This window comes from Ctenopharyngodon idella, chromosome 14, assembly GCF_019924925.1.
Source record: "Ctenopharyngodon idella isolate HZGC_01 chromosome 14, HZGC01, whole genome shotgun sequence".
Taxonomy (NCBI): domain Eukaryota; kingdom Metazoa; phylum Chordata; class Actinopteri; order Cypriniformes; family Xenocyprididae; genus Ctenopharyngodon; species Ctenopharyngodon idella.
The window spans coordinates 20,650,176-20,764,070 of record NC_067233.1 but is presented as its reverse complement, the minus strand read 5'-3'; the positions used below and the strand labels follow the sequence as shown (position 1 = coordinate 20,764,070).

At 38.8% G+C, this 113,895-nt stretch overlaps 1 protein-coding gene and 1 long non-coding RNA gene across 7 annotated transcripts; one reads left to right on the top strand and one right to left on the bottom strand.

Annotated features, from left to right (window-relative positions):
- The first annotated feature begins 2,184 nt into the window (after positions 1-2,184).
- Positions 2,185-4,267, top strand: LOC127494332 (uncharacterized). The gene is made up of 2 exons (XR_007924846.1): positions 2,185-3,594; positions 3,851-4,267. It is a non-coding gene; the product is annotated as an uncharacterized LOC127494332 (long non-coding RNA).
- A 29,588-nt stretch (positions 4,268-33,855) lies between these two features.
- Positions 33,856-103,058, bottom strand: wfs1b (Wolfram syndrome 1b (wolframin)). Of its 6 annotated transcripts, none has more exons than XM_051860735.1 (9): positions 102,912-103,031; positions 75,782-75,883; positions 74,071-74,319; positions 38,044-38,120; positions 37,822-37,966; positions 37,532-37,705; positions 37,200-37,328; positions 36,934-37,091; positions 33,856-35,787 (listed from the first exon to the last, which is right to left on the bottom strand). In XM_051860735.1, the coding sequence occupies exons 2-9, from the start codon at positions 75,852-75,854 to the stop codon at positions 33,955-33,957; spliced, it is 2,838 nt and encodes a 945-aa protein (XP_051716695.1). In that variant the 5' UTR covers positions 75,855-75,883; positions 102,912-103,031; the 3' UTR covers positions 33,856-33,954. The 6 variants fall into 6 exon arrangements, with proteins under 6 accessions (XP_051716695.1, XP_051716698.1, XP_051716697.1 ...); XM_051860738.1 differs by having other exon boundaries at positions 37,200-37,277; positions 102,912-103,028; XM_051860737.1 differs by having other exon boundaries at positions 75,782-75,863; positions 102,912-102,981.
- Between the last annotated feature and the right edge of the window lie 10,837 nt (positions 103,059-113,895).

Here is a 113,895-nt window from a genome sequence, read left to right as displayed (position 1 = left end):
CACTAGAACAGCCTTATTCAATTCAAAGTGGTACATAGACTTCATCTATCCAAGGCCAAGCTGGCAAAGATGTATTCCTCTGTTGACCCCACTTGTACAAGATGTAAGCAGTCCTCTGCTACATTAGCTCATATGTTTTGGTTATGTCCTAGTCTGTTTTTTGGTCACAGATTTTTGTATCTTATTCTAGAATATTTAGCAAAGATGTTTGTGCAAATCCTTTAACCGCCATCTTTGGTATTGTGTGTGAAAAAAACACTTTGTCAAAAAGTGAATTGGACTGTATAGCCTTTACTTCTCTGTTAGCAAGGCACTTGATTTTGATTAATTGGAAACAGTCCCTCCCTCCTTCTTTTAAACAGTGGGCCAGAGATGTGTTACAATTCTTGAGTTTGGAAAAAATAAGACTTCATTTAAGGGGCTCAGGGTCTAAGTTCACTGTCATGTGGTGTCCTTTCATAAATTATCTTCAAAACCAATTATAACTGTAAGTCAACGAACTGATGCTGATGTCAGGTTTTGCAGATTTACTGATGTGATTCTCTCTTTTTTTTTTTCTTTGTGCACATATTGTAAAAGCACAATATCTGTATACAGGCTGTGTTGTTGTTGTTGTTTGTGTTGATATGTGAATATTTATGTTGATTGTTGTGTAAATGAAAAATGGAGGGAAAAAAATTTATATGTAATGAAATTAAGAATAAAAAATAAGAATAAAACTACAATTATCGTAAAAAACAAACAAACAAACTATTAAGTCTGAAATATTTGCGTGATCAAGTGTTTGACTGCTGGACGTTTTACTTTTAAATGAAATGCATAATCTATATGTAATTCAATCAAAGTCACACGTTTAAAAAGTCTATATCTTCTCTACAAACAATGGTAACGTTAAAACGTTTATTAATGTTTAAAATATTACTTAAGGGCCTTATGTTAATAGCTGGTTTGCTGCTCATATCTGTCAATGTTTGATTGATAAACTGGGAAATGCTGGTTGGCCGTTGTTATGTGATGACAGTTTCATTTATTTTGCAAACTCGCATGTTTATCACAAGGTTAAATCCAGTTAGTTAAGTTAATAGCTAATTACTGAGGCTTTCTGTTCTATCTTGAACAGTGGCGTGCACGGGGGGCAGGGGGGCTCGAGCCCTTGCCCCTTTGATCGCGAAAGTGAAAGTGCCCTTTGTGGTCGCATAGCAGTGCCCCCGTGTTCCCATTTCTCCCTCCCGGAACGCGATTGGCTGACTGATGTAACTATGTATACTAAGTTAAAGGTCCAGGACCTGTTCAATAGGTCAAATTAGGTCTACTCTATGGCTGATTTAACATCAGAAGAAACCACTATGTATAGAAAGTTCGAGATGCAGGATTCTTTGGCCAGAAATATGTTCAATAGGTCAAATTTACACAACTGTCTGTCTGATGTAACATCAGAATGAGTCAATAAGTATGCATAGGAAGTTCATGATCATGGAATCTTTGGCCATAAATAAGTTCAGTAGGTCAAATATGGACTACTGGCTGACTGATATAACTATGTATACTAAGTTAAGGGTCCAGGTTTTCTTGACAAGAAATATGTTCAACAGGTCAAATTAGGTTTACTCTATGGCTGATGAAACATCAGATGGAGTCATTGAGTATATTTAGAAATCTCAATATAGAGGATTCTTTGGCCAGAAATATGTTCAGTAGTTCAAAGATTGGCTACTGTCTGGCTGATGTAACATCAAAAGAAGCCAATATGTATAGAAAGTTCAAAATGCAGGACACTTTGGACAGATATATGTATAGAAAGTTATACATATGACAAAATTTCACGTCTGTCTGATGTAACATCAGAATGAGTCAATGCGTATGCGTAGAAAGTTCATGATCATGGAATATTTGGCCATAAATATATTTAGTAGGTCAAATAAGGACTATTGTCTGGCTGATGAAACATCAGAAGACGTGCACTAGTATATATGTGAAGTTCATGTCCAAGGACTCTTTGGCCAAAAATATGTTTAAAAGGACAAATATGTACTACTGTATGTCTGATTCTAGTCATACTCAGGCATCAATGACTATGTATAGAAGATTCATGATCGTGGACTCTTTGCCCAGAAATATGTTCAGTAGGTCAAATATGGACTACTGGCTGACTGATGTAACATCAGAAGGAGCCAATGAGTATGTATAGAAATTTCGAGACACAGTAATGGACAGTAATATGTTCAGTAGGTCAAATAGGTCAGTAGGGCTACCGTCTGGCTGATGAAAGAAGGAGTCTATTAGTATATATGGAAAGTTCATGTCCGTGGACTCTTTGGCCAAAAATATGTTCACAAGTTCAAATATGTACTACTGTATGCCTGATGAAATTTCAGAAGGCTCAAAGAGTAGATATCAAGATCAAGTATTCTTTGGCCGGAAATATGTTCAGTAGGTCAAATATGGCCTAATGTCTGGTTGATGTTACATCAGAGGGAGTCAATGAGTATGCATAGAAAGTTCATGATAGTGGAATCTTTGGCCAGAAATAAGTTCAGTAGGTCAAATATGGACTACTGGCTGACTGATGTAACTATGTAATTATGTGACTAATGTAACATGTAACATCAGAAGGAGCCAATGAGTATGTATAGAAATTTTAAGATTGAGGACACTTTGGCCTAAAATATTTTCAGTATGTCAAATATGTTCAAGATTGTGGATTCTTTGGCCAGAAATGTGTTCAGTGGGTCAAATCAGGACTATGGCTGATGTATCATCAGAAAGACTCATTGAGTATATATAGAATGTTAATGTCCGAGATCTCTTTTGCCAGAAATATGTTCAAAAAGTCAAAATATGGACTACTGTCTGGCTGATGCATCATCTGAGACCTGAGAGGTTATATTGCTACAATGCAGAAGACACTACAACACATCCACAACACATCCACATTGATTCTACACTGTAAAAATAAAAGGTGCCTGGAGGAAACTTTTGGGGTTCTTCACTTTGCCACACTGGCGGAACCGTCTGTAGATCCTCTAGGCACCCTTTCAAAAGGGACAGTTCTCTGAGGAACCACCCAGGTTTCCTGAGGAACCCTTATATGAAGCATTGTGTGGAACCTCTTTGGGTGCCTCCAGAAAAATAGTTTATTGCATTAAGATCCATTTTAATACATACGGCATGCACTTAAAAAAAAAGCAATAGGCCAAATATCAATACACATTTGAAAAATAGTTTACATACATAAGCAACAGGAATAATCAACTGTAAAAAAGCCCATGTTCAGTTTGTGTTCTTTTCTTATAAGGGCTGTACAGCTGTTATGTTGGTCATTGATTTGAATTGAGAGGGCGTGGCTTGTTTGGTGGTCGCGCGAGAGCGGATCAGTTTCAATGCGTGATCAGTAGAGTGAAAGCATAGGTTCTGCAGTCTTCTCTGAAAAGCAGCAAAATTATGCAAATGAAGATCTTTTCTGTAGCGACTCACTTTGTGAACTGCAGGGAGAATATTTGTGATCTCGATTGGCAGTGGATGATGCTTAATTGTCTCAGACTTCTCGTTGAAGTTTCCTTCATGACGATTCTGGAATGTGCGTCATTGAAGACCGTGAGTTTCATTTTGAGTGTTCATTATATTATTATTATGCCATTTATTCACTGTTTAACTTGATATACCGCTGCTAGATTATTATTTATGTAAAATGAGTGTTTCCTTGATTATGTGAAGTATAGCATTTTTATGATGGCGAGAATGATCGCCCATTATACAGCTACAATGACGCAGCAATTTCTGTTGTGCTGTTAATGTCATCGCACATTTATGCAGTTTTCTGTTACTAATTAAGTTTATTTGCTTATTATAGAACCACATTTAGAGTCATATACAGCAACGGGATAAATCAATAAAGCACATCATAGACTTTGCAATCTTCATCGCCGACGATACATCGTGCATCAGGGCACCTGAGACTGCAGCTTAACGACCAGCTTCACATCGCTATCCTGACATCTGAGCGCCTTAAAGAACTGCAGAGACCAACACGGACTGTTGCACTCATTGTTTTTCACTACATATTTGTGAAACCAGCCTCCATCTGTATCCTTGAAATCCAAATCTGTTAAATAATTCAGTTTGTTTATTATTTTGCGTAGGCCTACGCTCTCTATATGTATGTTTTATTTGCTATTTTGTGATCTGTTTTGATTGTGAATATGTACACAGTGTATTTGATTATTGATATTCAACATCTTAAAGAGTAAATTAGTACAATTTAGTACAACTGCCTCCTCTTTCTTTCTCTCGTGGCCATTGGACATCAGATGTGGTAATCGACTCTCTGAGACGGTTGGCACCGTAGTAGTAATTGGTGCAATACAGTTCCTTTCAAACATCAACCATTTATATACAATAGGCTATAGAAGAAAAGACATCTCAACAAAATGCATGGAAACACAAATGTTCCATGTAATAAAAATTACATTAAAGGGATAGTTTACCCAAAAATTAAAATTCTGTCATTAATTACTCACCCTCATGTTGTTCTGCACCCCCGTAAGACTTTCGTTCATCTTCAGAACACAAATGAAGATCTTTTTGATTAAATCTGAGAGCTTTCTGTCCCTCCATAGGCAGCTACACAACTGACACTTTGATGCTTCAAAAAGTTCATAAAGAGATTGTTAAACTAATCCATATGAACTGAGTGGTTTAGTCCCAATTTTCTGAAGTGACTCAATCGCTTTATATGACGAACAAATTTAATTTAGGCTTTTACTCACAAATATACATGAGGGTGCTAATTAATGACAGACTTTTCATTTTTGGTTGAACTAACCCTTTAACATCTTGAATACCCTAATTAAAAATGTGCATCAAATAAATTTTGAATACTTAAAGGATGGTTCACCCAAAAATGAAAATTCTGTTAATTACTCATCCTCGTGTCCTTCCAAACCCGTAAGACTTTCATTCACATTCGGAAGACAAATGAAGATCTTTTTGATAAAACCTGAGAGCATAGATTTAATTTAGGCTTTTATTCACATATAAACATTGATCAGCGAAAATAAACAGAAGCTCAAGTGACCAAGCTTGACGTGCGAAAACAAACCTCTTGGGTGAAGCTCAAACGTGCTGCGTAACACAAGAATGAACCTTATCGGTTCTTGCACGTTAAGCAAACATACTTCCATTTACCACAACTGATGTTTGAGCTGATGAATGTTTATATGTGAATATAAGCCTAAATTCAAACTGTTCATCAAATAAATGATCTCTATATGAACTTTTTGAAGCGTCAAAGTGGTTGATGCATAGCTGTCTATGGAGATACAGAAATCTCTCAGATTTAATCAAAAAGATCCTCATTTGTGTTCTGAAGATCAGTGAAGGTTCACTGGTGTAGAACGACATGAGGGTGAGTAATTAATGACAGAATTTTCATTTTTGGGTAAACTAACCCTTTAACTTTAAAACATTTGTGTCTCAATCTGCTTGTTAAGTCTGATGTTACTGTTTCCAGGTCCAAAAGCTCTATCAGATGCCAAAAGAAAACAACAAATAGCGCTAATATACACTCAGTATTCCTTACATAACAACAAGCAGATAACATTTTCCCTTTATAACAGAGTTAAGGTGCAGTCAAATTTTCTGCTGTTTGGCGAATAAATTCCAGTAATTTCAATAGAAATCCACACAATCATTAATTTTGTGTATGGTCAAATATTTCACTGTGGGTCCAAGTTGGTCACTCAAATTCGCCAGATTTGAACAACAGAAAGCTGCTTGAAAGTGACTCCTATGTGAGCTGCTTCATATAGTAGGTCGCTACATTGCTGATAATGGTCAATAGACCTTTTTGCCTGTGTGATTTCACAGAAATGTCACAAATGTGGCGGCACCTTTACACGCTGCAACATAAAATCCAATCAATAATAAAATCTTTACAAGGGACATTAATGAGTAATGAGTCCGAAAAGTAAAAAGGTGTAGCAGCTTTGTTTTCTGCTAGGCTTCTTTTTCCTCTTTTCTGGTAGATGGTCCAGGCACTTCAATGATTTTCAGGTCTACAGGAGGATTTTTATTCCTGTTTAAACCTGTGTTTCAGCATACTAGGCTAAGATCCCTGCAAAGTACAAAATTGACTGTTAGTAACATTATTAAAGTGATAGCTGTAAAATTAAAATAATTTCCTCAGCCTTGTGACATTCCAAACCTGTTTGACTTTCTGTCTGTGGAGCCCAAAAGCAGATCTCAGGCATAATGCAGTCACCGTTCAATTTCATTGCATGAAACACAAGCAGAAAAAAATGTGTAAATCATTCATAAATCAGTACGTCTCGTTCAATTCAATGCATCAATCTATGTAAAAATGGATAAATATTCTAAGCTCCAAAAATGTCCAAGAAAAGATTCTAAAAATTATCATACAAGTCCACAACTCATGTGTTATAAGTTGTGTTCTGAAACCATACAATATCTTTAAAAAAAAAAAGAGAGAAAAAAAAAAAGACTAAACTTGAAGTTCAAATGTCTTATATTCAAATTCAAAAGCATAAGAAAAAGGCATCTAGCATCATTGATGCCAAACCTGTCATTTCATTTATCTGTGTAACGTGATTCATGTGAATGAGATTTGAGAGCATGAGAGAAGATTTTCAGAGAATAATGTATTAAATTTTTGTCTGTTCATCACAAATAGTTATTGTATGGCTTCTAAAAGCTAGGAATATAGTGTATGGATGGTTAATTTTGAAGTTTTCTATACCCATTCCTTGATCAGTGAATATCTCCCAAACTGTCACTGAAATTAGATTTACAGTAGGTAGGTAAAGAGGATACATTAAAAAACACAAGTACACAGTCAAATAGGCTACAATTTCACACAGAAAATAGTAATACAATAGTAATACAGTACTTGAGTCCTTCCACGAAACCGGTACGATTTGAGTCCCTCTGACCTTTTTCAGTGTATTTTATCTATTGGGTCACCAAAATAAATTTTTAAAAGCTTTTTGTATTAATTGACTTGTAATGTCTCCTTTAATAATGTTTAAAACATGACATACATTTTATCTTTATATTAGAAATTATTTTGTTTTTTTCAGTTGACACCACCTATTTTGTCATGTCTCTCAAGGCCTTCTATGAAAGTGTACTTGGGATATGAATAATAAAATGAGAAAAAAGTCCATACATTTTGCTATTCCCATAAATATTCATCTGTGCTTTTTTGCTGGTAATGTTTTTTTTCTAAGTAAATTCATGATTATTTATTATTTATTAAATTTATTAAACACATTATTTAGTTCCGTACCTCAGTAACCCCTCAACCCCGTTACACAAACCATTCTCCCCCTATAAAAATAATGCACCGATACTTATGTGACACCATTAATAGGAAGTGACATCATAGAAGTCTTCTGAACAACAATTGTGTTGTTACCACCTTCTTTAACAATTATAAATAAATTATGTTGTGAAATTGTGTTTGTCAAGCTTAACGACTCAACCCCGTTACATCAATTAAAGATAGAAAACTATCACTTGTGAAAATTATCTTTGTTATTTCAACATTATTCATGATTTCTTAATATCATGCATACCATGTGCTCTCCATTTATTCACTAGATTTAGAGCAGTGGCCAATTTGGGAAAAAATCACAACCCCGTCACACCTACATTTTTATTATTATTATTTTTTTTAAGTTTATGAAAAAGTAATTTAAAGTTTGTTGAACTCTGTCTGAAATGTTCAGAGCAATCATAAGAATACTGATTTTAGTTCAAATTCTGAAGTTAAGCCTTTGATCAAAAATGATGAGGTTGCTGTCACAAAAAGTGCCCATTTCAGGCTTTAGTATAGCAAAAGTGTGAGATTTTATGTAACTTTTATATTTGCAATTACTGAATTAGTGTGAGGGACATCTGATTAATAGGAAAATGCTGATTTTATCACAAATACATTTTATAATAATATTCAGAGAGCTCCTATAGTGTCCATAACTTAAAATAATGACCAATAATAATAGGGATTTGATGCCTAAAATGGAAAAATATGTTTTTCTGGAAGTTAAATATGTCATTAATGTTGTGGGGTGTTCAGAAAAGTAATACATTTTGGTAAAAAATCTAAAAATGTGTAAGTCCAAATCGTACTGGTTTCGTAGAATGACTCACATGTGGTGCAGGTACTCTAATTCAATAAAATCTCTGAAATTTCCAGATTATTTCAGAAATGGTTGTTCTGGGGAAACAAAAGAACAAAGCTGATTATATCCATGCACAACATTAAAAGATAAAAATGTACTGGCCAGTAAATGGCTTTAAATGGTACTATTTGAGAGAACGTAGTAAATAAACAAAAACAGACCAAGCTATATTAACCACTTGTGTTATTCTGTATGTCTAATAACAAAAGCCAGTGACGACAGGTATCAGCTAAAATAGTAATGTTGGCAATTTGAGGCGAGACACTACAGGTGAATAGGGATTTTTTTTTAAATTAGAAGATATCACTGTGAAACTTCTCCAGTTTATTACTGGCATAAACATAAGAAAAAAATGTATTACAAGTTTTGTGTAAATTTATGTTTTAATATGCAAATGAGGCCTTATATACTTAAATATACGCTCATTTGCATACATTTCCAAAAACAAAATCTGGAAATTGGAAAGGTCCAGGTTTAAAATTCTTGGTTCTATTTGTTGACATATTAGATGAAAGGGCTTTTACAGAGAGGATTCTGGATATCTTAATTTGTGTTTTAGTAAATTAGAGAATACTGACAATAGCCTTAAAAAATCTATTTTTGCCATGTTTTTTTGAGTAAAAGGACCTATAACTCAGGATAGGAATGATATATCAACAAATCCCTCTGTAAAAGCCTTCAGAATATAGATAGGAATAAAACTGTAAAGTTTGGTGTATATAAGTTCTGCTGAAGTGGAGATTTCTGACTCAGAACAGGAGAGAAAACTCATTTTGAGAAAACGGCCTTTAAAGATATTTACTGTAATTGATATCTATAGACGCAAATAGATAAAGTGCTATAAGATATACACTTAAAAATGTATTTTGGATGTTTTCTTTCCACCAGTCTGAAAAAACACTTTATGAAAAGCCAAAAAGTGCAAAATCTCAAAATTGACAGGTGCCTGAAAAAACAGTGTTTTTGCCTGTAGTGTCTCCCCTTGAGAACACAATTACGTTGAATGATTAAAAAAAAAATCTAAGACAAATTAATGAATTCCATTTGTAGCGTAAAGTTCATTAGATTCATTAGTATTGAAGCTAAAACGGCTAAATCATTCTTAGCGACATACTGAGTGGTAAACATTGTAAAAACGTAGTAATGTATAATAAATTAAGATAATATGTACAGTATGTGCTTGAACATATAGTGAGTAGACTGCGTGTTTATATTTCTTTGGCAAGTTTACAAACCTTATAACGGAGAGCCGAACAAACCGCGGACGTGGCGGCAGGGTTTGATGAGTGAAGTTTCAAATCTGATGATGTTTAGCTGAGCTTTTTTTGTGCGTGAGCAGCGAGAGGATCACTGAAGCGATGACCTTTCAAAGGATACACTCCAAGCTGCTTTATCAGCGCTATGGGAACGTCTTTAGTCGTGACCAGCTGTGAATATATGTGTAAAACAACGTCAATGAAAATGACCTATATTTACAGCCTTGCGTGAAGTCATTGGAATGCGTCGTAAGTGAGGCTATAATTAGATATGCCACAGGTGCATCAGCAGGTCTTTTGTCTTCAGAGGCTATTCTGTAAAGTTGTGTGTATGCGATCTCTGTGTGTTACAAACAGTACTATTTCAGTCTGTTAATAAGCAAGCTCTGTCATCTTTCTTTCCTCAACACTTGTTAGGAGTTAGATTCGAAAGGCAGTGCGCAGAACTTTCTCTCCTCTGTTCCTCTTTCATCTCTGCTTGCAAGTGAATTGAACATATATATTTATATCAACGCTCGTCTCGCTTATTTCCAAGAGTCAGCACCCACTGTACGATTGTGGGGCTCGCGCATGGATTTGGCTGACGAGTGGGAGACGGATCCTGCCCTTTCGCCCGCTCTGTCACCTGATCCACGCGTCCCTTCGCGCGATCCTGAAGCGCACTCTGGTGCTTCTTCAGTTCGCGCGGGGAATGACGAATCTCTTTTTGAGTATGCTGCCTCTGAGCATTCCTTACATGATGAAAAAGCCATTGAGGAACTACTCGAGGTAGTAACTCAAGCTGTGGCCAGATTACAGCTAGACTGGCCACAGGAAAAAGAGACCCCCAAACGCTCAAAACTAGAGGATAGGTTTCTGTCCGGTGGCCAGGGGGAGGGATCTCAACGCCAGTCTCTCCCCTTCTTTGAGGACCTCCATGATGAAATAACTAATTCATGGAGAAAACCGTATATTACCCGGATCTTTGTGCCCTTGACGTCGATTTATTCGACTATCGTGGGTGCTGAGGCACGGGGGTATACAACGATGCCCCAGGTCGAAGAGACACTCGCGAGCTATCTCTCGCCTGGATCAGCATCATCCTTAAAGAAACCTACCCTCCCCACAAAGCCTTGTAGAACCACCTCAGCGCTTGTGGGTAAAGCTTTCCAAGCTGCAGGTCAGGCTGGTGCTGCTCTTGCAAGCATATCAGGCTGACCTGCTGAAGGACCTGAGTGCGGGTGCTACCATCGACGAGGAAGCATTCTCAGAGCTCTGTCGTGCCACAGACCTGTCTCTCCGTGCCACTAAGCAGACAGCCGTGCTATCGGCCGTTCTATGGCTGCTATGGTCAGCACGGAGAGACACCTGTGGCTCAATCTCACTGGTATCAAAGATAAAGACCGCGTCTTTATGCTTGATGCGCCTCCGGCCTGTTTGGCGACTCGGTCAACACAGTCATCAACAGGTTTCGGGAGGTGAAGAAGTCTGAGGAGGCGTTCATGCAATTCCTTCCTCGCCGCACTCAGGGGGAAGGGCTGTCAGCCACCCAGTCCCAACCCGGTCCTTCAAAAAGGGAGGTGCAGAAACAAAGTGTGGCAAATCGAGCTCCCCCTCGTAAAGATTGGGTACCGTCTCGCCCCCCACAGCAACCTCCCAGGCAAGACCTCAGACCTCATTTTACAAAAAAAGAGAAAGTCCTGATGGTCTTGCGCCTAGCCCTGCGCCTAAAACCCACCCCTTCTCGACATCTCCATGTAAACCCTCCTTCCCTGCCACCTCTGGTGCTTTGGGGGGCAGCGGTTTCCAGCGAAATGTTAGGTGTTCCGTTGATTAACACATCAGAACGCGGCACACCTAACATCCCCTCAAAAGGAAGTATCAAAATTAGTGCCCATTTCAGAAAACTTGGCAGCGTGGAGACTACTGTTGAGGGTATCTGCATGGGTTCTAAAGACAGTAGAATTAGGATACAGAATCCAATTTATTCGTCGTCCTCCGTGTTTCAACGGTGTGGTCTCCACTACCGTGAAGCCGGGGCAAGCGACGTCACTGTCACAAGAGCTGCAATCTCTTCTGGAAAAAGGGGCCATAGAGCATGTTCCCCCTCTAGAGAGAGAGTCAGGTTATTACAGCAGATACTTCCTAGTTCCCAAGAAGGATGGGGGCCTGCGTCCAATCTTAGATCTTCGAGGCTTAAACCGTTCAGTCAAAGCTCTCAAGTTCAAGATGTTAACCGTAAAAATGATCGTGTCGCAAATCCAACATCACGATTGGTTCGTCACGATCGATCTCAAGGACGCATATTTTCACATAGAAATATTGCCACAACACAGGAGGTTCCTGAGGTTCGCTTTCGGGGGCGAAGCTTACCAATATCGGGTTCTTCCATTCGGCCTAGCCTTATCACCCCACATTTACACAAAATGCATGGATGCAGCACTGGCTACGTTGCGACTCCAGGGCATTCGCATTTTGAATTACATAGACAACTGGCTAATATTAGCACAGTCACAAGAGATGGCGTTACAACACAGAGATGTCGTACTAGCTCATCTAGTTTCTCTAGGGTTGAGACTCAACGAGAAGAAAAGCGTTCTCTGTCCTACCCAGAGAACTACATATTTAGGGGTCGTATGGGATTCGACCACAATGCGGGCACAACTGTCACCCGCTCGAGTCGAGACTATTCTAAACACCCTGAACAATGTCAGGCTAGGCCAAGATTGCACTGTTCTACAGTATCAAAGAATGTTAGGTCTCATGGCATCAGTGCCCTCTGCAATTCCTATGGGCCTGCTGCATATGAGACCATTTCAGTTGTGGCTCAAAGCCAGGGGGTTTCATCCAAGGGCCAAACCCCTGAGGCAAATAAGGGTTACGCGCCGTGGGCTTTGTACCCTATCTATGTGGCTCAGACCCCGGTTCCTTACCTTGGGTCCCACGCTAGGGGCGCCATGTCGTCGCAGTTTGCTAATGACAGACGCCTCCCTGATGGGCTGGGGAGCGGTCTTAAATGGCCGTCCACCCCAAGGGTGCCTAGAGCTGATGGCTGTATTTCTGGCCCTGAAATACTTTCTCCAGCAGCTGAGAGGCTGTCATTTCCTAGTGCAGATGGACAACACAACAGCAGTCTTTTATATAAATCGGCAGGGAGGTCTGTGTTCGCGCCATCTGAGCAAGATCTTCCTCTGGGCCCAGGACAAGTTCCTGTCGCTGAGGGCAGTGTACATTCCTGGGTACCAGAATGTGGGTACCCAGACAGAAAGACAGAATCTACTGAGCGGGGAGTGGAAACTTCACCCCGAGGTGGTGAAACAGATATGGCTGAGATTCTACGAAGTGGAGGTGGACCTCTTCGCCTCCCATCAGACAGCGCAATGTCCCCTTTATTTCTCTCTGAGTCACCCAGCCCCCCTAGGTCTGAACAGAATATGGTTCTCTGAGATAATATTTCTCCTCGACGGCTCGCCTTGGGCGATACAGAGCAGGAGGGACCTTCTGTCTCAGGCGCAGGGGACAATATTTCATCCCCGGCCAGAGATGTGGAATCTTCATGTTTGGCCCCTGAGGGGAACCAACTGAGAGATACAGGGCTTTCACCTGACGTTATTGAGACTATTTTAAATGCTAGAGCTCCCTCCACTAGAGCAAGTTATACCAACAAATGGGGTGTCTTTGAAAGATGGTGTACTGCACACAATGCAGATCCAGTAAACTGCCAAATTGCTACAGTTCTGGATTTCCTGCAGGAAAAGTTATCGACAAGTACATGCCCCGCCACTCTCAGGGTTTTACGTGGCCGCTCTCTCGGCTTGCCACGCTCTGATTGACGGGGTGCCTTTGGGCAAGCATGTTCTGCTCTCTCGCTTCGTCGAGGAGCTAGGCGGCTTAAGCCTCCTTCTAGAACCAGGATCCCTTCATGGGACCTAGCAATAGTCCTAGAGGGCCTGGTTGAGACCCCCTTTGAACCGTTAGAGTCAGTTTCTGACAAGCTATTAACTTTGAAAATGGTTTTTCTTATGGCTATAACTTCTCTGAAAAGAATTGGGGACTTGCAGGCTCTGTCCATTGTGCCATCCTGCTTAGACTTTGCCCCAGGAATGGTGAAAGCTATTTTGCATCCTTATCCTGACTATCTGCCTAAGGTTCCTTTCTCGAACTTGCATCCGGTCACTCTTGAAGCTTTCTGTCCTCCGCTGTTCACTACGCCGGAGCAGGAGAGACTTCACAGACTGTGTCCAGTCCATGCTCTTCAGGCCTACGTCCACCGCACTAGCCAGTGGCGTAAGTCAGAGCAACTATTCGTTTGTCATGGTTGAAACAGACCATGTCACATTGGGTGAGAGATGCTATTGCCCTTGCCTATGAGGCGCGTGGTCACACTTCGCCAACAGGCATCAGGGCTCATTCCACCAGGGGGGTTGCCTCTTCTAGAGCTTTGGCGGGGGGCGCCCCCTTACAAAATGTTTGTGATGCGGCAGGTTGGTCCTCTCCGCACACATTCATAAGGTTTTATAGTTTGGATGTTCATGTTACTCCGGGCTCTTGCGTCCTTGAGTCAACATGGCAAGCTAGTGTCTGAGATTCTCTGCGCTTTGTGACACACTTCACAGCCAGGGAGTCCGGACACACAGTGCGGCGGCGTGGGTATTCTCGTTCCCATAGCGCTGATAAAGCGCAGCTTGGAGTGTAGCCTTTGAAAGGGAATGACCTGGGTTACTTCACTGCAACCCTGTTCCCTGAGAAGGCGGGAACGAGAAACTGTGCTTCATTGCCGCACTGAGATGTCCCAGGACTGCTCTTCAGACAAAATATCTGCTGATACACCTGTGGCACATCTAATTATAGCCTCACTTATGACGCATTCCAATGACGTCACGCAAGGCTGTAAATATAGGTCAATTTCAATGACGTTGTTTTACACATATATTCACAGCTGGTCACGACTAAATACGTTCCCATAGTGCTGATAAAGCGCAGCTTCTCGTTCCTGCCTTCTCAGGGAACAGGGTTACAGTGAAGTAACCCGGGGCGTTCCGTGACAGCATAAAACTCTTCTCCTCCTCCTGTTTCTTCTTCATATAATAATAATAATAATTGTGATACAAAACAGTAACATCATCACAATAATAATACTCATTATTATTATTATTATTATTAACGGTTTAAACGAATCTACAAAATATACAGAATAAACGTAGGTGTTACAGTTCACGTCTCCCCTGGACTCCATCTCCCATGATCCTCCCTGTTCCACAACTGCACTCACTTCCCCATCATCTCTCCCGCTCTTCCCGGATTCCCTGCACCTGGACTTTGTCATTAGCACTCCCTTTAAATTGGACTCACTTCCCTGCACTCCTTGTCCGTTCTTGTTGTTGTTGTTTGCTATTGTTTAATGTGTGTTTGCTGTTCTGCTCCTTCGTTTATTAAACCCCGTTATTTGTAGAAGTCTGATTCTGCCTCATCCCTGCTGCAGCCACACAGCTGTAACAGTAGGCCTATGTATACTTAATCAAAAATGTAAACAGTAGTGTCTCTATCATTGTTACATACAGTATTAGTTTTTAACAGTTAGTGCAAATATTTTCTCTTACTTTATTTTAGCTTAAATAACATCAAAATCTTGCACTGAACAACACTGAACAAATGCAATCCCTGAATACATTTGTACACTATTTTATTTTCATTCTATTGCCAAAGATGCCGTTTGAGCATTGGTAACGTTTAGTGGTAGCATCGAATTCGTTTCGGGGGTTTAAATCGACGCTCGCGACTTGCCAGGTGCTTTTACTGTAATTTAGGCAAGCGCTGCGGCGCGCTCATTTTTCCAGGCGCACCTATGCCGCGGCGAGATGAAAACAGGTGTGTTCGACATCGGCTGCAGCTTATGGCTTGCCATAATCGGCAAGAGTAGCCGCGTGCAGGCGGGGAGGAGCTGAAAACAGAGATGTGAAGTTGGACACTAGGCTCGTTTGAGATGAGCAAAATCTGCGCTGAACCGATCACCGGTGATCACCGCGAGATGCATGCCAGTTAGAAATGTGTCCGAGGGTGGGCCGCCTTGCTCTGATGTCATGCCAACGTGTGTCAAAAAAGTCTCGCGAGGGTGAGGCGGCCTCATCGGATTCTACAGTCGAGCACAGTTGCTCTCCACCGACTGCGCTGGCCAAAAGCACGATGGGAAACGACTTGCTGACGACACAGCTTAATGCTTATTGGTTTAAACAACCTTGATGTATTGATCTCTTTTAAAATGTTTGATTTTAATACTCTAATATCCTGTTTTTATGTGTATATTATGTGTGAATATTCCCAAAGTCTCTGACAGTGTAATCTCTCTATGGGTTATGTGATTGTTGTCATATTTATAAAAATATATAAAAACGTCTGTAATTAAAATAAAAATGATTGATACACATGCCTTTCGAATGGAAATAAACAAGTACTTTGGGTGTCTTGTTCATTATATTTATTTTCATATAAAAGCAACAGAACTTAAATTACATCCAGTTTTTCAGCAACACAGTGCGTGAGTGTGAATCCCGCGATATCTGCCTTTGATCTCGTAGGTTCTGGTCCACTATGAGAACAGAGAACTGTCTGTCTTGCCTGCACTTTTTTCACTCCTCCCCTCACTGCAGCCGCCTACGAAGCCCTGCACATGACATGCAAGAAAATTTTTTTAATTGTGCGCACGATTTACTAATTCGTTAGCTCGATTTACTAAATCGTGCGCACGATTTACTATTTGGTTCTTTCGATTTATAAATCATGCGTTTTAGTAACGAGGAACGAATTAGTAAATCGTGCGCACGATTTAGCCTACTATTTTTTTCCTGCATGTCATGTCCGGGGCTCCGTACTATTGCTATATAACACATAAAACATACTGTATTTCATTGCACTGCATAAGATCTAACTTGTTTAATTGTGCATGGAAGAGAAATAACATTGCATATGTATTGTTGCATTGCATTGCATGAAAGATCTACCTAATCCGTTGTGCACTGAATAGATGACACATATGGGCTGTTTCAATGTATTGCAAACAACACCTGACTTAGCCTATTCCGCTGTGCATTGAAGATACAACACATAGATGGGTTTCTGTGCAACGTCATAACAGAGATGCGTGCGCAACCAGGGGTCAGAAAGCAATTGTCTCACCATTACGGAGTTAATTTCTTAATATAATTGCCGGAGTCCATGCTACCTAGGCTTCCAAAGTAATTGATGCTAGTCATTTCCTCACTGTCACACACCTAGCTAGCTGTCACACATATCATGTCTTGTACAGTATGTTTACAGTATCAATTTTCTTTCAAATGTGGCGGGTCATGCGTAGCATTGTGTGACACTTCCACAAATCAGAAAAAGAGAAAACATTTTTCAATTAATGTTTTGATGATTATTTATTTGTTTATATTTTTGGTTATGGTTATTTAAGTAAACTATTTGTATGTAAACCATTTTCTGCGGGGGCAGGGGATTTGATACACTGAATTGGAATGTGTTATGGGAGGAAGGACTCTTATTGTAAAAGGCCTCTGGGTAAGGAAGTCAAGGGGCGGCCATTTTGTAGCTCATGGGGTGGCATGCTTGAAAGACAGGCCAACAAAGGTGCTGGAAAATGGCAGGCTCTCACCTGTGCGAGTGCAATGGACTAAGTTTGATCTGGCACACTGACTGAAGGATTACCTGATGGTTTTTGAGGCCTGTAGTGATGGGCAGATCGAGGCTTTGTGAAACACTGAAGCAATTGAAGCAAATGTGCCATAATGTGTCAAGGCTTCGAAACAATCTGATACCCGTCTCCACGGTGACCCCTGGTGGTCAGAACAGTGCAAATGCAACAAAACTCAGGCCAAACATGCATAAAAACCCCTTTTACAAATGTATTGCAAAAGTTTTATTGAAAGAAAAATCTATCAAATGCAATTAACTAATCATTTAATACGATTAAATATAGAGTGTCTGTATAATATGTGTTCTTTTATCAATTTTCAAGGTTTGTTTCTCTGTTCCATGGCTCAAGCTAAACAGGCAAATAAGAGATTAATAACTACCATTATTCATTTTAATTATTCTAATGTCTGATTAAAACATCTACAAATGTATAAAACTGATCAGAGATCAGGTAAAACCATAGGGTAAAGCCCATAGACACTTGTTCAATAGTTCTCAGTGAATCTGCATGATTCATGGGTTCACTTTATCATCGCCCTCTACCGGTGAACCATTGAAATTTCGAACTGTTTTGAAACGTTTCGAAACAGAGATGACGTAATGAAGCCTCGTTTACTAAAATCACGTGACTTTGGCAGTTTGATACACGCTCCGAATCACTGATTCGAAACAAAAGATTCATAAAGCTTCGGAGCTTCATGAAGCAGTGTTTTGAAATCGGCCATCACTAGAGGCCTGTTACCAGTGGATTATCACATTTTCTCCTTCTGGGATCATTTGAGGATTATTTTTTCCTTTTCAGTGGCATTGCCTCAGGAATCCAGAAATCCCTGGGAAGTTAATGTGGGTGAGACTGTTTTTTTTTTTTTTTTTTTTTTTTTTTTTACTTTTTATGCTGGGATTATCGTGTTTTTTTGGACTGCTTTTTTGGACTGCTTTTTCTGTTATGGACTCTGATTGCTGGTATTTGGTATTTGGTTCTAGGGGACTTTATAGGTCTCATTCAAGGCACCTTTTGATTCATGGACTCAATTCATTTTATTCTTTGAGTTATAAGGGTTGTATGTGGTTTGAATGATGTTTGTTAATACATGCATTGATTAATGAGAGTCTTATGCTTTGTACGTGCTTTATTAAATTGAGAACGTTAAGGTGTACAAACCAATACTAACCTAAAAGAACCCCGTGGTAACAATGAGACTTAGAGAAAGAAAAGTTTAATTTGTTACAATTGCTGTAAACATTTAGGATAGAAAGGCTCAACAACCAACAAAACCAGGCAAGTTCATAAATTCATAGGGTATGTCAGGTTTTTATGATTAGCAAACTTAGTTGGACAATTTCATTCGAGACCTGATGACTAACGTTATAACTTGGCATACAACTGTTAGCTAACGTATTAATGCGTTTTAATGCCTTTTTAATGCCAATTTTTACATTTTTTTATTGCCATATAAATGCCGCTAAATGTCGATAGATGACGACATAGGGCAATTAGAAAATTCATCATGTCATTGTTGTATTCGCATTGTGCCAAGTGTCAGCCCAACATTTGTTTGCTTCTCTGATGCTACCCTTTTTGCTCACATAATATACAGCCAAATTCCCAATAAAATTGTTTCATCTATATATTTATTTCTTTCTGTTTTTATTGTCATTCAATATGAAATGGTAACTGAAACGCGGCCCATTAAGATTACATACAGGGCTCAACATTAAGCCTTCTCATGTGGACACGCATAAATCACTCATTCACTTGTAGGAGTAAAACAGTTTCTTGTTCGGAAAAAAAGTATTTTTTTTTGTGGTGGAAATATAAATTTGTTCTGAAGCAATACCCTTTCAGAATATTGCAGCTTTGACATATGTAAATATGCATATTTTTGAATTACAACTGCATTAAATAATGTTATGGGATTGTTTTAAACATTTTTTGAAAATACAAATATGAAATGTTGGGGGGAAAATTATACTTTTAAAGATGAAACTAACCACCAGTAGGTGGCGGCAAGTAACCGTCTTAATGAGTGAATCATTGATTCATTCATTTAAGCGATTCATTCAAATGGCCGATTCGTTCAAAACGCTGAATCATTCAGTAATGAAAACAAGGCTGAGTGTTGCGCTTTGGTTCTGCTGTGATCTTTGTTTTAAACTATTTTCGCTGATAAAATAGAACAAAAACAGTCAATGTTCCTTCTAAAATGTAAGTGGCTTAATATTATCTACTTGTTAATTGAACTGTTGTATGAAATCAGTGTCATGTTTTTAATCGTGATGGTAGCCTATTTAGGAAAACAGCATTCTTGGTCGTGTAGTTTTCCTTAGCAGTATCAAGTTATAAAAACTCCACATATTGAATTTTTACCGCAGTATGTTTAACCAAGTTTTTTTTTTTTTTGCTCTTCGCTCATGTTTCCATTTCTCCTCCAGATGCTGCTCGAGCCTCAACAGCGCAACCTTGTTATCGTCAGTAGCTTACATTATATTAATATAATATTAATAATAATATTAATATATTAATTAATATATATTATTATGCACTATCGATCCGCCGCAGCAGCAGGAAAGCAAGATCTCGCGCTTGTGCGGTAGTACTAGGGGGTCTCGGAAGCTGGATCAGGTTAACAAGTCGCTATATTAGTCACAGCGCGCTTTCTTAGAAAAACGTCGCAAAAGGGGTCTGAAAAGGTGCTAAGTTGGCAACACTGATGCAGCCTTCCGTCTCCAGGTCCCAGCCCGCCGTTGTCCAAACGGGCGGTACGGCAATTTTGCACCGGCCGGAGGCAATGGGCTATATCAAAAAGCTTAGAACCCAAGAGGCGACTCTTTGATACATTTTGTGTAACAGCCACTAGAAGGCGCTCCGGTAGCGCGGCCGCCATTATAGGATGAAAAAACTTACTGGACCATAGAATCCTTCACATCTTACGCACCCAAAATCGGCGAATTTCACTGCCAAATCAGAAGCGCAATAGAACAGTTTTTTAAATTAAGTCACCAGTAAATTGTATGGCTCCTACAGTAAATGTTGTATTGTCTTATATATGTTTTATTTTACCAGTTGTGGAATCCAACCATTCAACCATCTGAGGTAACGTAGTTAGCCTACTTTGAGCACTTCCATTTTATGCAACTTTACACATTAATAGTAAATTAATAATTAATAAATTTAAGATCACCATGTTTGCAGCGAACAATATATTTTAGACCTAGTGGAATAATAGTAATATCTAGGTCTGAACTGAAATAGGCTATATTGTACGTTTTAATGGATCACGCTACAAATATAATGATCTTATAATACATGATGCATTGCTGTGTCCGTTATCGCATAAATTCCCACTTTTGTACACTTTTGCTTTAATGGACATTAGACAACACTGCAAAATCAAGCTGTTATATTCATATATTTATTGTCCAAAATTCCCAATTTTTCTGATATATGTCATTAATTTAATTTCATATGTTGGTAATAATTCAGTGTTTATAAGTCTTTTAAAGAATTTTAACCCAAACTGACTGGGTTTCTAGAGAGCAAAGGTTTTGTGAAAAAAGTGGAAGACTTAAACACAAAGTGTGTAAAATAAACTGTCATCATTCAGGTTGGATTTCAGCTTTAATGTATTTTTTTTTTTTTTTTTTTAACAAAGCAGCTGATATTGCCATAGAAACTAGTGGACTGCCGACTCGCTTTCACCCCCAAAATGGCGGAAACACAGGGCCGCTGCTGGGCGCCGGTGTTTCAATGGAACATGTTCTATTGAGTGTCGCTTCTTGTTAGTGTATATTCTTTGGCTATATGCACGGAGCGTTCTTTAGAACTTCCGCAATAATATAAGATAGCTCGAAAACTTCCGGTGATATGTAATTTGCTGGTGTGTTGAGCATCAGTAGTGTAATACTTATTTTATAATCAGAATATAGTCACTTAAATAGTCAGGCATAGCATTAATTTAGTTATTCAAACGTAAGACAGCATAGAAAATAAATAAATAAATAAAGTACCTCAGTGTTCCTCCTCGGCTAAATTCAATGCGACCATCAGTTTTCACACTTTCGTCAAAGCGTCAAAAATTAAATATTTATAGTGCACTTTAGAATAAATTGAATAAAATGTGTGTTTTTACAAGTGTGCCGAAATCATGATCTTGCGCTGCACTGACTGACAGCTGCCGTGATTACAAAGGGAAAGCACGGTGCTCGCTTTCTGTGTAATTCATTCACAAGAAAAGCCATTACCAAACTGGTTCCTTGTGCGCATCACACCAATGTACATATTTTGCGACAACAAATCAAAGTTATTAATTATTTAGGCTTTATTCAAAATAAACTGGTAGTATTATTTTTCTTCAAAACTATCTAAAAAAATTTAATGCCTGTAGAAATAAAATTTAATGCTTTTTAATGCCATTTAAGGCCTTAATTTTTGCAAAATCCATTTAATGACTTTTAATGCTTTCTAATGCCCCGCGGATACCCTGGTAATATGCAAATGAAACCCAAACAAACAGATCCAACTCTGAAATGCCAGTTTATTATTGAGTCAACAAGAATTTACAAACAATGCGAAATCTATTGATTAACGTTACAATCTTCTACAGGTGTTATGTGGAGTTCTGCATAACGTTACATGCCAAGAATTGCATGCACCTCCAAGTACTGTTTAAAAATTCTTTGTGGGGTTCATTAATGGTGATAAATAGTTCGGTATAACAGATGTTGTAGATGTTTCTCAGCATAAATGACTGTTACATCCCATGAGGTGCAGAACTCGCTATAATGGGACGTTCTAAAACGCTTAACGTGAAAAAGCTTAAATCTGGCTTAATTTACTAAGACAATGTTATTAACAAATCAAACTTAGTAAACACCATACTAATAAAGCATACTATGTACAGAAAAGCAAATGAGCCCATAATATGAACGCAACACGTTTAAGCATTTTCCTCCCATAAAGAAACGTTTACATGGACAGCTGTAATCTAATTATTGACCTTATTCTGAATAAGACAATATTATGATTAAGGTGTTTACATGAGTTGCTTTTAGAATATTCCTTTCATGTTCCCGTTTTACATGTACATAGGTCGATTAATGGCAAACGTCATTACGTCCCCATGGCACGCCGTCCTAATATATTGTATTTCCTTTTCACGTATCACCACACAGTACTTCTTCGTTATGGTACCATATACAGTTTCATTTTTTATTTTACAAAAGCTTCAAGTGCAATTAATTATTTGACATTCTATACGTGCAAATAGATACGGAGACCCGCATATGACATGCAAGAGAAAAAAAATTGTGCGCACGATTTACTAATTGAATGATGAATACTAATAGAATGATGTTTATAAATCATGCGCATGACATCGGACAAAACGGCTTCGCGCCTCAGACTGAAAGGCTTCAGGTCTCAGGAAAACGACGTCAGGTGTCAGGTCTCGTACAATTAGGCATCAGACGAAACAGCCTCAGACAAGAAGGCATCAGACGAAACGGACTAAAAGGCATTGGACAAAACGGCCTCAGACTAAAAGGCATCATCAGACGAAACTAACTTAGAAAGAAGCGAATTGCCCCGCCTCAATGTGACGTCACTTGCACGCAGTTTTCTGTTAAATGTTACACTAAGTTGTATAAAACATATCCCACTGAGATTATTTTGTAAATTTGTATTTTTCACTAGTTTTATTTGCATGTATAAAAAGTTAGCTAAATAACACATTGCAACATTGCAAACTATCGTGAAGACATACGAAAATTAACCATGGTTAAAAGTGTGTTAACTATGATTTTTTTTGTCGGATTGATAGACTACTATTTGTATAACAATAATTTTACTACAAATACCATAAACTATAGTGTAGCAAAACCATGGTTAATTTGTGGTTACCATAGTTAACTACAATAACCATGTTTTTTGTTTTATTTGTAGTAAAACCATGGTTAATTTTTATGAGGTAAAAAATCTTGTTATAAGCACAGCTGCTTTGTGTACAGAGGTTACCAAGGAAACGGCTTTATTTCTGCTGTTCTAGCGCCACCTACTGTCAGAGAGTCGATTAGGCAAGGCAATTTTTTTTATTTAGCACATTTCATACACAATGGTAATTCAAACTGCTTTACATAAAAAGGAAACAAATACATAAAAATAAAAATGGAATGCATAAACAATAAAAATAACAATAAAAACAGAATACCACTATCTGGATGGAAGGGTCACATTTTACATTTTCATTCAGCCCGTTGCTGTTTTTCTGCAGACCAATGTGAAAATTGGCATGTTCTTGTCTGTATAGGACCTAACCAGTGTAATATTTAATTAAGGCTCGCACACACATCTTACATCAATTTGGGTATAGTAACATTTAAATATATAAAAAAGGGAGAAAGAAAAAGACAACTGAAGGACGGCATTATGATGGGATAAAAGCCAATAGAAAGTTAGGCTATACAAAAAAAACAAAACTGATGCCTTTTTGTCTGAGTCCGTTTCATCCGATGCCTTTTGGTCTGATGCCTTTTGGTCTGAGGCTGTTTCGTCTGATGCCTAATTGTACGAGACCTGACACCTGGGCCCATATGTATCAGTAAAATTTTAGTCTAAAGTGTGTAAAAATTCTAAGAATGATGTAATTTTACTCTTATTCTTAGACTTAAGAATAAGTGTGATTCATAAAGGTTCCTAAGTGTCAAGACTAGATCTTGGCTCCTAAGTTATTTAAGAGAGCTGTAGAGGTCTCTTAACCTAGTTAAGAGTAACAAGATGGCAGCAAAGAAGAGGAGATACATGCTTTCCAATGAAGATATGATGTATTGGAGTTATATGATGACATGGAGTTAATAAAATGATATAAACTTGATTGTCAATTCTTTTTGTAACTGACCTAATAAGAAATGTAACTTTAAATAAATGTAATAAATTTAATAAATATTACTTAAACAATAATTAATATGTTTAATGCATTTTAATACATTTAAAGGTGCTGTATGCGATTTCTCAAATTCGTTGTTGAACACTGTTGATATTTAAAATCAACCCAAACAAACACCCCTCTCTTCATTGCTCCGCCTCCAAAACTCACACTCCAATCCTAACCACCCTGCTGCGAGTCGGTAGTTTACCTGCAAAACTCTCACTATCTAGCTACTGTTACATGTGTAATGAGAGTGGATCTCTGTTTATCACAGCTGATGCGAAACAAAATGCTTCACCAAAAATAAAGCGCAGTTGATGAACGAACGACAAGGAAGCACAAAAAATGAACATACAGTACACAAGAGTAAATACAAACAATAGTTTCTTGTTAATCACAAACAATTTTGCTTAAACCATCAAAATATGAGGAAAATATTTTTTTATTTTTATATTATTTAAATGTTTTAAAATATGACATTGACTACAACGTAATCAATTTTTAATATTTAATTCAAATATTTAAAAAAATGTGTTAAAAGATATAAGCATATTGTGTAGCTGTGCTTGGAGTCAATTGTTTCATGTGTGATAATGAAATGAAATTTCAAATTATTTCAAATTATTTTTGGCCAGGCTGTCATACAAATAAATTATGAACGCATGCAAAAACAAGAGAGAACCAATTAAGGTTGAAGATGTCAGTTTTTGTATGGCTTGACATCACATTTGGCCACTACTCTATGGTAGTTCATTGATTTTACAACTGACCATCAAGCCATGCGGCAAAAGAAAGCCACTTTTATGTTGACTGTGGGCTTCCCTGGAGTTGTTGGAGCCGTTGATGAACTCGTGTTCACATCATTGCTCCAATTGTAAATGAGTAGTCATATATCAATTGAAAAAGATTACACACCATCAATACTAATTTGTGATAATTATGCAAAATGCAAAGCCATTGCTTTTAAATAAATTTAAATATTAAAACGTTTGTGTTTTTATTATTTTGTTTTTTTTATTTTTTTTATAATAACACTAAATGATTGGTATTGTGCTGCTGTGACTTCACCCTTCCAGGCTCACTATTGGCTGATTCAGAGGTTGAGGGCGGCCATTTTGAGTTGACATCATTGTAGTCCTTAGTTCACAACACTTAAGTCAGCACTTAAGAATCCGTACTCTTAGAAAAGTCCTACTCTTTACTAAGAATTTTTTGACACTTAAGTCAAAACTTAAGACTGTTCTTAAGAGCATTTCTGAGACGTTTTATACATACGGGCCCTGGAGTAGGAGACTTTTATAAAGAAGCTAAAAGCAACTTTTAGTAAAGTATAAGACTGATTCTTAAATGCTGACTGAAGTCGCACTTAAGTGTTGTAAACTAAGGACTACAATGATGTCAACTCAAAATGGCCGCCCTCAACCTCTGAATCAGCCAATAGCGAGTCTGCAAGGGTGAAGTCACAGCGGCATGACACCAATCATTTCATGTTATTATAAAAAAAAATCATTGAAAAAGACACTGAAACGTTTTAATATTTTAATTTATTTTTAAAAATAGCTTTGCAATTGTGCAAAATTATCACAAATTAGTATTGATGGTGTGGAATGTTTTTCTATTGATATATGTCTCCTCATTTACAGTTAGAGCAATGATGTGAACATGAGTTCCATCAACGGCTCCAACAACTCCAGGGAAGCCCACTATCAACATAAAAGTGGCTTGCTTTTGCCGCATGGTTTAACGGTCAGTTGGAAGGTCAATGAACTGCCATAGAGTAGTGGCTAAATGTGATGTCCAACCATATGAAAATGGACATCTTCAACCTTAATTCAAATATTTTTAAAAATGTGTTAAAAGATGTAAGCATATTGTGTAGCTGTGCTTGGAGTCAATTGTGTCATGTGTGATAATGAAATGAAATTTCAAATTATTTCAAATTATTTTTGGTGAGGCTATCATGCAAAGTAATTATGAACACATGCAAAAACAAGAGAGAACCAATGAAATATTAAAAACTGATTATGTTGTAGTCAATGTCATATTTTAAGACATTTAAATAATATAAACATAAAAATATTTTCATATTTTGATGGTTTAAGCAAAACTGTAGGGTCATTTAAAAAAAAAAAAAAAAAAAACTTTGCACATCAATTTTGGCCACTATGTTTGGTATGGTAAGTTTACACAATACTAAAGAGCTCAAAATAATATCACTGCAATGAAGGCTTATGACTGGGCAAGCGCTTTAGGACCACGTTTATATTAGAAAAGCTTTCCAGTGCTGGAGAGAGCTAAGCAGGAAGGCCTGAAAACAGATGAGGAGGCTGCTTTGATTCCTTCTCATGTAAGTAACACTGGGTTTGATTGTCTGGAGCTGCTGTTCTGTTGGCGATTAACAACAAACTCTTGTTTGTATTTACTCTCGTGTACTGTACGTTAATTTTTTGTGCTTCCTTGTCGTTCGTTCATCATCTGCGCTTTATTTTTCGTGAAGCATTTTGTTGCACGTCAGTATTGCGTGTGTAACAGTGGCCAGATAGTGAGAGTTGTGCAGTTAAACTACTGCACACTGACGCCCACTAGAACATGAGGTGTTTAGTGTCATTGTTAGTGCACTCGCCTCGCATGCCAGCAGCGTTCGGGCCAGGGTTCGAGACCGACTTGGAGCAGGGTGGTTAGTATTGGAGGGTGAGTTTTGGAGGCAGAGCAATGAAGAGAGGGGTGTTTGTTTGGGTTTATTTCAAATATCAACAGTGTTCAACAACGAATTTGAGAAATCGCATACAGCACCTTTAAATGTATTAAAATGCATTAAATATGTTAATTATTGTTTAAGTAATATTTATTAAATTTATTTAAAGTTATTACATTTCTTATTAGGTCATTTACAAAAAGAATTGACAATCAAGTTTATATCATAACTCCAATACATCATATATTCATTGGAATGCATGTGTCTCCTCTTCTTTGCTGCCATCTTGTTACTCTTCACTAGGTTAAGACACCTCTCCAGGCTCTCTTAAATAATTTAGGAGCTAAGACCTAGTCTTGACACTTAGGAACCTTTATGAATCATACTTATTCTTAAGTCTAAGAATAAGAGTAAAATTACATCATTCTTAGAATTTTGACACACTTAATACTAAAATTTTACTCTGAGCGGCTTTATACATACGGGCCCTGATGTTGTTTTTCCTGAGATCTGAAGCCTTTCAGTCTGAGGCGCGATGCCATTTTGTCTGATGACTGAAGCATTTTAGTCTGAAGCATGACGCCTTTTTGTTATATGACTGTGTGAGGAAGTCCTAAAATGTACACCGTACACATGACGTTAATAGCGTGATTAAGGTGTGTACATGTGTATAATGCACTCCGATAATGCGACTAAAATAGGAATACTCCACCTGTCCTAATTCGATTTGTGTTTACTTCGAGTATGACTTTAGCCGGATTAAGGTAATTAAAAATCGCTGTTTACATGGTAGTTTCTTAATCAGAGTATTGTCTTAATCGTGTTAATATCGGAATATTGTTGTCCATGTAAATGTACTGTCAGTTTTTGGGATTGACAACCGCATTTACTTACAGGTGTGAGTCTCAATTTCCCGTTCCCGTTCACACACACACAGTATAGCATCTGGAACACTGTATGAAGGTGCAGCTAGAGTAATGCCCTCTTACTAGTAACCACGACAGTGACCAACGTAATATTAAAGATGGCGACGTCCATAAAACGTTTGACATGACAAGAGACCAATTGAACCGCGAGTTTATCTGTTCAAACTTCATTAACCAACAGCAGCATGTAAACATGCGCTAGCCGGAGTCTTTAACCGTTGCACTCGTGTGTCACGTCCTTTGCGACGGCTCGCGCATGACACGGCATTTGAATTTCGAAAAGAAACACAAAACTGACGGGAGCCACTCCGGTGGAGAACAGTGACTGGATCTAACACCTTAAGATGACGCCCAGCTCATGTCTCTGTCACTGTAAGTTACCGGAAGCGAAACCACACACAAAACACCTTAGAAGAGCGGCTCTCTTGCACTGTATGACGTGACAGACAACTAGTTGTCCAGTCCTGTTCCGTTCATACAGCGTGGAATTTCTAAGAATGCGGTTGTGAGTCCTGAAAATTTACGGGTGTGAGTTCGGTTATAGAATGCGGTTGTCACTCCCATAAATAACCGTACTGTGTGTGAACGTAACCGTATTAAGGACTCAAATACAGGACTGACAACCGTATTCTGCTGCTGTGTGAACGTGGTCTTAATGTACTAAGACAGTGACATTAAAAGAGCAAACTTAGTACTAATAAATCATACTATAGCCTACAGAAAAATTGGTTTGTGCAGAATTTGATCTTTTAATATCACTTAGTAAGCTACATTAAGCGACGTTAAGCTTTTTCTTTATAACGGTTTTCTATGAGAGGAAATCACAACGTGTAATTGAATTGCGTTCATATTATGGGCTCATCTGCTTTGCTGTACATAGTATGGTTTATTAGTATGATGTTTACGGAGTTCGGTCTTTTAATATCACTGTCTTAGTACATTATGTTAAGCGTTTTCTATATGAGAGGAAAACGCTTAACATTAAATCAAACGTGTTGTCTTCAAATTCTGGGCTCATCTGTTTTTCTGTACATAGTATGGTTTATTAGTATGATGTTTACTGAGTTTGGTCTGTTAAATATCACTGTACATTAAGCCACGTTAAGCGTTCTTCCGGCATAAGACTCATTAGCGGTTTTGCCCCCTGAATGCGCGCGAATCCAGTATTGTTTGTATACAAGAAACCCTTCTATTGGTTCATAGCAATAATATGTCATTGCTTCTACGGAATGCATGTACTGTGCATCATTAGGTGATACCCTGAACTCTCGGCTGATACTCGAGGTATGCAGATTCCAAAACCACGGTCTGGAGCAAGTTCAGTCAACCCGGAGTATGAAACTCAAGAGTTAACGGTGACCACACAACCGAGCACCAAATCCAGTAGTCACCATGGAAACGGGCGGCTGAGAAGAAGCGCGCCATAAGATGCTTCTTTTGTTTAATGGCGATTTACATTCTTAGTGCATATCGCCACCTAAGGGGCAGTTGTGCAATCAATTTTTAATCTTATCTCTCAATCTTTAATCAGTTTTTGATTACTGTGAACAAGAAGAACAGTATGTGCTTGCAAAGATAATATGGCTGTAAAATTTATTTTTTGTTTAGCCATTTTGCTTCCACATTTCTTGTAAGGTGAGATGTATCACATATGAATTTTTATTATAGAAATACATTATATAGAAAGCAACCCTAGCAAAAAACAAACAAACAAAACAAAAAAAAACTTTTGAGTGCAGATCCAGAACAAAATAAATTAAAAATGAGAACAAAATTATGAGATGAGAACAAAATAAATTAAATAAATTAGAATATAATAAACATCGCTTAGGAGAAGGTTATGTTCAGAGAATAACTTGCTTTGGCTACTTAGCCTACATACCCTCAAAGTTACCTCAGGTTTTGGAACCAAAAGCTAAGGTTATCCGCTTACTGGGCCTCATTTATTAAACGAATGTAGGACAGAAAATGGTGCGTGTGGCCGTGCACACAAAACTTGGCATGTATCATATGGATGTGAGCGGTGGCTATGATCAAATATCACGTCAGGTCTCAGCTCGTATACGCAAGTTTTTGAGTTAGCGCGAACTTGCGTGCATCAAAAACCAGCAAACATCAATCTGGTCGAGAATTGTAATGGGAGCATTTTGATAATTTAGATTATTTTCCTGATAAATAACCGAAGCTCATTAGTCGATCATAAACCGTTAAGATTAGAATGTCAAATTAAAATGAATTTAAATTAAATTAGAATAGATGGGTGTTTGTGACCCATTGAAAATACCATTTTTTTTTTTCAGGGTTAGCTTTGCATGCGCAAATAAAAGCATAAACAAAAGAATATGAACAAAAGAATTCACACATGGTTCATATCACGCACCTGTAGCACTTCTGTGAACCGAGAAAAAATGAATAAAATTAAGTCTATATAAGCTAAAAATAAAAATAAAATAAATAGAACTACACAACATATATTCCATTTAAATTAACAGATTAACAAAAAAAAACAAAAAAAAAACTGTGATGCTAAATTTTTGTGACACTCTAACGCATTGTATTTTTTTTATTTTTTTTTAATTAAATTTAAGTGATCGCGCAGGCGCCTCGCGCGCACACACGCAACATCAGTTCTGTTTATAACTTGACATTTCAGCTATTCATCATCAAACTAAAATGCAGTCAACCAAACATAAAAGTTACACTGCTCAAATTAAATGGTCCGCTGTAAATCGGTGCCCAACCACACACATTTTTGCGCATGTGAAGGATGCTGTTTTACGTGGATACTGATACCAGTAAACCGTATCCACCTTATTTTCAGGCATGACCATGGCCCTGTCCCTAATGCCAACCTAAACACTCGCGGCCTTCCAAGGAGTATGCACTTTCGACCGCAAAGCGGCCGCTCGCGATCACCATTCTGAAACCTATAATGACAAATGGGACACCCTACGGCAGGGGTACTCAAGTTCGGAGGCCAAGAGGGCCGCATTTTAACCACATGAAATGCAAAGGGCCACAAATTATAACTTGGATCGTAAGACTTTTATTTAGGGCCTACTTAAGACAATATTAGTAGTTTTACTGAGTATTTACTAAAAGTGCAGTTTATTATCTAGCTAAGTCTTACTAGTACTTTAATGGTTGTCCTATTTAAAGTGTCACTGAACATGATAAATGGCATTTAAAAGGATTAATAGCTTTTCTTGCTGTATTCTTAATGTACAAATGCATAAAGAAAAACAAGAACTGATGAAAAGAAGTCCTTATTCATATTGAAATGTCTGCAATTGTTTTCACAAGTAATTTCAGGTCTGGCTGTTGTTCACTGGCTGATGAGACAGTTCGTCAGTAAGACGAAAACATTGCACTTTTTTATAGTCTTTTTATACTCCATTGCACCTTTTTAACACTTTTTATAGTGCCTATTTATACTCAGGGTTGCTCAAAGGTTTTATTATTTGTATTATTATTACCTACCTTTTAATTTGGTCAGAATCCAAAAATCTTTTTTTTTTTTTTTTCAATCACAGTCTCATGAATTCTCTAATTATAACCAACGTTGTGAACATGATAAATAAGATATTCTCCTTTAACTCGATGTGACGACACAGATCTGTAATGGGAGCGCTCTCTGCTTGCTTTCTGTTTATAACACATTGACATTAAAAATAAAAGTTTTGTTTTTCATGCTGCTAAGAGGACTATCGGCAACTTACACACTGCAAAGTTTGAGGAATGTCAACTGCATTACATGATGGAAAATTAAGGTTACTTCGTTTTTTACTTGCGCGCGCAGTCTCGAGCCTTTGATAGCGTTCACGAGCACAAGCGCTCAACACATGCGCACTAGAGAGATTCATGTCTAGTCTTTTTCGCTCAAATAGTTACAATAAAATGTCTTTGTACTCGTTTAAAACAGAGTTGCTGGTATCTTTTAATCCCCTCACACGAGCGCTCTTCAACACGGCCGGCTATTGTGTTTGTTGTTATTCTTGTTCTGTCTTCTCCGTTCCTTTCCAGACTAAAACAACAGCCCGTTTCAGTGCTGACACCTTGTGGACAAACTAAATTAGTGCAAAAACTATTCAATGTGCCCGTGCAAAGTGCCTTCAGTCTATATTCTTTGCGGTTAGAAAAACTGCTGCGCGCGTACGCTATGTGCGTTCTCTGCTGATGATTACAGCGTCACGAGCACTGTACGCCTACCCTAGTGTACATGTAAAAAATACGAAGTAATATTCACACTAAGTTTGAATGCAAATTATAATAAAAATACATTTATATGTAGCATGATGCGGGCCACTAATTTAATGCTGACGGGCCGCCTGTTGAGTACCCCTGCCCTACGGTCTCATGGACTTAATGGATGTGCACACAGCAGCCATTGTAAGTCCACACGACCGTAAGTGCATATGAAGTGTGCCATTTGGTACAGGGCCTATTTGTAAAATAAATGTGTCTAGCTTCCGGTGTCATCCGCGTCCCGTTATTTTTAGATGTACTGCTTGATACTGCAAACTGGTATTTCTTACCATATTATTTTAATGTGTTGTCGTAATTATAAACAACCTAGTTCGTAACGCAATTAGTTTTACCATTTACTGAACTTTGTTATTCTCGTTATTTTCCTATACCGGCTAATGAATGGGAAGTTTTAAACATTCATAGCTAGCTTCTAAGTTGAAAGATAAGGTGGAATATGCGCTGTTTCATTTCAAAGGCTGCATCCTCCAGAGGCCATATTTGTCAGCCACATATGTTATCAGACAGGAATTTCTCATTTCATAAATATACAGGCATGTGTGGGTAGTTTCTCTTTGGCTGTATAGGAATGATGAATGCCACTTCAGTATTGAGTGTTATATAATGCAGCGATGGAACATTAACGTACTGCCAATGAAATTTTTAAAAGTGCTGATTTTCACAAAGGACAAATTCAATCACTAATTACACTGTACTGTAGAGGTCAGATTTTACCTCCAATGCAGCAACAAGCCATCGAACATCTGTTCAGCAAAGGTTTGAAATGTCAACTAAAATCTCAAACAGATCTTACTATTGTTATATATGACAGTAATAACCCAAAGTTTATTTAAAATAAAGATATCTTTAGATCTGTCCAAGAAAAATCTCTATTGTACTGTACAGTATTTCCAGAAAAGTCAATCATTTTCCAATATCTTCTTTATACCTTAAAATGCAAGTTACCTAAATCTTCAAAAGAGACTTTTGAACAAATCTAAGGCATCAATAATAATAAAAAAACAGACACATGCACACACAAGTATTAATGCATTATCTTCCAAAACAAACTAAATTAGATATAATATCTCTCTCTATTCCTTATACAACCATCTAAGTTTATAGGGCTGGAGCCTATCCCAGTTTCTTAGGGCAGAGGCAGGGGAAAGCACCCTGGACAGATGTAATATATCAGATATTCAAAAGCTCTGTAAAAGCATTAAACAGGGGAAAACCAGTGGATGTAACCTCTCACTGCAGCTCAATCTGCATTGTAAAAAGCGCTATATAAATAAAGGTGACTTGACTGCAGATAAATGAGTTGGTCCAGATGCAAACACTTTTTTAGAAATGTAGGCATGGCTTTAAATTTCCCAATGATATACATGAGATTCGTTTTCTTTAACATTGGATTCAGTTTTGTTAAGTAGTTAAGATCTTGTAGTGATATTTTATTTGGTTCCTGTAGCTCCGGGGTGTTCAATCCTGCTTCTGGAGGGCCACTTTCCTGCAAAGTTTAGCATCAACCCTGATTAAACACCTGAATCAGCTAATGAAGGTCTTCAGGATTATTACAAACTTCCAGGCAGGTTTGTTGGAGGCAGGCTGGAGTTAAACTACGTAGGAAGGTGGCTCTCCAGGAGCAGGATTGGACACGCCTGCTGTAGCATCTACAGCAGTGGTTTTCAATCCTGGTCCTGGGTACCCATAGCACTGCACATTTTGAATGCCTCCCTTATTTAATGCAAATGATTCAGATCATCAGCTTGTTAGGAAAGCACTCCATGAACTGAACTGACTGTGTCAGATAAGAAAAATATATAAAATGTACAGAGCGGTGGGTCCCCAGAGCAAAGATTGAAACCAGTGAGCTACAGAAAGCTCTTCTCACTTCATTGTTCACTTTCATACATGAAACAGACAAAACAAGATGACAACGCATTTGCCGTTTTAATAGCGCTTTTATCAAAAGCACTTTATCAAATCTCAACAGTTTTCTTTTCTAATACTGAAGTGTATGCCAATGGTCAACCACTAGCTTCACACAGATACTTCTGTAGTAGCTACTGTAATGTCTACCTCAGCCGAAAGCAGAGGGTGGAACAGGAAATTGAAAGCAAAAGCAAAGGCATTTCGGGCTTTAACCCTCCAGTCCTGCTCAATCTTGACCTGTCGTCGTATTGGTACAAGTGGTGAGGCACATGTCTTGCAGTGCAAGGCCTTGAGTTCAAACACTGGCCATTTGCTGCCCAGTCTACCTTCAAGTACCGTGCTAAACTCCACCATACTGCCTGAGCTGAGTGCCAATAGGACGTGTCTGAATTCACTACTAGCCCGAAGTACAATGTCTTTGGTGGCATCATCAAAATCTTGTGCCCCATTGCGCCCCTTCTGCGGCATCCCCATGGTCACTTCAAACTTGTAGTGGTCAAAACGTTTGACATGGCACTTATGCTTTGCAAGCGCCTTGAGCTGACACAGCGGTTCAGCGGGTCCCGGCTGGGTCTCATCACAGGCAGGGTACTCCTCACCGTATAGACATCGGGCCCAGTCTGCTATAAAAACCGGCAGAAGGTTGATGACAGCTTGCGCTCCATTCTCGATCTCAGTGACGCGAACGTACTTAAACCGACCCTCCCATGTCACCCGGTGTCCCTCCAAGTGGCTGCAGAGGATCTGGGCGTGTGCCATGTTATGCTCCTTCCAAGCACGAGGGCCACACAGGTCGCTGTACTCCTGCCAAGTCAAGGTGGAGTTGTATACCTTCATCCCCTCAGAACGGTACACATAGAACCAGCTGAAGAGCACCAGAGCTGAAATCCACACAAGGATCAACTTGACCACGCTGCTACGCCGCAAAAAGTGCAGAACTGCCAAAGGCGACACACTAAAACGTGTCCACCAGTGCAACAAGACAGGCAGCACAAAAACACACACTGTTACAACCATTTTGGTCAGTTCCAGGGCGAGGAACCATTGCACCAGCTGCACCAGCATTATGGCTGCTAGAGCCAGCGATAGTACCGGCAAAGCAAAGAAGAAAAGGAGGTAGCCCACAGCTGTGCGCATTAGCCCCAATGCAGTAGACTCTTGCAACAGCGTGACAGACAGTTCACACCAGATGAAGCACACCAGGTAGGGCAGCAGCACACAGTAGGTGCCACGTGCACCACCTGCTGTGGCCATTCGGGTACACAAATACAGGAGGTAAAAATACAGAAAACAAGGCACACCCACATGCAGTACCAACCAGTCGCCAAGGTGCATGTTGAACCAAGCGCCACCAACTATTCGACCCACCCAGCCTCCCAGCAACTGATTCATTAACGCAGAAATGGCGGAGGCAACCTGGGAGAGCAGAGCAAGTTTGGAATGCTGCTGCGCTGCTGGTCGCAGGCTTAAGTAGCCGCTTACAGTGAAGAAGACTGCAACCGTAGCCAGTTCCGAACATGGCAACCAGGACTTGTCTGCGACGGGAAACGAAAGGATGAGGAAAAGTGAAGAAAGGAGGAAGTAGAGGTATGGCTCAAGGTGGTTCCATGTGAAGTTTGACTCTGCCTGCTCAAGGTCTATGCCTGGCTCAAAATGAGACAACATGGCCGTCAACGCTCGAAAGTTCTCCCATGCCTTGCTGTTCTGAAAGACTCGGAGAGTACAGATTACCATTGACACAAAAGATAGGTAGAATATAATAAGAGGAATGACAAGGACAAAGAACTCTAGGGTTAGGTTGGAGATGATGAAGAAGAAGATGAGGGTATTGATGTGATGAGTAGGTATGAGGGCGCTAATCCACTGCATGCCCGCACGGGATGCCCAGTCAATCAACACCTCTTTCACCTCCAACACTGCATGAAGGGGAAACTTCAACACCTGTAGGTACGAAGAAAATTATTGAGTTAGTCTAAAATATTTATTATAATATTGGCTGTGTCTCAAAACAAGGTAAGCTGCTAAACTAAATAGTAGGGGTGTCAATTTTCAAGAATACTCAGAATTTGTTGTTGTTAAAAAGATAGTTCACCATAAAATAAACCATTAAGACTTTTGTTCATCTTCAGAACACAAACAAAAATATTTTTATTATTCTCTCATCATATGTCTATCCAATGAAAATCCTTTTTTTCACCTGGCAAGCCCTTTTGAGCTTTCATTGACCGTATTTGATCTAAACACTGATCAGCACGTGAATAAACCCCTAAATTAAATCTGTTCATCATATAAAGCAATGTGTCTCTTCAGTAGACCTGGATTAAAACATTCAATTCATATGATTTACTTTTACAATGTCTTTATGCAATTTTTGAAGCTTGGAAATTTTGGGTTACATTGACTTTCAATGAATGGAGTGAATGTTGAGAGAATATTATAAAAATATCTTAATTTGAGTTTCAAAGATGAACGGAAGCCTTCTGAGTCTCGAACAACACAAGGGTGAGCAAATGATGACAATTTTCATTTTGGGATGAACTATCCCATTAAAACTGATAATCATTACATTAATTCCACAGAACGGAGGATAACTCCAAATATCATGTACATGTGGCCTACTTTTAGGTAAGAACATGTACAGAAAATACATATAAGACTCTTCATTACAACTTCATGTTGTACTTCAGCTTATGATCACTGTATTTGTAGTGTACATAACCATTATTTACACTGATGATGTTGAACAGGCCAAATGTGTGTGTTGTGTCACAGACGTGCAATAACATGCAGCGCAAGTTCAAGTGTTTTGGATAAAGCAGTGTATAAGCAGTGTTTTTTCTATCTAATTAAAGATGTATCATTTCATCCAGTACATGGTGTTTTATATTCTATGTTCTTGTTTACGTATTGGCACATTAGCCAATATCCTGTGTATAATTGTCCATGGAGAGCATCTCATAACAATTACTTGTGAAATTCCACTTTGGTTAGGATCCCATTTGTGCGGACAGCTGGCCATGTAGGCAGTACACAAAATAAGTAAGCTTGCCAAGTTTTAATATGCATAGATTCAATCAGAAATAACACCTTCTGATGCAAAGGCAGTTCATCGGGGTTCTTTACTGGCCCTTCATCATCGTCATCATCATCATCCCCTCCTGCTTCCATGGCAGGTGTTGGTGAAATACCCTCAGCGTATTGTTTAGTATTCTCAACAAACTCTTCTACACCTACATATCCAGCCCCTGCCAAAGCAAAAATACACAGATTCAGATTATTATATTCATATTACCACATATGTAATATAAGTATCAAACATATTAGACCCTAAAGGAAAGATAACACAAATTCACCATCTCTTGAGACCAAACTCTCCAAAATTTTTTTTTGTTTCTGTGCTGGGCTTGAGAGAGGGCTGCTGGGAGCACCATCTGGAGGAGCAGGACACACAACATATGTTCTAAAGATATTTACAGTCGACCCTGTTGATTTATGGAAAATAACTGGATGAAGATTCTTAATTTGTCATTTTTATTTGGAGTTCCACAGAAAAATAATAATAGCATACAGGTTGAGCACAATAAGAGGGTGAGTAAATAATGACAGAATTTTCATGTTTGGACGAAGTATTCCTTCAGCATTATCCAAATTGGTTGATCACAACAACATATTCCTGATGTTTCACCTGTCTCAGTGTTGAGCTGGCTGACATTTTCCAGAAGTTCAGAGGCAGTGATGTTTTTCTTCCTCTCTGGATTGAGTTTCCAGTACATGAGCAGAGCTGCTTTCCTTACACTGCGCTGAAAACGAGATTCACATGCCAGGGAACACACCTCCTCTCTGTTCTCAGCTGTGATGCCTGGCACAAACACACACAGACACACTAATCCATTATAAAGTCAGTCTAAATGTAAATATAGACAAAGGGGTATCATATGTTTACAATAGTCTAGATATCAAAAGTATCTGCTTTACCCCTCCTGTCATGCAGGCAGCGCTGTAGCAGTTTCACTGCATCTTTCCGTCCATTTTTCGCCGCCTGGAGTAGCCATGTTACCGCGGTGACAGAATTTACTTCTTCGTCTTCTTGCTCGGCTAATCTCAGGTAATATCTACCAATCTGTTTAATCAACAGTGTAAGTTTTCGAATTACTATAACAATGTATAATTTAAGTGTATTTTTGTGGCATTCAAGACCTCTGTCTGTGCTTTGGCATCCCCATTCTTTGCCTTCTGTTTAAGATCATCAATGCTTAGCTCCTCTGGGATTTCCCCTAGAAAATGAAAAGAATCAAACACACAAACAGCCTTATACTCACATTGTGCTGTCACAACAAATATGTATAGTAAAGCAAACCAGTTCTGTTTTTATTAAGAGTTGTTCACAGCAGATTTTCAAATATTTTTTTAAAAATCAGATCTTAAGGACGACTGCCTAGTGCCTACACCACCTTATTTGCAACTGTTCAAAGCATATTGGTTTGTTTAAGCAATGCAGTTCCAGCATATCTATGATAAGTTGAGAGTTCTACATACGCTTTCTTGGTAGTTGAAAGCAGAAAAGATAGGATAGCTGACAACATATCAGTGCTTATAGTTTTTATTTTAATTTTAGTTTTTTTTTATTTTTTAGTTTTTTAATTACTATATTTATTTTTATTTTTATTTCATTGAACTATGCTATGTGTGCCTGGGCCTGCTTTGCCAAATGGCTTAACATCTATTGGCTTTACTTAGTGGCTTCGCTAGTTAACTCTAGCGAAGCCGAGAGTTAACTAGTGACTTGCAATAGCAATGTGAACCTGGGTGTCATACCCTTAGGTTTAACTATTGACTTAAAACTGCTATGTGCCAGATCCAAGATGGCTCAAACGTACCTAATTAGAACGCACACTATGTGTGACTTTAACAAATGATTTCATGTTTCAAGCTGATAGAGATGGAAAATAACCCACAGCAACAACCTGAGCAAGCATGCATGCTGCATGCAATTATTTATATTCTGCCATATTGCTTATATGCTTATCCACTCTTTGTATCAAGGCAACTTGTAAAACATCAAACATGATTTGAACATGTTTGTTTGTTTCATTGATAAATGCAGACAATGCAACATTGTTTTGAAATAATAAAAAAGGCTGTTCACTAGGGCTGCGTGATTTATCGCGATTAAACCACACGCAATTTGGCAAAGGCAGCGATTTGTTTTATGCGCAGCTTGTCAGAGCTGTACGGCTCTGTAATCAGTAAATGCTTCTCCATCTGAAAGCCAGAGGGTGCTCTTGCGCAGAAACTGCAAATATGCCCTGCCGCAGAAGTAGATAACGCGTCATATCGCTGTAGCTTGAATAAACAGATAGAAACGCTTTGATTGATTAAATATGACTAATAAACACAAGACTGCCTTATTCTGTGTACACATTATCTCAGAGAAGGATGCTCAACTGTCGTTATGAAGTGAGTTTGGAGTAAAAACATGTTATTAAATGTCTTTTGCTGGACAAGATGTTAATAAATGCTTCTCATGTCTGAAAAGATGTTTGACGCATGTTGCTTTTTCGAATGTACATTATAAGCGACTCAAACTCGCAGTGTTTTCAGATGGGTAAGCATTTGAAGCCATAGTGTTCATTGACAAGCTGTGCATAAAAAAAAAAAAAAAAAAAAAAAAAAAAAAACATCTGTAAGACAAATCAGCTCAAATGAAATAATTAATTTATTTATAGGGAACTGAGCAACTGAATCGCCCAGCGCTCATTTCCACGGGCCATAACCATAAACTCTGTAGCGGATATGAATATCCGACTATAGTAAAAACACTATTTAGTATCAAGGTAACATAGATCGGCAGTTTAAAACATTAAATTTGTAAGCACATAACACAAGACACTTCTCTTTAAAAATCTACAGGAGACTTTATTGATTATTCTAACACAAACTAATATCTAACACAAACACACACACATTCATGCAAGTTGCAGAAAGAAAGGAAGTGAGAAAGAAAGAGTTTCAAGAGAGAATGAAATGATGAGCATGATTTCTAGCAAAATATACACTTCATAAGACCTGACCTGAACGAACCATGAATCATTAATTTAATGCACCGTGCTGGCAAACGAATGGAGTCTCCCTCTTTGACTGAGGTTTAAAGTTGAGGCGGCAAAAAGTCGTTGGTTAAACTTTGTGGCGCAACTTAATTTAGAACACGAGACTCAACGTAAAAAAAAGGAAAGTTAAAGTAAAGTTGGATGGCTTGAATGAAACTGCTTGTCATCATCTGTTCTTTGTCTCAGTCATCCTCTTTGTTCCAACTGTTGTCCAACTCTGACTTTTGTCATTCTGATCTGACTATATAAACTTAGGTGTTTGTCCCATCTCTTTGAGGAGTTCTGACCAATCAGGTATCGTCTTTGTTTCAAAGGTGGCTTTTCTCCTCCCCGATCATAAACTAAATATTATCTTATGTTCTCCTCAATTCCTGCACTTGGCAGAGAATAAAAAAAAGATTACAGTTTAGACCTGATTTCCCTAAAAATAATTCGCAACATTTCACACAGATTTCATTCAAGCCAAACAATGAATTATGACTAGAGATTTAAATTAATTCTGAACAAGGTACACTTTCAATCAATCATTCAAAAGTTATAACATTTACATGAATTGTGAGTGTTCTAAGCATACATGTAGACTGTGTAGACATGATATGGAATTATGCAGTGGAACGATGTTTGATAAGTCCGTTTAGAATTGTTTGGAACAATTTGATGCAGTTTATTTGTTTTAGTTTATTGTCTCTGTGATTTATTTATTTATTTATTTATTTTTTGTGGATTTCAACTGTCACTCAGAAGAAACAGGCCTGCATTGTTACTCTGTCTCTCTCGATCCGGAGATCAAAGACTCTGGCAATATCTTCTTGCGGCTCAAGTTGCATTATCTTTCCAACCATTAGGTTTCTACAAATTGCTTAAATTTGACACCCTTCCTTAGCCAGGAAGCATGCATGGCCATAAAAATACTTAGCAAGGGGTTGGTGGTAGACTCAAAGCAGGCCCGGCGCCACGAGGGGGCAAAAGGGGGCATTGCCCCCTCAGATCTGATTTCACCCCCGAAACGCAATTGATTTTAACCCTTTAACGCGTACAATCACACCGGTGTGATTAAAACGTTCAGTGCGTCACTGCTAAATTCAGACCTGCTTTCGTGCTGCTGGCGCTGAGCCAGAGATGGACGCGCTCAGTGCTTTTCATATTTCACAACTCTTCAGTGTTTAACCACATAATGTTTATTTGAGGTTTCAGACATTTAAATAGACATTTAAATGAAGTACTAGGCTATATATAAAAAAATACATTTATAGTTTGTTAAATGCAAATTCCGTACACTGATATGGAAGCTGCAATAATCCTTATTTAAAGTTTTATAAAAGTTTTTTTATTCATATCGGACACATTGCATATGAAACAATGTTTACTCTTCTCCCAGTTCACCAGCCACTTACATTTATGTATTTCGGGAAAAATGGATGAATTTATGTGATGTAAATCCGACAGATCCTCTGTTTTATCAACTAACACGATCATTATGGTGTTTAAACAACAAAAACATTCACTTCCACATATTTGACAATCGGAATATATCATATAGTTCATGATACAGTAAACAAGCTTGTGAATATTTTGAATAAAAAAGGAAAAACGAAATAAACTCTATCTGTGGATGCATGATGCGCCGTCAAGGGACATTCTAAAACGCTTAACGTGAAAAACGCTTAACGTGGCTTAATGTACTAAGACAGTGATATTAACAGACCAAACTCAGTAAACATCATACTAATAAAGTATACTATGTACAGAAAAGCAGTTGAGCCCAGAATTTGAACGCAATGCGTTTAATTACACGTTAAGTGTTTTCTTCTTATAGAAAACCGTTATAGGCTACATTAAGCGACGTTAAGCATTTTCTTTATAAGTGATATTACGCGGATATTACGCGTTTAATTTCACGTTAAGCATTTTCCTCCCATAGAAAACGCTTAACGTGGCTTAATGTACTAAGACAGGGATATTAAAAGACCAAACTCAGTAAACATCATACTAATAAAGTATTCTATTTACAGCAATGCAGACAAGCCCAGAATATGAACGCAATGCGTTTAATTACATGTTAAGTGTTTTCTTCTTATAGAAAACCGTTATAAAGAAAATGCTTAACGTCGCTTAATGTAGCCTATAAGTGATATTAAAAGATCAAATTCTGCACAAACCAATTTATAATATGCTTTATTAGTATAGTGTTTACTAAGTGCCCCCCCCAGTTCGTGTGTCCTGGCGCCGGCCCTGACTCAAAGGAGACGCAAATGAGTTCCTGGGAGTTTGGGTCCTGCAATATTGATTTGGGCATCTGGAATTATGTTTGAAAGAATCATCTGAAAGATTCATTTGTCTGGTTTGTCCTCAGTTCTTACACATTGCAGCCTTTGTGATTTCATAATTGCACTAAGAATCGTGTTTAAGCATTAATTGTGTTTAAGTACAATGTTATTTTTCGTATCGTGCGATAAATCTTGCAGCCTTACTGTTCACTTATCTGAAGAGGCTGAATTTTAGAGGAACTCTGCAATCTCACTGGCTGCAAGATCAGCAGAGGCCAGTCAGATTGTGCCATGCGGTAATGATGTGATTGCTTGCAGATTGCATATAAAGGACCCATCTATGGAGTCAAAACCATGCCACATAGTTTTGCAAAACAAAATAAAGTTTTGCAAAAGAAAAATAAAGTATTGCAATAGAAAAAGTATTGAGCAAAAAAACTGTTTTGCAAACAAATTGCAAAAATAAAGATATTTAATTGCAAAAATCAATGACAGCTGTAAAAGAAGTTTATGAACTTTGATCCTATTTTATCTCTGCAACAGATATTTTACATAGTCACACAATACAACGCTCCTTTTATTCTCTGTTTCAGTCAAGTGTGAGCTCGCCATACCGTTTTCCCTATGCGCTTCACTTTGCTGTGCATTTCACTTCATGGCACTGTTTTAACGTGGGTTGTAGTCAAGAAACGGGGGCGTGTTCAGCGGGCCTGGTCACGCCTCCCTCCAAGTGACGTCATCTGCTCAAGACGCAGATCACAACTGATCAAGGCACCATGGCTAGGAGAGGCATGCGGGTGGATCGTATTCAACTATTTATTCAGCATGTATTCAAACTATTTACACATTCGTTAGACAACCCACATATATTGCAAGTCATACACTAATATATACATAGATACAATTCAATGATTTTGTCCACTGCTGTTTGAGAGCATAAACAGTTCAGGAAATGAAGGAAACCAGTCTTATCTGTAGATGAGCAGAGTTACAAAGGTTGGTGATAATGAAGTCGATTGTTGTCCTACGCTTGGATGTTTGGTCAATTGCAAGGTTTCACACCAAATGAACCAAAAGAGTTGCTTCAGCAATATAAGCAGTGTGTTTGTCTGTAAACACATAGAGGAAGCCACAGCTGATGAGCAAGAGCTATATCATAAACAAATCCTCTACGAGAGAAAACATCAAATACACCAACTAAACAAATTTCATTTAAAGTTCACCAAAGCAATGCATACAAACATTAAACTTATGTTTGAGCAGGAAACAAACATATTCTCAAATAAGATTAGGAAATAGGTTGCAGACAACCATAAGGCAGCGTCAAACGGACCCTAATACTACTACTTCTTCTTGGGTTTATTGGCGGTTGGCAAACAACTTTCTGGTGCATTCCGCCAACAACTGGTATGGAGTGCGGAGCAGAATGTCTAATATACTCATATAAAACAAAACTATATCCTCTTATATTGATATTGAAACAATGGATTATAACACATACCCTAATACTTACTCTACTGCTTTCTGTTTTGTACCATACAGGGTACGCTCTTGTGTCCCCCTAGTGGCTAGGAAGAACATAGCAACCATAACTGCAATGAATAAACCTTGTGACAGGCAGTGACTGTTACATATCCATCCCCCGTGTTAATTCTACATTGCCAAAATAAGGTTTCAAATACTGTAAATTGAAAGAATCTACATGTTCTGACTGTTCAATACCTAGTAATTAACAGGACCAAGGCACTTTGGCAGGACCTTTCCATTTGGCAGCCAGTTTAGCCATAAAACCTTCATCAGCACATGACAGAGGATGCGTACAAACTCATACTAAATCTCCAATTTGAAAGTGAACTTGTCACCTTGAAAGATTATAGTGCTTGCGTTGTTTTCTCTGCTCCTGTTCGACATTCCTTTGCACAGTTTGAATTAGTTCCTTTGACTTTTCCAGGATAGGGTAGGCTGGACTGTTTGGATCAGGAGGTCTCAGGATAGCTCTTTCTAGAGGTCCTTTCAATTTGTGACCAAGCATGACTTCGGCTGGGGTGAATCCCGTACTTTCTTGCCACACTTCCAGCAGCTTTCTTGCCCATCTGGTAAATATTTCTTTCACAAGAATGCATGAAATTTGAGGAGTTTTGACTACTCGCAAATGGAACAATTCCACCTATTTTGAGCAGTAATCAACTATCACTAAGAGATGTTCGTTCTGTTTATGACTTTTAGGGAACAGTCCCATAAGGTCAATCCCCAGCATATGCCCAGGTTCCACTATCGGTGTCGACTGCATATGGAAAGATAGCTTTGAAACGGTCTTTTTATACTTATGACATACCAGGCATTCGTTACAATGCTTCCATGCATAAGAACGAATCTGTAATTAATCTGTAATTAAGGGAAGGAGGAGGCGGGAACTGGCGAATGTTCAACAATACTTTAATAAACAAACCCAAAATGAAAACAATAAAGCAATGTAAATAGTCCAAGCCTGGTCCTCTCTTGTCCTTTATTGTCGTTGCTCCTCCTTTTATGCTCCCGAGGCTCCTCTGCAAGAAACTTGACAAACTTGCGCTCTGCACCGGTCTCAAGTTTCTCATGCCCCATTCTCACGGCTCTCGGCAGGAATCCCCCATTCCCTGCTCCTCCCCATCATGGCAGACGGCAGCAGATTCTCCACAGCGCCGAGGGCTCTATGACAGGTCATTCCTCCTTCCTCCCGGGCTTCGGCACCAATGTAACCAGGTATGTTGTTAAGGGAAGAAGGAAGTGGGAACTGGCGAATGTTCAACAATACTTTAATAAATAAACACAAAATGAAAGTAAAAGCGGCAGTCCCTCAGAGATGACTACCGCACACACTAAACATAACGTAAATAGTCCAGGCCTGGTCCTCTCTTGTCCTTCACTGTGGTCGCATCCTCCTTTTATGCTCCTCTGTAAGAAACTCGAGGCCGGTGTGCCGCGCAAGTGGTGCTCATCATCAATCACCCTTACCCTGTTCTCACGGCTCTCAGCCTCGTCCTGCTTGCCACAGTATCGTTGGTAGGGCTGGGACAATACATCGAATCTCGATTCATGATACAAAGAATCTGGAGCGATTCTGATATTTTCCGACGTATCGCGATTCTCTCTCAAATCAATTCTGAGCTTCGTTTTTAAACAGCAGATGGCACTACTATACATGCTTTAGAAACACTTGTACATTGCCTGCTTCCACACACACCACTTCGGAGCGTGTATCAAACTGCCAAAGTCATGCCCCCCCCAGTGGTGAACCACTGAAATTTTGAAACATTTATGGCGTAACAAAGCCTCGTTTACTGAAATCACGTGACTTTGGCAGTTTGATACATGCTCCGAACCACTGATTCGAAACAAAAGATTTGTAAAGCTTCGAAGCTTCATGAAGCAGTGTTTTGAAATCGCCCATCACTAGATATTGTTGAATAAAGTCGTTATTTTGTTTTTTGGCACACAAAAAGTATTCTCGTCACTTCATAACATTAAGGTTGAACCACTGTAGTCACATGATCTGTTTTAAATATATCTTTGGAAGCTTCCTGGGCATATGAAAATGATAATTATCTTGCTGTCAATGGAGGCCTCACTGAGCCATCGGATTTTATCAAAAATATCTTAATTTGTGTTCCGAAGATGAACGAAGGTCTTACGGATGTGGAACGACATGAGGGTAAGTAATTAATGACAGAATATTCATTTTTGGGTGAACTAACCCTTTAACCACTTACAGTATCTCAGAGAAGTGAGTACACCCCTCACATTTTTGTAAATATTTTATTATATCTTTTCATGTGACAATACTGAAGAAATTACACTTTGCTACAAAGTAAAGTAGTGTAACAGTGTAAATTTGCTGTCCCCTCAAAATAACTCAACACACAGCCATTAATGTCTAAACTGCTGGCCACAAAAGTGAGTACACCCTTAAGTAAAAATGTCCAAATTGGGCCCAATTAGCCATTTTTTCTCCCCGGTGTCATGTGACTCTTTAGTGTTACAAAGTCTCAGGTGTGAATGGGGAGCAGGTGTGTTAAATTTGGTGTTATCGCCCTCACTCTCTCATCAGTGCTCAGGGTCAGTGCTCAGACCATACGCCACACACTGCATCAAACTGGTCTGCATGGCTGTCGTCCCAGAAGGAAGCCTCTTCTAAAGATGATGCACAAGAAAGCCCGCAAACAGTTTGCTGAAGACAAGCAGACTAAGGACATGGATTACTGGAACCATGTCCTGTGGTCTGATGAGACCAAGATAAAATTTGGTTCAGATGGTGTCAAGCGTGTGTGGCGGCAACCAGGTGAAGAGTACAAAGACAAATGTGTCTTGCCTACAGTCAAGCATGGTGGTGAGAGTGTCATGGTCTGGGGCTGCATGAGTGCTGCCGGCACTGGGGAGCTACAGTTCATTGAGGGAACCATGAATGCCAACATGTACTGTGACATACTGAAGCAGAGCATGATCCCCTCCCTTCGGAGACTGGGCCGCAGGGCAGTATTCCAACATGATAACGACCCCAAACACACCTCCAAGACGACCACTGCCTTGCTAAAGAAGCTGAGGGTACCTAAACCCTATTGAGCATCTGTGGGGCATCCTCAAACGGAAGGTGGAGGAGCGCAAGGTCTCTAACATCCACCAGCTCCGTGATGTCGTCATGGAGGAGTGGAAGAGGACTCCAGTGGCAACCTGTGAAGCTCTGGTGAACTCCATGCCCAAGAGGGTTAAGGCAGTGCTGGAAAATAATGGTGGACACACAAAATATTGACACTTTGGGCCAATTTGGACATTTTCACTTAGGGGTGTACTCACTTTTGTGGCCAGCGGTTTAGACATTAATAGCTGTGTGTTGAGTTATTTTGAGGGGACAGCAAATTTACACTGTTATACAAGCTGTACACTCACTACTTTACATTGTAGCAAAGTGTCATTTCTTCAGTGTTGTTACATGAAAAGATACAATAAAATATTTACAAAAATGTGAGGGGTGTACTCACTTCTGTGAGATACTGTACATGACTCAGCTGAACGCACGAGCTCTGTCCAGCAGTCTTCTTCGTGAGCGTTTGAGAGTGTGCGGTTAAAAAGTAGCCTAGAGCGCCATCTGCTGTTAAAACTAATCTCAGAATCGATTTGAGAGAGAAAATATCAGGATCGATCCAGATTCATTGTATCGATGGAGAATCGATGTATCATCCCAGCGCTAATCGTTGGCCAATAGCAAATGTCCACTAGCCTCAACAATGTCTACCGAGATGTCCACTTAATGGGTTGTCATGAGCATATTACAGGAAGTCAGCTCTCTGTGAGGTTGGAATGACAAGTTGAAGTTTTGGTCCTTTCTGTCCTTGAGATATGCTTCTGAAGAGAAAACCATTCTTCATAACATAGTGGATACGATTGGGATCTGGAACAGCGGTTGACTGAATTTCAGCAATGAGTTCATGGATTTCTGCATCTTCTTGTTGGGCTTTGGCAATGTCTGATCAGTCTGTGGGAAAGTTTGCAAAGGCAGTTGAAGAATCTTTGGGTTTGATGGAGTGAGTATGTTGAGTGATGAAGATTCAGTGAAACTACGGGAAAGTGTGTCTGGAACAATATTACATTGCCCTTTTCTGTATTTGACAGTGTATTCAAACTTTTGGAGATGGATATGCCAGTGTGTCAACTGAGATAATAATAATTAATAATTCCTTACATTTATATACTTTTCTGGGTACTCAAAGCGCTTTACATACAGAAGGGGGAATCTCGTCAACCACCACCAATGTGCAGCATCCACCTGGATGATGCGACGGCAGCCATATTGCCCCAGAACACCCACCACACACCAGCTTATTGGTGGAGAGGAGACAGAGTGATGAAGCCAATCAGTGTATGGGGATGATTAGGAGGCCATGATGGACAGAGGCCAATGGGCAAATTTGGCCAGGATGTCGGGGTAACACCCCTACTCTTTTCGAAGGACATCCTGGGATTTTTAACGACCACAGAGAGTCAGGATTTAACGTCGGTTTAACGTCTCATCCGAAGGACGGCGCTTTTTGACAGTATAGTGTCCCCATCACTATACTGGGGTGTTAGGACCCACACAGACCACAGGGTGAGCACCCCCTGCTGGCCTCATTAACACCTCTTCCAGCAGCAACCTAGTTTTCCCAGGAGGTCTCCCATCCAGGTACTAACCAGGCTCAGCCCTGCTTAGCTTCAGTGGGCAACCAGTCTTGGGCTACAGGGTGATATGGATGAGGGTTTTGGATGGTTGAATACCCAGGTAAGAGCAGCATGATCGGTGATCACTTCAAATGGTCATCCCTCGAGGTAAGGTCTCCATTTTTTTTATTGCCCATACCAAAGCACAACACTCCTTTTCCAAAACAGAGTATGACTTTTCAGCTCCTCTTAAAAGACATGAAGCATAGGCGACTACATGTTCCACTCCTGCAAAGTCTTGGGTTAGGAAAGCTCCTACTCCAAGGTCGCTTGCGTCCGTCTGGACTTTGAATGGTTTACTCAGGTCAGGGGCTATGAGGATTGGTGTGCTAATGTCACATAAGACACGTGTTTTAACCGCTCTATTTATTACAAGGATTTTATGTATAATAGAGTTGTAATTGGTTTACATGTTTTTTTAGTCCATTTTTCCTCTTATTGGTTTTAATGCGTGTATGTCTTTAAATGAATCTGGGTCTGCCTGTCATGTGACTGATCATATGACAGGAACCAGTAAGTAAGCCAGCATAAAGGAGGCAGCATGGCAAACATTCAGTCTCTCACTAACAGACACTACTTACCTGGATTGTGGAGTTACTCACCTGTGGACTTACCTTTCCAGAAAGTACTGCAAACTTGGACATTTGTATATACATCGGTGGACATTTCTCACTTTCACATTGAGACTTTCAGCATGCTACTAGGTCTCTTAAGGACAGTTTTAGGATATGGTGCAAACGGACTCCACGCTTTTAACAGCTTAAGTTATTCTAGTTTCATTGTGTTGTTTTAAGTTCAATGTGGAAATTGTAAGTACACTTTATTTATTCACTTTATTTCTGTTGTTTGTCTCATCTTTTTAAACACTCTTAACCATTCACACAGTATAATCTGACCCCATTTTAATTCATGTAAACTCGACCGATGGGGCCGAACGTTACATATGGTGGCCCGTACGGGGAACATTTAAAGACGTTTTATGCTGTGTTGAGAAGAGTGTTTTAAGATGACGACAAAACAAGTTAATGCTGCTTCTTTTAATACATCTGCTGGTTTTAATGATGAATGGGTTTTACATCATTGTGAATGTGTACAGCTTCGTGCTGAGGTGGTTGCTCTTAAAAACATTGTTTTAAAACTGGAGAAGGATTTTAATGACTCTGTTGAAAGTAATCTTAACCGTGAAGTGTATTTTAGAGAGGCTGTGAATTTTAAATTTGACAAAATGGAGGAATCTATAAAGGATGCCATGGCTACACTGGAGAGAAAGGTCATCGACTGTTTTTAGAGGAGGGACAAGAAATGGGCGAAGCAGCTGGAGCAATCAAGGGATCCAGAAACCGCCATCTCCCCTCCCACTGCGACGACCAGCCCAGTGCCTCCCACGTTGACCCCTGGCTTTCCTCCGGTCAATGATCCCACTGCCTCAACTACTTCACAGACAACCAACAGAGCGACCGATGGAGAATTCTGCGCCCCCACTACAACTGGGCCAGACTTCGACATCATCTTCTCCATCCTTCCCTTCTCCAGACAGCAACTCATCAGTGGACAGGGTGATGACGACACTCTCCAGAGACTTTCCATCTCTCCCTCCACTCCACCGACCAATGGGATTGACGTGCGGAACCACCAAGGTGTGCTGTATCGGTGGATCCAGAAGGGGAACAACAACATTAAGATCCAGCTCATCATTCCGAGGGCCCTGATCCAGCAGACGGTGCAGCACTTCCATCAGAGGACAGCAGAGCGACGACATGGGCAGCTGAAGACCCTACTGCAGGTCCTGGAAGTTGCCTGGTGGCCCACGATCCGCAGTGACATCTGGAGATTCATCGGCGACTGCAAGTTGTGTGGTGTGGAGACCAAGGAGTGTGCAGTCATCAACCCTAGCAGCAAACCACCTCACAATCAACATCATCACGTTCATCATCAACATCACCCACCAAAGAGACCCACAAGCCGGATAGGAGGAAATGCCAGGGGGAGTGGCGTGCCAGGAAGGCTGGATGCTACAGGACCTTGGGAGGAATGGCATCACCGACCCAAGGACATCCAGGCTGGTATCTGATTCCACCTCTCTCTTGTGTTCCCATAGATTCCTTTGGCAGACTAGGCCCTCCCACATAGGCACTAGTTTTACCTAATTTATTACAAAGACATTTTAAGACACACATTCGAGAGGATTCCCACTACATAGACAATGGATGACAGTACTCTAAAAAGACTAGTTTCTTCCCCGGGGGGCCGAAGGCTAAGGGGGGGAGAGACTATGTGACACTGTCACATAAGACGCGTATTTTAACCGCTCAATATATATATAACATGATAATTTTATGTATATTTGAGTTTTAATTGGGTTACATGTTGTCTTAGCCATTTTATTCCTCTTACTTTAATGTGTGTATGTCTTTAAATGAGTCTGGGTCTGCCTGTCATGTGACTGATCACTTGACAGGAATCAGGAAGTAAGCCAGTATAAAGGAGACAGCATGGCAAACAAACGAGGTCACCAAGCAAAAAGGCCACAAGCTGGATTGAGTTGTTTTTACAGACTTACCTTTCCGGCGCTTCACATCACCTTCACTTGGATTAACACTTCTGTGGACTTTGTATACAGGTGCTGGTCATATAATTAGAATATCATCAAAAAGTTGATTTATTTCACTAATTCCATTCAAAAAGTGAAACTTGTATATTATATTCATTCATTACACACAGACTGATATATTTCAAATGTTTATTTCTTTTAATTTTGATGATTATAACTGACAAGTAAGGAAAATCCCAAATTCAGTATCTCAGAAAATTAGAATATTGTGAAAAGGTTCAATATTGAAGACACCTGGTGCTACACTCTAATCAGCTAATTAACTCAAAACACCTGCAAAGGCCTTTAAATGGTCTCTCAGTCTAGTTCTGTAGGCTACACAATCATGGGGAAGACTGCTGACTTGACAGTTGTCCAAAAGACGACCATTGACACCTTGCACAAGGAGGGCAAGACATAAAAGGTCATTGCAAAAGAGGCTGGCTGTTCACAGAGCTCTGTGTCCAAGCACATTAATAGAGAGGCGAAGGAAAGGAAAAGATGTGGTGGGAAAAAAGTGTACAAGCAATAGGGATAACCGCACCCTGGAGAGGATTGTGAAACAAAACCCATTCAAAAATGTGGGGGAGATTCACAAAGAGTGGACTGCAGCTGGAGTCAGTGCTTCAAGAACCACTACGCACAGACGTATGCAAGACATGGGTTTCAGCTGTCGCATTCCTTGTGTCAAGCCACTCTTGAACAACAGACAGCATGAGAAGCGTCTCGCCTGGGCTAAAGACAAAAAGGACTGGACTGCTGCTGAGTGGTCCAAAGTTATGTTCTCTGATGAAATTAAATTTTGCATTTCCTTTGGAAATCAGGGTCCCAGAGTCTGGAGGAAGAGAGGAGAGGCACACAATCCACGTTGCTTGAGGTCCAGTGTAAAGTTTCCACAGTCAGTGATGGTTTGGGGTGCCATGTCATCTGCTGGTGTTGGTCCACTGTGTTTTCTGAGGTCCAAGGTCAATATACGTATACTAGGAATACCAGGAAGTATACCAGGAAGTTTTAGAGCATTTCATGCTTCCTGCTGCTGACCAACTTTATGGAGATGCAGATTTCATTTTCCAACAGGACTTGGCACCTGCACACAGTGCCAAAGCTACCAGTACCTGGTTTAAGGACCATGGTATCCCTGTTCTTAATTGGCCAGCAAACTCGCCTGACCTTAACCCCATAGAAAATCTATGGGGTATTGTGAAGAGGAAGATGCGATATGCCAGATCCAACAATGCAGAAGAGCTGAAGGCCACTATCAGAGCAACCTGGGCTCTTATAACACCTGAGCAGTGCCACAGACTGATCGACTCCATGCCACGCCGCATTGCTGCAGTAATTCAGGCAAAAGGAGCCCCAACTAAGTATTGAGTGCTGTACATGCTCATACTTTTCATGTTCATACTTTTCAGTTGGCCAAGATTTCTAAAAATCCTTTCTTTGTATTGGTCTTAAGTAATATTCTAATTTTCTGAGATACTGAATTTGGGATTTTCCTTAGTTGTCAGTTATAATCATCAAAATTAAAAGAAATAAACATTTGAAATATATCAGTCTGTGTGTAATGAATGAATATAATATACAAGTTTCACTATTTGAATGGAATTAGTGAAATAAATCAACTTTTTGATGATATTCTAATTATATGACCAGCACCTGTATACACCGGTGGACACATTGGGACTTTCAGCACGCTACTAGGACTCTTAAGGACTGTTTTAGGGTATGGTGCTAATGGACTCCAAGCTTTTAAACGGCTTAAGTTATTCTAGTTTTATTGTGTTGTTTTAAGTTCCATGTGGAAATTGTAAATGCACTTTATTTATTTACTTTATTTCTGTCGTCTGTCTCATCTTTTTTTAAACACTCCAAAAGCTCACACAGTTTAATCTGACCCCATTTTAATACACGTAAACTCGACCGATTGGGCCGATTGTTACAGCTTGAACAAAGAAGAGTTATTGATCTTATAGATGTATATGATTGTATGACAGAAAATAAGAAATGTGTGATTACCATATGACAAGAGAAAGAATACACTTGAGGTATAGAAGAATGTAAACATGTTCCTAATATGGTAAAATAAACTATAATTAGGCAGAGGCTTTAGCCTTGAAAGTTAAAGAGATATAAAAGTGAGAAGAAGCCCTCCCTTCCTTGTCACACACTAGAATGCAGCAACTTAGAATAACTGTCTGACCTTTTCTTACAAGAAAATAAAACTTTCGAAAGACAATTGGAAGTGTTTGTCTCTTATGCAGTGATATTATTTTATTTGCCACCACAATTTGGTGTCAGAAAGTGGGACTGCTTGGATGTGCCATTTGGACCCAAGAGCAGACAGTGACTGATCATCCTGGACTTAGTAGTCTCAGCCCTACCCCGAATAGATTGGGGCTGACCGCCAAGGTCCAGGAGGGGACACCACTGGAATCGGCAAACGAACCAGAGTAGCATCGGATTTCTCTGGTAAGAGACAAATCAAAATCATATAGAAAATTATATCAGAGATTGGGAACAAGGGATAAACCATAGTGGTTGGGCCAGCTCTCTGACGTTTCTGGAAGAGAAATTGAAACCGTGTGGGTGATTAACCGGAGTGTGGATTGGAATAGTCCTAGAGCTCCCCTGGCTGGTTTTAGATGAAAAGTCAGACAGATTATTTAGGCACGCTGAAAAAAAATCCACAGAGAGTGACAACCAATATGGGGAAGTCCCAGAGCAAGCTTGACAAATACACTATATTGCCATAAGTTTTGGGATGCCTGCCTGAACTTTAATGACATCCCATTCTTAATCCGTAGGGTTTAATATGGAATTGGCCCACCCTTTGCAGCTATAACAGCTTCAACTCTTCTGGGAAGGCTTTCCACAAGGTTTAGGAGTGTTTATGGGAATTTTTGACCATTCTTCTAGAAGTGCATTTGTGAGGTCAGGCACTGATGTTGGACGAGAAGGCCTGGCTCACAGTCTCCACTCTAATTCATCCCAAAGGTGTTCTGTCGGGTTGAGGTCAGGACTCTGTGCTGGCCAGTCAAATTCCTCCACACCAAACTCGCTCATACATGTCTTTATGGACCTTGCTGTGTGCACTGGTGCGTAGTCATGTTGGAACAGGAAGGGGCCATCTCCAAACTGTTCCCACAAAGTTGGGAGCATGAAATTGTCCAAAATGTCTTGGTATGCTGAAGCATTAAGAGTTCCTTTTCACTGGAACTAAGGGGCCGGGGCCAAGCCCAACCCCTGAAAAATAACCCTACACCATAATCCCCCCTCCACCAAACTTTACACTTGGCACAATGCAGTCAGGCAAATACCGTTCTCCTGGCAACCACCAAACCCATACTCATCCATTGGACTGCCAGACAGAGAAGTGTGATTCGTCACTCCAGAGGACACGTCTCCACTGCTCTAGAGTCCAGTGGCGGTGTGCCTTACACCACTGCATCCGACACTTTGCATTGCGCTTGGTGATGTAAGACTTGGATGCAGCTGCTCGGCCATGGAAACCCATTCCATGAAGCTCTCTATGCACTGTTCTTGAGCTAATCTGAAGGCCACATGAAGTTTGGAGGTCTGTAGCTATTGACTCTGCAGAAAGTTGGCAACTTCTGCTCACTGTGTGCCTGAGCATGCGCTGACCCGCTCTGTGATTTTACGTGGCCTACCACTTCGTGGCTGAGTTGCTGTCGTTCTTAATTGCTTCCCCTTTGTTATGATACAATAACAGTTGACTGTGGAACATTAGTAGTGAGTCAATTTCACAAATGGACTTATTGCACAGGTGGCAACCTATCACGGTACCACGCTTGAATTCACTGAGCTCCTGAGAGCGACCCATTCTTTCACAAATGTTTGTAGAAGCAGTCTGCATGCCTAGGTGCTTGATTTTATACACCTGTGTAAGGGAAGGAGTGAATTTAACTTATGAAAAAGGTTTTATTTTTCATCCATTAAATGGATGCATGACAGATGTCTAGAGAATTACAATTTATATAATAAGGGTTGAAGGAGAAAACAGTTATAAGGCTGTCGGTGCAACCTAGGAGTTGAGATACGAGTAAAATAATATTTTTGTTCTGCAAAACAGTAAAGACCATACTAAATGTTTTGCATCTGCACACTAACTATTTGATAAAAGAAAAAGACTTTCACTAAAGTTTTCATCTGAGAAAAAACAAGAGATAAAAATAGGGTCATAAGATTGACCCTATTTTAGTAAAAGAATTTTTTTTTTTTAAAGGAAAGATCTAATAATAAGATCTAAGAATAATTTTTTATATATATTTAGTGAATGGACAAGTACAGATTGATTATATGATCAAAAATAAAATCAAAAATTGAGTAAAGGATGATCATAGGGATGATTGGATGTTCTGGGAAAAAAAAAAAAAAAAAAGTTTCACTTCATGGAAAAATATTTGAACGGTCTCAAGTATGTTTTCTATGTGAAGAGCACATCACTACTATAGTGTAAATAACTAAAAAGATGTTTTTTATGAGAAAATGAGATTGCCAGAGTAACAGAGACTTGACCTGATTGGAAATGTGTAATTTCTAAATTCCCTGATGTGTGGGTAAAAGACAAATATAAATTAAAGCTGCAAGCAGCATTTATCAGGGTTCAAGCATTTAAGGCCTTTAAGCACACATGCATAAAAAGATATTAAGTTTTATTTAGCAAGCATGTAACCACTTAAATCATAGAGGAACAGCTATGATATATGCTAAAACAAACAGAGAAAGAAAAGGCTTAAACAATAATACTTGATACACACTAAGCATGCTTACACACACACACACACACACACACACACTTTCTTGTAGATTGAGTATTTGAAATACAAGATGGGTAACAATGTTTTCTGCAAATCTCAGTATAACACCATTTTCAGGTTTCATTTTACTCATAATGTGGCATAACTGTTAAAACTAATACTCGAATGGAAATGAAGTGATGAATTTTGACAAAAAAAAGTGATAGTAAATGTTAAAATAGTGATTTTATGAAGTCTTAATATGAATTATAGAACAATGAGAGTAGTGTGACAAAATGACTTTTAAACAGCAGGTGTCAGCAGAGGACCACTTATTGGCACTTATTTTTGGTGTCTTCAGTGTCCATACATATGTGTGTCAAATTTGGTGAAAATATCTAATTTCATTTTGAAGTTATAAACACTTATATATAAGAGCATAAAAAATGACCCATTTTTGCCACTTCCTATCAAAATTTTGACATTTGGGATATGACCTTGTTAACGAGCTATGGTTCTGTGTTTCCTATGGTGGTTTCGTCTCGATTGGACTAACGGTTTCGAAGATATTTGCAAAAGTTTTTGACGTGCCAAATCACAACGTGAATCAAAACATAAGGCTAAACGTGTGTGGTATCGTTGGACTCGGCAAGGATTCAGGAGTCTAACGATGTGACTCCCGTGAAAATAAGTTGACCAGACCCAAAGTTATATACATTACATACGAAAATCCTACGACTAGTTCGCAAAAGTAGGTTTTTCACATAATCACGAATATTTAATGAACGATTTGATTGACAGCAATTGTTCTTGAGACAAAGTTGTTCAGTATGAGGATATCTATCAAATGATATGCATATTGTGTTTATCTGTGAAACAGCACGTGATTACAGTGGCGTAAAACTCGTTAGCGCCAACTAGTGGCCGATTTCTTTCAAAATTCTTACTAACCTCTAGGACCATGAGTTGAAAATGCCCACCAAGTTTCGTATCGATTGGCTTCCGTTACCCTTGTCTAATAGGTGCTCAAACTTCATGGGCCGATGGTGGCCATGTTTTTTGATACGCCAATGTCCTCATAGACTATCATGGCACCTTGGACCAAGGGTTTCAGAACTTCGTGCTTGAACCCCTAACAAAGATGTTTGTTTGTAAAACACATGTCATTTCTGGCAAAGATTTAAGCTGGGCTAGAGTCAAAAGATAGATAAAGTCTGATGTTACAAGTTTATGAAAATGCAGTATACCAATTCTGAATGCCTCAGAATCTCTCTCTCTCATTCAAAGTCAGCTAAATGCTGCTATCTGAGCCTATGTCATAAGTGATAAGCTATTTATAGTGAAGCCTAGTGTTTCAGTTGAAAATCATAAACACAGATGTTAAAGAAATGATTGCCATGAAGAGGGCAATTTGTTAAATGTGTCAAAGTAAAACTCAATGACTTTAAAGGGGTCTTTAAATACAGACCTTGAACGATAGAAGTGACTATTTTGACTAAATTATTTTATGACCAGTAACTATTTGTCAGATCTTTGTCACCACCATGATACAGTGTCAATGGCTCCGGTTACAGATGTAGTAGAACATTACACTGAATGGATGGTTGTGATGAATAAATTCACTGAGTATAATCTCAGCATTGCTATGTTTCTGCTATGTCTAATGGATTTTAGTGATTAAATACTGCTGTAATTAACCTTTCTTGTTTTAATACTTTTTTTAATACTATTAGGCAGTCCAATGGTTCTGATGGCTCTTGAATGCACCTTTCCTAAAGCTCCAGAAAACAACTGATTCTGTTGAAAAAAACTGTCAAAGATTTGTGTTCTAAAAAATATTGATATTAAATTTTAGTTACAATTTTAGTTAAAGTTACAGTCTTGTGAGGCTGTTGAAAAGACAATTTGAAAAGTATAAGAGAAAGAGACTGCTTGGGTGGAGGAAAGGATGGTACTATGTCTGTCTGTTATCAGCCTGCTAAAGCTAAAACAAAACAAAACAAGGCAATGATATGAGATCCAAAACAACCCAGTTGACTTTTATAAAAACAAATTATAATGAACAGACATGCTTTGAGACTGCATAAGAGTAAAACCTACAGAAAATGTTAATTTTAAATGTCTTTTTAGATTTAACAACAAAAGCAAACCTTGAAAATAAGGGGAAATTCATTTGTCTAGTATGAGTGTGTGAGAGATGGTGACTGTACTTTGTTTTGTATGTGTTAGTTTGGGGAAATATTTTGTCCCCATTGTGTGTATATGTCATTAACCTCTGAAATGAGTGTTTATCATTACAGATGGGTTAAGTGAAACGACAAACTGTAACAAGCTGATAATTCTGAGTGAATCTGGTGAAAAGACTATACAGAACTTGGGACGAGTTTTAAGTTATCCTGCTCTGTCTGCTAGTGGTAATTATGACTACTTTTGTCATTTATGATATTGATTTGAATTACTCTCTGGATTAGTATGTTTAATTATTTATGGAAAATTGGAATTGTAAAGTTGAAGATTGCCGCCCATGGGTTAAACACCCATGTCTACATTCAGCTGAGGGTCCAAATTTAAACGTGTGATCCAAAATGGTAAATGTAAATGTTATAGACTTGACGGCAGAGAAACAGTGACACATTGGCGAAGTCACTTTCAAAATTATCCAGAGAGCCCCGTAACATTTACAGTATGAAAGACTGAAGGGAGAACAAAGGAGGAGGATGGGGAGGAACATCATTGTTGTTTGACTATCCTTGACCAAGTCTGTACACCACGACCTGACCTGCTAGACACATTACTTGATAACTGTGAGAATGTGTTGTTTGTAAATGGCTCTGCCATCAGAGACAAAACAACAGGCCTGAATTGAGCAGGATAAGCTGTGACCATGGATTTTGAGGTGTTAGTTTCAGGGCTGTTGGCCTCCAATTATTCGGCACAAGAAGAGCTTGTGGCCCTCACTGGAGCGGGTAAACTGATGACTGAAATGTGTGACTATCTACACAAACTCCTGTTATTGGTTCAGGGTCGTAGACGATTTTGGGGCGCTGTGGAAACATAGAAAATTCTTGAAGTCAGCCCATCCTTCATTATGCGTTAGTGTCAAATTTGCTGGACGCTATTTTGTTGCATGTTTGCATTTTTGTTTGTAAATAAGCTGCCCACATTAACACAAAAAGACTGTCCTTATTCTCTAGGAAATGCCAGAGCAGATGCAGCTGCAAAGGTTGGACAAAGTTGACAAGTCTTGGAATAGTCTATGGATCACAGTATTAGATTATGAACATATCTATCATCATATTTCTTTGTATTTGGTATCTGGAGAGTGACTGTGGGTTTGGCCTAGTTTAAGTTGATTCCCCAGGTAAACACTTGATAGCAGAATATACTGTTTGTTTAGTTTTGAGAACAGGTATAGTTTAGTTTAATTACAGTTATAACTTGTCATGTTGTCATCTTGCTTTTAATGACATGCTATTGCATTTGTGTTGCATACTGTATTGCAATAACATGGCCTCACCCCTTTGTTGTGTTCTCAGGGGCAGGGTTTATGTAAATTTTAGGGTTAGTGATGTCACTAACCTGGGAAGAAGCTTGTTGTAGTCCTTAAACAGAGAATTCTTTAAAAGAAAATATCTCCCTTTGCATTGAACTTTGAGCATCCTAACTTTGCAGACGTTGTTTATGCTCAAACAGCAACTATGCTTATGGAACATTATTTTTGCATTTCTGTAGTTTAGAGAGACAGGATGTAGTTAATTTACACAAGGATTGCATGTGATCTCTGCCTTTGCTTGAACAAAGAACAGTTATTGATCTTATAGATGTATATGACTGTATGATTGTATAACAGAAAATAAGAAATGTGTGATTAACATATGACAAGAGAAAGATTACACTCGAGGTGTAGAAGAATGTTAACATGTTCCTGTAGAGATATACAAAAGTGAGAGGAAGCCCTCCCTTCCTTGTCACACACTCTGCAGCAACTCAGAATGACTGTATGACTGTTTGATCTTTTCTTGCAAGAAAATAAATCTCTCAAAAGACAATTGGACATGTTTGTCTCTTATGCAGTGATATTATTTTATTTGCCACAACACATCCAAGTAGCTCCTTTCCTTTTCAGTGCATAGAATGGTGCAACCTTCTCTGAGAAGTTTGGAATAAATCTCTGGTACGTGCCAGCCATATCTAGAAATTGTTGCACTTCCTTCAGAGACTTCAGCACAGGGAAATTGTTAACAGCATTGATTTTGTATTAATAAGTCTATATTCCTTCAACTGAAATCACATCAAGAAATTTCAATGACTTCTGCATCAAGTTGCACTTTTGAAGATTCAAAGTTAAGCCCACCTAGTGAAAACATTCAAACACTTGTCTCAGGTGGTTATGATGATCTTGCTCAGACTTTGAGTACACTACAATTAGAGGTGGACAAAGTACACAACTTCCTTAAGTGAAAGTACAGATACTACTGGTCAAATATTACTCCATTACGAGTAGAAGTTGTAAAGACTGATTTTTATTAAAAACAAGTACTTATGTACTTTTACTTAAAAGTATCAAATGTGAAAAGCAAACGTCAATGCATTGTTTTATTATTGTTGCATTGTTGTATGTAATAGGCCTACTTACAATACCTTATGCCTCTGAAGCCACCTAGTGAATACACTGACCATTTTGTAGTATCTGTGGAATTAAGAGCTTTTAGAATGTTACAAAACCTATAGAAATTGAACAACTGGTTTAAATTTAAACAAATTTTGAATAACTCTAAAATATCTGTTTACTGTTGGAGATTTGTCTTTTGTTGCATTGCGCCACTCGTGTCCAGTGCAGAGTCAGTTAACACGCAAAAACGTAGTCTAACATCATTACCAATGCGTTAGCGGTGTCTGCAAAGCTATGGCAACTAGGCGGGCAAATACATAAATTATTTGCCTGACCATACTTCATACTGAAACTTAAGCTCTAAAAGCACTGGCAATATCCATTTCAAGCTTTTACCAGAAATTAAAAGTAGATTTACCTCAATATGCTTCCACAGGTTGGATGGAGAGTTTTTGTACGCTGTGATGTGGTTTGTTTTCGGTAAACAAAGCAAACATTTAAAATGAAAATAGTATGTTCCAGTTTTTAGAAAGGAGTAAAAATTAAGTATGGCCATGGATGCGCGCACTGCACCGAGGATCCGTCTTCGTCCATTTTGCCGCCAGTTGATTAGTGTTCAAAAAAAATTGATGGGAAATTGCCGAACTTCACGACACGTGACCCTACTAGAGTGATTACTGATTGGTTTTTTGCAGATGACAGACAGCCTATCACGTTTTAGAGAAGAAGAAAAATCATCCCCTGACTAATGTAATTACTTTCTACTCAAGGACCTTGACAGAAATGTAGTGGAGTAAAAAGTACGATTAGTTAAAGTAACAAGTTTCCAGAATAAATAATACTCAAGTAAAGTACAGATACTCAAAAAGTGTACATAAGTACAGTACTCAAGTAAATGTACTTCATTACTGTCCACAATATCATCAATGTACACTAAACAACTTTTTCAATATACAACAATGTACTGAAAACTGCAGCTCCATGCACAGACTCAAGATATAATGGATCTGAGGCACGGGATATCCATCCAGATACGTCTTTGCATTTAGACCTCTGAAATCAATACAAAATCTTTGTCCACCTCCCTTCTTTGTCTCTAGGACTATGGGTGCAGCCCAAGAAGAAAATGAAGTTCTGATGATCTTCTTATTCAGCAAGGACCTGATCTCCTGGTCAACGAAGGCGTGTTTTTCTTGTGACACACGGTAAGCCCTCTTGCAGACAGGTACCTCTTGGTGGTGATAATGCAATGTTTAACAACATGTGTGTCCGATTTCACTTGTGCAGGCAGTAGGCCATTCTTGAAGTAGATGATGAAGTTGTGACTCTCAGTTGGTATATGGATGATGTATCAGTGTTTGTGACCAGCTGTTGAATATACTGTCTGGTTTCTGTTGTTTCTTCTGGAATAGGTAAGGCAATGATAAGTGACAGCAATGTATCTGTAGCAGGAGGGGCCAAGAATGAAAATGTTTCTTCTTGATAATAAGTGGTAGCAGGTAAAGTATACAGAGCATTGCCAATATCCAAATTAATTCTAGTGGCTACCAGTAAATCCATACATAGCACCATGGGTACTGTGGCATCATCATGTTTCAATACAAACAGTTCAACTTCATACCTTCTTCCTTGTAGCTCACATTCACAATTCCATACTCCCATAGCAGGTAATATTTGACCATCCGCTTGCTTGAAAGTTTACCCACGGCTTGATTTTAGCTGTTCTTTATGTCCCAGCTGTCTCCAACTTGACTCCTGTATCAGAGTTTGTGAGTTTCCACTATCGACTAGAGCTTGAAAGTATCTTCCTCTGACTAACAGGGGCAAAGTCAGAGTTTTAAAGTTGGACTCACTTGTCATAGGTTGTATAATGCGGGTTGAAGAAGGATTTGACTTGGGTGAGAATCTCATTCTTTACTGGGTTTCGGCATTAACCTGGCTCCAATACTGCTTCGCTTCTTCAAAATCTCAGTTTGTGTTCCAGTTCTCACCAACCCACTCACTTCCTTCACAGTTCCTCTCAGTAAACTTGCAAGTCTGGGATTATAATTTCTCAAAATGGCCTGAACAAATGTCTTACTCCATCTCTTTCTGTGGTAAGTGGTAAGCAAAATTCCTTTCTAAAAGACGTTTTGTTGCTTCAGCTTCATAGTCATCTGTATGGAAAGCATGCAAAAACTTGCATTTAAATTGATCCCAGGCAAGTACATGTCTTCTCTCAGCCAACCACCAGTCTTTAGCCATACCCTTTAGCACAGAAGTAAGGGATGCCAGGATTTCAGAATCTGTGAGGGGTCTAATTTCAAAATACTCTTCACAGTGTTCTACGAAGGAGACAGGATCATCAGAATCAAATTGAGGAAATTCAGCTTTTACAGGTGGATGATAAAATACATCATTCACATTGTCTGGTAAGTTGGGAATTTGGTAATGTCTTGCATGGTAAACTGGTGTGGACAATGGAGGAGAAACTGGAGTAGATAAAACATGAGCATAACTTTTAAGTGTGGCATCAATTTGAGCATCTCTTCTCTTCAGACAGTCGACCATTGACTTTCCTAAATGCTTAACTCAAGGCTCTGCCCAACTCTCTCACATTCTCTTTCAATTTTATAATTTAATCTTTCTTCCAGGAGCTTGCACTGACTGCTAAACTTAGTTTGTGTGCATCATTGACTTAATTTTTGCAGGCAAGTTTGTATATCAACCTCAGGTTAAGCATCAGATTCATTTTCATTGTCTGAGTTAAGGTACATTTCACTGAAAGTGTTTATGAGATCTTTTATTGGAGGTGGGTCTCTTCTAGTCACAAAAGGACCAGCTTTGAAATCGGCAGGGGGTTCATACTCATCCTCTGCACCACGCAATGATATTGACATTTCTATAACACAGGGTACACATTAAACAAAACACAAACACCACACAGACCTTTCACTTCAATATGCAACGTAAGTGTCCCCGTACCGGCCACCAATCTATAACCGTCCCAGTTACTTTGCACTGGTCAAGCTACAAGAGTTCAAAGGGGAGAGGGGAGAGAAAAAAAAAAAAAAAAAAATCGCCTTTTGTGCAAATACTTAAATTGATCTAAGGTGAAGGAGATCTATTAATAAATTCTTGAACAAACAAGAGTGGTGTGTCTTTCAGCATGTATTCAAAATAATTTCCACATTCATTAGACACAACCCACATATATATTGCCAAAAGTTTTGGGACATCTGCCTTTACATGCACTAGGGGTGACCCTGAATAGTCGACGATTCGATTCTTCGATAGGAGGAGCCTGATTCGACTACCAATCTCAGTCAAAACTTTGCAGATGTGTTACGAAACGAGATATGGGGGTGCTCAATATCTGATTTTACATAGACGTACCGGTTCTCTCCCAATAGGTTAATATACAGCCTATTATGATAATGCTATGAATAAAAGTGAGAAGCTTTTAATAAATATTTTTAATTTGCGTGAATAAATCCAACCACCCCTGTGACAGATTTAAGTTTCACTTCCATGACCAACAGATGGCATCTTGGCAGCAGGGATTAAATCTTTAACAATGTCTGGGATAAGAAAATCTAAAGTGTAGAATTGGATGCACTTTGAAATGGTAAAAGATGATCCAAAAAACGTATATGCAAGTTGTTCCAACAGCTCATGTCCTACCACTCAACAACGACAAACACTGCGGCGCGCTTCTGCCGGCCAGTGTTAACGAGCTGACTAGCACACTATTTGAAAAGACTCAAACGGACACAGGCAGATCGTGTAAAAGACTGGATTTTTTTTTTCTCTCAATCAGGTAGGGTACAAGTGATTTCAAAACATTTCAGCCGGTTCTAATTTGATTTTTGGATGCTGTGAATGTTTAGCTAAAAAGGCTGTCACTCCAGTTTAGCATTTATTGTCTCTGCAGTTAAAAAGACAAAGTTGAAAATTCTGGCTATACTTTCGTTATTTTAATAATTTCTTTAATTTTAAAAAAAATTAAAGAAATTATGGAAACCAGTCTCATCAGTAGATGAGCAGAGTTACAAAGGTTGATGATGAAGTCGATTGTTGTCCTACGCTTGAATGTTCGGTCAATTGCAAGGTTTCACACCAAACGAACCAAAAAAGTTGCTTCAGCAACATAAGCAGTGTGTTTGTCTGTAAACAAGTAGAGGTAGCCACAGCCGATAAGCAAGAGCTACATCCTAAATCCTCTACAAGAGAAAACATCAAATACATCAATTAAACTAAACAAATTTCATTTAAGTTCACCAAAGCAATGCATACAAACATTAACCTTAGGTTTGAGCAGGAAACAAACAGTTTCTCAAACAGGATTAGGAAATAGGTTGCAGACAACCACGGTTGCGTTACACTCCAATTTTAGACACACACTCGCAAACTTCCCTAAGCACTTCCCCTCGAGGGAATCCCTGCCGCCATTTTTAAGTGTGTTCCACTTCGTGAAGTTTACATGGACAGACCATTGTCCCTTCGATTTTTACCGAGAGAGCGAGTCTACTCTGAGTCTACTCAGCTCTGTATCCCACAATTCAACTTGAGTGTGACGGCACAGCAGATCGCGCTTAACTGAAGTGTATGATATATGAATTATTTTGAGAATTAAATTGCATAATTGTCTATAATATATTATGTTGAAATTCAATCGCATAATTATGTTCACAGTTCAAGTTTATACTATTGATAGTTTCATTTGTGTAAATTTTATTTTATATTTTCAGCTCGTATACCTATAGTATTTTATATATTTTCTCCAACAACTTATAAGCATATGAATTTGTTTTATGCACTATTCTATAAGTACAAAAGGGGTTTATTTAATAAATCAGCTCCATAGTGAATTCCAAGTGATCAAGGGCTTAGTGCGTTTTATTTAAACCTTATGCACGAGTTCCGCCATTAGTGGGCACTCGTGCAATGTAAGCAATGACGCACATCCGAGTCCACGAGACAGAGAGAAGTTAGCGAGTGAAGGGCATAAAAATTGAGTGGAACGCAGCCCATGAGGCAGCATCAAACAGACCCTAACACTTACTCTACTGCTTCCTGTTTTATACAGGGTACAGGGTACACTGTTGTGCCCCCCTAGTGGCTAGGAAGAATATAGCAACCATAATTGCAATAAACCTTACAACAGGCAGTGACTGTTACACTATTACTTTCCAACTTTATACAAAATTATACAAACTGGATAATGCCAATTTCCAGTGAGCGCCGGCGGTAACCTGTGTATAGACAAGCGTTACATTAAACAACAACAAACTTTCCACCTGCGTGTCTCGTTTGTGATAAGGTGATATAACAACGCACTCCAACTCATTGGAGGGTTGTGCAACACCGCAGCTTCCCTTCGGACTAATTGACTGCTTTTCAAATTAAATGACAAAGTTTATCGCAAGGTAAGGCTTGGCTATATTGTTACTATTTGTTGCTAATTTATTTAACAGCAGTTTTTTTAATGGGTGTAGCAAATTAGTTAAAATGGGAAATAATTATTCATAACTTATGATTAATTATGAATATTTGAATCAGTTAATCAGATTAACTTGATGTAGCTACATTAACATTACAATCAACAGGGTTTCTGCAGGTTTCATCAAATCTAATCTGATCTTCATCAAATCTGATATTTCAGTTTTTCTTTTTTAATAAATCTGCAAAAATGTCAACAATTCTGTGTTTTTCTGTCAATATGGGGTGCTGTGTGTACATTACTGAGTAAAAAAAAATTAAATGATTTTAGCAAATGGCTGCAATATAACAGAGTGAAAAATTTAAGGGGGTCTGAATACTTTCCGTACCCACTGTGCATATATATATATATATATTTTATTCGTTAAAAGTCGATAATGACGTCATATGGCAATTAGAATATTCATTATGTCATTAAGTTGCATTCGCATTCTGACAGGTGTCAGCCCTTTGGATTTGTTTGTGAGCACAAAGAGTAGCAGCAGAGACGCAATGTATTTTAATGGAGCCAAAAATCCCAATAAAACTATTTCATCTATTTATTTTCTCTTTTTGTTGTCAGACAATATGAAATAGTGACTGAAACGCAGCCCATTAAGCCTACATGCAGGGCTTGACATTAAGCTTGTCCATTGTGCTTGTCCTATGGAGAAGTAAATCGGTCATTTACTTGGCCGAGTAAAAAAGTCAGCTGGCAGTATATCAAGTAACGCTGTCCAAAACAGCGTTACGGCAATTTTGCACCAGCTGGAGGCAATTACCAAACTGGTTCCACGTGTATATCACACCAATGTTCATATTTTGCGACAGTAAATCAAAGTTATTATTATGAAGGCTATATTCAAAATAAACCGGTATTATTTTTCTTCAAAACTATCTTTTGACCTTTTAAGGCCTTAATTTTCGCTAAATCCATTTACTGACTTTTAATGCCCCGCGGAAACCCTGTTTACTGCAGTTTAAAAGAGAAAATACTCAGCAATAGTGTTGACTTATGAATTTGCACATGGTTTGTCTTAAAGCATGTTAAAAACACCTGATAGACATATTAAAAACTAGATTTTTCACCACAGGGGGACTTTAAGTGTTCCTGAAGCTGAACAAAAAAAACAAAACAAAACATACTCGGTTACTAACGTAACCTCGATTTCCTTAGATACGGAACGGAGTACTGCGTCGTCTGCCATTTAGGCAAGACGCAACGGGGAAACTCCTGTTTTCACTGATTCTGAAGCCTTTTTTAATCACGCAGTGAAACTGCACGGCCATTGGTTCGTGGAGTTTAAGTAAACGAACCAATGACGGTGTGGCCATGCTGTGCGAGCCTGCTCGAGCCCACCAAAATGGGCAGGGTCTCGGGCTATATCAGAGGCCGTCTTGCCTTGGCAAACTGATTTAATTCGACTGAAGCGACAGCATGAGGCGTCCTACAAATAGCACGGCAAATTACGCAGTACTCCATTCCGTATCTAAGGGAACCGAGGTTACATTAGTAACAGAGTACGTTCCCTTTCGATACTATACTTGTACTACGTCGTCTGCCATTTAGGCAAGACCCAACGGGGGTTATTGAATCACGCCGTGCTATGAAGGGGGGGGACGACAGAGCATCCGAGCGGAGCACTGAGGAGAGCTTGCACGGATGCACGTAACAATGCATCCCGGAAGATCGGGGACTTGAGGACACTGTAGTCATCCTCTCATTTCTACATATTCTAGGAGCCCCTTGGGGCCTAGAGCATATATAGGGAATGGGAAAAATACGTTATTACCCGGACTTTGGTCAGGGCCATAAACGAGTGCTCATAAGCTGGTCACATTAGTGAGGCTTAAGTAGAGAGAACCTGCGTTTGTAATGCAGGGACGTCCAGATTATAAAATCTGACAAAGGTGGACGGCAAGGCCCAGCCGGCTGCCTCACAAATTTCCGCGATGGACACGCCACTGTACCATGCCCAAGAAGAGGCCATGCCCCTCGTGGAGTGTGCTCTAACACCGATGGGGCATTGTAGGCCCAAGGAGGAGTAAGTGAGTGCTATAGCATCGACCATCCATCTGGATAATCTGGGCTTCGTGACCGGAAGACCTTTCGTACGGCCACCAAAGCAGACAAAGAGTTGTTCCAACTGACGAAAAGAGGCGGAACGATCAATGGCCCTGACCTCAGGGCCCTGACTGGACAGAGTAGGTTCAACTGATCATCCTGGGAAGGAGGAAGTGCAGAGAGAATGACCATCTGTGCCCTAAAGAGTGTAGATAGGACCTTCGGGACATATCCATGTCTTGGTTTCAGGACAACTTTTGTGTCGTTAGGCCCGAACTCAAGACAGGAGAGGCTCACGGAGAACGCCTGTAAATCTCCCACTCACTTTACCGATGCTAAGGCTAGCAATAAGGCGGTTTTTAGCGTCAGAGGACATAAGTCGACAGTCTGGAGTGGTTCAAAGGGAGGGCCCTTAAGGCCTCTGAGAACCAAAGACAGGTTCCATGTGGGAACCGTGCGTGGAGGGTTCAGCCTCCTAGCCCCTTTTAGGAAACGAACAACAAGGTTGTTTCTCCCTATCGACTGCCCTGCTACGGGAGCATGGGAGGCTGCTATAGCTGCGACATATACTTTAAGGGTAGAGGGAGTACGGCCCTTATCCATTAAGTCTTGATGGAAAGACAATATCAGAGATATGTCACAAGTAAATGGGTCTTCGCCCCGGGCTGTACACCAGGCAGCAAAGACTGACCATTTTAGGGAGTAGAGACGTCTCGTTGACGGAGCTCTGGCTTGTGAGATAGTGTTCAGGATATCTTCAGGGAGGTTTGAAGGCTCCCGTCTAGAAGCCATACATGGAGATCCCACAGCTCGGGTTTGGGGTGCCAAATTGTCCCTCCCGCTTGGGAGAGGATGTCTCGTCTCAGGGGGATCGGCCATGGCTCCATGGACGATAGCTGAGACAGGTCCGAGAACCATGGTTGGCTCCTTCATAGAGGAATCACCAGGAGGACCCTGTGGGCACCTTCCCCGATTCGTCTGATAACCCGGGGAATCAGAGCGACTGGGGGAAAAGCGTACAGGAGGAGGCTGGGCCAGTCGTGGGTCAGCGCATCTTTGGTCTTTGAAAAGGAAATTGGGCAACGAAAGTTGTCTTCTGAGGCGAAGAGGTCGACCTCTGCCCTCCCAAAGACATCCCAAATTTTCTGAACCACGAGGGGGTGAAGCGACCATTTCTCAGAGGGAAGGTTGCTCCGGGACAACATGTCTGCCCCTTTGTTCAGCACGCCCTGAACATGTGCTGCTCTGAGTGAGAGCAGGTTGTGTTGGGCCCACTCTAGGATGGTTTTCGCTAGAGTGAAAAAGTTGGACGAGAGCCCGCCCTGGCGATTTATTAAGGATGCCACTGTCATATTGTCTGATCTGATCAGGACATGGTGTCATGCCAGGAGAGGAAGGAAAGACTGGAGAACTTGATATACTGCCATCATTTCCAGGCGGTTGATATGAAGCTCGCTTTCCTGGCTGCTCCAAGCGCCTAAGGCTGAGTGGCCCGTCGCACAGAGCTCCCCACCCATCTTGGAGGCTTCTGTGAAAACGACTTTCCTCTTGCACATAGTCCATACAGCCACGCCCTGTTTGAACCAGCAGGGGTTCATCCAAGGAGCCAGGGTTGCAACGTACACCTGGTTCACCTTGAGCAAGCAACGACCATGCTGCCAGGCTTGGGGCGGGACCCGCGGTTTCAGCCAGAACTGCAGTGGGCGCATACGGTAGTAAACCCTACTGCAGGGCTGGTGATGCTGAGCTCATGAGACCTAGCATTTTCTGAAACGCTCTGAGCAGCAGAGAGGTTCTGGGCGTAAAAGATTCTGTGAGCTGCTGAATGGCCAGGGATCGCTCTGATGCAGGTCGAGTCAAGAATTATCCCCAGAATGAGATACGTTGGTTGGGAGATAATGAGCTTTTGCGAAAACTGACCCTGAGCCCCAAGCACTTTAAGTGGCTGAGGAGGAGGGACCTGTGTGAGAGCAGCTCCGCCTCCAACTGGGCCAGAATGAGCCAGTCGTCGAGGTAGTTGAGTATGTGTAAGCCCATCTGTCTCAGAGGGGAGAGAGCCGCATTCACACACTTCGTAAAAGTGCGGGGAGCCAGAGATAGCCCTTCGAAGGCGAATCTCAAGAATCGTCTGTGATTGGGGGGGCTATCTGGATGTGAAAGTAATGCTGTTATGACATAATGCTGTTAGTGCTGCACTCAGCTGAACTCTAAACAGCGTGCGCAGCACCGGGAAATCCCCTGCTGCAGGAAAAGGGAGACACGCGGGATCTAGACCGGCGAGAACTCACTTAGTCCCATTCACTGGCCCAGTAACCCTTTGTTTCTCATCTCTGCTTGAGAGAAGAGAACAGTGGAAAACGAGGGAAGGAGCTGCTTTTTAGAAAAAGCAGTCTGTGAACGCAGCGAGGCGAGGCTCGCACTCATAGTGAGAGCGCTCGTTCTCAATGAACACGGCTTGCGGGGGTGGGGCCGGCAAGCGAAATGCTCAGAGGTTCGGCTTTTACCAACAAACACCAGAGGAATATGTTTTCAGAGTTAATATATTCCATGAGTCTCACCTGAGACAGGGGAGAGCATCATGTCATATTCAACTGAGAGCTGTAAGTATTGAGCCTGTTCTTGCGCTCTTGTAGTGAGAACGCACGCCCTCAATGAACGCGGCTTGCGGGGGTGGGACTGGCAAGTGACACGCTCAGAGATTCTGCATTTTGCAACAAATGCCGGAGAAATATGCTCTTTCAGAGTGAATAATACACCATGAGTCTCGCCTAAGTCAGGGAAGAACGTCATGTCATATTCAACTGAGCGCTGTCAGAAGTGAGAGCACTCGTCCTCAGTGAATGCAACTTGCGGGGCGAGGCTCTGCATTTCGAAACCAACACCAGCTCTAGGATGCTGAAGGCGGCTCGTGAGTGGCGCAATCAACTGAAGAAGAGCAGGCGCAGCATGTTATATTCGCCAGACTGTGTTTAAGAGTTGGTCCGGCTGCTGCAAAACACCGGGATGCACACGCTTGGCGCAGTAGGTGGCTCTGGGGCGATGCGCTGACCAGGCTGCTTGAGAACGGCGTGGAGAGCAGAACTGCTTGAGAGCGGCGCACTGATCAGAGCTGCACGAGAGCGGCGAGCTGGCAGAGCGGCGAGCTTAACAGGCTGCTTATGAGCGGTGAGCTGCTTGAGAGCGGCGAGCTGTAATAGAGGCGAGCAGAGGAGAGGCGAGCTGATCTTGCTGCTACAGAGCGGCAAGCTGATCAGCGGCGAATTCCAGCTGCTTGCAGCTGAAGGCGGCTTCAAGTCTCGGGATCAACGATGTGAAGGCTAAACGGCCGCTGATATAGCCCAAGACCCTGCCCATTTTGTCCATTTTACTTAAACTCCACAAACCAATGGCTGTGCAGTTTCACTGCATGATTAAAAGAGGCTTCAGAATCAGTGAAAATAGGAGTTTCCCCGTTGCGTCTTACCTAAACGGCAGACGATGCAGTACGAAGTGTAGTATTGAAAGGGAACATACCTTATGCATGGGAATATACTTTAGTTAGATTTTTACTCATTAGAATTTGTAGTTGTGCCAATTATTTTGGCACACATATTTTGGAGAAAAACACATTTATACACTGTGTTCCAAATTAGTATGCAAATAACATTTCAGTACAATAAACATTCAGATTTTAGTTTTTCAAAAAAAAAAGTGTTTTTTTGTTTTATTTCTCCATATCTTTTTAGGTATGGAGAAATTGAACTGTTATTAATCTCAGACAGGTTTGATAAATAGTTTTCCAGGTCTAAATAGGTAAATGGAAACCCTACTTAAAGACGTTCAGCCAACAGTCCGTGGGCATGACGTCTGAGGCTGAGCCTAGTTGGTAAGAGGCCACCACGTTCGAACAAGACTGTGATGTCATCAAGGAGCTAGCAGGTGATGATTTGGTCTGGAATATTGGGAAGTGGGATGGAAAGTCTCTTTAGGGTCTCTGAGGGTGTCATGTGGAGTTTATAACTGACCATTTTCGGCTATAGTATAAAAAGAAGGATAGTGCCTTCTGAAATAAAAGGATTTACATTCAGGACAATGCACTATCCCATGCTGCTGCTGCTGCTGCAAAAAAAAAAAAAAAAAAAAAAAAAAACAGCAATAAAACTGTTTGAAAAAGCATTTCTACATCCACTGTAAACGTTTCTCTATGTGAGCTTTGTTTAGGGGTGGCTGAAAATGCAACTTCACGCACAACTGCCAGCCTGCATGGAGAGGTTCTTGAGACTCCAGAGACACCAGCAGCTTCAAATACCTGTTTGCTGCTCAACAGTGGCTTTTTTTTATAGCTACCCTTTTAATACAATTAACTTGTTTGACAGAAACTTTCCTTAAAAAGCCTTTATCTGACAGAGTTCTACTATGCTCTAAATCACACAAATCTTATGATAGTTCGATCATCTCCATTCAGTTTTCACAAAATATTAGTTGTTTTCATACCTTTTGCATAACATTGCACCATTTCATGCTCTTTACTTTCAGAAAGATCTTTCTTCCTCCCCATATTGCATGAGAACTGTGACTTGCTTAATAATGTGAAACAACCTCTTTAGGTTTTCCATTTACTCAAAAAGACCTGGAAAACCTTTTAATAAACCTGTCTGGGATAGATACCAGTTATCTAAAAAAGATATGAGAAATAAAACAAACACTTTCTTTAAAAAAAAAAAAAAATCTGAATGTTTATTGTACTGAAATCCCACTAATACGTCACTTGCATAATAATTTGGAATATGGTTATTGTATTTATAATGTCAATAACTAAAACTATTAAGAAATAGTTTTCAGTTAACAAAAACAACACTGGTGCATGTGTAAGAGAAGATCTGAACTAAGTCTACACAATGACTCATGACACAGGAACTTGTGGAAAAAGCATGGGAGTCATCTGACTTACTGACTTACATCATGGGAGACATCTGACTTATGTGACCGGGTAAAATAATAATCAATGACACAGCACTTATGTATGTTTTATCATTGTGATTCTTATGGATTAGCACTGTTATGACAACACAATCTCATGGCAATTCTTACAATTTTTAAGTTTTGGCAAATTGGTGATTCGTATGAATTTGTTAGATCTCATTCATCCATTTTCGTATGATCTGCTTATGCCCCAGTTATGGTTATGTTTAGGGGTGGACCTTCATGCTTACTTTTTTCTAATAATCATATGTTTTTGTATGATTCACATTGTACAAATTTGTATGAAATCGCCACCTCATAAAATTGTTATGTTTTCCCATGAGATAGGCTTGGTTACGAGTAGGACTGGGCGATTTGGCAAAAAAATAAAATCGATTTTTTTTCAGAAAGATTGACCGATTCACGATTTCGATTTTTTTTGTTTAACTAGTCAACTTAAAAACTTAACTACAATATGATTCAAGTAACATTCTCTTTATTAACCATCTGGTTAAAAAAGTTCTATTCTAAGTGTACCACACCTGAAGTGATCAACATGGTGTAAATGTAAAACAAATGACTTATTTGTTAAATATCTTATGCATTAAATATGAAGGCAAATGTTGTACATACTTATTTTAAACATATTCTATATACTCAGAAATGATTTAAAAATAAGAAAAATGCTAAAAATATTTCTTAGCCAAAAAGCAATAGCAATAAATAACAACAGTAAAAATAGGCTATTATTAACAGCAAATGCTTTGTAAAAACAGAAAATAACAGCAGCTTTCATCCTGTCACCATCATGCAAACATGAAATATCAAACATACAGCAGTAGTCCACTGCCCGCGTCTGATTTTTTTCAACGCAATAATGCGTTTCTGAGTGAACAGCCGCTTTGACTAGTGATGTGTTCTACGTTCATAGAGCGTCACATGAGAGTGGTTAATCAGGCGCGCCATCATGAGGTCGGATCATTTTCTTCTCTTAACGGTTATCATTGCTGTATTGTCAATATGTCTAATTGTAACATTTGCTAACATTTTTACTCAAAAAAAAACACACGATTTCTCGATCTAAAAATAATAAAATCGAGGCAAAACATTAAATTCAAATTAATCGAAAAAATCGTAAAAATCGCCCAGCCCTAGTTACGAGCATGAACTGTGGTAAACAGAGTGAATCTGTACCCTGTGGAGGAAAAGATGATTGTCTTGGAAAGGCAGTGTGGGAATTGCTGGCTGCATTCAGCTGGGATCGACCTGTCTTTGAGGCAAGGTGTGGGGGTGGAGTCATTGCTGAAGGGTAGGAGCTCAGCTTTGAAGATGCGGAACCTGGATGAATGGTGTGCCCAGATGCAGAGAACGCTGTGGGGACAGGTGATGCTGGGGACGACAAAGGAGATTCAAGAAGAGAAGGGTCCATTTCTAAGCCCTGAACTAAGGGGAAAAAAAGACAATTAAATAATAGAGAGTACAAAATAGAGAGGAGAAAATCATATATTAAAAGAGGGCTGCAACATATATCGAAATATTGCAAATGTACACATTGCAATATGCATATCGCAACGGCATGTGATATATGAATGATTTTAATAGGCTACTACAAAACATTACGAAAAGTCCAAGTTTTAGGTCAACGCATAAGCAGTGAATAGACTGGGCACGTAACTTACTGTACGTGACTTGCTTGACGTTATAAAGAGTTATTAACCACAATAAGTTGCGGAAAAGAACTAAAGGTCTCGCACTGTCTGCTGTCTGACACACACACCTGAAGCGCATGCACAAGCCGCCTATCTGACAGCGTGCAATCCCTTCAGTTCTCTTTCGTGCCTTATTGCACTCGAATACACACACTGTTGTGTCAAAATGTCTGTCTTGGTGAGCATTCATTAAAACACAGTCGGTTATGTCTTAAGTGAATGTTATCAGTTAGGAAAGAAATCGGATGCGTTTCAGTAGGATCCGTGGCCGTGCATTAGGTCTTAGAGGGACAGCAGCCTAATACAGTAAACCTGCTGATGTCTGTCAAACAACAAAAGATAAAGAGAAATTCACTCACTGCTCTTGACTGAATAACTTTTGTAGCTTTATTATGAATCAATGTATATTCAATTCATGTGAGGACTATGCAGTGTTTTAGATTTGATCATTCAGTTTCTGTATTGTTTCTTACTTGAACGCTTTTCCAAGTAAGAATTTTTTCCTATTGTATTTGTCCTATTGTTTGTAGTTCTTCTATTTTTTAATAAAAAAGAAATAAAAATAATGAATCGTCCACCAAGTGTTTTTGTTTATCTGGATGTTCTCGATGGTAAGATTTAGGTTGTTATAACTATATATTATCGTGCATAGAGTTTTTGGTATTTAAATATTGGCGTAATTTTTTTTTTTTTTTGTTTGTTTTGTTTACAGTAATGTTAAAATTACATTCTCAGCTTTTAGACATTACTTTTTAAGTAATTCTACAACACTTCTGGTCACTTTCAGAAGTTGTAATGATGATTTCATTTACCAAAAAGAATGTGAAACATATATATTGGTTATATAATTTTCAGTTTTTAAATATAATTTAAATTGAATTTACACACTTAAAGCAATATTATATTGAATATCGCATTATTTAACAAACTTATCGCATATCACATTTTTCTTCAATAGCGCACAGCCCTACATTAAAACATAATACAATATAATGTAATGAAAAAAAATATACAAATGATATATTTTAAGTGAGTACATTTCTTAGTATTTTATTGGTATTAGTAATTTATTAATATTTTAAGTGAATATATTTTAAGACCCAAAAATGATGGTTATTATATAAAAAGCAAATTCATACGGTCAATTTAAAGGGTTAGTTCACCCCAAAATGAAAATTATGTCATTAATTACTCACCCTCATGTTGTTCATCTTCGAAACACAAGTGAAAATCTTTTAGATGAAATCTGAGAGATGTCTGTCCCTCCATTGACTGCCTCTGCAACGACCACTTTGACACTTCAAAAAGTTCATAAATAGATTGGAAAACTAATCCATATGAATTGAGTGGTTTGGTCCAAATTTTCTGAAGAGACTCGCATGTAAACTCACATGTAAACATTGATCAATGAACAAAAGCAGAAGCTCAACCGAACATGAATAATGCACAAGAACAAACCTCTTCCGGAAGCTCAAACGTGCTGCGTAACCAATGAGGTTCATTCTCGTGTGTTATGCAGCATGTTTGAGCTTCCGGAAAAGGTTTATTGATAAAAACGACAAATTATTGTCATGTTTTTTGCCAAAAAATAAATTTTATTTTGTCCTGAAAGGTCATACTCACTTTCTCCCGCTCTCTCTCACTCAAACGCACACACATACACTACGGATACACACTCACACAGAAACATGTTATCAGCGCTGCTCTGACAAATTAATCAGTAAAATAGTCTAGCAGCTTAAAAGCTACATGACATTTCTCACCAGCGAGGTAATAACTGTGCGGTTCTTGAGATAGATAAACTTAACAGTTTTGTAAGCTGCTCATCCCAAATAAGGGGAGTGGTGACATCAGTTGCATCCAGTGTTTTCCTCAAGTTGTGCCGGGGAAGAGAGAAACACCTGTGTTGAATTAGCAATCAGGGATCAAAGCTATAAAAGGTATGATGTTTTTTTGTTGTTGGGGGAGGGTTTTTGTTGGTGCTGCTGAGTTCCTTGCCGAGGCTTTCTGATTTCGAGCCGTTCTGATTTCGCTCCCCTTGTGACGTAGGAAGGGGATCTTATTATAATATTACCACCCCCTGAATCTGTATGTTTCCACCCACAGCGCCGCTATTGTTTTCGCAAGTGACGAGTAACACTGGTCCTGGAGTGCAGCAGCAGTCCTGCAGTTTAGCTACAACACTTGAATGTCTTCAGGATTACTAAAGCTACGTGAAGGAAGGCGAGTTTTGTCAGAGCAAAACTCTGCAGGACAGCAGCACTCAAGACCATCCCCGAGCTTGTGATACGTCTCAGCTATGTAAACATTATCACTGATCTGTTAACGGCTATAATAGCAAACATACGAGTCTCCATAAACTCCTGGCATCTGAGCCACTAAGGACGCAGTGGTGTAATTTTATTTATGAAGGGAATGTGGCTAGATAAATTCATATACCAGTATGTGCAAGTCATTAACACTAGAATGCTGCACACGAGAGTCAGTAAAACACAGGATTTGCACAGAAGTTGATTCTCAAAGATGGATCGATACCAACTGATCCAATTTCATATATATATTATTTCGTGATGTTTGCAAATTGTCTTCCTGAATGTTTAGTTAGCACGTTGCTAATGTACTGTTAAAGTCCCCGTGAACCGGAAGTTGCAAACGACTTTTCTCCAGTGTTGTGACGTATTTCCAAGTGAAACGGAATATTGAATAGAGGGCAGGGTTTTATTTTAGCGCCCCTCCTCTCCATCTCTCGATCATAGCAGACTAACGGTCAGAGGGGAGTGGTTTAAGCGTTTTCAACCCAAGCCGTCAAACTGATATCATTAGAGAAGGGGCACTGCTGCAGAGGGGAGGAGCATTTTCAGATTTTGATTAAATATTACGAAGCCAAACAATTTTTTTTGTGTGGATTGATTGCACAGATGAATTGTTCACCACAAAACTAGCAATTTGAGCTAACAAAATAAATAAGGTCAATTTTGATTTCATGTGTACTTTAAATGTGGCTAAAGTTACCATTATTTCTTACTGTATTTACGTAGACCAGAGCCATTTCGTTATTTTCATTTTTAACCCAAAAATGTGTGGTCTGTATAATTTCATAAATTTCATAAATTCATAAACGCATCTTCATTCTTATTGAGTCTCTCCAACAGTTTGTAGCTTTAGCCACGTTAGCCGTGCATCACGCTATCAGACTCATTCAGAATCGAATTTTAGCAAACATCCACAAAATACATGCCATACACCTATGTTACATGCTGCATCAAGAACAGTTTGTAAATTATCCATTTTGCGAGATATATTTGCTGTGTGAACTTCTGTATTATGTATGCCTCAGTGTATTGGAATGACAAGCGAGCTTGGGGGTGGGGAGCACAAGCTCATTTGCATTTAAAGCAACCCACCCACAAAAACGGCTTGATTTTGCTCACACACAAATCGGGGCAAATTTGACAAGCTATAATAAATGATCTGTGTGGTATTTTGAGCTGAAACTTCACAGACACATTCTGAGGACACCAGAGACTTATATTACATCTTGTCAAAAGGGGCATAATAGGTCACCTTCAATGTGTGCGCGACTCTTCTCTGTCCTCCGACGCTATTTGTTTGTAAAGTGAGCACTTGTGTGTGAGTAAAGGGGTATTGAGGGCACGATATTGTTATCTCCCATATGTCTCCTATACTGTAAATTGATGATGGCTATGTATTTAGCTTGAGTGGTATCGATGGTATGTCCTTAATGAAATTTGTTGTGTATTTATTTGTGTGGTATTTAAGTGATTTATTAATGTATATTTATATGGCTTTGAGGTTTGCTGTGTAATGAAATTATGCATGTTAGGTGATCACATGAATAAATTTAATGTATGTATTTCACAACAGCCTTTAAAACTAGAGATGCACCGATCTTTAGGCCAGGGATCGGAATTGACCGATTTTCCTCATGATCGGCCCGGATCGGTGATCGGCCGATCAGTCTCACTTCTTACTGATTCCGAGCCGATCCGTTTTGTTACCAGCAGCACAGGCAATAACGTCAGCTGCGTATGGGGGTTGGATTATATAAAATCTGATGATTGCTAAGCAAACTGAGAGGAGAACTAATGTGTATACGCTCGCCAGCCGTCTGGCCAAAATCCCATAGTATTCTAGGCGTCAGACGTAAGATATGAGACATTAGACGTCACGGTCACGTGTCGGAGCTGCGCTTAAAGTGCGCGGTGGCGATGGCGGCGACGTAGTTGAGAAAGTATTTTTTTACTTTGCGTCTGAATAACGTACGTGTGGATAACATTGATAATATTTTAGCTTTATTCCTATTTTGCCGAAAGGAAGCTTTAAGGTGGAAATGTTCATAACTTGGAGGAAGCATTACAAATCTGTCTCCCTGATTGAAGCTTGGCCATTCCTCCGGCCACCTCTGTTGCGCAAGCACTGCATTAACAGCTGTCTTTTCTCCGTTTAAAGGACACACCGGCCACAAAGGCCATTTAAACATTCCAGCTGAACTAAGGCCTTCACCTCTTAATATGGAAAATAATAAAAATAATTAACAAGCCCAAAGATGCATATAAGTGGCCATGGTAACACTGCAAGTGCGCGCTTGGCGAAGCAGCTTTAGGAGCCTAAACAAATAAAACACAACAGAGATGTGCTCGACGGTCAAACATTTTTTTTTTTTTTCTTTTCTTTTCTTCAAGCACATGTTTACTTAGAAAAATAATGTAAAAGTGCTGCAATGGCATAAAAAAAACCTTAAGGTTAGCACAACAAAATTAACAAATATTGCATGGTTATACACGCTTGTTTGAGATGTGTTGCATTAATTATTATTAGTAGACTAATTTGTTCATTCGCATGTGCTTGCATTCGATTTGTCTAATGCAATAAATTGAATTATTATATTTAAGCTTTAGTTATATTTGGTAAAACATGTCACTGAATACATTAGGCTATTTATTATAGATTTTTTTTTATTTTATTTTTTTAGGTGATGTTGCTGGGTAAGTGAATTAAAAACAGTGCTCAGTCATAAAAAACATAATTATGTTTTGTGTGCGCGTGATGCGCCAGCAAGATCACTTGAATTTTCTAATAAAAGCGGAAAAAAAAAACTTAAAAACTTAAAATTCTGCCGTCTCGGTTTCCTTTCTGTGAACTTCTCAAAAATGAACCGAAACTCAGCATATAGATATAGCTTAGTCTATTACTTGTCGCATTTTGTTCCTTTCATTTTGTTAATATGTTAATTATTTAGGTGAAATAAATTTTGCGCATAGGCTATTTATTCCTTTTATAGGATTTAATCCCGTTTTTCTCCATTCAGAAGCACTGCAGGTGCGTGATGATGATGATGATGATGAATCCTCATAATCTGTTGTTTATTCTGCCATTTGTTCATGTAGGCTAAAACTAAACCCCTGGGTTTTATTAATGGGTCACAGACATTTATCCATTCTTACATTTAATTTTAATTTAATATAACCTTGTCGGTTAATGAAGAGATAATGATCTCGTTGGTTGAAAGTCAGGGGGGAAAAACGAAATGACATTGACAAGGCAACATTTCTAGTTTTCGTTTAGTTTAAGTTTTTTAACTAATATTTATATTTTCTTGTATTTCAGGTTTATTTCGATTAGCATAAATGTTTTGAATAGTTTTAGTTAGTTAACTATAATAACCCTGTCTGGGAAAAACATCCACAGAACTGCAGTACAGTCAATTTTCCAGCTGTTTAAGCCATGAATATTTACAAATATTCACAAATTATTTAATGCCGTCTGGGACACAATCTCAGGCCGGGAGTCTCAGACTCATGGAAGCCAATAAACCTACAGTTATTGATGCTCGGGAAGCTAACAGCAATTTCTTAACGATCAGCATTTCATCTGAAAGAGGTTCACCTGAAAAATGTTGTCCACTAGAGGGAGCCACAGGATAAGGAATATTTTAAGCTTATTTTCCTTATTTTTAAGCTTATCTGTTTCCATACTTTTGAATGTATAACCATTTCATTTCTTTAACCATGTTCTGACAATATAGTTTTACTGTACATTGAAATCTGTGAAATGCTTATCCCAAGAATAATTCTTTTAACTTATTCTAATATGCTGTCTTAACTAATATGACAGTTTGTTCTGTGTAGTATTTCTGTTTTCCAGTATTATATAGGCTATAGCTTACTATATTATAATTTATATTAAAATATTACATGATTAAAGTGTTTACTTGATCATGGGCCATTGCTTGCACTCTGAATTAATCTTTTAATTTCGAATTTGGTCTTTTAATTTAACTGTCTTTAATGCATCATGCACTTTTCTTATAACGGGTTTCTATGGGGGACAAAATTCTTCAACCATGTTTGAATTCTTCAAACATGTTGTTTTACTTGGATAATGCGGTCATTATCTTAACAGTAGTGTTTATGACAAGAGAAATGTGTTAATTAGTTGTCTCTGGTTGTCATTTTAGGACATTAAGCCATGGCATTTTCAAGTTAATTGTCAGTTCATTGATTGGCTAATATGTTGCAGTGTAGGTCATGTTTTCGTCAACATATTTAAACAAAATTAGGAAATGGAGAAATATTCAGCGATTTTGAGGTGCTAAAATGTTAACAATGTTTTTTTCTTTTTGCTCAAAACAAAGCAAAAACACTAATTTACAGAACTTCAGACATTTTACAAAATAACAACTGGCAAAAGTTACTTAAGACGTCACGGTGCAGATGTCACGTAGCTTCTCACACAGCTTCTCTATTCTCTATGAGGTGTGGTTTATACATTTACTTTGCTAACTAAGCAATCAGTCGTGTCGATCGTTGGGTACCTTGCCGTGAGCAGAAGCCGTGACCTATGACGTGTGATAAGAAACGTGACACTTTTGTCGCCCCCCTTCTCGCCTGAGAAGCTGTGTGAGAAGCTACGTGACGTCTGTGCCCTGACGTCTGAAGTAACTTTTGCCAGTTGTTATTTTGTAAAATGTCTGAAGACCAAATTCGAACTTAAAAGATTAATTCAGAGTGCAAGCAATGGCCCACGATCAAGTAAACACTTTAATCGTGTAATATTTTAATATAAATTATAATATAGTAAGCTATAGCCTATATAGTACTGGAAAACAGAAATACTACACAGAACAAACTGTCATATTAGTTAAGACAGCATATTAGTATAAGTAAAAAGAATTATTCTTGGGATAAGCATTTCACAGATTTCAATGTACAGTAAAACTATATTTTCAGAACATGGTTAAAGAAATGAAATGGTTATACATTCAAAAGTATGGAAACAGATAAGCTTATTTTCCGTATTTTTAAGCTTAAAATATTCCTTATCCTGTGGCTCCCTCTAGTGTACAACATTTTCAGGTGAACCTCTTCCAGATGGAATGCTGATCGTTAAGAAATTGCTGTTAGCTTCCCGAGCATCAATAACTGTAGGTTTATTGGCTTCGATGAGTCTGAGACTCCCGGCCTGAGATTGTGTCCCTGACGGCATTAAATAATTAGTGAATATTTGTAAATATTCATGGCTTAAACAGCTGGAAAACTGACTGTACTGCAGTTCTGTGGATGTTTTTCCCAGGCAGAGTTATTATAGTTAACTAACAAAAACTAAAACTATTAAAAACATTAATGCTAATCGAAATAAACCTGAAATATAAGAATATATAAATATTAGTTCAAAACTAAATTAAACGAAAACTAGAAATGTTGCCTTGTCAATATCATTTCATTTTTCCCCCGACTTTCAACCGATGAGATCATTATCTTTTCATTAACCGACAAGGTTATATTAAATTAGAATTAAACAAAATTAGAATGAATAAATGTCTGTGACCCATTAATAAAACCCATGGGTTTAGTTTTAGCCTACATGAACAAATAGCAGAATAAACAACAGATTATGGATTCATCATCATCATCATCATCATCATCACGCACCTGCAGTGCTTCTGAATGGAGAAAAACAGGATTAAATCCTAAAAGGAATAAATAGCCTATGCGCGAAATTTATTTCACCTAAATAATTAACATATTAACAAAATGAAAGGAACAAAATGCGACAAGTAATAGACTAAGCTATATCTATATGCTGAGTTTCGGTTCATTTTTGAGAAGTTCACAGAAAGGAAACCGAGACAGCAGAAAATTATTTTTGTTTTCTTTATTTTACAATCAATGTTTTGTTTTTATTGTGAATGTGCAAAAATAATAGTCCTATTTAACCCTTCACAGATTCGAATGGTGTTACATAAATGTGACCATAAATGTCTGAGTATTTTAAGTTTTTTCCGCTGAGCACTGTTCTTAATTCACTTACCCAGCAACATCACCTTAAAAAATAAATAAATAAATAAATAAATATAATATAATATAATATAATAAATAGCCTAATGTATTCAGTGACATGTTTTACCAAATATAACTAAAGCTTAAATATAATAATTCAATTTATTGCATTAGACAAATCGAATGCAAGCACAAGCGAACGAACAAATAAGTCTACTAATAATAATTAATGCAAACATCTCAAACGAGCTTGTATAACCATGCAATATATTTGTTAATTTTGTTGTGCTAACCTTAAGGTTTTTTTATGCCATTGCAGCACTTTTACCTTATTTTTCCAAGTAAACATGTGCTTGAAAAAAAAAAAAAAAAAAAAAACATGTTTGACCGTTGAGCACGTCTCTGTTGTGTTTTATTTGTTTAGGCTCCTAAAGCTGCTTTGCCAAGCGCGCACTTGCAGTGTTACCATGGCCACTTATATGCATCTTTGGGCTTGTTAATTATTTTTTATTATTTTCCATATTAAGAGGCGAAGGCCTTAGTTCAGCTGGAATGTGTAAATGACCTTTGTGGCCGGTGTGTCCTTTAAACGGAGAAAAGACAGCTATTAATGCGGTGCTTGCGCAACAGAGGTGGCCGGAGGAATGGCCAAGCTTCAATCAGGGAGACGGATTTGTAATGCTTCCTCCAAGTTATGAACATTTCCACCTTAAAGCTTCCTTTGGGCAAAATAGGAATAAAGCTAAAAAATTATTATCAATGTTATCCACACATACATTATCCAGACGTTAGTCCACACGTACGTTATCCAGACGTTTATCCACACATACTTTATCCAGGCGTTTATCCACATGTACGTTATCCAGGAGTTTATCCACACGTACGTTATCCAGACGTTTATCCACACATACGTTATTCAGATGCAAAGTAAAAAATATACTTTCTAAACTACGTCGCCGCCATCGCTGCCGCGCACTTTGAGCGCAGTTCCAACACGTGACCGTGACGTCTAACGTCTCATATCTTACGTCTGACGCCTGAATACTATGGGATTTTGGCCATACGGCTGGCGAGCGTATACACGTTAGTTCTCCTCTCAGTTTGCTTAGCAATCATCAAATTTGATATAATCCACCCCCCATACACCTCATAGCTGCGCGTTATCGCTCTCTTCTCTCTGACGGTGAAGTGACACACACCTGCGCGGGCGCCTCCTCTCTCTCACTCGTCTCATTCGCTCCGGTTAAATAGTGCTTGTATTGCGCATCATTTTAGTCATTCCCGCAGGTTATGCGCTCACACCAAAAACGCATGCACCACTGATCTATATAGGTGGAGTGGACAAGCCACGCTCAGTCTCAAACAGTCAAAAGTCAAACAGAGTCACAAGTACCATTAAAGCTGCAAGCAATATTGATTCTACAACTTAACTACAAAAAAAAAGTTTAAATTAATCAAGAAAAATCAGCAGAAGACAAAGAAGACAACTAGCTGACAACTAGCTGACAGCAGGCCAAAAGGTCTTACAACTGCCACAGAGAGAAAAGAAGAGCTCTCAGAGTGAGTACAGATATACTACGTGAGATCTGCAATCAACTGCCTATATTTTGAGAAAATATTTGCCTAGAAACTGTTTTTTGGACAAATTAAAGCTACAATATAAGGCCTAACTCCAGTGGATATCTGCATATTCATACAACAACAACAACAACAACAACAAACTGTCAGCAACTGTCAGAATATTTGAACAATGACAGAATCAATCCCCATAACATACCCATCTAGAGCTACCAATGAGATCTTAAAGAAAAGACAAAGAAAAGCTCCTCAAGGACAAACCAGAAACACTGTACTCAGACTTATACAAGAACGGAAGGGTCAGTAACATCATATTTTATACAGAAGACCCAGAAGCCTGGCACTCAGCGATCAGACATCAGGCAGAAGACACCTCCACCCATCAATCCACAAATGAGCAGTCCAGGGATGACAGTGAGGAGATCTCCCTTCTACACAGCATCATCAACGACATGAAAGAGAAGTTCAGAGAGATGGAACTGGTGCAGCTAAGAGAGGAGGTGCATGGAGTAGCGCAGGAGACTGATCGAATAGAAAGAAAAGAGGATTACAGGAAAGAAATAGCAATGCTAAAGAAAGAAATTCAGGAACTGAAAAATCAGAGAGAAGAATACAACAAACAAGTGTCTGTAATAAGAGAAGAGATGAGAGGACTGAGAGAGGACAGAGAGTCCTACAGAAAACAACTGCCAGCTTTGGAGAAGCAGCTGACACAGAGAGGAGAACAGCAGAACTTAGAGGAGACCCCTTCTCCTCCCACCACAGCCATCAACCCCAGCAGCCCTCCTTCATCTGACTCCTACAGTCAAACACAGCCTCAGATCGTACTCTCATGGACTCGAATGGCAAGTTTGTCGATGAAAATAAACTGTTCCCGAGAAGAAATGTCAAGAAAATGTGCCCAAACACACAGAAGGCCCTGGAGCTCTTGTGTGAAGAACAGCTGGGTTCCCCCAGCCATATTATCATCCACACTGGCACCAATGACCTGAGAACTCAACAAGAGAGAGTAGCTACAGCTCTCATAAATGTAACAGAGAAGGCATCCTCCAACTTCCCCAACTCCAAAATTATCCTCTCCACCCTGCTACTGCGCTCTGATTTCCACCCAGACACCATCAGGCATATAAATGCAAGAGTATCCAGAGACTGTGCCCTAAAGCCCAGCGTATACCTGGCTCAGCACCCCACTCTGAATCTCAGCAGTCTTTACGACCATGTCCATTTCCACAGAAGGGCAGTCCCCATCTTTACAAAGACCCTGGAGGACATCACACTGAACCGCAACTCCAACACACAACAGCGATCACATGGACACCCCATAGAGCCACTACAGGGACACCCTTCAAATCACCGCCCCCTCCACCACTTCAACTCTGAGCGGAGAAACCCAATGAGAGGCTCTATGTTTCCCCCTGGAAAACCTCACATAGAAGGCGAGGAGGCTGCAGGCCTGGTTCATTCACATGAACATCAGCAGGAGCAGCACTCGGACAGCCAGAGCTACGCTGAAGCAGTCAGCCAATCACTGATCCACTCCAACACCAGCACAGTCGACAGCCAGCAGGCCTCATCTTCATCCAGAGACCTCAGAAACATCCAGCACATGCTGACTCTGTTGTGCTCTCACCTCATGGGTTAGTGACTCAGAAGAGGAAAAAAACAAAAAAAAAAAAACAAGAAAGAAATGTACTCTGTGTGTATGTGTGTGTGTGTGTGTGTGTGTGTGTGTGTGTGTGCATGCATGCGTGAATGTGTATGCATTATATTTCTTTTATTTATATATTTATTTTAAAAGGGATTCTTAGAAATCTCATTTTATTTAATATATTCTTGGGAAAAAATATAAGAATATGATTTTTATTTTATGTATTTTACTTTAATTCTCAATTTGTTTTAAAATATATTCTTAGATGCATCATAATATTTAATATATTCTTCTTGATATGTAAATTCAGCAATATACTGATGTTTGTCTTGTTTTGAAATAACAAAAACAGTTAAATAATGGACTCGTATTCCTTAAAAATCACATATTCAAGGACTAAGGTCCTCCATTTTTGGTATTAAGAGCCAACATTCAGACTTCAAAAAAGAAATCCAGGGGGGGGGGGGGGGGTATGGTACCGAACAGAACTCATAGACTCAATCAAATCTATAAAAACCGGACAATTTTACATTTGGTTAAAAATCCAAAAAGACACTGTCTCCACAGACTGTCACATATTCTTGTGTGCTACATATTTACCCCCGGCTGAATCTCCCTATTACAATGAAGAAACTTTCTCCATCCTACAAGATGAGATCTGCCATTTCCAGACAAAAGGAAATGTGTTAATATGTGGCGATTTAAATGCTAGAACGGGAATTGAACCAGACCTTGTCAACACACAGGGAGACAAATATATTACAAACTCCAGCCACCCTCTGCCCTCATACCACCTCAGAAATAACTATGACAAATTCACAAACAAAAGTGGAAAAAGCCTACTGGAACTCTGTCAATCACTGGGTCTATATATAATAAACTGTCGCATTCGGGGAGACTCTTTTGGAGGACACACTTTGAAAATCTGCAGCGAAAATAGATCCGATGAATCCAAACAAAGATCACAACATAGCGCATCTCACAGCAACACTCAATCGTGTTTTGAATGATTCAGTGTTTTGAACAAATTGTTTGAGTCAAAGATTCAGTGACCCATTCACAAACATCTGTCTCATTCTTGATGAATCGGCCGTTTGAACGAATCGTGAATGAACGTCTCAATGACTCACTTAATAAAACCGCTTATCACCTGCATTTGCGCTCACTATCGACAAACCAATCAAATTTGTTCAAAACTTTTTTTTTTTTAAATCAGTCCAAACACATTTTAATTTTATTCAGGAGTTATGTATATACAAAACTATAACTTTTTATGACAGTAGTTTAGTGATAAAAAAAAAAATTTGCAATTTTTTTTTTTTTTAGGTTTTTTTTTCCCTCCCATCCTGTAGCCTACTCGCGCCCCCCCCCGGTTGAGAACCACTGAAATACACCAATGACAAATTCAAGACCGCAATAATCAAATTATTCAACATTGTTCTGAGTGTAGGATATTTCCCTGACACCTAGAATCAAGGCCTGATAACACCAATCCTTAAACAAGGAGACAAATTTGAGCCAAACAATTACAGAGGCATATGTGTCAATAGCAACCTGGGGAAAATATTCTGTTCGATTATTAATATGAGATTGCAGAGCTTTCTCAAAACCCACAAAATTCTGGATAAAAGTCAAATTGGATTCCTGCCCAAGCACAGAACATCTGACCATATTTACACCCTCCACACGATCATTAATAAACATGTATACCAAAACAAAACCAAAGTCTTTGCTTGCTTTGTTGACTTTGAAAAGGCTTTCGATTCAATCTGGCATGAAGGACTCTTCCTAAAACTACTGGAAAATGGGATTGGAGGGAAAACATTTGATTTGATCAGCACCATGTATAAAAACAATACATGTGCTGTAAAAATAGGGAATAAATGGACAGAATTGTTCTCCTAACAACGAGGAGTCCGTCAAGGTTGCCCATTGAGCCCCACACTATTTAACATTTATATAAACAAATTAGCCAAAGCATTAAATAATTCGAATGCCCCCGGCCCAACCCTGACTGAATCAGAAATTAAATGTCTCCTCTTTGCAGATGATTTAGTCATTCTGTCAAAAACAAAAGAGGGACTACAACAACTCCTCAACATCATAGAGACATTCAGTCAAACATGGGCTCTTAAAATTAACCTAGAAAAGACAAAAATAATGATTTTTCAAAACAGATCCAGGTGTAGGGAAAATAGATACATCTTTAGAGCAGGAAACAACACGCCTACGAATACACCTATCTGGGTCTAAAACTGAGTTCAACAGGGAATTTTCAATCTGGCTGTGAAAGAGCTGAGAGCAAAAGCAATGAGAGTCTTCTACATGATTAAAAATACAATTCGACATGAAATTCCAATCCAAACCTGGCTGAAAATCCTAAAAGCAATAATTGAACCAATTGCTCTATATGGCAGTGAGGTATGGGGACCCCTAAAAACCCAAGATTTCTCAAAATGAGAAAAAGAAGAAAGTGAAACTCTGCATACTCAAATTTGTAAAAGCATATTAAAAGTAAACAGAGCGACACCAAACAACTCATGCAGAGCTGAGTTAGGACAATACCCTTTATTGATAACCATCCAAAAAAGAGCTCTGAAATTCTGCCAACACTTTAAATACAGTGATCCAAACTCATACCAGGCAGAAGCTCTACAGTGTCAGGAGCAAAACCTGATCAGGAGCACCTTATCACAGCTGGTGCTGAAACTACAGCCAAACCTACACAGCACAATCCGGCCCAAACAAATTGTTCAATTGCAAAAACAAAATTACATCAACTATTGGAAAGATGCCACTAAATTACAAAAAAAGATGGAACTCTATTTACAACTAAAAAGAGGCTACAAACCAGCAGAATATCTTAGCTGTGTTAAAGAACATAAAGTTAGAAAGACCCTAACCAGATACAGGCTGAGTGATCATAGCCTAGCTATAGAGAGAGGACGGCACGGGCAGAGATTGCAGCCGCGAGAGCAGAGACTGTGTTCACTGTGCTCTCAGAGAGAGGTGGAGACAGAGGAACACTTCCTGCTGCACTGTGACCACTATCTCAGCATTCGATCGGACTATTTCACTAAATTCCAGCTACTAGAACCAAAATTTATGGCATCTTCAAATACAGAAAAAATAAATCATATTCTGGGAGAAAACAGCAAATTGATTGCAACAGCAGCAAAATACGTAACAGCTTGCCACAATCTAAGAGAGACAGCAACCAGTGGACTAAACTAGAATCAGAAATATTCTTAATGTATGTAGTTTTTTTTTTTTTTTACATTGTCTTATGCTTTTTTTGTTGTTGTTGTTATTTCTTGTATCTATATTTATATGTTTATTCATTATATAATCATTATTTGTTCATTGTAATGGCCACTGCTTTGGCAATACTGTGTAAGTCATGTCAATAAAGCAAATTTGAATTTGAAAATTTGAGAGAGAGAGAGAGAGAGAGAGAGAGAGAGAGAGAGAGAGAGAGAGAGAGAGAGAGAGAGAGAGATCCACATTCAAACCAAAATATCTGACTTCCTGTTGGTCGGAGCTAATCACTGTAAATTAGAAAGTTGTCCGGCTTAATGAGAACAATGTGTGTACCAAGACTGGTGACTGTAGGTAAAAATAACACCCCCACTTTTGTCAAAATGTGGCGCTACTGAGCCCCTCCACCACGCCCATTTCTAAGGCTTTTTTCCATGTCTACTGGTCAACAATATTGATGTGTGTTTCGAGTTTCATGCAATTTAAAGCATGTTAAGAGCCTCAAAAACACTCAAGAATATTATTAAAGTTTGACATGTTGCCATGGCAACAATATTTAAAATATCACAAATTCTGTCACAGGTCTACATCTGCTGTGTATTGACATTACACTGATGAAGTTTGAAACAAATCAGGTAAAAATAACAGAGTGAACTCAATACATTTTGAAAGTGACACACTTCTTGCTGCCAGTTGGTGGCACTATAACTTTGACTCACAATAGTCACATCCATGTGATCAGGCTCCTATAACGAACACACAGCTGAAGTTTCATAAAAATCAATCAGTGTATGAAGACATTATAACATTTCCTGTTTCCCTTTTCTAGCCATAAATTCGTTGCCTTGCCACAGCCAAACCATTTGAGATATCAAAAATCTGGCAATTTAGCATCATCAGTATCTTGACTTCAAGCTGACCAAGTTTGGTGGTGATCGGATTTATCGCCTAAGAGGAGTATATCAAATTCCAGAGCATGCGTTTTTCAAACAACCCGTAATAGCCGACTTCCTGTTGAGCCGGCGTATAACTTAGAGCATAAAAATTGTTAGGCTCGATGAGGTCTAGGTTTGACCATAACTGAATATTGCCATGTAGATGACTTCAGGCCAGGATTATTATCAAACATGTGAAGTTTGGAGCAGATCGGACATTGTATGCCTGAGTTACAATTTGAGAGAGAGAGATTAGCACTTAATCTCTCTCTCTCATTAGCATTAGCTAAATGTTGCATGATTTAACGTGTTTCTAGCATGTTTGGTACTTCGTGGCATATTGAAATGAGTTCCTGGGATTGAATTACAGTGTGAAGCATGCCATTTCCTGTTGCCAGCAGGTGGCGCTACGACTAACTGAATATTGTCATATAGATGTCTTTAGGCCAGGACTCTTATCACACATGTGAAGTTTGAGGCACATCAGACATAGTATGCCTGAGTTACAACAGCTTCCTCTTTCATGGCGAAACATCAGACTTTGTCAGGCTGCCACGGACACACCCTCCAACGAAAACTCAAGATCTTTGATATTTATCATCACTAAGGTCTTAAGATTAGACTAACAACATATGATGTTGATCTGGTTAAATCTCTATGAAGAGTTAATCACAGTGTAAAACATGTCATTTCCTGTTGCCCACAGGTGGCGCTATGACTGTAACTGTATATTATCATGAAGATGCCTTCAGGTCACTGCTCTAATAAAACATGTGAAGTTTGGGGCAGATCCGACATTGTATACCCGAGTTACAAGAACTTCCTGTTTCATGGCGAAACATCGAACTTTGTCAGGCCACCACGGACACGCCCTTCAGTGAAAAATCTAGATCTTTGCAATTTAACGTCACAAAGGCCTTTAGATTAGACTGACCAAATATGACATTGATCTGATTAAAGCTCTAGGAGGAGTTTGTTAAAGTACAACGTCTGGAAATGGAAAAAAATGGCAAGTTAATTCAAAATATCTGACTTCCTGTTCAGTTTCAGATTTTGCTCCAAGAGACGTTTTTGTAGGTATTGGGCTGTTAAACGTGTGTACCAAATTTCAAAATCTACGTGAAATGTAGCGCAAGGGGCACTTCATTAGGTGGCGCTATCAAGTCATTTTGCCCCGCCCAATTCTGAAACCCATAACAGACGTACATTTTCACCACTTCTGATGCGTGTGCAAAGTTCCATGAGTTTTCGAGCATGTTCAGGCCCTCAAAAAATGCGATTCACTTTGGAGAATAATAATAATTAGGGATGCTCCGATCCGCCTTCTTCGCTTCCGATACTGAATCCCAGGTATCGGAATCGGTATCGGAAGCGAAAAAGGCCGTACCGATCCGATATTCAAGTAATAATAAAAAAAAAAAGTGCGAAATTACCTAATAAACTGTATGCCTCACTGTGTGGAAGAAACTGGGATCATTCTTTTGTGCAAGGCATCAAGCTTGACTTAAACATTACTTTCCTAACTTTGTAAAAAACAAAATAACAAACAGACAAATGTAGTGAATTATTTATTAAATAATTGTGCATCAGTGCAAGCTTCACTAGCTTGGTAGACATTCAAAATAAACAGAAGTCCAGCTGACTCCTTCATCCATGACTCATGGCTTGTTTTTCATGAATGTTTGAGTCATACATGACATAAACTAAATATATTTATATATAAATATATACTATAAAATTAAAAGATTTCTTTTAAATTTATAGCGGAGTTTTTTTTTTTAAATGAGGCAGCAACATATGATATATAGGACAGAACAAAAAATGCTATTAACAATCTTAAGTATCAATCAAAAGTATTATAATATGAACGGCTCCCATACAGAGCAGCACAAAGCGCTTATGCGCATCCCGTGTGCAGAATGATGCGCTTGAAGCATCATGGAGTCGCAGCGCGCAGCATTGAAAAGTTAAAAGCACAACATGAAGATATACTGATGTGTATTGTATTACCGGTATCTTTGTCTACAGATGAAGTATAATAATAGAAAAATTGAATCATCTTGGAAAGAGTTTCATTGTGTTGACTGTCGTAACCGAACGCGACTCGCAGTTTAAATCCTGAATTGAGAATGAATGACAGCCACAGCGGAGGGAGGCATTTACGTGAACTTTAATTTAACGACTTAAATATTTATCTGAACCTCAAATTAAATTATGGAATGGCTTCAGAACACTTGGAATATAGTGCACGGAAACGTTATGGTGCTTTTTAATGTTTTTGTGCCTTTTGTGGGGCTTAACAATGACACAGATTAGTATACGCACAATATCGGATTTGGATCGGTCCCATCCGGCCGATACCCAATCCGGCAAAAATGGCAGTATCGGAGCCGATACCCGATCTGAGTATCGGATCGGTGCATCCCTAATAATAATAAACGGAGCAATTCCAATAGTGTCCACACACCATCGGTGCTCAGGCCCCAAATATAGCTGCAAGCAGCGATGGCGGGCCCAAGCCCGGTGGCACCGCCGCCCCAAGCCCGGTGGCTTCAGGGCAACTGTGCACAGTGGGCAATATGTATTTAAACTGGGTGAATGTAAAAGGAATATGTCAGTCATTTGAATATGCCGCATATACTGGAGACAGAGAGAGAGAGAGAGAGAGAGAGAGAGAGAGAGAGAGAGAGAGAGAGAGAGAGAGAGAGAGAGAGAGAGAGAGAGAGAGAGAGAGAGAGAGGCAAAGTGAGATTTAAGAACCTGTTGGAGATGATTCAATATCATTTTAAACAATAAGAATAAAATTTATACTGTGACAGAAATTAGTCTTTGATAATCTCTTAATATATACATTCAATAATACTAACTAAAAGTCATCTTTATCAGTTAAAAATGTTATACGTTCAAATGAATTTATCTTAAGGTCTTTTAAGTTACTATTAACAAAATTATTAAACTAATTATATAAAACTATATAGTCAGTGCACTGCAAATGAACTAGTTCTATGCCTTTATTTTGTTATACACATTTATAAAAGAGAAGGCCTAAGAGATTTCCTATCCTATAATGCAGTCAAAAGGACACAGCAATGAAAGGGTTAAACCTGCAAGACTCTAAAACAGACACACAGAGAGATAGAGACACACACACACACACACACACACAGAGACAGAACAGTTGTAGCTTGACCAGTTAGTTGAGTCAGATGATTCAATAATATTTTAAACAATAAGAATAAAATATATACTGTAACAGAAATTAGTCTTTGATCATCTCTAAATATATACATTAAAATATAAAACTAACTAAAGCCTTTTATAACTAAAATGTGTTCTTTTCTTCTCAACCCTGTTTAAAAATAGGTATTTGCTGCCCTTTAGTGCTTATTCTATATATGACATTTGAATATTTTAATTATTTTAACCAAAGAGCAGTTATCTGCCTAATTTAAACCTACACATACTTCTTGTAATTTAAAAATGATTTAAAATGTGTTTATTTATAATATTTGTATTATTATATACTGAAATAAAGGGTGTATATTTATAAAATAAGGGTGTATATTCCCTTCTTTGTCCTTAATTTAATCACTTACCATGGCAACAATGTTCGAGATATCCAACATCCCTTTTCAATTTAACAACTTCAATGTCTTAGCAGCAAGTTAAAAAAAGTTTGGTGTAAATTGTATAAAGCCTGTAGGAGTAGTAGTATTGATAGCCTGTTTTTTTTTCAAAAAATCCACATTTAAACCAAAATAGCTGACTTCCTGCCACACCTGAATACCAGCCTCTGCGGCGTCCTAATGGTCGCAGATTCCAATGTGTGTGCCAATTTTCAAGAGTTTTTGAGCCCCAAAAAGCCCTGGATGATGGGAAAAAAAAAAAAAAAAAAAAAAAAAAAAAAAATAATAATAATCCTTAGGGGATCAAGAGGGCCCTGCGCCATTAGTGGCTTGGGCCCTAATAATAAACAGAGCAATTCCAATAGGGTCCTCACACCATCGGTGCTCGGGCCCTAATAAACGGAGCAATTCCAATAGGGTCCTCACACCATCGGTGCTCGGGCCCTAAATATAGCTGCAAGCAGCGATGACGGGCCAAAGCCCGGAGACACCGCCACCCCGGTGGCTTCAGGGCAACTGTGCACAGCGGGCAATGGGCATTTAAAACAGTTAAACATAAAAGGACTGTCAAATTCACACCACATTTACTGCAGCAGCTGATGCTCCTATGATCACAAACCACAACAGCCACATCCATGAGATCGTTTAAATTGAGATGACTTTCATGTCATAGAATGTCATAAGTCAATTTTAAATGAGTGCAGAATATCATCCTAATCTGCCATGTCTGTGTTCCTGTCTGTCCTAACTCGATTGCTCCTGTCTGCCTCGCTGCTCAGATTGGTTTGCGTCTGTAACTCCGTATAGCTTTGTTTTGAATCTCTTACTTTTATTCATTGTTGCTTATTTTTTGCTTATTTTTTTTATTACCTTATATGTAATATTGCCTACCACACTAATCTGACGTCGCTAGCTTGTGATATTTGAATCTAAATCGCTGTTACAACGCATTTGCATTTGCAGCGCTAGCTTGTTAACTTGTTAACAGTCGCTCGCGCGCTCCTTTTTCAACGCGTTCTTCAAACAGCTGTGGTAAGTCGGATCAGTCTACAAACACGGTGAGTCATGTCATCCTCTCCCAGCATTGCTACCTGTTCCATTTGCCACATGTTTACCATAGCTCTCTCTGTCAGCGACGAGGGATTTACATGTCATAAATGTAGGGAAATAGTCAGGCTGACAGAGAGAATCTCAGAATTAGAGACACGCATCCAAACTTTAATCGAGGATAGTAAGAATGCAAGGGCTTCAGATACTGTTTTGGATGCGACTAGCTTAGTGAACTCTGTACATTGTTCGGTTCCGGCTGTAGAGCCCGCGCAGCAGGGCACTTGGGTAACGGTGAGGCGGCCTAGCCGCGGAAAACACCACTCTTCCGTTCCAATAAGAACATCAAACAGGTTCTCCCCACTCAGTGATACACCCACTGAGAATCCTGTTGAAAGTGCCCTAGTTATTGGCGATTCTATTACACGGAACGTGAAAATAGAGACACCAGCCACCATAGTCACATGTTTGCCGGGAGCCAGAGCACCTGACATCAAAGCAAATTTAAAAGTGCTGGCTAATGCTAATCGTAAATACTCTAAGATTATTATTCACGTCGGCACTAATGATGTTCGACTTCGCCAGTCGGAGATCACTAAAATTAACATTAAAGAGGTGTGTGAACTCGCAAGTACAATGTCAGGAGAAGTAATTTGCTCTGGCCCCCTTCCTGTTCGTCGGAGTGATGAGATAGTTAGCAGATTATCATCACTCAATGGCTGGCTGTCTAAGTGGTGTCCGCAAAATAATATAGGTTTCATAGATAATTGGAAAAGTTTTTGGGGCAGACCTGACCTGTTAAAAAGAGATGGTATTCATCCCTCCCGGGATGGTGCTGCTCTTCTCTCTAGTAATATGGCACATAGTCTTAGAACTGAAACATGACAAACTGGGGTCCAGGTCAGAAAGCAGACAGACTGGCTAAACCGACCGTCTGCTAGCTGCCTCACGTTACAGAAGTCAGAAAATTCAGATAACTCTCAACACATAGAAACTCTTACACCTAGATATTTTCAAATAGAGACTGTGTCTGTACCCCGAATTAGTAAAAACAAAAAACTTCCAAACCCATTTAATGGTAAAAATTTAATTGATGTTCAACAAATAAAAAATAGAGATAATAATGCTAAACAAATGATAAAACTCGGGTTGTTAAATATTAGATCCCTTTCTTCAAAATCACTTATTGTTAATGATATTATCAAAGATAATAATCTAGATGTGCTGTGTTTGACAGAAACTTGGCTAAAACTGGACGATTACATTACTTTAAATGAGTCTAGTCCTCAAGGTTATGATTATCGACACAATGCCCGTAAGAAAGGCAAAGGGGGAGGTGTTGCTGTAATCTATAGTAATATTTACAGTATTAGTCAGAAGTCTTTCAAATATAATTCCTTCGAAACTATGGTACTTTACGTAGCATTATGTAAGTTGACATTTGTGCTGGCTACTGTATACAGGCCACCAGGACACAATACAGACTTTATCAAAGAATTTGCTGACTTTCTATCAGAGTTAGTACTAGCTGCAGATAAAGTCCTTGTTGTTGGTGATTTTAATATTCATGTAGATAATAAAAAAGACGCATTAGGATTGGCATTTGCAGATATTCTAAACTCTATTGGTGTTAGACAACATGTGTCAGGACCCACTCATTGTCGTAATCATACTTTAGATCTAATATTGTCACATGGAATCGATATTGATGCTGTTGAAATTCTGCAGCAGAGTGACGACATCTCAGATCATTATCTAGTCTCGTGTATACTACATTTAGTCAAGGCGGCTAAACTGCCTCCATGCCATAAATATGGTAGAACCATCACTTCTACCACTAAAGATTGCTTTATAAATAATCTTCCTGATCATTTTCATCGCCTTAGCATACCAGACAGCTTAGAAGACCTCGATGTTGCAACAGAAACTATTGCCTCTGTCTTTTCCAGCACATTAGACTCAGTTGCTCCTTTGCGTTTAAAAAAGATTAAGGAAATTAATCCAATGCCATGGTACAATGACCACACTCGGGCCCTAAAGTTAGCAGCCAGAAAAATGGAGCGCAGCTGGAAGAAATCAAAACTAGAAGTATTTCGTATTTCGTGGAGAGAGAGAATGATTGAGTACAGAAAGGCCTTAAAATCTGCTAGATCTGCCTATTTTTCAAAACTCTTAGAAGAAAATAAACACAACCCTAGGTATTTATTTGATACAGTGGCTAAATTAACAAGAAATAAAGCTTCAACTTCTGATGTTTCCAAAGAGCACAGCAGTAATGACTTTATGAACTTCTTTACTTGCAAGATTGATAATATTAGAGAAAAAATAATAACCATGCAACCGTCTACTACAGTATCGTGTCAGATAGTGCATTGTAGTGTCCCTGAGGAAAAATTCAATTCATTTACTGCTTTAGGAGAGGAAGAATTGTCTAAACTTGTTAAATCATCAAAATCAACAACATGTATGTTAGACCCTATACCGACTAAGCTATTGAAAGAAATGCTTCCAGAGGTTATAGATCCTCTTCTTAATATCGTCAATTCATCTTTATCATTAGGATACGTACCAAAAACTTTTAAGCTGGCTATTATTAAACCTCTTATTAAAAAACCACAACTTGATCCTAGAGAATTAGTCAATTACAGGCCGATCTCAAATCTCACTTTTCTGTCAAAAATACTAGAAAAGGCAGTATCATCACAGCTATGTTCCTTTTTAGAAAGAAATGGTATCTGTGAGGATTTCCAGTCAGGATTTAGACCGTACCATAGTACTGAGACTGCTCTCATTAGAGTTACTAATGATTTGCTCTTATCATCAGATCGTGGTTGTATCTCTCTATTAGTGTTACTGGATCTTAGTGCAGCATTTGACACTATTGATCACAATATTCTTTTAAATAGACTCGAAAATTATGTTGGCATTAGTGGAATTGCATTGTCATGGTTCAAATCATACTTATCTGACCGTTATCAGTTTGTAGTAGTAAACGAAGACATGTCATATCGATCACAAGTTCAATATGGAGTACCACAAGGCTCAGTACTAGGACCGTTACTGTTCACTCTGTACATGCTACCCTTGGGAGATATCATTAGGAAGCATGGCGTTAGTTTTCACTGTTACGCTGATGATACTCAGCTCTATATTTCTTCGCGCCCTGACGAAACTTACCAATTCACAAAATTAACAGAGTGCATAGCTGATATAAAAAATTGGATGACCAGTAATTTCCTACTACTAAATTCAGAAAAAACAGAGATTCTAATTTTTGGACCAAAAACTTCTTCACGTAATAACCTAGAATACTGTCTAACACTTGATGGCTGCTCTGTTAAGTCTTCGTCGTCAGTTAGGAACCTGGGTGTGCTCTTTGATACCAATTTTTCATTTGAAGGCCATGTTACTAGCATCTGTAAAACCGCATTCTTCCATTTTAAAAATATATCTAAACTACGACATATGCTCTCAATGAAAAATGCAGAACAGTTAGTTCATGCGTTCATGACCTCAAGGCTAGATTACTGTAACGCTCTACTGGGTGGTTGTTCTGCTCGCCTGATAAATAAACTACAGCTCGTACAAAATGCAGCAGCTAGAGTTCTTACTAGAACCAGGAAGTATGACCATATTAGCCCAGTTCTGTCAACACTGCACTGGCTTCCTGTTAAACATCGTATAGATTTTAAAATCTTGCTAATTACTTACAAAGCACTAAATGGTTTAGCTCCCCAGTACCTGAGCGAGCTCCTAATTCATTATAGTCCTTCACGTCTATTGCGATCTCAGAATTCAGGCCAGCTGATAATACCTAGAATATCAAAATCAACTGCAGGTGGTAGATCCTTCTCCTATTTGGCACCTAAACTCTGGAACAATCTTCCTAGCATTGTTCGGGAAGCAGACACACTCTGTCAGTTTAAATCTAGACTAAAAACGCATCTCTTTAACCTGGCATACACATAACACATTACCAATTTATATTTCCAAATCCGTTAAAGGATTATTAGGCTGCATAAATTAGGTCAGCCGGAACCGGGAACACTTCCTATAACACCTGATGTACTCGTTACATCAGAAGAAGAATGGCATCTACGCTAATATTAGTCTTTCTGTTTATCCCGAGGTTCACCGTAGTCAACCGGATCCGGGCCGTATCCAGGTGAGACCAAGGACCTGCACCTTGACACGACCACAACGCAGCCCTGAAGTATCAGCAGAGATTGAGTCAACTAGATCATCCCCTGTGAAGGCCTCATCGACACGACAGCCACGACACAGTTCCTCAACAACCATCCATACCGGCGTGATGAATACGATCCTCAATTGGATGGAACTGAAATAAATACTTTTAATGTTGCGATCCTATTGGACTTATGATAGCAACCTGAATTGTAACAAAGCACTGTTGGCCAGAGGAGAACTGGCACCCCGACTAAGCCTGGTTTCTCCCAAGGTTTTTTTCTCCATTTTAACACCAATTTGCCACTTGTCTGCCACCTGATGTCACCTGATGGAGTTTGGGTTCCTTGCCGCTGTCGCCTCTGGCTTGCTTAGTTGGGGACACTTGACTTGACATTTGATATTCAACAGTGCTTTGATCTGCCTGCATTGACACTATTCTTTAAGAGCTGCTGTGCAGCCAAACAATGTACCAGTTATCAATGTAAAGCTGCTTTGACACAATCTACATTGTAAAAAGCGCTATATAAATAAAGGTGACTTGACTTGACTTTTTTTTTCTCAGACAACCTCTATAAAAATTCTAGAGCAAATTATATACTATTTTTTTGTGCAAACTCCACAGTGCTCTGAGAAATCTAATCTAGCCTTAATGCGAATGTCTGCGATTGCTGATGTTGTATAACCGCTAGCAATTTTTCATCATCAATGTCTTGACTTCATGCTGAGCGAGTTTGGTGGTGATCGGATTAATCACCTAGGAGGCGTATATCAAATTCCAGAGCATGTGTTTTTCAAACAACCCGTAATAGCCGACTTCCTGTTGAGCCGGCGTATAACTTAGAGCACGAAATTTGTTTGGCCCGATGAGGTCTATATGTGTACCGAGTTTCATACTAATGCGTGCAAGCGTGTTTGATATATGGACCAAGAACTCCATTCAAGGGGGCGCTGTCGAGCCCCCCTGCCACGCCCGGGTGCCAGCCTCTGCAGCGGCCTAATGGCCGCAGGTTCCAATGTGTGTGCCAATTTTCAAGAGTTTTTGAGCACGTTAAGCACCCCAAAAAGCCCCCAATGACGGAAAAAAAAAAAAAAACAACAACAATAAAAATAATAATAATAATAATGATAATAATCCTTAGGGGATCAAGAGGGCCCTGCGCCATCAGTGGCTTGGGCCCTAATAATAAATGGAGCAATTCCAATAGGGTCCTCACACCATCGGTGCTCGGGCCCTAATAAACGGAGCAATTCCAATAGGGTCCTCACACCATCAGTGCTCGGGCCCTAATAAACGGAGCAATTCCAATAGGGTCCTCACACCATCGGTGCTCGGGCCCTAATAATCCTTAGAAAAACAATAGGGCCCTGCGCCTTAGTGGCTTGGGCCCTAATAATAATAATAAAAGGAGCAATTCCAATAGGGTCCTCACACCATCGGTGCTCGGGCCCTAAAAATGAAGGCTTACTGTGCTTAAACGGTCAAACACATAAAAAATTATGTCAAAATGCCCGTCTTGGCAATTATTCAGATAAACACAGTTTTGGATCGTTATAGTTGAGAAAGAGAACGCATGTTGTACAACAGTATTGGGTCCGTTCATAAACTCTTAAAAGGGACAGTAGTCCAATATTCCTGCTGCTGTCTGTCATGTTAATCAAAGAACAAAAGACAAAGAAAATCACTTTCTGCTCTTGTCTTGACTGAATATGTTTTATAACTTTAATGGTAAGAATGAATCTGTATTTAATAATAAAGACTACAGAAATTAAGGTAAACATGTAAAATAACACTGGATGTGCTATTTTACATTTGATTTCTTTAATTTCTGTAGTATTTCTTACCTGAATAAAAACCTACTTAACCTGAAAAACTTAGTTTCATAGCTCTCTTTATTCTATTGCATTTATTTGTGCTGTTGTTTGCAATTTTTTTATTTGTTCATATTTTATTACTGACTTTTTACTTGTTTTTTTAAATTAAAATAAAACTTTGCGCTGAAGAAAAATAGATTTTTATATTATAGTTCTTATAAAGAAAATCGGAATCAGCAAAAATCGGTATTGGCAGATCACACTAACAAAAAAAAAAAACGGAATCGGCAAAGAAAAACTGCAATCGGTGCATCTCTATTTAAAACACCCATGCTGAATATGTTGTCCTGTTCATTGATGTCTTAAATAACGGTTAAATAAATAAATGTCTCATTCTTTTCTAAGCTAACTTTGCTGATTATCAGTTTCAAATACATTGTCAGTTGAATGGTACCTGTCATGATTGCATTAACCTGCCATCACCCTGGGTTTTAATATTATGATTGTACAAAAATAAAATTGTTACATTCAGAAATATTAGTCAAATTGTATTTGACTAATATTTTGGTACTTGAGTGTTTCTTGGTTATTGAGCCCACATAAAGTCTTTGGTCCAGTAGAGAACCTGTGAATTACCCTTATTGTTCTAGAGACTATGCTGCCGAACACGGTTGAGAGACACCCAGACTCAGGTAGGCTTCACATATGCTTATTCTCTCTCTCTCATAACTGCGTTAATAACTGTATTAGTTTGCTATCAATGGCTGAAGCCTCCGTTACTAGCTCTAAAATGATGTTTTGGAATTTGCAACAGAGGCTTGGGATGAGATGCGTAAGAAATTAGTCCCACACACAAGAGTGTTGTAAGGACAAAAACCTGACAAATGTCTTGAATGTCTCTCAACATCTGAACAGCGTCTTGAGGTGTAGTAACCATAGTATAAGTGGAATAATTGACTCAGGGCCATTGAATTATTAGAAAATAATGCACACTTCGCTTCGTGTCGTGGCCGTATTACCACCTTGGGTGTGCGTTATTTTCTAATAATTAAACAGCCCATCGTCAATTACTTATTCATGTTCGGTTGAGCCTCTGCTTATGTTCGCTGATAAACGTTTACATGAGTACCTAAATTAAATCTTTTTATCATGAAAAGTGATTGAGTCTCTTCAGAAAATTTGGACTAAACTGCTCGATTCATATTAGTTTTCCGATCTCTTTATGATCTTTTTGAAGCGTCAAAGTGTCAGTTGCAAAGGCAGTCAACGGAGAGATGGATATCTCTCAGATTGAGGGTGAGTAATTAATGACAATGTTCATTTTGGTGTGAAATATACCATGGTACCCATAGATTCAACCACAGAATACACTTACTATTATTTCTATTATAAATTAAAAATTTGTGTGCAATGTCATCGTAAAAACAACAACACTAATAACAAAAAAGATAATGAAAGTTTCTTAAGGAGCCCCCATGTTCATTTATTACGTCTTTACAGTAGTTGAAATAATTAATTTAGCATTTAATGGAAAATACGAAAGAGATATAGCCTAAATGAAGCTATTGTTAAATGTTTTAAATGTTTAACAAAAGGTGCATTTTGCACCAGTCAAGGACGCAAATGAGGCTGAAGCTGTCATTCTGTCATTGCTCACCCGTGTCACCTTCACTACTAACCGGCACAACAGAAAGTAAAGTTACAGTCAAACAAACAAACAAACAAACAAACGCTCACGAATGTGTGTTAAACAGCGTCAAACACGGACAAACAAGCACCGGGGAGCAAACAAACACACCCGAACATGTTCAAACGTTCAAACTCGGTGTTTCTGCATGTCTGTTCACATAGCCTACATAAGTTACATAAATGAAACTACAGCGAGTCTTCAATCACGGACTGCAATGACATTTCTGTTGCTGTACTTCTCTTACCTGAGCTCCTCCATCAGTTCATCATGAGTATGTCTGAGCTGTCAACACAAGCCTACAGTAACTCCAGTCTGTTCTGACTATAGACACGATGTAACTAATAAAGTGATGAGCAGAGGCCCATCTTCTTCTTCTTGTAGAATTCCGGCGGTGTAGACGCTGCTAAGCGTATTACTGCCCTCCACAGGTCAAAGTTTGAACTAAATTCTTATATGGGTATAAGACTAAAAAGGATTTTCAAGCATCAAAACAGTAAGTGTAATACAGCTTTGAATTGTTGTTGTTTACATCAGAATACATCAGAATGGGTCCTGTTTAATTTGTTTGTTTTTTTCTGAGCAAAAATTAAATATCATACATTTTTACCATGATTTACAGAAGACACCCACTAAAATGTCATTCAGTGTAACAATCTTGCCAGGGATATTTGCAACAAAAAATCTATTTATGCCATATTAAAGACTATTTAGTTTTACCCCAAATGCTAATTACTTGTAATTTTACATTTTTAAACTTTGCCACTATCCTAGGTTTTGCCCAATTGTCAGCAAGAATTTTTTACTAATTTAAAATGCAATATAATTTAGTATGCTCACTTATTCTTTTATATATTTTAATATGTAAAGGTCAGAATAAGTATGTTGTTTCAATTTTTACATAAATATAGATTTTCCGCTGAATGACAATGGAACATTATTTCACCCACATTTTGACATTTTATTCTACCAAAACTTATTTAAAACCTTAAGTAGACGTTTTACTTGCATTTAATGTGCTTCCTATGTATATAAAATTTTACACTTTTGTAAATTTCTATTAATGCTAACATCTAAATGTCTTTGATCCATTCAGTCCTGTATCATGCAAGAACTGAAGAACTGCCTTGGAGATCAGTTTAAGATTCCAACATCAATATTTGACGTTGATTTGATGTTTTACAATAAAAAAGTTTACAGTAACAGTAATTTATTAATTTGTCGGGAGTGCACATCAGTCAAGCTAAATCTAAATGATATTTACCATTTCACATAAAAAGAGAACACATAGGCTACCTATTCGGTCGCACCTGCTTCCATTTATTTTCGATCACAATAATGCACAAAACAACTCCATTAAGGCTTTTAAGTCCAAAGGCTTACAAATTTAGAAAAATATTGATAAAATGTCATATGTGTACATGACATTTCTGAGCATTTCTATTAATTTTCCTCGAAATTATGCAATGGTTGCAATCAGAGGACGTTTGAGCGATCTCTCCGTCTTTCTATACTGTTATCCTTTCAGCCAAAGCAACAGAGGGAGCTCATGAGAAGAAAACAAGAGTTATGAGTTACACGAGTTAACCGGAGTGTGTCACAGATATGCGGATGCATTAGTCCAAAGAATATATACTAACAAGAAGCGACACTCAATAGAACGTTCCATTGCAACACCGCGCCCAGCAGCGGCCCTGCGTTTCCGTCATTTTGGGGTGAAAGCGAGTCGGCAGTCCACTAGTTTCTATGGTAATATCAGCTGCTTTGTTAAAAAAAACGTACATTAAAGCTGAAATCCAACCTGAATGATGACAACACAGAATAAAATACTATCACTAGTGATCATCAAATCCTTTTAACAGTATATTTTACACACTTTGTGTTTTAGTCTTCCACTTTTTTCACAAAACCTTTGCTCTCTAGAAACCCAGTCAGTTTGGGTTAAAATTCTTTGAAGTTCTAGTATTAGCATTATAAACACTGAATTAATACCAACATATGAAATTAAATTAAGGACATGCATCAGAAAAATTGGGAATGTTGGACAATAAATATATGAATATAACAGCTTGATTTTGCAGTGTTGTCTAATGTCCGTTAAAGCAAAAGTGTCCAAAAGTGGGAATTATGCGATAACGGACACAGCAATGCATCATGTATTATAAGATCGTTATGTTTGTAGCGTGATCCATTAAAACGTACAATATATATATTTCAATTCAGGCCTATATACTATTATTACTATTACTCCACTAGGTCTGAAATATATTGTTCGCTGCAAATTCTGGATTCTATGGTCCAGTTAGTGTTTCCACCCCATAATGGCGGCCGCGCTACCGGAGCGCCATCTAGTGGCTGTTACCCAAAAAGTATCAAAGTGTCGCCTCTTGGGTTCTATACTCTTTGATTAGTCCAGTATCAACAAAGGCAAAGGGAAGAGTTGTCTTTTTTTTAATTTTTTTTTCTATTAAACAACACATACAGGGGATACACAAAATAGATTTGAAACAAAATAGACAGATAGATATAAAAACAAGCAAACAAAGAATTATTTAACAAAAACATCTAAGACAGCAAATAATTAAATATATATAAAAGTAAAAAAAAAAAAAAAAATCACTTTCAGGAAATACACAGTAGGTAATGTTATAATGAAATCATAATTTTCAGCAGTAGTGCAGTTTTAGCAGTGTTCTTGTTGAGCAATGAACAGAGTCATAAAATTTAGATCAATACAGAAAAGCGTAATGTTGGGCATAGAGTCAGTAACTTTACATTTATGAATATGAAATAGGCCACATATAGTTAGAAATTTTAACACATCGTCCATCTCCTTTGGCCCTGTTTCCCACATCAAAAACAGTACATTAATTATTTCAAAAATAAAAAGTTTGTTGTAAGCAGAGAAAATAAGCCAGACTACTTCTTTCCAAAAATCATTTGCATAATCACATTCAGAAAATAAATGTGGTATTGTTTCAAGATTAGAGTTACAGAATGTGCATTGTGAAGAAATGTCCAACTTAAATTTAGAAAGAAAAGAGTTACATGGATAGTAATTATGAAGAATTTTATAGTAAAGTTCTTTCATCTTGTTAGGTAACAGAAACTTATTAATACCAGGCCATACTTTAATAGTATAAAGATAAGGATAATTTATTTTCCATTTAAAAAATGCTTTGGGGTGACAGCTGAACTTCTTAATAAGGATTCTTCTAATCCAAAAATTGTTACATTTAATATTACAAAGCTCCAGACCTCTGGTTGACAATTTGGGTACTTCACATTTTGCTACTCTGTAACTACAATATGCCCTAACCAGATATAACAGTTTGAGTGAAATAGATTTAATAACCCAATCATAAATTCTAGGTGAGGTATCCACTTCAAAAATTGCTGTAAATTCAGAATAGGAATAGAAGTTACCATCCCTTTTTAACAAATCTAAAACAAAAATTACACCTTTGTCAAACCAATCTTTAAAAAAAATATATATTTTTTTTTCCATGCTGCACATTCTGATTATTCCATATGATGCTTCTATGAGGGGAAAAGTTGTGGCTTACAGGCTTCCAAGGCTTGCTTATGAAAATTGGCGAGCTTGATTGGGAGTTTACTGCAACTGAAATTGCAAGCCAACAAAAAATGTAAGCCTCCACATTTATCAAAAATCAACTTAGGAATATAAAACCATAACATATTAGGATCAGCGTTCAAGCAGCGTTTAATCCAGCCAATCTTAAAAACCTGATTGAGAGTACTAAAGTCCAAAGCATTCACACCTCCCTCCAAAGTGTTTCTGATCAGCGTCATCCTTTTAACATATTCAGTTTTATTTTTCCACAAACATTTAAATAACATAGAGTCAATTGATGAACATATTTTTCTGTCAACATATAAAGACAGAGCCGGATATACAATCCTAGAAATACCTTCAGCTTTAGATATCAAAACGCGACCATATATGGTTAAGTTTCTTTGTTACCAGCAGTTAAGGATATTCTTTGATTTTTGTATCTGCTGCGAAAAATTATCTAGAATTCTATCAGTGGGAGATTTACTTATTAAAATACCTAGATATCTTACAGAATTTTTAACCTCAATACCTTCTATCTGATCTTTGTCAAGACTGTGATCAGACATAATTTCATTCTTGTTTCGATTGACTGAGAGACCAGAAGCATTAGAAAATAAATTTAAGGCATTCAAATTAACCGGAACCTGTTTCTCGTCTTTTAAGAACAAACAGATGTCATCTGCTACCTGACTAATTAGAAAAGTATGTTCTGCTACTAGGATACCCTGAACAGCTAAACAACGAGTAATAAAAATATTCAGAAATTCGGCGACCAACAAAAACAAAAAAGGTGAAATAGACACCCCTGTCTAATGCCCCTGCTAATCACAAAACGAGGAGAAACACCATTCACCAAAGACACATTGCTATTAATATTTTTATAAAAAGTCTGAACTACTTTAACAAAGGAAAAGCCAAAACCAAACCTACGCAAAGATTCAAACAAAATCATGTTCAACCGTATCAAAGGCCTTATAAAAGTCTATAAAAATAAAATTATTGCTTTATCATTTATCAGTTCCTTATAATCTAAAATATCTAAGATTAACCAAATATTATTTGCTATATGTTTAGCTTTCATAAAGCCAGATTGGGAAACAGAAACAATTTCTTCTAAGCACGGTTTCAGTCTATTTGCATAGAGGGAGGCTAACAATTTATAATCCGAATTAAGTAAAGTGGGCGCCAATTATCTACATACAGCGAATCTTTGTTAGGTTTTGGGATTAACGTAATCAAGCCCTGTTTCATGGACTCAGTCAATTCACCTTTCTGTACACAGTCTTATTGAAGGTGTGAATGCTTGAACCCTCTCAAAAAAGTTATCAGAAATATCTGGTTAAAAGGAAGAAGTATAGAGTTGAGAATAAAAACTGGAAATGAGAAACTCTGTGAGCTGTGACCAAACTGCCTTCAATATATAGAGAAGACATTCTTTTAGATTTTCCTCTTTTCTTTTCTAAATTAAAAAAAGTATGCTAAATTTTTTTCCCCAAATTCTAACCATTTCACTCGGGATCTAATAAAAGCACCCTTAGCCTTTTCTGCATATAGGTTATTTTTTTTTTTTTAAGTTGTGCATTTTGACTTTATCTTCCTCATTTGTCTGTTGCTTGCCTAAAATTTGATTCATTTTACTTAAGATAGAGGTGTATCTTAAAGATTTTGCCTTTGCTAATTGTTTACTAAAATGAATAGAGAATTTTCTACATTCGTATTTGAACATCTCCCAATTAGAAGATACAGAAACAGATGGTTTTCCTTTAAATTCTTCAATAATATTCTTAATACCTGAGCAATAAGTGGAAATTCGTAATAAAGAACAATTTAGTTTCCAGTATCCTGGGTTTCTATGACAACCAGCACCAGAATCAGATAAAATAAGGTCAATAAAAGCATGATCTGTGAGAGGGGCAGGACAGATACTACTAGATTTAATAAAAGTAGACATGAAGTATGATATAAGCCAGTAATCTATACGTGATTTTCTTAAGAGATCCACACTAATTTTCAACATGCAAGAATTTTAGAAGATAGATCCTGGAAAAAAAATACTGTTTTGCATATGATTGTTAAAACCATAAACTTTGACCAAGATAGACAAAAATTCCCCTCAAAAAATAACAACAATGATCCATCTGCCCTCGGAAGAAGAAAAAGATTGAAGAATAGAGCCGCTAAAATTACGGTCAAATAAAATCAAAACTCCAGCAGAGCGATTAGTACTATGACAAAACAAGACATTATTTCCCCATTGATTGCGCCAGAAGGTTTAATCTTTAGAACAAGAATGTGTTTCCTGAAAAAAATAAACATCCCTTTTCTGTGACGTACAAAACAAAAATAAAGCCTTGCGTTTATATAAGTCACGAATCCCCCATACGTTAAGAGAAAAACAAGACAATTTAATTGACATTATTGGGAAAATGTATTGATCACTGAAGGCCATACAAAAGGTAAGCAATTTGCTTATATTTGTTTTATGTGGCCCCTTGTGAGCTAATGCCTGGGTGGTAACTGCCTGAAAAGATCTCAGCAAAACGAACCTAAATTAAAAACAGAATTAAAAATTAGGAAATGAATCTAAATGATTAAATTTTCTCTCAGGTCAAGATGGCTGCAGGTGGGACAGGTGTGGTCCAAGCTCTTTTACTATACACTCTGTTTGTTGTTTTTTTACCATCTAAAGTTGATTTAGACCTCAAATATGCTGGCAACAGGCAACAACTTTTCTTCTATGAAAAAAAGTATTTCAGCAGTATGGGTCTACTTTATAAACAAACAAACAATGACCCTAAGCCAAGTATTGGCTATGGGAAACACCTTCTGGTTATGACGTTCATTTATCCTTCTTTATACAAACAAATACGGAAAAAAAACAAGACAACTTCACACCTACATTGGACTAATGCACTGATCATTACAATCTGTTTGATATTGTCTGGAGACATACATCCATGCCCAGGACAGCACCGCGTTACACCGGAGGAGAGGCCTGTGGAAGAGCGCGCTACTACATTCCTTCAGGTATGCCCATTGTATGATGCATTACAGTGTAGTCCTGTACATTCTAACCTTTCCTGTCCGTCGTCTTCGCTTGGAGCTGCCGTGGATGGGACATTGGGAGGCCGTGCTGGTGCTGTGGCAGAGGTGGTGGATCGGCGTGCACGGCGTGCACGGGATTCTCGTGCTGGTGTTGGCGTTGGTGGAGTGCCTGTGAGTGTGGGACACTAAGGTTAAACCAAAGGGCCTTCTAGGTGGCCATTTAAACATTAGAAGCATACTGTCTAAAAGTGAGCAAATACAGCATTTGTTAATGGATTTAAACCTGGACTTTTTATGCTTATCTGAAACCTGGCTTAATCAAAATGCTCTGTTAGCAGCTCTGAATATTCCTGGTTATAACATCAAAAGGAAAGACAGGGAGGGATCAAAGAAGGGAGGAGGAGTAATGGTTTATATAAAGAGTACACTACAGTGTCTTAAAATCCAGTGGTCAAATTGTAATCTATTAGTGTCGTGAATATCACCAGAATATTGAGTCTCTGCCATTCGGACTCCATTTCCCATAGGCCCTCATTCCTGGGACTGATTGCACTTTCATCTGCACTACATCACGCACACACTATTTAAGACACGCGCACACACACCACATATTTGCGAAATCTTGATTTGCTACGGTAGTCATTTCTGAGCGTTATTCTGTGGATTGATATCTTATTACCCAGACTGTCTGTTATCTGTGAACCTCTGCCGCCTGCCCTGAACTTTGCCTGTACTCTGGACTGTGATTGTTTGCCGCCTGTCTTGATCCCTGCCTGTGACCCGTCTCTGATCCTTGCTGCCAGCCTCGACCCCTGCCTGTCCCTGTTTACGGTATTGCTCTGCCCTTGTCTGTACTACTGCTGTGTTTGATAAAGCTGCAAATGGATCCACACACTGTTGACCCATCATTACAATTAGAATGTCTAGGTCTCAATGTTAGCCTTTCACCACAAATGTCCTTTGTCCTTGTTGTAATTTACAGGCCTCCCTCTACAGATAACAGCTTTTATGAAAATTTTGAAAAGCTGTTAAAAGAGAGCAATCTTGATAAAGAAATTATTATTATGGGGTATTTTAACATCAACTGGGAGGACAAACCCTCTAGAAAAAAGCTCAAACAAATCACAGATAGGTTTGATCTAACACAAGTTGTCCGTGGATCAACACGAATAACAAACTCTTCTAAGACACAAATTGATCTCATATTTACCAATAGGCCAGAAAGAATTGTAAAATCATTTAATTTGTTAACAGGTTTATTGGACCACAATCCAACTCTTATCACTAGAAACCTTACCAAAAAACGTTTTCATCCTTGTGCTAGAGAATTTTTTTTTTTTTATCACAATTCCTAAAAGTAAATCTCAAAACTTTGTAGCTGCAGCTAACCAAATTCAATGGGATGACATTTTATCTTTAATTGATTACGAAAAAGACAGCCAAATATTTCTTAAAAACACTTGAGAGAACTATTAAAGAATTCACATATAAAATTAAGTACAAACAACACAAAAACACTGTACCCTGGATAAATACAGACATTATAAAACTCCAAGTTTTCAGACCAAGCCTTAAAAATAGCAAATAAAAATAAATCAACTCGTAACAGAGGACGTTTCACCATGTTGAGAAATAAAGTTGTAAGATCATTAAGAAAAGCAAAGGCAGATTTCTTTCTCACTTTAATTGAAAAATCTAATGGAAATGCTAAAATAATATGGAACCAGCTAAAAAAAAATGACAGGGGATTGCCCCAAAGAACAAAACACTTTAGAAATTAAAATAAATGAACAACAAACAACATTCCAGTTGTAGCAGAAGCATTTAATCACTATTTTATTGATTCTGTGGCTAACATAGCAAGCTGTTTTACAACTGAGAACATATACGCTCCTCCAATAGACACAAGTCAATCAGTTTTCTGTTTAATAAGCATCACAGAATCAGAGGCATCACAGACCATTAAATCACTTAGACCATCTAGTTGTAAAGATATTTTTGGTATGGATACAGTGATGCTCAAGGAGCTTAATACAACAGTCACACACCCCATTACCAAAATTATCAATTTGTCCATTTTACAAAATATGTTCCCAAGCGTGTGGAAATCAGCTGTTATTGTTCCCATTTTCAAAAGTGGAGACCCTCATTCCGTGTCAAACTACAGACCCATCAGTATATTACCCACTGTGTCTAAGATTGCAGAGAAACTGATAGTAAAACAAATTATTAACCATCTAAATACCACACCCTATGCTCTCCACTCTATGCAGTTTGGCTTTAGAGCCAATTATTCCACCGAAACTGCTACTTGCTTTTTTACTGAAAACATCAGAGCTTTGTTGGATCGAGGTGGGGTTGTTGGAGCTGTGTTTCTGGATCTCAAGAAGGCTTTTGACACTGTCAATCATAAAGTCTTGCTGAAAATTATGCAGTTTTAATTTTTCCTCACTGACCGTTCCCAACATGTCAGAGTCCAGTCATTTAAATCAGCGGCTCTCAGTCTGTCTACCGGTCTTCCTCAAGGATCAATTTTACGACCTTTGTTGTTCTCACTTTATATAAATGACCAACCATCTGTCTGTCCAGATGTTTCTGTGCAGATGTATGCTGATGACACTGTAGTCTATGTTCATGGTAGTAATATCTCTCAGGTAGCTGAGAAAATCACTAATTCCATGGTTAATATTACAGCTTGGTTGAAACATTCTTGCCTGTAGTCGAATACATCAAAAACAGTAGCAATGTTTTTCACCAAGTCCAATTATAACTTCAGTGTTGAGCCAGATGTTTTTGTGTCAGGGGAAAGGCTGCAGATCGTGTCAGAATACAAATATTTGGGGGTTTTAATTGATTCAAAGTTGTCATTTAAATCCCACGTAAAAAAGGCCTGTAATCGAATCAAATTCAACCTCAGTAACTTTAGACACATTCGCCATCAAATGTCTACACAGGCAGCAAAAATGTATACACACTCTATGATTTTTTCACATATCACTTACTGTTTACCTATTTGGTCACAAGCTAGTGTTACATCTCTGAAACCTCTGCAATCACTTTACAAACGAACTGTAAAAATTCTAGATAAGAAACTGAGCATTTCTCATTATTGTCCAATATTACAAAAATACAAATTACTCAGCTGGGAAAACATGGTATAATTCTCAAATCTATGTCTTGTTTATAAAATTATTCATGGTTTATCATCCCCTTCCCTCCATCAGTTTGTCAACATCCGAACAGCTGATCATAGTAGAACCAGAGGTGCAGCGAGGGGAGATTGTATCATTCCCTTTAGGAAAAGTGTATTTGGCCAAACTTCTTTTTCTGTTCGAGTTGCTACTGAGTGGAACCTCACTCCCATAAACATCAGAAATCTGAACACATGATGTTTTATTAACAAAATTCTGGAGGAGCAGGTGCAGATAATTAGACTAATTATCACAAGTGGAAAGCATTAAGCTTATCAACCAACAGAGGTATATATACTGCAGACTTGCCTCTGTTCGTTGACAGTTTATCAGCATTTCGATTCGCCCTTCTGCTATTATGTCGCAAGTTAACATCTCTCTGTTCAACGACGAAATCAACTTCCCCGAGGATCCTGCGCCTCCACCTGCCGGCCCCTCGACAACTCCTCCTCCGCCTGACACCGCACCTGAGCCCCAGGCTTCCAGGCGCGGCCGACCGCCTGCCTGTGCAGCTACACGCTCGCCTAGACGCCAAGCTCAGCCCTCGCCTCCACTGGTGAGACCTCAGTATACCTCCCCGGCGTCCTCCTATCGTTCAGCCGTCCCAACGATTCCACCTATTGGGAAGTGGACAGTAGTGCACAAGGATGCTGGCAACTCAGGCAACTCAGGCTCAAACCTTTCATCAGTTCCCTCCGAACGTGCCCTTCTCAGTGGCAACCGTCAAATAGACTGCGGCGATTTCTCAGTCACCCTAAAAAACCCAAATCCACATTCATCTCGCCTGCTTTCTTTTTCTGAGTTTTCAATTGCTTTTTCTCGTTTTACCGAAATAATCTGTTCAGCTTTCCCCCATAGGCGGCGTGAACTGAATGATTATTTGGCAATCATAGCTGAGCTGGCGCTGTCCTATGGAGGCGGGCACTTCTACACTGCAAAATGTGCTGTGCAAGTCGCCCAGTGGAATCAGTGCCCTTACTGGGGTGCACTCGATGCCGATCTCCACAGCAGGGTGTTTTTAGGCTGCAGAAACATTTCGTGTGCCATATGCAGGTCAGTGGCTCATTCTACTATGACGTGCCCACAGATTAACCCTTCAATTCCCCCCTGCCCGGACACAACCCAAGTCAAATCCACCAGCTATGTGCCAAGACTGGCAACCTTGGCTAACGAAGATGTGAGAAGAGCCCCACCTCTCACAGACAGCAGGCAGCCCTGTAACAGTTTCAACACTGGGGGCTGCTTCAGACAGCGTTGCAGATATTTACACATCTGCAACTTTTGCGGCGGCGCTCATGCCCGTCACGTATGCCCAGTGTCTAAATCACTCAATAAAAAACAAAAAAATTATTTATCGACTCCTGTGAACATTTCTCGTCTTTCTATCGAATTAGCTCACCACCCGGATGCCGACTTTA

Excerpts from the sequence above, each read along its gene's own strand:
- wfs1b (XM_051860735.1), bottom strand. The coding sequence starts at position 75,854 with ATGGAGGGACAGACATCTCTCAGATTTCATCTAAAAGATTTTCACTTG. Across the intron at positions 38,121-74,070 it reads ATCATCTTTTCCTCCACAGG|GGGAAATCCCAGAGGAGCTA; the intron begins GTACAGATTCAC and ends TTCATTTTCTAG. Across the intron at positions 37,706-37,821 it reads CTGCCTGCATGACAGGAGGG|GCATCACAGCTGAGAACAGA; the intron begins GTAAAGCAGATA and ends TGTTTGTGCCAG.